At 46.5% G+C, this 144,179-nt stretch overlaps 1 protein-coding gene across 2 annotated transcripts; it reads left to right on the forward strand.

Moving 5' to 3' along the window:
• Positions 1 to 21,445: 21,445 nt before the first annotated feature.
• ptgir (prostaglandin I2 receptor) lies at positions 21,446 to 78,436 on the forward strand. 2 transcript variants are annotated; one of them, XM_068019041.1, is made up of 2 exons: positions 21,446 to 22,481; positions 76,210 to 78,436. In XM_068019041.1, the coding sequence occupies exons 1-2, from the start codon at positions 21,642 to 21,644 to the stop codon at positions 76,435 to 76,437; spliced, it is 1,068 nt and encodes a 355-aa protein (XP_067875142.1). In that variant the 5' UTR covers positions 21,446 to 21,641; the 3' UTR covers positions 76,438 to 78,436. The 2 variants fall into 2 exon arrangements, with proteins under 2 accessions (XP_067875142.1, XP_067875141.1); XM_068019040.1 differs by lacking the exon at positions 76,210 to 78,436 and adding an exon at positions 23,124 to 23,607.
• Positions 78,437 to 144,179: the final 65,743 nt, after the last annotated feature.

Below are 144,179 nucleotides of genomic sequence, written 5' to 3' on the forward strand. Positions count from 1 at the left end.
AGTTTCTCAGGGCAGTGTCCTAGGCCCAACCATCTTCAGATGCTTCATCAATGACCTTCCTTCAATCATAAGGTCAGAAGTGGGGATGTTCGCTGATGATTGCACAATGTTCAGCACCATTCGTGACTCCTCAGATACTGAAGCAGTCCGTGTAGAAATGCAGCAAGACCTGGACAATATTCAGGCTTGGGCTGATAAGTGGCAAGTAACATTTGCGCCACGCAAGTGCCAGGCAATGACCATCTCCAACAAGAGAAAATTTAACTATCTCCCCTTGACATTCAATGGCATTACCATTGCTGAATCCCCCACTATCAACATCCTAGGGGCTACCATTGACCAGAAACTGAACTGGAGTAGCATATAAATACCATGGCTACAAGAGCAGGTCAGAGGCTAGGAATCCTGCAGCGAGTAACTCACCTCCTGACTCCCCAAAACCTATCCACCATCTACATGGCACAAGTCAGGAGTGTGATGGAATACTCTCCACCTGCCTGGATGGGTGCAGCTCCAACAACACTCAAGAAGCTCAATACCATCCAGAACAAAGCAGCCCGCTTGATTGGCACACCATCCACAAACATTCACTCCCTCCACCACCAACGCACAGTGGCAGCAGTGTGTACCATCTACAAGATGCACTGCAGCAATGCACCAAGGCTCCTTAGACAGCCTCTTCCAAACCCGCGACCTCTACCACCTCGAAGGACAAGAGCAGCAAATGCATGGGAACATCACCACCTGCAAGTTCCCGTCCAAGTCACACACCGTTCTGACTTGTAACTATATCACCGTTCCTTCACTGTCGCTAGGTCAAAATCCTGGAACTCCCTTCCTAACAGCACTGTGGGTGTACCTACCTCACATGGACTGCAGCGGTTCAAGAAGGCAGCTCACCACCACCTTCTCAAGGGCAATTAGGGATGGGCAATAAATGCTGGCATAGCCAGTGATGCCCACATCCCATGAATGAATAAAAAAAAGTTTAAAATCAATGTTCGTATGACAAAATTAATATGCCTCATTCTTAGTGGGTCTGCAAGACAGCAGATAAAATCAATGCATTTGATCCAGAAATATCAATGGTTCCTGGAAATGACAGAGAAACACAAAGCCAATTCGAAATGCTGTCCCCCACATTTTCATTAATCATTCACATGGAAATTTTATCCAAACAAGGACTTGTACCAAAGAAAACAGATACTTCATACAAAAACAAAAGGGCAGCCTGTGAGCCTCCAAGAGTAGTTTAGCAAAGGAGAACCATATTTAGTGAGACTGAGCAACTGCAGATAGAGAATTTTTCTTGGATCACAAAAACCTTTTACTGAGAGTGAACAAGAAGGGATTTGGTCCATTGAGATTCTGTACAATGGGTGTGAATGGGAAGGGGATCGGTCCATTGGGATTCTATACAATGGGAGTGAATGGGAAGGGGATCGGTCCATTGGGATTCTATACAATGGGAGTGAATGGGAAGGGGATCGGTCCATTGGGATTCTATACAATGGGAGTGAATGGGAAGGGGATCGGTCCATTGGGATTCTATACAATGGGAGTGAATGGGAAGGGGATCGGTCCATTGGGATTCTATACAATGGGAGTGAATGGGAAGGGGATCGGTCCATTGGGATTCTATACAATGGGAGTGAATGGGAAGGGGATCGGTCCATTGGGATTCTATACAATGGGAGTGAATGGGAAGGGGATCGGTCCATTGGGATTCTATACAATGGGGGACATTGCCCCACTCCATCAGATTCCAGCGATTAATGAGACGTAGTTCACATTGACACGGGGCCTTTCAGTCATGGAAATGCTTATGTAATCTTTCTCCACTTCATTCCAACGAATGTGCCACAAAGCTGTTTGTTTTCCACTGTGGCAATCCCGTCCCATCCCCTCCCCCCTTACCTGGTCCACTTATCCCTCCTGAGACGCTCTCTTTAAAGAGTATGGTGATTCATAGGAACATGGAAGTGTCCCATTCAGTCCCTCAAGCTGTTCTTCCACAGAAACCGGAACTATGCTAGTGTGAATGAACCAGTACCACAACATAGGAACTGCAGTAGGCCTCAAGCCTGTTCCGCCACTCAATTCGATCATGGCTGATCTGTATCTTAACTCCATTTACCTGCACAACCCTCCGAGATTGCAGCCTCCTCCAATTCTGGCCTCTTTTGCATCTCTGGTTTTCATTTCCCCAACAATGCAGTCATGCCTTCTGCTGCTGAGGCCTTAATTCTGGAATTTCCTCCTTATGGAGCCTTGGTGAGAATGTACCTGACGTATTGTGTACAGTTTTGGTCTCCTTACCTAAGGAAGGATATACTTGCCAGAGAGGGAGTGCAATGAAGGTTCACCAGACTAATTCCTGGGAGGGCAGGATTGTCCTATGAGGAGAGATTGTGGACCTGGGCCTGTATTCTCTAGAGTTTAGAAGAATGAGAGGTGATCTCATTCAAACATACAAAATTCTTCCAGGACTCGACAAGGTAGATGCAGGAAGGATGTTTCCCCTGGCTGAGGATCTAGAACTAGTCTCAGAATAAAGGGGTTGGCCATTTAGGACTGAGATGAGGAGGAATTACTTCACTCAGAGGCTGGTGAATCATTGGAATTCTCTGCCCCAGAGGGTGCTGGAGGCTCAGTTGTTGAGTATATTCAAGACAGTGATCGATAGATTTCTAGATATTAAAGATTTCAAGGGATATGGGGATAGAGTGGGAATATGGCCTGGAGGTAGAAGATCAGCCATGATCTTGTTGAATGGCGGAGCAGGCTAGAAGGGTTGAATGGCCTACTCCTGCTCCTATTTCCTATGTTCAAATGTTCCTAAACCTCTCTGTCCCTTTTTCCTCCTTAAAATCTACCACTTTGGCCGCCTGTCTCTAACATCACCTTATGTGCCTGATATTGTCTAATAACGCTCCTGTGAAGCATCTTGGGATGATTTATTACATTAAAGGCGCTATATAAATGCAGGTTGTAGTTGTAGGAAGAAGACCCGTTTAAAAAAAGAACTTGTATTTATATTGCACCTTTCATGATTTCAGGAGGTCCCAAAGTGCTCTACAACCGAGTCATTGCTTTTAAAGTGTTGAAATGCAGGAAAATATTTTGCGTTTTGCTCCCGCAGTACCAACACTCACTCTCTCCAGCACAACCTCTACTTGTTTTTTTTGATTGAGTCTCAGGCTGTGGCCTCAACCACCTAATCTTTCTCTCACCGCCCTTCCTGACTAGCCCTGTTCCAGCTGTTGATCACTCTTGGTGGGGAGACATTGTGGATGTACTACCAGCTGTGGTCAGTAAGAGTGGGCAAAACCAGCTGTGGCAGGATTTATGCTGGGACTGACTCACCAGACAACATTCATCTCTCCACAGTTATTACAGATCTCTCCACACCAAAGTTCAGTGACTCCCCTCAACTGTCAATCCTCCTATAAGAGTCAATAGCTGTCGCTGTTCAAACACAACTGTCAATATTTATTTGAATCTAACAACACAATTAGAAATGTGGAATAATTGTATTTATTGTAGGTTAAGCTCTTTTCAGAACACATAGCAACAATCTGATCTGAGGCACAAATTCAAAACGCTGAATAACACAGGAGGCCATTCAGCCCACAGTGTCTGTACCTGCTGTTTGAAAGAGCTTAATCCCACTCCCCCTGCTCCTTTCCCCATAACCCTGCAAATTTTTCCTTGTCACATTCTTATCTGATTCCCTTTTGACGGTTACTGATTACACCACCCTTTCAAACAGTGAATTCCAGATTATAACAATTCAATGCGTTAAAAAAAAATCTCCTCATCTCCCCCTCTGGTTCTTTTGTCAACTCCTTTAAATCTATGTCTTCTGATTACCAACCCTCCTGCCAGTGGAAACAGTTTCTCCCTATCTACCCTGTCAAAACCCTTCATCATTTTGAACACCTCTATTAAATCTCCACTTAACCCTCTCTGCACAAGGGAAAACAAACGCCCTCTACACTGTCCCCATCATACACTCCCAGGGCAGGTACAGCACAGGCTTAGATACACCTCCCTGATTGCCTGCCCCTCTTCTGCGGTTACGTTCGCGCCCGGGTGTCCCTGGAGAAGGAGCATGTGGTGTCCGCCAGTACGCTTGAGGCCTTCCGCGACCGGTGGGCACCGCAAGGACTGGAGTGCATCGTCGACGCCGAGAATGGCATTTTAATTTGAGTTTTTAGTTTATTTATCGGTTTTTAATAAAGTTATTTTAAAAATATGCATATAAAGGGGACCAAAGGAATAAAGGCCCCCTCGACATAAAATATATAAAAGGGGCCTGGGGTATAAAGGCCACCTTAAAAGAAAAAAAAGGGGGAAAAAAGGGTTAGATACAGAGTAAAGCTCCCTCCACACTGTCCCCATCAAACTCTCCGAGGACAGGTACAGCATGGGGTTCGATACAGAGTAAAGCTCCCTCTACACTGTCCCCATAAAACACTCCCAGGACAGGTACAGCACGGGGTTAGATACAGAGTAAATCTCCCTCTACACTGTCCCCAGTAAAAAACTCCCACGATATATATAGCACAGCGTTAGATACAGAGTAAAGAAAAAAAAAGAAAACAAAATGGAGTTAGATACACAGTAAAGCTCCCTCTTGAGAAGGACCCCACCTCCACCAATTTTCCCCCTCACGACACCATCCTTTAACCCTGTCTTTGGCATCCATGCTTTCAGCCTTGAACCCATTTTCTTGAATTCCTTCCCCCTCCTTATTAAGGCCCACCTCTTATACCAGGTTTTTGGTCACTCCCTCCTAATCTCTCCTCCTTTGGTTCACTGTTTGTTTTCCCCACACCTCCAAGTCATAGATAATATATAAATGCTAATTATTGCTGAATTGATAATCATCTACTGTTTATGCCAACCCTGTGGATTTAATTTCCACTCCATGCATTTATGATTCTAAATAAAACAGCGAATACATAAAATACAATAGATAAAAGTGTCATGGAAATGTCTCAGCCAATGCAATTAAAGTCGCACAAAAACTGTTAGATCCATTAGTCGTCGGACATTACTCCTTGATCCTGCTATTACAGATCCATGCTACAAATCTGTGACTTCAGGCAATTATGAGGCATTTCACTGCAACACTTCCCAACAAACACTTCAATGTGTAACGAACCCACACTGAAGGGAACAAGATACTGTCTCGTCCATCTTCCTCCTTGCCATGTGTCAGTTTTAACTCTGTGGGTAGTGTTCTGAGGCAAGTCCCACTCCAGGGACTGGAGGCAATAACCTCGGCTGACACTCCCAGTGCGGTACAGAGAGTGAGCCGCACTGTCAGAGGTGTCATCTTTCATGTGATATGTTTAACCAAGGCCTGCCTGCCCTCTCAGGTTGATGTAGAATATCCCATGGCATTATTTTGATCATTAGGGCAGTTCTCCCCGGTGTCCTGGTCAATATTTATCCCTCAACCAACATCACTAAAACGGATCATTGGCGTTTATGGGAGCTTGCTGTGTGAAAATTGCCTGCCGCATTGCAACATTACAACACTTGAAACAAGTACTTTATTGGCTTTGAGACAGCCTTTCATTAAATGGTATAGCTTTCGAAGATAATTATGGATAAGGAAGACCATCCAGCACATTTAACTTCATTCATACAGAGAGATCCTCACGCAGGTTTAGAGAAGGTAGACAAAGAAAAACAGTTCCCATTAACTGATGGCGCAAGGACTAGGAAACACAGATTTAAGGTTTTGGTCAAGAGATGTGGGGCCGTGGGGGTGGAAGGCAGTGTGAAGAAAAACATATTTACACAGTGAGTGGTCATGACCTGGAACTCTCTGTCTACCAGGTTGGTGGAAGTGGAGATGATTGATGATTTCAGAAGGAAATTGGATGAGCACTTGAGGGAAATAAACTTGCTACGGGGGTATTGTGGGGGAATGGGACCAACTGGATTGCTCTACAGAGAGCCAGCATGGCTGAATGGCCTCCTTCTGTGTCGTTATGACTCTATGACCTCTTTTAGGATTCAACTCTTTCCTAAATTATATTAGGGTACTTGCTTCCAATACTCTGACCACCAAGACTAGAAAGGATCAGTGAGAAGATGAGGTAAGGCAATTAATGAGACAAAGGAGGAAAATGAGGAAATAGAGTAACAAAAGGCCTGGAAATACATGTCTCCCACTCTTTCCATCACTGGCCGTAGCCCTTCAGTTGTATTACTTAATAAGAAAAATGAGTTACATTTGGACAGTAAAAACAAAAATTCTCCAACACAAACACCACTGACTGGGAACCTGCCTACTTGAGGTTGCTTGCCACCCAAACAAAACGAACTAGGAACTCAAATTCCACAGCTCCCTGACTCATAAATTCCCCTTTTGACCCCGAGTTCTCATGGATCTTTCATTAGGCTTGCTAACTATGCAAAACACTCCAGCTTTATTGACTAGGCCCGAAACAGTAAGGGTTTCCGTTTGAGCAATGGGATGAAGGTTACTCCCTTTGCTAAGTCCAAGGCCAGGCAGGGAACTTGGTGCAGAGGTGATTACTAGGGGCCAGGAGAGGGACATAAGAGATTGGAATCACTGCACAGGGGCAGTAGAGAAGATTGGAATCACATTTATGGGGCCAGGAGAGGAACAGAGGGGATTGTCATTACTAAAGGGCGCATAGAATTACATAGAATATACAGCACAGAAACAGGCCATTTGGCCCAACAGGTTTATGCCGGTGTTTATACTCCATATAAATAGATAAGAAGCAGTGTGAACTGGAACACTAATAAACTCCTAAACTTTTTTATTAATGACTGGTTCATATTTAAATAACTTTTATCTCATCCATTCACAAAATGTACAAGTGGAAACATAGAGCTCTGAACTTTCTGTTCGGCTAAAAGAACTTCCAGACCCGATCTACCCCATCGACAATGGGACGGGTGATTCCTAATCTCAGGGACCACTCCGATCACGTCAAGTGGATGTGTGTGCCTCGTGAGACTGTGAGATCAATATTCTGACTGATGAAGAGTGTCCTTGAGATTCCCAACACCCAGTCGATCTTGGAAGAGTGATGGCTCCCCTGATCCACTAACAGCTCAGTTTAATCACTGAATGTTTGGCTGCTTGGCTATCTCCTTGGTTTAGATTTCCTCTTATATTTAATTTATGCTGTGTGCTCTTTAAAATCAGATTCCTGATCCTTCTTTGCACTCCATTCCACTCTTGAAGGCTCGAACTCATGCCCTGCACCGCCCCTCACCGTAGAGGCTTCTCTTCAGGTGCAAGTCTGGGCAGTGTCGCTAGAATATTCAACTGTAGGGGCATCACTGTCAAGCTCAAATCTGTCATCACCTGATTTCTACATACAATGTCATGAATACTATAGCTGGGTAAGGCCCATCAGCCTATCTTCCTTTATCCATCCAGAATGACCCCGAGGTCCCCCCAATACGGCACCCAATTGGCTTTTAAATGATTCTAGGGTTTTTGCCTCTACTGCTCTATAATGGGAGCCCGTTCCTTGTATCGATCGTGTTCTCAATGGAGAATTTCTTGATATCAGTCCTAAACTTACCTTTCACTAGTTTGCACCCCTATCTCGCACCAAGTCTCATTCACCCACTGCTCCTGGGCTCACAGTCCTACATTGGCTCCCAGTCCAGCAACGTCCCCAATTAAATTTAAAACACTCATCCTCATGTTCAAATCCCTCCATGGCCTCCCTGTTTCTGTAACCTCCTCCAGCCAAAAACCCTCTGAGATCTCTGCATTCCTCCAATCTTGTGCATCCCCCACTTCCTTCCCCTCACCACTGGCGGCCATGCCATATAGGTCCTAATCTCTGGAATCCCTTCTTACCCTCTCCATCTCTCTCTCCTTCAAGACCCTTGTTAAAAACTATCTCTTTGAATAAGTGTTTGGTCATATAACCTTGTATATCTTTCTTGGGTATTGGATAATTTTTCTAATTATGCTCCAGTGAAGCGTCTTGGGACGTTTTACAATAAAGGCACTACATAAAGGCAACTTATTGTTGTTGCCTCTAAGGCTTGAGTACCTCAGTGACTAGAACAGGTCAGGAGCTAGAACCCAGGCTCATTTTACCCTCTCCTCAGTCAATTGAAGAACGCTCCCCACCCTCCCAACTGCCTCCGCTCAGATTAGCTAAGTGACTTGGTCAGGATTCACTCTTCATATCTATTTCCTACTTTGAAGGACAACTCATTTCATAACAAGACCAGGGCTGTTCTTGATCTGAGCACTGACTCTATCAGTGACACCTGTTGCTTCATAAATGAAACTTTTTCTGAGAAAACAATGATGAAACCATTATATTTTCTCACTTTAATTGCCTGACATGTTTTGCCTTGAGGTTTGAAAACAGTTTTGAACTGTGTGCGCTATTAGTGTTTCAGTACCTTTATCCATTATGTTGACACTGTAATTTAAATCATTTACCATATTGTGGCTTCAGGTTAAAAGTATGATATTCCTTTTGTTTAGATAGCGCACTTTAATTTCCCAGTAATTACCCCTCCTCTCCTGAAGGCAATGACTCATGTTGGCGTACCTTCCTTGAGTGCTACCTTTGCTCATCCATTCTTAATGTGCGAGCCGAATGGCTGTCGGCTATTCAACTGCGGGTGGCATCTTAGCCGTCTTCATCCAGCCTCTGCACGTGCTCACTTTGCAATGATGCCCATTTTTCACCAACCCATTGTGCTAACTTTGCTCCAGAAACTTGAGCCCACATTGGCACTCTTTCAAAGAAGGGCAGGGGGAGTTCTCCCCACTGTCCTGGCCAATATTTATTACTCAACTAACGTAGTGGATTGGAAGACGGATGAAATAAATGATGAGATAATCTGTTTTAGTGCCTTGGAGTCTTTTATGCCCACATGAGAGGGCAGACGGAGCCTTGGTTTAATGATTCATCTGAAAGACGGCAACTCCGACAGTGCAGCACTCCCTCAGCACTGCACTGAGAGTGTCAGTCTCGATTATGTCCTCAAGTCATGATCTTACAACTCTATAACATTTGTTTTAACCAACCATTCAAATGATTTGAATGGTGTGCTTTTAGGCCTCATTGATTGGTAGACGCTTGATTACCTCACTGTGCACCCGCAACATGATCCTTTTTTGCAGGATGGCGGTTCCCCTTTAAGAAAAAAAAGTTGACTGATTTCTGCGATGTGATGTCTTGTGATGTCTTCAGGGCCCCATCCACTATCCAGACTTTCCGAGCAATTGATATTTGTTCAGTTGACTTAACTGACCCTCAGATCCCATATATAAAGTGGGAGAATGATGGCCTGGTCTGCTCGATAAATCACAGAGACAGTTTTACTGATGGTCTATAGATCAGCTAAAAATATCAGGCAGTGCTAATCGCCTGCTCACTGAAATATATGTTAGTCACACCACCAGTCAACCTGCAAGTTGATGAGTAGTGAGAGAATTAAATAGCCAATGTTTATTTATTTTATTTAGAGATACAGCACTGAAACAGGCCCTTCGGCCACCGAGTCTGTGCCAACCATCAACCACTCATTTATATTAATCCTACACTAATTCCATATTCCTACCACATCCCCACCTTCCCTCAATTCCCCTACCTATACTAGGGGCAATTTATAATAGCCAATTTACCTATCAACCTGCAAGTCTTTGGCTGTGGGAGGAAACCCACGCGGTCACAGGGAGAACTTGCAAACTCCGCACAGGCAGTACCCAGAATTGAACCTGGGTCGCTGGAGTTGTGAGGCTGCGGTGCTAACAACTGCGCCACATGTTATCATCAAGGAAGTAAGACTTTGCTTCCATGACAGCAGCTTGCATTTATCTAGAACCTCGAACATAGTACAACGTCCCAATGCACCTTGTGTATCTCAAGAAGACTCTAAATGGCTCCACAAGCACTGATATACTTTGAGGTGCTGTAACACTGTGACCATTTTGCACACAGCAAGATCCCACAACTAGTGGTGAGACGAATGATTAGTTGACTGTGTTATATTTGGTTGAGGCACAAGGAAGGTCTTCATTCCTCATCAGGTGGCACCAAGTTCCATTAATATTCACCTCATCCATCAGCAGAGGGTTGCTGGGGCCTTGCTTTAACATCTCGTTGGCCCACAATAATGTCCCAGAAATGCAGCACTCGAGGTGGCCGCGTAGGTTACGTGCTCCAGTCCTGGGAAGGAGCCTGAAAGCACAACGTTGCCACTAGAGGGCCAAGCTTTGGGTAGTTGTTCAAATTCACAAAGGGTTTTGCTAGAGTAGCAAAGGATCAAAGGATGTGGGGAGAGAGCGGGAACAGGTTACTGAGTTGGATGATCAGCCACGATCGTAATGAGTGGCGGAGCAGGCTCGAAGGGCCAAATGCTCCTATTGTCTATGTTTCTAAGAGTAAATAAAGCAGAAACTGTTTCCACTGGCTACAAAGTCAGTGACCAGATATCAAGCACAGATTTATGATAAGCAAGAGGGTAGGTGAGGAGAATCGCTTTACACAGCGAGCTATTGTAATATGGAAGAGTGACGGGTGCAGACTCAATACTTTCAAAAGGGAAGTGCATACATACTCAAAGGGGAACATTTGCAGGGATATGGGGGAAGGGCAGAGTTGTGAGACTGAATGGACAGCTCTTACAAAGAGCTGGCACAGTCGCAATGGGCCGAATGGCTTGTTTCTGTACTCTACCATTCTACCATTCCACTGGGGACCATATTTGGACACCCCTCTGCTTTGCATGGCTCTGGGAACTGTGTTCACCCACCATGCTATTAACTTCCAAACAGGGTTTATTTACTTTTGATAAAAATATTTGGGTCACAACTGAGACAGACCAAACAAAGAGCCTTTTTGCCACACATATTCATCGCTGCAGCCAGAACGGTGGGATTAGGGAAACCTGAGGAAGCTATTTTAGTGATGGTGCCCGTCAGCTAGGAGAAGATCTCTCCAGTGTTTCGAAGCAGCACTTCCCACCCTTCCCATTCTGCTTATTTTGGAATCATACATCCATCCCGTTAAACGTGCAGCTCATTTCAGCAAGAGAAATATTATGCTTGGAAGACGATTTCCCTGAACTTGAGACAGAAATAGCCCAACCTCACATCACCCATTTTACACACCAAATTTCAATCACCCATCAGGATCATTACTCGGAGTTAGCTGTGGCTGAGATGGTAGGACTGCTGTCACTGAGTACAAAAGTTGCTGGTTCAAGTCTCACTCTGGGACCTGAGCACAAAAGCACAGGCTGGTACTCCAGTGGAGTACTGAAGTGCTGCTGCCCTGTCAGAGGTGCTGTTTCTCAAGTAAGACATTAAATTGGAACCTTACTTTCCCCCTCAGATGGACATAAAGGTTCTTATTCCAGAGAAAAGCAGTGAAGCTATTCCCAGCATCCCAGCCAACATTTATCCCTTCCACATCACAAAAACAAATTATCCAGTCATTGTCACATTGCAATTTGTGGGAGCTTGCTGTGTGCAAATTGACTACATTACAAAAGTAATTAAACTTCAAAAGTATTTCATTGACTGTAAAGTGCTTTAGGTCATCCTGTGGTTGTGAAAGGCGCTATATAATTGCAAGTCTTTCTTGTTGCATTGGCTACTGGTCTGGCAATCCCTCGATTTTAAAATTCTCACCTTCGCTGCAGGACTGCAGCGGTTCAAGAAGGCGGCTCACCACCAGCTTCTCAAGGGTGATTAGGGACGGGCAATAAATGCTGGCCTTGCCAACGATGCCCACATCCCGCGAACAAATAATAAAATGGAAATCCTTTCCTTCCCTATCTCTCCTGATATCTCTCTAACTAAGACACAAAGAGCCAATGGTGTCCTTCTCCTAAAGGTCTCCATTGACGCTGGAAAGGCTGCTGACATCTGTCGAAATGTACCCCAACAAGAGTCCAGAGAGGATGGGAGCGAAAACTGAAGAATAAATAAAAAGTGTGCAAAAGTAATTCTTTAAATAAAAAAATAATTAAAAACGAGGGTTAGAATTCATAACAAAAAATGACAGATGCTGTGAAAAGCATTCCTCAGGGTTTGAAATATTGTAAATTAAGATTACATGAGAAATGATCTGGTGTCAAAGAGGATTTAACAGCTCCTCTGCTACTGCCAATGAAACACCTTCAATTCAATGGGACTGACAGCATGCAGCATCTCTGGGGATTATCGTGTAATTTAGACAATCAATATACAGATCAATAGAGGATAGATTGGAATAATTACATTCATAATTAAGGCTATCCAGCCCATTCCTTATACTGATCCAAATGGGCTGTCAAACTCTTAACCCTTTCAATGCTGCCTGATGATATCTAATATAGTGTAAAAAAGTGATTAAAGTAAATAAAGAGAAATTATCCCTCAATCAACATCACAAAGACAGATTACCTGGCCATTATCACATTGTTGTTTGTGGGAGCTTGCTGTGCACAAATTGGCTGCTGTGCCTCCTACATCACTACAGTCACTACACCTCAAAAGGACTTCATTGGCTGTAAAGCATGTTGAGATGTCCAGTGGTCATGAAAGGCGCTATATAAATGCAAGTCTTTCTTTCTTTTAATGGCTCGCTAACCAGAGGATACAGATTTAAGGTGATGAGCAAAAGAACCAGGAGTGACATGAGGAAAAACGTTGGCTTGCAATGTGTGCTTAGAATTTAGAATGCAGTCTATTAGGGTGGTGGATACAGATTCAATAGTAGCCTTTAAAAGGGGATTGGATAAATATGTGAAGAAAAAAAATTGCAGGAATATGAGGGAAGAGCAAGGAAGTGGGATGAAATGGATTGCTCTTTGAAAGAGCTGGTGCAGACTCGATGGGCTGAATGGCCTCCCTCTGTGCTGTTCTATTCAATGATTATAATAAGTCAGGGGTCTTGTTAAAGAATATAAAATGTTATAGACCTGTGAGATCGCTTCAGAGTCATAGGAAGAGGACCCCAGGGCATATTTCTAATGTGGGCACAGTATTTGCCCTGGAGATGGGGGCATTTATTGCCCATCCTTAGTTGCCCTGAGAAGACTGGGTCGAGGTGACAGGTTTCCTTCCCTATCGGGCATTGATGATCCTGCTGGGTTTTTGCACAAATCCAGGAAATTCCCTGGGTATTTTTCCAGTGCCAGTCCCTAGTACAACACAAAAGAAGGCCATTCGGCCCATCAAGTCTGTGCCAGCTATTTCGAAGACCAGTCCCGTTCGTCCCACTCCCCCTCTCTTTCCCCATAGCCCTGCAAATTTTTCTCCTTCAAGTATTTATTACATTTCTTTTCAAACTACCAACTAATTGAATTCAATCTTCCAAGTATTCATGAATTTGTGCTCACAACTTATGGGATGCCAGACCAACACCATAACCATTAGTTTCCTGTACCCACATTGTAAATGGGTAAAAGAAAAATTTAAAACAGTTACCAGAAACTTTCCTTGACTAAAAGAGCAGCAGATAGTTTTAATAGTTTATCAGTCAGGGCAGTGGAGGCAAAATCACTGGGATTACTTGAAATACATTTTTTGTATGAGGAGAGGGTGAACTTTGATAAGCACAGTGTTTTTATCTGATCTCTGGTTTGTCCTATGAGAGAGGCTTTTATTTCCTGTCTGATCGAATCAAAGTTCATCTCACTTCAGAAGAATTTGTGGTGTAATTGTTTTAGGTTTGTCAGCTGGTGATGTACCATCTACAAGATGCACTCCAGCAACCCGCCAAGGCTCTTTCGACAGCACCTTCCAAACCCGCAACCTCTACCACCTGGAAGAACAGGGGCAGCAGGCGCATGAGAGCAGCACCATCTGCGACTTCTCCTCCAAGCCACACACCATCCTGACTTGGAACTATATCGCCGTTCCTTCACTGTCACTGGGTCAAAGTCCTGGAACTCCCTCCCTAACAGCACTGTGGGTGTACCTACCTCACATGGACTGCAGCGATTCAATACGGCAGCTCACCACCACCTTCTCAAGGGCAATTAGGGATGGGCAACAAATGTTGACTTAGCCAGTGATGCCCACATCCCAAGAACAAATAAAAAAGGAAGTTTGTGATGTCTTTTTTTTTGTAATGTTCTCCCCTGTTTCTCATTCAGGAACTGACTGTTACTAGGATATACTTCAATGAGCACTGTTAACACTGCAGCCTCTCACCCAAGTGGTTGCTTTCCATGTTTCAGCATGGGCAGTGATTTGTCAGCAGATGTATCATTATTTAACACTCGGTCATCAAAGAAGATGTCCACCATTTCCTTTTTCACCTACTAGAATGGGCTTCACTGCACTTCCAGAAGAAAGTCGGTGATTTTATAAAGCACCTCCTGCAGCGTTGCTTGCAAGCAGTTTTGAGGTGTGATATTAGAGTTATCATGTTTGAAATGTGATGACTATGCTGGGGGAGTGCAATAGTAGAATCATAGTATCATAAAATGGTTACAGCACAGAAGGAGGCCATTCATCCCATCAAGCCCATGCCAGCAAGAGCAACTCAGCTAGTCCCATCACCACCCCTCCCACCCTTTCACCAAAGCCCTACAATTTTTTCTCTTCCGGTAATTATCCAATTCTCTTTCGAAAGCCACGATTAAATCTGCCTCCACCACACTCTCAGGCAGTGCATTCCAGATCCTAACCACTCACTGTGTAAAACGATTTTTTTTTTACATCGCCGTTGTTATTTTTTGCCAGTCACCTTAAATCTGTGTCCTCTAGTTCTCAACCCTGCCATCGCTTTCTCTCTAGCTACTCTGTCCAGACTCCTCATGATTTTGAACGCCTCTATCAAATCCCCTCTCGACCTTCTGTTCAAGGAGAACAACCCTAGCTTAGGAACATAGGAGCAGGGGTAGGCCATTCAGCCCATTGAGCCTGCCCCACCATTCAATATGATCCTGGCTGATCATCCACTTCAATGCCTTTTTCCCACAGTATCCTCATATCCCCAGATTTAGAAATATGTCAATCTCTGCTTTAAACAAACTCAATGAATGAGCTTCCACAGCTCTCTGCTCTGGGGGTAGAATTCCAAAGATTCACAACGGTCTGAGTAAAGAAATTTCTCCTCATCTCTGTCCTAAGTGGCTTCCTCCTTATTTTGAAATTGTGTCCCCTGATTCTAGACTCCCCAACCAGGGGAAACATCTTACCTGCATCTACCCCGTCTATCCCTTTTAAGTATTTTGTAGGTTTCAATGAGACTGCCTCTCATTCTTCAAAACTCTAGAGAATACAGGCCCAGTTTCCCCAATCTCTCTTCATAGGACAGTCCCACCATCCCGGGAACAAGTCTGGTGAACCTTCGTTGCACTCCCTCTATGGCAATAATATCCTTCCTAAGGTAAGAGGACCAAAACTGCACACAGTACTCCAGGTGCAGTCGAACCAAGGTTCTATACAATTGAAGCAAGACTTCACTACTCGTGTATTCAAATCCTCTTGCGATAAAGGCTAACATACCATTAGCCTTCCTAATTGCTTGATGCACCTGCATGTTAGCTTTCAGTGACTTATTGACAAGGACACCCAGGTCCCTTTGTACATCTACACTTTCTAATCTCTTACCATTTAAGAAATACTCTGCACATCTATTCCTCCTACCAAAGTGGATAACCTCACATTTTTCCACATTATATTCCATCTGCCATGTTCTTGCCCACTCACTGTCCAAATCGCCTTGAATTCTCCTATCTATCCACGTAACAGAAGTCCCTCATCAGCTAAAGAATGTAGAATTTTATTTCAGGGCATTATGCACACTGGAATGCAGAAAAAGCAATGCAGCTGATTAAATATCACTTTTTCAATCAGCAATTAAAAACAGATGAAAAATTCCAGGTAAAGATCGACTGGTCAATCATGCAGACCAACTGTCACAGAACAACTTCTAATAATTGTCACCACCACACCCCAACATTCTGAGAGACAAAAACCAGAGAAAGGTCAATATAGGAGAAACAGAACTTGGTAAAATTTCATTCCGACCCTTCAAGACAATCAAGTTGCAGAATACACGTGACTGGGAGATTGTCACCAGCTCAGGATGTACTTTTTGAAATGTAGTCACTGTTATAACGTCAGAAACATGGGAGCCAATTTACGCACAGCAAGCTCCCACAAACAGCAGTGTGAGCATAACCCGATCATCTGTTTTTAGTGACGGTTGGTGAGGGATAAATATCAGCCAGGACACAAAATAGTGCCAGGGAATCTTTTACGTCCACCTGAGAAGGCAGATCAGGCCTTAACACCTCATCTGGCAAGACAGTACCTCTGACAGTGCAGCACTCCTTCAGTACTGCATCCTACTACCTTCAAAGTGCAATTATGGCTACACTGAGGACCTCATGCATCTTCTGTTTAAAGTCAGCAGATCTGCATTCAGCGCACATCTTGTAAACTTGCTCTGGAGGTCAATGACTCACTGAATGTAAGTACCTCCTGTCATGCAACTTAATTCTAAACTTTTCCAACTTATACTCACACTGCCATCGTCGTCCCTAAGCTGTTGAGCTTGAAAAGCCTAGCTACACAAACCGAGTATCACCTTTTCGTTCTTTTAAATACTTCGATCAAATCACCACAAAGTTTACATTCATCTAAAATGTGCCAAATCTGTACACCTATCGTCGTAACGAAGGACATTTAAACATCATTCTACTGGCCTTCATTTGAACCCTTCCCAAGCTCTCCATATTTCTGAGCATGTGAGGAGACCAAAACTGGAAATAGTATTCCCAATACTGCCTTATACAGAGGCAGAATTGCTTTTCTAGTTATGTATTTAATATCCTGGTAATGTGGCCTAACACCTGATTTGCTTTGGCAACTGTACAGGCACCTTTGGAAACTGTCGGGGCAAGGTGAGCAATTGCAGGTAACACTTATATAGAACGACATAGCAAGCACAGCGCATAAACGAGCCAACCGGTCTATTGCCAGTATTTATGCTCTACACGAATCACATCCCACCCTTCTTCACCGAACTCCCTCAACATACCCTTCTATTTATTTTTTCCTCAATTACTTGTCCAGCTTCCTCTTAGATGCATCCATGCAATTCACCTCCATGTGGTAGTGAGTTGCACATGCTCACCACTCTCTGGGTGAAGATGTTTCTCCAGAATTCTTTATTAGAATTATTCCTTATTAGTGACGATCCTTATTTATGACCCCTAGTTTTGGATTTCCCCCACAAGCGGTACAGACACAACAGGCTGAATGGCCTCTTTCTGTGCTGTATTATTCTATGACTTTCTCTACATCTACCCTCTTAAACCCCTTCATAATATTGAAGGCCTCTATTAGTTCACCCGTCAACCTTCATTTATCTAGAGAACCAGTTTGTTCAGTTTTCTCTGATAGCTGTAAGCTGTAATCTGTTATCAACCTTGTAAATCTTTATTGCACCTTCTCCACTGCTTTTATATTCCTTTTTGCAACATGGAGACTAGAACTGGGGTCCAACCAAGGCTCTACATAAGTTTAACAAAACTTTTCTGCTTTTCAATTCTATTCCTCTGGAAATGAACCCACTGTTTTCTTTTTTTTGCATTTTTAATATGGCCTTAGTCGCCTAGTTGAGAATGAGAGCCCTCGGGGAAATTTCCCTCAGTCTTAACATAATGGAACAAGAAACCTCAGACTCATAGCTTACTGCCATTCAATCACCATTCCACAGATTCCATATAGTCATTTGGTTGAAACTATCATTATCCTGTTCTGCACAAAAATAGATCCCGGAATACCCCAGTAACATTGCAGAATAGTTCAGCAACATGATCCGATTGCTTGTGTTCTGAATTTCACAGTATCAAAGAACACAGAAGGAGGCTATTGGGCCCATCTTGCCCTTGCTGGAAATTGTTACCAGTTAGAATCACAGAGTCATAGAATGGCAAAAGTACAGAAGGAAGCCATTCGGCCCATCCGGTCTGTGACAGCTCTCTGCACGAGCAACTCACCTAGTCCCACTCCCCTGCTTTTTCCCCATAGCCCTGCAACTTTTTTCTCCTTGGATAATTGCCCAATTCTCTTTTTTGAATCTGCCTCCACCACACTCTCAGGCAGTGCATTCCAGATTCCAACCACTCGCTGCGTAAAAAGGTTTTTCCTCGTGTCACCGTTGCTTCTTTTGCCAATCAGCTTAAATCAGTGTCCTCTGGTTCTCGACTCTTCGGCTAATGGGAACAGTTTCTCCCTATCTACTCTGTCCAGGCCCCTCATGAATTTGAACACCTCTTAATCTTCTCTTCTCCACGTAGAACAGCCCCAACTTCTCCAATCTATCCACATAACTGAAGTTCGCCATCCCTGGACCCATTCTCCTGAATATTTTCTGCACCCTCTCTAATGCCTTCACGCCATTCCTAAAGTGCAGTGCCCAGAAGTGGAAGGATGTGAGGGGTCTTGAGAGGTTGCAGAGGAGATTTACCAGAATGGTTCCAGGGATGGGGGATTTTAGTTACATGGTGAGGTTGGAAAAGCTGAAATAAAAACAGGAAGTGCTAGAAATACTCAGCAGGTCAGGCAGCCTCTGTGGAGAGAGAAGCAGAGTTAACCTTTCATCAGAACTGGAAAAGGTAATAAAGTATTAGGTTTTAAGCAAGCTCTGTCCAAAAGCACAACATGAAAAACAGGCACATGGTTGAAAAAGAAATAAAAAATACAATTAAAAAAAATAAATAAAAATAAGTAAAAGGTCAGTCATGCTCTGAAATTGTTGAACTCAATGTTGAGTCCGCAAGGCTGTAGAGTGCCTAATCGAAAGATCAGGTGCTGCTCCACGAGCCTGTGCTGATGTTCACTGGAACACAGCAGCAGACCAAAGACAGAAATGTGGCCACGGTGGGGGGGGTGGGGGGGGGGTGCGGGGGTGGGGGGGGGGGAGTGGGGTGGGTGTTGAAATGGCAAGCAACCGGAAGCTCGGGGGTCATGCTTTCGGACTGAGTGGAGTTGTTCCCCAAAGCAGTCACCCAATCTACATTTGGTCTCCCCGATATAGAGGCAACCGCATTGTGCGCAGTAAGTACAATATACTACATTGAAGGCAGTACAAGTAAATCGCTGCTTTGCCTGGAAGGAGTATTCGGGGCCCTGGATGGTGAAGAGAGAGGATGCAAAAGAGCAGGTATTACAGCTCTTGAGAATGCATGGGAAGGTGCTGTTGGAAGGGGATGAGGTGTCGGGGTAATGGAGGAGTGGACCAGGGTGTCATGGAGGGAACAATTCCTTTGGGGAGGGGAAGGGAAGATGTGTGGTGGCATCACACTGGAGGTGACAGAAATGGCAAAGGATGATCCTTTAGATGTGGAGGCTGGTGGAGTGGAAAGTGAGGACAAGGGGAACCCTGCTGCGGTTTTGGGAGGGAGGGGAAGGGGTGAGGACAGAAGGGCCAGACAAGGTTGAGGGCCCTGTCAACCACAGTGCGGGGGAATCCTCGGTTGAGGAAAAAGGAAGACATGTCAGAAGCGCTGTTGTGGAAGGTTGCATCATCAGAGCAGATGTGTCGGAGACGGAGAAACTGGGAGAATGGGATGGAATCCTTACACGAAACAGGGTGTGAGGAAGTGTAGTCAAGGTGGCCGTGGGAGTCGGTGGGCTTATAATGAATATTAGTGAACAGCCTATCCCCAGAAATAGACACAGAAGTCGAGGAAGGGAAGGGAAGTGTCAGACCGTGGAAAAGCTGGTTTGTTCTCCTCAGGAGATTGAAGGGAGATTTAACAGAAATGTACAAGATTATGACAAGCTTAGATAAGTTAGACAAATGAGACAGATTGAATGTTTTGGGCAGAAGATGCAGGGAGAATTTATCAGAAAAGATTGGATAGGCTAGGCTTGTTTTCTTTGGAACAGAGGCGGCTGAGAGGAGACCTAATTGAAGTGTATAAAATTATGAGGGGTCTAGATAGAGTGATAGGAAGGGCCTATTTCCCTTGATTGAGAGATCCATAACCAGCAGCATAGATTTAGGGTAAGAGGTAGGAGGGGATTCAAGGGGAATTTTTTCACCCAGAGGTTGGAGGGGCTCAGTGACTCACTGCCTGAAAGGGTGGTAGAGGCAGAAAACCTTATAACATCTAAAAGGTTCTTGGCTATGCACCTGAAGTGCCATAACTTACAAGGCTTCGGACCAAGAGCTGGAAAGTGGGATTAGGCCGGATGCTTTCTTCTCGGCCAGCACGGACACAATGGGACAAATGGCCTCCTTCCGTGCTGTTAATTTCTATGATTCTAAGCACTTTTTTATGCAGCGGCTGGTAATGACCTGGAACTCGCTGCCCACAAGGGTGGTGGAAGCGGAGATAATCAATGATGAAGTTGGATGGACACCTGAGAGAAATAGACTTGCAGGAATATGGGGATCGAGCCGTGGAGTGGAACTGACTGCATAGCATCGTGGAGAGCTAGCATGGACTTGATGGTCCGAACAGCCTTCTTCTGTGCCGTAAATGACTCTATGACAATACTCCAGTTGAGGCTGAACCAGTGTTTTATAAAGGTTCATCAGTTCATCACTAATGGTGACCATGATGATGCTGGATTATTGCAAAAATCCATCTGCTTCACTAATGTCCTTTAGGGAAGGAAATCTGCCATCCTTACCTGGTCTGGCCTACATGTGACTCCAGACCCATAGCAATGTGGTTGACTCTTAACTGCCCTCTGAAATGGCTTAGCAAGCCATTCAGTTCAAGGGCAATTAGGGATGGTCAACAAATGCTGGCCTGGACAGCACTGCCCACATCCCAAGAATTAATTTAAAAAGTTCTCTTGTTTCCCGTAGATTTTCATTTTCCTCCGGCTGGAATACTGCTTTCCCTCTCTAATATTTTGCCACTACGGAATCTCAGCCTAGCCGCTCCAGCTCGGTCCTAGCACTGTCACCTACTGAGTCAGAGGTTGTGTCTTCAAGTTCCACTCCAAAGACTTGAGTGCAAAATTCAGGCCAACACTCCCACTGAGGGAGTGCTGCTCTGTCGGACAGTCCATCTTTTGGATGAAACATTAAACTTAGCCTTCATCTGCCCTCTCAGGTGCGTGTAAAAGATGCCACGGACACAATGTGAAGAACAGGGGGAGTTCTCCCCAGGACGTCCTGGTCGATACATATCACTTAAGCAACATCATTGAAAAAAGTTCCTGTGTAGAATAAGCCGCAGTACAGATTAGTCGGGTCTGTTTCTGTGCTGTAAGTTCTCCTTATTTTTCCCATCAGAGTAGATAGGAGATTCCCAGTTGGGATCTGTGTAAGGGCGGGGAGAAAGTGAGGCTTCAGATTCCACTCTCTGTGAGGCTCATTTTGGACCCTGGCTTCCGAGGACGGTACGGCTTTAAGAGTTTGGGACATTGTCTCTTTGTTGGTTGCAGATGTCAGTCACCGAGGTCCCGCCTCCAACTCTCAGATACAAATGAGCGAGGAGCTGCCTGCACTTTCAGACCAGGGACAGAAATGTCAGTGAGCAGAGTTTGTCTCTCTCTCTCACAATGTCCAACGTCTGCCCAGCCCTTTGAGAAGGGGGCAATGACAGTCAAGGTGGGCAGAGCAGGGCTCCAGTTTGCAAAAGTTGGCAACTTTTGAGAAACTTTTTCTTTCTGTGTGTGTGTTTGTATGGGTGCCTCCTGTCGCTTGTTGGCTGGAGAAGAGATGAATACCACCAGCACATGTGAGAACACCAGCGTGATTCTCGAAGACAGCAAGCCAGGGGTGAGCATCCTGATGTTCTCGGCTGGTCTGGTGGGTAATGTTCTGGCTTTGGTCCTGCTGGGAGTGCACAGGAACGAGCTGCGGACCAAGTCCTCGGTCTTCTGCATCCTGGTGACGGGTCTGGCTGTCACCGACCTGATGGGCACTTGCTTCCTGAGCCCCGTGGTGTTCGTGTCCTACGCCAAGGGGAGGTCGCTGATCGGCCTGGTGGGGAATCACACTCTCTGCGACTTCTTCGCCTTTGGCATGACCTTCTTCGGACTGGCGTCCACCCTCATCTTATTTGCCATGGCGGTGGAGCGATGCATGGCCATCAGTCACCCTTACTTCTACTCGCAGCACATCGGCAGGAGCTGTGCCAAGGTTGCCCTGCCGGTCATCTACGCCTTCGCCGCCCTCTTCTGCATCATGCCCTTTGCGGGCTTCGGGGAGCACAAGCAGTATTGCCCGGGCACCTGGTGCTTCCTGAAGATGGAATCCAGCGAGGGGGCGGCTGCCGTGGGCTTCTCGCTGCTCTACGCCGCCCTCATCGCCTTCCTGATCATCGCCGTCCTCCTGTGCAACGGCTCGGTCATTGTCAGCCTCTGTAAGATGCACCGCAACCAGAAAGCCAGGAGGGGCTCGGTGCTCTCCTCCCAGCGGCGGAGGAAGAGCCTCTTCGGCCAGAGGGAGGAGGAAGTGGACCATCTCATCCTGCTAGCCTCCATGACCACTATATTCGCCATCTGCTCCCTCCCACTGACGGTAAGCAAGTTTTTTTTTTAGTTTCAGACTACTTTCCAAGGGGGGAAAAAAATTCCATAGGTCCCAATGTCAGATTCGGGCCATGGCAGTTTGAGAAGTTAGATACAGTTGGCCAAAAAAAAAACCTATCTGGAAATTGAAAAGCTAATGTCAAGTTAAAAGTGACCCACAAAATGCCAGATTGTCTTAAATTCATCCTCCCTCCAGTGCATCCACTAATGCCCCCTTTAGGGAACGAAACCTGCCCTCCATACCCAGTCTGGCATCTATAATTGGATGGCAGCTGGAAGGGAATAAACTTGCAGGGCTGTGGGAATCGGGGTGGGGGGTGGGTGGGGTAGTGACACTGACTGGATTGCTTCGTAGAGAGCCAGCATGGGCTTGATGGGCCAAATAGCCTCCTTCTGTGCCTTAAATGACGCTGTGACGCTATGTGACGCCAGTCCCACACTAACTCTTAACAGCACCCCCACCCCAAAAGGGGCCCATAAAACCATTCAGTGATGGCAACAATTAATGGGCAATAAACGCCAGCCTTGCCAGTGACAACCCCCCCCCCCCCCCATGTCCAGTGAATTAATATAAAAAGGTTCAAGCTGGCCATATCAGCAAAATGGCTTTTTCTAAACTTTTTTCCCCCAGCACCTTCCAAACCCGCGACCTCTACCAACTAGAAGGACAAGGGCAGCAGACGCATGGGAACACCACCACCTGCAAGTTCCCCTCCAAGTCACACACCATCCTGACTTGGAACTATATCGCCGTTCCTTCGCTGTCGCTGGGTCAAAATCCTGGAACTACCTTCCTAACAGCACTGTTACGTACCTCACATGGACTGCAGCGGTTCAAGAAGGCAGCTCACCACCACCTTCTCAAGGGCAGTTAGGGATGGGCAATAAATGCTGGCCTGGCCAGTGACGCCCACATCCCATGAATGAATAAAACAAAAATTAGAACACACCTTAGCAAGTCTGAGCTACTGTTTACCAATATGATTCCATGTCTGTTAGGTTCTTTAAGGCAATTCTGAGATGAAATGAGGTGCTGTATAAATATCTTTCATGTCAAAGCATGTTGCTGTAACTATGTGACTAACTGCAGTGACCTGCCACCCCAAAATAAAGTTGGTGCCTCTTTAAAATGCAGCGTCTCTGATAATCTATAGCAACATTTAGATTGTTTTAATTTGTAAAACACTGAGGAGATAAGTTCTTTTTGAAATCTTTTGAACTTTAAAACTCAGCTGGATGTTTCAGGGAATTAAGATAAGTTCACCAATCACATGCTCCCAACAGGGTCAGGCAACCTGTGCTATATGGTACGAGAGGTCATGAGTTCATATCTCAGTGGAGAAACGTGAGGCTGACCCTCCAGTGCGGTACGGAGGGAGTGCTGCACTGTCAGAGGTGCCGTCTTTCGGATGAGATATTAAACCAAGGCCCCATCTGCCCTCTCAAGTGGACGTAAAGATCCCACGTTATTATTTCGAACCAGTGGGTGAGTTCTCCCCTCCCCTGTGTCCTGGCCAGTAATTATCCCTTAACCAACATCACTAAAACAGGTTATCTGTTCATGATCACATTGCTGTTGTGGGATCTTGCTTTGTGCAAATTGGCTGCCACCTTTCCTACATTACAAGGGTGACTGCACTTCAAAAGTGTCCCTCTGGCTGTGAAGCACGTCAGGAGCCCTGAGATTGTGATAAGTGCTATATAAATGCAAGTCTTTCTTGTCTTTGTAGTCTAGTCTTCAACCTAAACCCCTCTTCGAGTGTAACTCCCTACTGGGAGTGCCAGATCGCTGAACTTGGGCCATCCCGGGGCCCTGTCCCCACTGCTCCTCTGGATTCTTCCTACTTTCAGTGTCAGATTTTCTCCAAGGTTTCTATGTGAGCTTTATATTTCCTTTTACATAGAAAATTGTTGTCATTTGGAATGCGCTGCCTGGAAGCAGATTCAGTTGTAACTTTCAAAAGGGAATTGGATAAATATTTCAAAAGGACCAATTTACAGGACGATGTAAAAAGAGCAGGGGGTGTGGTATTAATTAGATAGCTCTTTCAGAGAGCTGGCACAGGAAAGGTGGGCCAAATGGCCTCCTTCTGTACTGTATATACCCATTGGAATTCAGAAGAATGAGAGGTGATCTTATTGAAATATATAAGATCCTGAGGGGACTTGATAGAGTGGATACCGGGAGGATTTTTCCTCTTGTCAGGGTGACTAGAACTAGGCAAAACTGTTTAATAAGAGACCTCCCTTTTGAGATGGAGATCAGGAGAAATTTTTTCTCTGAGGGTCGTTAGTCTGTGAAATTCTCTTCCAGTGGAGACTGGGTCATTGAATTTATTCAGGGTTGAGTTAGATGGATTTTTGATAGACCAGAGAGTCCAGGGTTATGGGGGGCAGACAGGAAAGTAGAGTTGAGACTACAACCAGATCAGCCGTGATCTTATCGAATGGTGGAGCAGGCTTGAGGGGTCGAATGGCCTACTCCTGCTCCTAAGTCCTATGTTCCTGTGGTTTCCATATTTAATTTGTTTACCTGATCTCTAAACTTACTGAAACATTCGGTAGGCAGAGAAGATGGGGCAGAGGGGCATTCAGAGCAACTGATGCATTTGTCCCACTCTGACCTACTGACCCTGCAATGAGTGAGACTCGGGTGGGCTGCTGTGCTGGGCATGCCGTTTCCAGTGCTGTTGCCACACTCGTGCGTCGCAGGTTATGTGAGTCATGTCAGGATCTCACAGAAATGCTTCTGGGTGCCGGAGGGGGTAGGATTGGGATGGGATACACCAGCTGTGAACTAAAAGGAGAGGAAGGCTCAATGAATAAATAACAGACGTGGAGGGTTTATAGGATAAGATGTATTGACTGTGTTCAGCACTGTTCCATGCTTACATAGTATTATTATGGAGTGAGTGCAACAAAATCATTCAAACTCCTTAATGCACACAACCCAAAGACGATGGCCTGATTTTACCGAGGGCATTGGAACTCTAACTAAGCCTCCTAATTGGCCGCCTCTGGACCCACTGTCCAAATAAGGATGACGGGGAGGCTCCTGCTGCAGCTGAACATATTTTTCTGGCATCCGAATCTGTTAGGTTAAAAAAAAAGTTTCCATAATTGCATTTACTTAACACGTGCTGTGCTTAATGTGCACGAATGACGGTTTGGTGACTCTGAAGCTTAATTTTTCTGACGTCAACAAGGTCATTATAGAAGAAAGATGGCGGCTGTTCCTCACTTTCCTTGGGCCCTGATTGTTTTTTTTGGTTACGTTTGCCAAATGCTGATGACACCTTCAGAAAATTTTAGCGGCAGTTCGCTGGTTGGCATAGAGACCAGCTTGAATTCCTGGCGGAGGTTGGATGGAGGAAATTCCAGTCAGGAATGCCTCAATCCCATGCCAATTTCTCCCTTCCCCTTGCAAGTGTGCAAGATCCACCGTCACTGGCAGCTTGCTGACGGACCTAGTCTTCATACGGGAACCGACAGTCAGGTGGAGGGCAGCTGGCATCGTGTTGACACGCATTGATCTCTCAAGCAGGAGTCATTGGACACAGTAACAAGGAAACCCTTGGCAGATGTTTTTGCCCCCTGTCCCCTTTCCCTATCAAATAACCGAAGCCCCACTTTTATTGCTGCTGACTTTATACCAGCTACCTCCGTACAAACTGGAGACTGAAACTGGGACCCTGCCGGTCTATTTAAGTCAGTTATGAACAGTTCGGCAATTCTCATTCTTGCTTTTAAAACTCTTGCCTCGCTCTATATCTGTAACCTTCTCCAGCCCCACAACCCTCCTGGATCACTGCACTTCTCCAAATCTGGGCTCTTACACACCTCCATACTTTAATCACCCCACCTTTGCTGGCCATGCTGTCAGCTGCCTTGGCTCTGAGCTCAGGAATTCCTACTCTAAACCTCCTGCGTCTCTACCTCTCTCCTGCTTTAAAATGCTACTTGAAATCTATTTCTTTGACCATACTTTTGGTCACCTGTCCTACTATGGTTTTATGTGCCTCAGTGTCCAGCTTTGTTTGATAACTTGTCAGCCATGGCTTAATGGCTAGCCCTCTTGCCTACTGAATCAAAAGGTTGTGGATTCAAGTCCCGCTCCAGAGATTAGAGCCCGCAATGATCTGGGCTGATATGCCAGTCCACTACTGAGGGAGTGCTGCACTGTCAGAGGTATCGTCTTTCAGATGAGATATTAAACCAACGACCTGTCTGCCCTTTCAGGTGGACATAAGAAGCCCTGTGGCGGGGGAGTTTATCCCTCAATCAACATCATTAAAACAGATTATCTGATTATTATCACATTGCTGTTTGTGGGAGCTTGCTGTGCACAAGTTGGCTGCTGTGTTTCCTGCATTACAACAGTGACTACACTTCAAAAGTACTTCATTGGCTGTAAAGCACTTTGGGACATGACCGGCGCAACAGAAATGCATGTTTTTCTTTCCTATAAAGCATCTTGGAACATTTTGCGACTGTAAGGCGGCTAGTAATGCAAATTGTTGTTATTTGCATGCTTTTTAAAGTAATCCTTTCCCCTTGCACAGAAGGAATTATTCAGCTGATTTAAAATAAAGACAAACCATATTGCAATGATTGGAGGCAAATACCAGACTGGTATAGCTGGCAAACTAAACATAAAGGTTAAATGAAATTGATGGATGCTTCACAGACCCTGCTGATGAATTAATTAGGTTTTACAAACAATTGTAATTAGATAATATGGAATTTCTAGCGGTCATGTGTAGCCCAGCTGTGAGTATCACTCGGTAATGAGCTGCTGTTTCACGTTACCTGACCATTGAGTTTTTGTCCATTGACAATGCAAAGCAGAGTGACAGAGATGGCGATGAGATTAGTCTAAATGATAGCATTGAGCGGTACAAGTTCTCCGTGCAGAAGGAGGGCATTCGGCCCATCATATCAGTGCCAGCGCTTTGCTAAATCAATCCAAGACTGCTCCCTCTGCCCCACTCTTTCTGCACAGCCCTGCATTAATCTCAAATTAATCCCACTGTCCCATTCTCTCCCCATTGTTATATTCCAGAAAGCTTTTTCTGGAAAGATAATGCTGAAACTTATATTTACTCAGTTTCACATTTATTGTGCAGAATAAAAGGATTACATACATGTAGCTCCTCAATCAAAACCTCTCCCAGTCCCAGTGAGGGTCTGCGTATAAGTGCTCAACTAAAACCCCAGTTAACACCCTTCACCTACATATAATCAAACCACTGACACACAACTAACATCCATATCCTTGTATTGATCCCAAACGAATTCCAGTGCTCCACATTCTCTTCCCATAGCCCTGTATCTATCTCTGCTTCCATTATTTAGACTTATTTTCCTTTAAGAGATACAATGGTCTCTGCCTTATCTCGGTGAAAAAGCATTCCATGCTCCAATAACCCTTTGTTCCAAAATATTTCTTCCACCCTTTCTCCTCTCAATTTTAATTTGATGGCCCTTCATCATTGGCTCCGCAACCACAGGAAATAGGGCGAAGAGGGACAAACTATCAAAACCCTTCATAATGTAAAAAAAAAACTCTTTTAAATTTCCTCTTGGCCTTCTATGGTCCAAGAACAAACATACAAAATGGTTGGGAAAGCCTCAAGCCTCATCCAGTCCTTGCCTCATCCATATATGGTATAAAGATGGACACCGGTGACCCACCTCCTGATGTAGCCAATTTGGGAAAAGCTCTGGGAAGTTCCACTCCGACTTACTTAGGCGAGAAGAAAAGGTCCAGGAGCCGTTCTTCTCCAAGAAAGAAAGGTCTTGCATTTCCATAGCACCTGTCAGGACGTCCCAAAGCGCTTTATAGCCAATGAAGTATTTTTGAAACTGTAGCCATTGTTCTGATGAAACAGCCAATTTGCGCACAGCAAGCTCCCACAAACAGCAATGAGGGATAAATATCAGTCAGAACACCAGGGAGAATTCCCCTTCTATTCTTCAGAATAGTGCCATGGGGTCCTTTATATCCACCTGGGATGGTAGACAGGTCTTGGTTTAACATCTCATCTGAAAGACAGAACCTGCGACAGTGCAGCACTCCCTCGGTGCTGCATTGGAAATGTTGGCCCGAATTATGCACTCAAGACTCTGGATTGGGGCTTAAACCCACAAGCCTCTGATTCAGAGGCCAGATTGCTACCCACAGAGCCATGGCTTTTGCCTTCTCTCAGGTGCCTCTTGAGTTCCTTTTAGCTTCCTGTACTGAATCCATATGCACATGTTCAGGTAGTCTGGCCCAAAAGACAGTAGTAGCTGGGGTTAATTTGGATTACGGGGTACCAGCGCCTGTGACCCAGCCCTGTCATCCAGCAGCAGAACTGCAGTCCTTCTGAAAGAGTGGATCTACGGATCTGGCTGTCGGATTTCACAGCTGACTGCCACATATGCAGAAAGGATATCGACGCACCGGAGAAGGTTCTAAAAAATATTTACTAGAATGATACCATAACGGAGGATATCATTATCGGGAGAGACTGAAGCGAAAGCTGAGAGGTGACCTGATAGAGGTCTTTATAATTATCCGGGGGGTTGATAGAGGAGACGTAGAGAAGATGTTTCCACAGGTTGGGGGGAGACCAAAACTAGGGGCCATAAATATAAGGTAGTCACGGATAAATCCAATAGGGAATTCAGGAGAAACTTCTTCACCCAGAGAGCAGTGAGAATGTGGAACTTGCTACCACAGGGAGGGGTTGAGGTGAATAATGCATTTAAGGGGAAGCTAGATAAACACATGGAGGGAGAACGAATAGAAGGATATGCTAATAGGGTGTGATGAAGAGAGTGTGATGAAGAGGGTGGTATGAAGAGAGTGAGATGAAGAGGGTGGTATGTGCCTGCTGATGTGCCCAAGACCCTGGCACCTCTGGTGGGAGGGCACTTATAACTGACATTTTGAAAATGACTCCAGGTACTTCGGTGCAAGGAAGCTGAGATCAGAGAGCTGACATCTATGTTAGGACATGCATGCCCACACCTTTCCCATCTGTAGCCCCCCCCCCACCCCCACCCCCCCCCCCCCGACCTCGCTCTGCACCTCAGTGGAAAATTCACGGCTATCAATAAAAATCACCCTGTAATATTTCAAGGGAGATTTAACAACAAACGGAGGCTTAAAACCACTGTCCCGATATCAGTGGACAGGTACTTAAAACGTTCTCATGCTGCTCGTCCTATTGTTTTAACGCAGATGTTAACACATTTAAATCAGTCACAGATATAATGGAGGGAGAGCGTAGAGGAGCCCTGTTTGGCACCACGGAACCCATCTCATGAATGAGGAAATGCGCATTCTGACAGAATCCCTCCGTTGCCAGGGAAGCACTCAGATCTTGGGGGCACAGCACTCTAATCCAACGCTCGGTGTGAGACTTGCATTTATATAGCGCCTTTCACTACCTCAAGATGTCCCAAAGCGCTTTACAGCCAATGAGGTACTTTTGAAGTGCAGTCACTGTTGTAATGTGGGAAATGTGGGACCCAATTAGCGCACAGCAAGCTCCCACGAACAGCAATGTGATAATGAGCAGAAGATCTGCTTTAATGTTGTTGGTTGCACGATAAGTATTGGCCAGGACACCAGGGAGAACGCCCTGCTCTGCTTCAAAATTGTGCCAGGGGATCTTTTACACCCCACTGAGAGGATAGATGGGTTTAATCTCTCATCCAGAAGACTCCCTCAGTACTGGACTGGGAGTGTCACGCTGAATTTTGTGCTCAAGTCTCTGGAGTGAAAATTGCACTCGCGACCTGCAGATTCAGAGATGAGAGTGTTATCTGACAGACACCTGTGTAGAGAAGTTGCAGGAGCAAGGAGCACAGCGCCTTCCTGTTTAAAGAGACAGTGCACACATATAATCACACTCAGTAAAATAAACAGTGTCATCTTTCACCTGGAGTGTACCTAAGTGGAAGAACATATTTTATTGAATCACATATTAAGCAATAAAGTTAGATTGTTTGCTGCAGGGCAGGACGTGGGGTGTTCTCAACCATAAGCTCCAGTTCACAATGACTTAATATGGAAGACCTGCGGATTCATGTTTCAATTATTTTAATGGCAGTGAATTTTTAGACCCTGGTGTGCAGCACAGTCTGTCCCCAGCAGAAGCCAGTAACATGTCTAAGACATTCTGTAAGATCAGCTCCCTTCACCCAGTGTTCATTATAACTCCAGCAGGAGGTCGTGAGCACTCTCTGGTAGGATAAATAATTCGCGGTGCTTCTGCAATGTAGAGGGAGCTTTATTCTGTATCTAACCCCGTGCTGTACCTGCCCTGGGAGTGTTTGATGGGGACAGTGTAGAGGGAGCTTTACTCTGTATCTAACCCCATGCTGTACCTGTCCTGGGAGTGTTTGATGGGGACAGCGTAGAGGGAGCTTTACTCTGTATCTAACCCCAAGCTGTACCTGCCCTGGGGGTGTTCGGTGGGACAGTGGCTGCCAAAATAGGAAGTATTATGTTCCACGACTATCCCTGACCTTGATGATACCAAAATAAAACTGATTCAACAAACAGGAATCTTGAAACCACACCGGTTGGCGTGTGAACACCTGACATACTCACGCCAAGAAACACAAACCACGCCTGTTCTAAAGAGATGTCTTCAATAAAAGCGAACATTGAGGTTTCAAGGCTCCCAAGTGGCTTAATTACTTTTAATTTTTGCCAGACCTACAACTCACTCCCTTGTGGGTTAAATGTTTGAGTCGGTGTGATAGTGTAAAGCAGATAACAGCAAGTTATAGAATAGAAATAGGATCTTAGAAAGTTTAAGGCACAGAAAGAGGCCACTTGGCCCATCGTGTCTGCGCCAGCTGAAAAACGAGCCACCCAGCCTAACCCCACCTTCCAACATTTGGTCCATACGCTGCAGATTACGGCACTGGAGCTGCATATCCAGACTCTTTCTGATTAAGTTGGCAGCTCATTTTACCTTTTTATGGAAGTCACCCACCTGTTTCCCACAAAGTGAGAACATAACCTTTTCAATGTTAAAAGTGTCATATCAAAACTCTACTATATTCTAGTGCTGTCTTGGCCGGACTCCCACTTTGCAGCCTCTGTAAACTTGAGCTCTTCCACAACTCTGCTGCCTGTATCCTAACGTTCGCTGGCTGGCATTGGCTCCCAGCCTGGCAACACCTCAGTTTTATAATTCTCATCCTCGTGTTCAAATCCCTATATGGCCTCCTCCTTCCCAATCTCTGTGCTCTCCCCCAATCTGACAACCCTCCAAGATATCTGGATTTCTCCAATTCTGGCTTCTTGTCCACTCCCACTTCCCTCATCCCACTATTGGCAGCTGTAGCTTCAGCCATCGAGACCCTAAGCTCTAGAATTCCCTCCCTAAATCTCTCCGCCTCTCTCTGTCCTCCTTTAAGACGCTCCCTAAAACCTATCGCTTTGGCTCAGTGTCAAATTTTGTTTCATGACATTCCGGTGAAGAGCCTTGGGACATTTTACATTGGTAAGACCACTCTATAAAGGAAAGTTGTTGCTGATGTTGTTGTCACCCTGAGTGTGACATCATCAGTAGGGGACAGGAGCCTCAAGCTCCTGCTCTGCTGCTAATGCCTGCTGTTAGCCGACGGATAAGGTTAGTATTGAAATCCATGTTTCTATTGCCCCGATCTAGCTTGATGTTGGGCGTTTGTGTGTTAAAAGGAAATGGGTTGGTGTGTGTTAAAAGGAAATGGGTTGGTATGTGTTAACTTGTAGAATCCGTAACCCACTCCATTTACTGCAGCCAGCTGTTCTTACCTGATCCGTTTTAATGGTCCCTGATTTACATCAGATCAGTAGCAGTTTTGCCCAAAAGCATATTAAACTATGACCGACAGCTAATAATTCAATCAACGTCTGCATTCATGGTTAAGTGCAGCATGGGCGCAATGCCAATTAAAACTAAATACAATACTATCAAACTCTTGCTGGTCAGGTAGACCAAGCGTTAGGTGCACAGAAAAATTAGCATTGATTGGAACCAACTACAAGAGCTGCTGGATTCAGGTAAAAACTCAACTGGATCGGTAGTGTCCTTGAGCAAAAGGCACTTTCCACTCTTACTCAGTCTGACCTTAAGGTGCCTCCAGTCCCATATTATGTCATTGGATGTTTACTGCCCTCCGAGGTAACCAGGACACAACTCATTTATACATAGAATTTCTGAGAAGATGGCCTGTCACTTTCTCAGGCAACTAAGAATGTGCCATAAATGCCAGTCACCCACATCCCTGGAATAAGTTAGAAAAAAAAACACTCCTCTCATCACTCGCAACTCAGGCACATCACAAGTTAGATACAGAGTAAAAATCCCTCTACACTGTCCCATTAAACACATGCAGGTAACATACAGCACACATTAGATATACAGCCAAGCTTCCCTCTACACTGTCCCCATCAAACGCTCCCAGGGACAGGTACAGCACGGGGTTAGATACAGAGTAAAGCTCCCTCTACACTGTCCCCCATCTTTGTGTTTTAAATCTCAACCCTCCCAACTGCACTCGTGTCACCTTCCAACTTCTCACATCTGGCAAACTCTGTGACGAAGATGAAGCAAAAGCCGGGGCAACTTTGCAGTCGGGGCCCAAGGAACTGGATGGAGATTGCCCCAAGGTGGGACCTCTTCAGGAACCATTCCTCCCGTTTCCTTCACCCAGCCCTTAGGTTCTTGGAATTTTTGCACAGTGGTCATGGCTCCAGCAATAATCTAACTCCTATGCACGCCAGTCAAAATTACTTTCAGATGGGTGCCATTTTCAGCCAACATAACTTGGTATTTTGGTCCCTAAGATAGAACAAGATGAAACAGACATTTATTAGGAATTTGTTTTGACTTTTACATGGCCATAAAATAAATCCTTTCCAATTCTGAATTTATTCAGTGAGACCAAACAGTTGCACAGTTTTCCGTTTACTGGCCTCATTTTCAGGTTAATTGCAGTGGGAGTGCATCATTGTAAAACATTTCAGGGGAGGTGCAGCAATGATGTAAGGTTTTGGAAACTTGTGGTTATAGCTTGGAGCAATATACCAGAATTAATCTTGTTTATACCAGCAATGTAAGGTCCAATGTCAGAAATGGGCCAAGCATGAAAGAGAGGTCTGGCAAAGGGCTCCAAAAGTGCTTGTCAAATTGGGATGGAGGTCACCCAAGGAAATAGTGAGTGTCAGGAACCAGTGTAGGTAAAATGCTGGAGAGAAACCTATATGGTCTTTCACAATAATACACACAACCTTACTGCTCCCCCTCCCATTGTTTCACTGGTTCAAGTTCAGCAAATTGCCCAGTGTTCAATTCTGAATTTGCACAGAGGTTGTTGATCTCAGGGAGGGGTGGTGGTAAACCCGCGATGATTGGTCCCGGTGCCCCTGCGTTTGTGGGGCGGGGGTTCAATTCAAAGAAAGTAGCCTGGGGTCACGAGTTCAACTGTCATCCAGTGAATAGAGCAGATGCTTCACATCAGGTGATCAAACTCACTTTTAATGCCATCCGCAATAAAATAACTAGAAAGAAATGGCTGTGAAGGATGTCAGAATATCGCAAAAATCCAACTGCTTCCCTCTGTAAATGTCAGCTCATTCAAGACTCTGTTGCCCCATATCTTAACTCCCAACAAGTCCCATTCACCCCTTATTGCTGACTCCTGGTCCAGTAACTCCTCGATTTTAAAATTCTCAAACTTGTTATTTATTTTTATTTAGAGATACAGCACTGAAACAGGCCCTTCAGCCCACCGAGTCTGTGCCGACCATCAACCACCCATTTATACTAATCCTACATTAATCCCATATTCCCTACCACATCCCCACAATTCTCCTTTCACCTACCTACACTAGGGGCAATTTACAATGGTCAAGTTACCTATCAACCTGCAAGTCTTTGGCTGTGGGAGGAAACCAGAGCACCCGGCGGAAACCCACACAGTCACAGGGAGAACTTGCAAACTCCACACAGGCAGTACCCAGAATCAAACCCGGGATGCTGGAGCTGTGAGGCTGCAGTGCTAACCACTGCACTACTGTGTTCAAATCACTCCATGGCCTCACCACCCCCCTCCCTATTGCTCCAAGCCCGACAACCCTCTGAGATCTCGGCACTCCTCCAATTCCAGCCCCTTGCACCTTCTTGGTTTAATTGGTCCACCATTGGCGGCCGTGCCTTCAGCTGCCTAGGGCCCTAAGCTCTGGAATTCCCTCCCTAAACCTCTTTCTCCTTCTTTAAGATGTTCCTTAAAACCTACCTCATTGACCAACCTTTTGGTTGCCTGTCCGAATAGCTCCTTATGTGGCTCGGTGTCAAATTTTGTCTCATTACATCTCAGTGAAGAACCTTGGGATGTTTTACTACGCTAAGGCAGAATATAAATACAAGTCCCTGTTGTTGATGTCCAGTAGGGAAACTGCCTCTGCCACTTCTACCCAGTCCGTCCTACACAATGTGGTTCACTCTAAATAAGCTTCGGTGAGACCACACCTGGAGTACTGTGTACAGTTTTGGTCTTCTTACCTAAGGAAGCATATTACTTGTTTTAGGGCGGAACAAAGGTTCACCAGATTAATTCCTGGATGAGAGGGACTGGGCTGCGAAGAGAGATTGAGTAGAATGGGCCTATATTCTCTGGAGTTTAGAAGAATGAGAGGTAATTTCATTGAAACTTATAAAATTCTTAAATGGTTTGACAGGGTAGATGCTGGGAGGATGTTGCCCCTGGGCTGGAGAGTCTAGAACTGGGGGTCACAGTCTCAGTATAAGGGGTTGTCCATTTGAAAATGAGATGAGGAGAAGTCTCTTCACTCAGAGGGTTGTGAATCTTTGGAATTCTCTATCCCAAAGAGTTGTGGATGCTCAGTCGTTGAGTAGATTTAAGACTGAGATCATTAGATTATTGGGCACCAAAGGAATCAAGGAATATTGGGATCGGGCAGGAAATTGGAGTTGATGAAGATTGGCCCATGATCTTATTGAATGGTGAAACAGGTTTGAGGGGCTGAATGGCCTATTCCTGCTCCTATTTCTTACGTTCTTAAAAGGACCTCGGTGAAGCCTTTGAGTTGTAAACACAATCACAACTCATGGTGGGTGTCACATCGTCAAGGCAATTTCTTTCTTTAAAGAGCTTTTGTCACTGAACCAACTCTTGGAAACCTTCCATGAAGTGTCCCAGCAAACAGTACCATGACCGTAAGTACATTTTTGCGTTTGGTCGGTCCAGATTAGAGCAAAAATTGCATCACTTCCTGGCCCAGCTGTTTGTTGCTTCATGACTCTTTGTTTGGAGCCCTGTTTCCTGGATTAAACTTGCAGAGTTGCCATTCTGCTGCAGCACTGCATAAGGCCTGGTGCTCGCTGACCAAAATCCCTCCTTGGGTCGGTGACTTGGGCGTTGTTCCTTCCTGTGGGGTGCCTTTGCTCCTCAGTTGACGAAGTTTCCACGAAGTTATTGCTCTAACCCATTGGCAGGAAGGTGGGTTGATGGCTGTTTCATTGGCTGCAAAGCGCTTTGGGATGTCCTGACGTCATGAAAGGCGCTACATAAATGCAAGTCTTTCTGTTTTTTTCCTTTATAAAATTAGTAAGTCATTATTTTGGAAGCTGCACAGGATGTGATGAAAAGCTACTCCCATCGGTAAATAGCCAATGTTGAACAGTTACAGAGGAAGATCCCAAGTTGGCTCTGCAGTCAGGATTGAGTCAGCTGTTATCAGCATCAGTAGCATCTCAGTAGCACAAAATCTGGGCCAATATGCTGCGGTACTGAGGGAGCATAGCACTTTTGGAAATTAATACCATCTTTTGGATTAAATCAAAGGCCCCATCTGCCCATTAGGCAGATATAAAAGATCCCACAGCGCTATTCACTGACAAGAACATCCGGATTTGCGATGACCTCTCCCGTGACAGAGAATTCACTGACAAGAACATCAGTTCTACTCGTCCTGGTGTGGCCACTGTGTGAGCTACGCGCCCACCTGGAAGGCGCTGGCAAGGGACGTGAAAGGTGGCCCGCGTGCCCATGAGGCGGTCATCGAGGCTCAGGGCCTCAATCTGACCTCGGTCACCCTTCCGCCGTCACAGCTGGGAGCCAGGAAAGAAGCTCCACTGTGAGCTGGATGGCGACCACGAGCGCAGCGTCAGCCTGGAGGACGCCAACATCGAAGAGACCGTGCAAGCTGTGGGATGGCCTGCTCGCCAGGGTCACGACCCCCGCCGGACACCTCCCCCCCTTCCCCCTCGCACCCCCTCCTCCCCTGCACCCCCTCCCCCTCGCACACCCTTCAGGGATAGGAGCTAACAACCCCACTGCCTTGTGGGCGTGTCGGGAGAGACCAAGGCTAAGGGAGTAAACCCTAACAGAAAATCCGGAGCGGAACCCCGAAGGTGGTCATGTGTCACCTTTGGCATGTTTCAGGCAGTTCCTGCAGCCATACCGGTTCCAAACGTCGTGCTCTGCACTCCTTTGGACCCCACCAGGAAGGCCAAGAGGGGGGTTTTGACGCTTGGGCAACTCACAACCTCCGTACATCCGCCCAGGCATGCACCATGGAGAGGTCACTCCATAGTCGCCTCACAGCGACCAAATCAACATGGAAGGCAGCAGTTACGGGTTATAAGTCCAGCTCAATTGGCATAGAGATTGGGCGCCATGGGTTGCCTTTGTCGGTGGGAGAGGTCAACGCATCTCACTGGACAGCTACCGCCCGCCTCAAACCGGGCAGCCCCTGGTCAGTAAGGTTCTGTCCCACCACAGTCCACCTGCTTCAATGGGTGCTTGGACCTCAGGGCCACTGCCTGACAAATGGACTGTAACACCGCACCAAACAGCACGACAAAAAAAAGAAGGTACCAGCCCTTCGTTTTGCAAGCTGGAACATCAGAACTATGTGTCCTGGCCTTTCGGAAGACCTTACACAATTTAACGATTCTCGGAAGACCACCATCATTAACAACGAGCTCAGTAGACTCAATGTGGACATTGCAGCACTTCAGGAGACACGCCTCCCTGCGAGCGGATCTCTAAGAGAGCAAGACTACACCTACTTCTGGCAGGGTAGGGATCCTGAAGAACCAAGACAGCATGGAGTGGGCTTCGCCATCAAAAACTCTTTGCTCAGCATGATAGAGCCACCTTCAAATGGCTCGGAACGCATACTGTCCATCCGACTGCTCACTGCCTCTGGTCCAGTACACCTACTCAGCATCTATGCTCCAACACTCTGCTCCCCACCTGAAGCTAAAGACCAGTTCTACGAGGAACTCCATAATATCATTAGTAGCATTCCCAATACTGAACATTTGTTCCTGCTGGGGGACTTTAATGCCAGGGTTGGGGCCGACCATGATTCATGGCCCTCCTGCCTTGGGCGCTATGGCATTGGAAGGATGAATGAGAATGGACAGAGACTGCTGGAGTTGTGTATTTATCACAACCTCTGCATCACCAACTCGTTCTTTCATACTAAACCCTGTCACCAGGATTCATGGAGGCACCCAAGATCACGTCGTTGGCACCAGCTGGACCTCATCGTCACAAGGTGAGCCTCCTTAAACTGTGTTCAAATCACACACAGCTTCACAGTGCGGACTGCAACCCCGACCACACCCTGGTGTGCAGCAAGGTTAGACTCAAACCAAAGAAGCTGCATCACTCCAAGCAGAAGGGCCACCTGTGCATCAACACTAACAGAATTTCTTATCTACAGCTGTTACATAAGTTTCTAAATTCACTTGAAAAAGCCTTTCAAAACACTCCCACAGGGGATGCAGAGACCAAGTGGGCCCACATCAGAGACGCCATCAATGAGTCAGCAATGACCACCTGTGGCAAACGTGTAAAGCAGAATGCAGACTGGTTTCAATCTCACTTTGAAGAGCTGGAACCTGTCATAGCCACTAAGTGCACTGCACTGTTGAACTACAAGAAAGCCCCCAGCGGGTTAACATCCGTAGCACTTAAAGTAGCCAGAAGCGCTTCACAAAGAACAGCCGGCGTTGCGCAAATGACTACTGGCAACACCTATGCAGTCATATTCAGCTGGCCTCTGACACCGGAAATATCAGAGGAATGTATGATGGCATTAGGAGAGCTTTTGGGCCAACCATCAAGAAGATCGCCCCCCTCAAATCTAAATCAGGGGACACAATCACTGACCAACGCAAGCAAATGGACCGCTGGGTGGAACACTACCGAGAACTGTACTCCAGGGAAAATGTCACTGAGACCGCCCTGAAATAATCAAGAGTGCCAAGCCTGCTATACTCTCAGCACTCCATGAACTGCTTTGCCTGTGCTGGGATGAGGGAGCAGTACCACAGGACATGCGCGATGCCAATATCTTCACCCTCTATAAGAAGAAGGGTGACTGCGGTGACTGCAACAACTACCGTAGAATCTCCCTGCGCAGCCTAGTGGGGAAACGAGTCGTTTTAAACAGACTCCAGAAGCTGGCTGAGCATGTCTACCCTGAGGTACAGTGTGGCTTTCGAGCAGAGAGATCCACCATTGACATGCTGTTCTCCTTTTGCCAGCTACAGGAGAAATGTCATGAACAACAGACGCCCCTCTATGTTGCTTTCAGAGATCTCACCAAAGCCTTTGACCTTGTCAGCAGATGTGGTCTCTTCAGACTACTAGCAAAGATTGGATGTCCACCAAAGCTACCATCACCTCATTCCATGACTATATGAAAGGCATAATTCAGCATAGCGGTGCCTCATCAGACCCCTTTCCTATCCTGAGTGGCGTGAAACAGGGCTGTGTTCTCGCACCTACACTGTTTGGGATTTTCTTCTCCCTGCTGCTCTCACATGCGTTCAAGTCCACAGAAGGAATTTTCCTCCACACAAGATCAGAACCTTGCCCATCTTAGAGCGAAGACCAAAGTACAGAAAGTCCTCATCAGGGAACTCCTCTTTGCTGACGATGCTGCATTAACATCTCACACAGAAGAGTGTCTGTCGAGACTCATCGACAGGATTGCGGCTGCCTGCAATGAATTTGGCCTAACCATCAGCCTCAAGCAAATGAACATCATGGGACATGATGTCAGAAATGCTCCATTTATCAATATCGGCGATCACGCTCTGGAAGTGGTTCAAGAGTTCACCTACCTAGGCTCAACTATCACCAGTAACCTGTCTCTCGATGCAGAAAGCGCATGGGAAAGTCGTCCGCTGCTATGTCCAGACTGGCCAAGGGAGTGTGGGAAAATGGCGCACTGACACAGAACACAAAAGTCCGAGTGTATCAAGCCTGTGTCCTCAGTACCTTGCTTTACGGCAGCAAGGCCTGGACAACATATGTCAGCCAGGAGCGACGTCTCAATTCATTCCATCTTCGCTGCCTCCGGAGAATCCTTGGCACCAGGTGGCAGGACCGTATCTCCAATGCAGAAGTCCTCGAGGCGGCCAACATCCCCAGCTTATACACACTACTGAGTCAGTGGCACCTGAGATGGCTTGGCCATGTGAGCCGCATGGAAGATGGCAGGATCCCCAAGGACACATTGTACAGCGAGCTCGTCACTGGTATCAGACCCACCGGCCGTCCATGTCTCCACTTTAAAGACGTCTGCAAACGCGACACCAAGTCCTGTGACATTGACCACAAGTCGTGGGAGTCAGTTGCCAGCGATCGCCAGAGCTGGCGGGCAGCCGTAAAGGCGGGGCTAAAGTGTGGCGAGTCGAAGAGACTGAGCTGTTGGCAGGAATAAAGACAGAAGAGCAAGGAGAGAGCCAACTGTGTAACAGCCCCGACAACCAATTTTATCTGCAGCGCCTGTGGAAGAGCCTATCACTCTAGAATTGGCCTTTATTGCCACTCCAGGCGGTGCTTCACAAACCACTGACCACCTCTAGGCGCGTATCCATTGTCTCTCGAGACAAGGAGGCCAAAGAAGAAGAAGAAGAAGAAGAAGCATCTCTAAAATTGGGGAGGGGGGAAATCAGCTGGGGCTTCTGCTCATGGTTGCTATCCAGCAGTCTCGTCGGAAGATATCTGCGGACGGTGGACTGGCTGTACAATAAAGAAAATAAAACTTGCCTTTATATAGTACCTTTCACAACCATAGGCTTTACAGTCAATGAAGTGTAGTCACTGTTGTAATGTAGAAGACATGGCAGCTGATTTTCGCACAGCAAGCTCCCACAAACAGCAATGAGATAATGACCAGATCATCTGTTTTTGTGATGTCTGTTGAGGGATAATTATCGGTCAGGATGCCAGGGAGAACTCCCCTGCTCTTCTAAGAAATTGCACTGTGGGATCTTTTACACCCACCTAGGAGGACGGACTGGGCCTCAGCTACTCCAACAGTGCAGCCGTCCCTCAGTACTGAACTGGGGAGTGACGGCTTACATTTTGTGCTGAAATCTCTGGAGTGGGACTTCAACCCAGAGCCTCTAGCTCAGAGGCAAGCGTGCAACTCACTGAGCTAGAGTTTAGGCTTACATTGTGGAGTCACACACACCAAGTTGCCAGACATGTGAAAAACAGAGAATGGTCCACATGCAACTAGTGTTAGGAAAGGAGATTGTTTTGAACAAAATCGAGCTTTGATGTAACTCAAGACTTTCCTTTTGGCCTCAAATTCCATTTTCGTTTCTTCTGTTCATTAACAATAGGATTAGATTTCCCGTCCACAAAAATATTTAGATATATTATACAGTTCTTGTGAATAATGCATTGCTTAATGTTTATCACATAGAGGACAGCAACTGCCTGAACCCTGCCAATTGCTTTGAACAGAGTCTGTATCTATAAGACTAAATAGAAGCAGAATTTCAATGCAGAAAACTTTTTCCCTTTATAGAATCCCAAAAGGCCAATCCCCTTCCCATTCCCTCTTATTATACTTAATCCCAGTGGACCTAAACCCGTCCATTCACCCCCATTGTATAGAATCCCAATGGAACAAATTCCTTCCCAATCACTCCTATTATTCATAATCCCAAGAACACACCTATTCAATTTCATTGGGTAGAATCCCAGTCAGGCAAAACCTTTCTGGTCACTCCCATTCCCCCTACCATTCACGCCTATTCTATAGAACCCTAACCGATCAAACCCTTTCCCATACATTCCCATATGGGATCTTAGTGCACCAATACCTGTCCCATTCAGATCTTCATAGTTGTCCTAGGAACATAGGACATCGGAACATAGGAGCAGGAGTAGGCCATTCAGCCCATTGAGCCCACCCCACCATTCAACACAATCATGGCTGATCATCCACTTCAATGCCTTTTTCCCACAGTATCCTCATATCCCTTTATGTCATTGGTATTTAGAAATCTGTCAATCTCTGCTTTAAACATACTCAATGACTGAGTTTCCAAAGCCCTCTGGGGATAGAATTCCAAAGATTCACAACCCTCTGAGTAAAGAAATTTCTCCTCATCCCTGTCCTTAGTGACTTCCCCCTTATTTTTAAATTGTGTCCCCTGGTTCTAGACTCCCCAACCAGGGGAAACATCTTACCTGCCTATCCCTTTAAGTATTCTATAGGTTTCAATGAGATCACCTCTCATTCTTCGAAACTCTAGGGAATACAGGCCCAGTTTCCCCAATCTCTCCTCCAAGGACAGTCCTGCCATCCCAGGAAAAATCCTAAAAAGAGAAAGATTTCCAGAGGTTTCTCGATGAAGGGACAAGTGGAGGCCATTCAGCCCCTCGAGCCTATTCCGCCATTCGATTAGATCTGTCCCTCAACGCCATTTGCCACCTTGGTTCCATAACCTTTAAGACACTTGCCCGACAAAAATTTATCAATCTCAGTTTTGAAATTTTAATTTGACCGCAACCCCCCACCTGGGTCTCAAAAGCGTTTTTGGAGAAAGGAAATTCTAGATTTCCATTACCCTTTGTGTTAAGAAGTGCTTCCTGACATCACCTCTGAATGGCCTGGCTCTAATTTCAAGGTTATGTCCCCTCGTTCTGGACTCTCTATCTCCCCCATCAAATTCTTTCATCACCTTAAATACCTCAATTAGATCACCCCTTAATCCTCTATACAAGCCTAGCTTACACAATCTGTTCTCATAAGATAACCCCTGTAAGCTCCGGTATCATTCTAGTGAAAATGCATTGCACCCACTCCAATGCCTTCCTGAGGTATGGTGCCCAGAACTGAACTCAGTACTCCAGATGCAGTCTAACCAGAGCTCTGTATGACTGTAGCATAACCTCCACCCCTTTGTATGCCAGCCCCCTTGAGATGAAGGCTCACATTCTATTAGTCCTCTTAACTATCTCTGTACCTGTCCACAAGCTCTTTGTGTTTTCTGTACATGACCCTGTGAGTCTCTCCACAGCTCCTAGTTTGGTATAACATACCACGGCTGACCTGCACACGCACTTCACAGTGAGCTTGGAGCAGCACTAGGTCATAAATAACAGGAAAACTCCTGAAATTGGTACTTAGCTCATGACAATACACAAGAAGCTTGTGGGGGAGGGATGGGGAGAAAAGTTATTAAACAATGATAATAATAAGCAGTCTGTTGAACAGATACCGCTGATATATTGAAGTATCTATTATACTGCTGTTGTCTGGGGGCTCCAGCTGAGTTCTGTGCCATTCAGTAATTGCACAGGTTTAACATGCAAGACAAAATCAGCAGCAGGGGTGAGGCTTAAAATAAAACTTTAAACCGTTTCAGTTCACCAAGTGTAGAATATCTTGTTAACGAGACAGGTCGGAGCTAAGGCGCAGTGGGGGAGGGGGGCAGGTTTTCAAGGATATTTTGTAAGGGAATTGGCAAGAATCCGCTGGGAACTCAGAAAGACCAGATGCTTGAAGAGTGCCTAATGCCAAGGAAAATAAGATTGCTTAACTGCCTTTGTACCCAAGACAGACAAAACATCGTTGAAACAAATAAAACTTGTATTTCTATAGCATCTTACACAACCACAGGATGTCCCAAAGTGTGGTCACTGTTGTCCTCTTTTACATGCACCTGAGGGAGCAGGCAGGGCCTCAGTTTAACGTCTCATCAAAAAGACAGTACCCCATCAGTACCACAGGGGAACATCAGCCTAGATTTTTGTGCTCAAGAGCAAGACTTGAAGGCAGGAGTACCACCCGCTGAGCCACCCTAACCTGAAGCACTAACACCCGTTGTCACAGCCCTATAACTGAGTATAGCTGGGCTGAATTCAAGGACCTCCTCATAATTGGTATCAGTCAGCTACTCACTGCCTCGAGTCATTCGGACAGCTCAGTGCCCCGTTACTGCACCAGTTCTGCTGCAAGGTCAGAGTTAGTGACTTCCCACTCTCAGATGCCCAATTAGGACATGGAGCACTTGATGTTTAAATAAACTAATTTAAAAAAACAATCACACAGGGGGCCGAGGCAAACAGAATGATTTTAACTTCAATGACCCTTCTTAGCAACTGTTTGATATTTAACAGGCTCCATATGGTGAGTTTCACTCCGAGTGTTTTTACATATTTAGAACCTTCTGTTAGTGACAATTTGGCCCTGGTTGGTATTTTAGCAGATGAACAGTGCTGAGAGACCCTGTACCTCCCAATGGAAAGCTTTGAACTATATGCTATGCAAACAACAGGTTTTCAAAACACAATTCGCACCCTTCCACTGCACCCACCCCCCCCACCCCCCACCCCGACCATGAGACAGACAGAGTTTTTTGCTGCATTCCAGTCTCTTATTAGCTGTTCATGTCGGAATGCTGCATTCTATGGCAGAACAGTTCAGTCAGGGGTTTCTTGTAAGCTTTTTTGCTATTTTTGGAAGCGAGAGACTAATTTTCTCCCGTCCCATCCTGGAAATATATTGACACCTTGCTGGGATGAAGGCTCCTGCCCAGTATCTGACCGACAAGTATTTGATGGGGACAGTGTATAGGGAGCTTTACTCTGTATCTAACCCCCGTTTTTTTTTGATGGGGACAATGTAGAGGGAGCTTTACTCTGTATCTAACTCCCGTTTTTTTTTGATGGGGACAGTGTAGAGGGAGCTTTACTCTGTATCTAACCCCCGTTTTTTCTTTCTTTTTTTTTTATAAAGTGGCCTTTATACCCCAGGCCCCTTTTATATATTTTATGTCGAGGTGTCCTTTATTCCTCCGGCCCCCTTTATAAACATACTTATATTTTTAAAATAACTTTGCTGTACCTGCCCTGCGAGTGTTTGATGGGGACAGTGTAGAGGGAACTTTACTCTGTATCTAACCCCGTTTTTTTTTCATGTCGAGGTGGCCTTTATTCTTCAGGCCCCCTTTATAAACATACTTATATTTTTTAAAATAACTTTATTAAAACCAGAAATAAACAAAACTCAAATTAAAATGCCATTCTCGGTGTCGACAATGCGCTCCAGTCCCTGCGGTGCCCACCGGTCGCAGAAGGCCTCAAGCATACCGGCGGACACCGCATGCTCCTTCTCCAGGGACACCCGGGCGTAAATGTAACCGCGGAAGAGGGGCAGGCAATCGGGGAGGAAGGACCCCCCAACGGACCGCTCCCTGGACCTGTGAATTGCCACCTTGGCCAGGCCCAGGAGCAGACCGACGAGGAGATCCTCCTCCCGGCCCACGCCCCTCCGCACCGGGTGCCCAAAGATCAGGAGCGTGGGACTGAAGTGCAGTCAGAACTTGAGGAGCAGCCCCTTCAAATAGTCAAAGAGGGGCTGCAACCTCGCACACTCCATATATACATGGAACACGGACTCGTCCAGGCCTCAGAAAGTACAGGCGGCCTGGGAGTCCGTGAACCTACTTAAAAGTCTATTGCACGGGACTGCCCTGTGCAACACCCTCCACCCCAGGTCCCCGATGTAAAGGGGGAAGACTCCCGCGTAGAGAGACCTCCATCGGGGTTTCCCCTCGCCGCCAGATGGCCACGCGGACCGCCAGGGCGTGTCCGGCCGGCTGACGAGGGCGAGGAAGTGGAGAGTGTGCAGGAGCAGCCCGTATAGGAAACCCCTCCGCGCCGATTGGAATGGCACGGAGGGCATTTCCGAGAGGCGGCTCGGGTTGTGAGGGACCGGCTCCCGAGGAGGGTTTCGGGGCCTGGGTCCGATGAGCAGTTCCGGCCGAGCTGACCCCTGCTCCGCACTCCCGAGCCCCCTCGTCACCCGCAGTAAGGGGCTTCCCGGGGTTTTGGCTACTCCTCCGCCCGCCGGACCGTCCCCAGAGTCGGCGCCCGGACAGCCGAGTCGCACTCCTCCGCCGGTGGGGGAGCGCCCTGACTGGAGGCGACCATGTTCCAGACTCGGAATAGATCCCGGTAAAAGACAGACAACTCCCTCAGAGAGGCGCGGCTGACGGACTCTGCCGGGAGCTGCGTGTCATCTTGAAGGCAGTGACACTGGCGGAAAAAATACGTCGCCAGCGCACACCATCTGGGAGGACGTTCGACGTACAGGTATCTCTGCAGGGTCCGAAGGCGGAGAGTCGCAGCCTGGGTGCGGACGCACACCAGCGACTGGCCGCCCTCCTCAATTGGGAGACTCAGGACCACGGCAGAGACCCAGTGTTTCCTCTTGCCCCAGAAGAATTCGATGAGTTTCTTCTGGATATGGTGGCAAATACAGGGGGCGGGGCCAAAGTGACCTACCGGTACCACAGCATGGAGGCCACCAGTTGGTTTATGACCAGCGCTCGGCCCCTGGAGGAAAGCACTCGGAGCAGTCCTGTCCAGCGCCCCAGCCGAGCGGTGACTTTCGCCTCCAACTCCTGCCAGTTTGCCGTCCATATCAAACCCCGTGCTGTACCTGTCATGGGAGTGTTTGATGGGACAGTGTAGAGGGAGCTTTACTCTGTATCAACCCCATTTTTTTTTCCAAGGTGGCCTTTATACCCCAGGCCCCTTTTATATTTTTCATGTCAAGGTGGCTTTTATTGCTCAGGCCCCCTTTATATACATACTTATATTTTTTAAATAACTTTATTAAAAACAGAAATAAACAAAAACTCAAATTAAAGTGCCATTCTCGGCGTCAACAATGCACTCCAGTCCTTGCGGTGCCCACCGGTCGTGGAAGGCCTCAAGCGTACCAGCGGACACCGCATGCTCCTTCTCCAGGGACACCCGGGTGCGAACGTAACCGCGGAAGAGGTGCTGTACCTGTCCTGGGAGTGTTTGATGGGACAGTATAGAGGGAGCTTTACTCTGTATCTAACCCCCGTGCTGTACCTGTCCTGCGAGTGTTTGATGGGGACACTTTACTCTGTATTTACACCGTGCTGTACCTGCCCTAGTACTCTCTGAAATGGAAATACCCGGCAGTGACATTAATCCCTTACTCTGTTGAATAGCAAATCCGAGCTTGTCCAATAAAGGAGTTTTTCCAACATCAGTAATTAAATACTCACAAATTCAAAGTTCCAGATAAAAAGAGGTGGGGTTGCCAAGTCTAGTTGGATGTATTCCTGCAGATTTCATCACATGACCTCCCACTGTCCCACCCTGTCAAACATCACCAATATTTTTATAATTAATAAACAGAAATCTTCAATGAAAATTTTTTAAAAACCAACATTTCTTTTAATCGCCCTGTGATTTTTCTCCTGGGTTTTTCCTCGCAACAGTGTGCTGGAGTTTAATCTTTCATTCCTGGAGACTCCATGGCAAATCCTGGAGTGTTGGCAACCTGAAGAAAACCAGCTGAACTTAATAGATTGAGTCACTCAGCCTTAAATCGCACGTCTGCAAACTCCTTCACCTGCTAATTTGGCCCCTTATAATCTAATCAAAGACAAATTGATCACCGCCTGAAGTTATTGTATATCCTTTTCTCACTGGTTAGTCGTTAATTTAAAAATAAACCAACCAATTTCTAGTTTCTTTCAACTCCGATTCTAGTTTCTTTCCCGCCACATTGGCCCGCCCTCTGCACAATTCCAACCGTTTTCAGAATTCAGCTAATTGCCAAAAACGTTAATTATAAGTCTTGCAACATTGACCAATAGACAGAGAGTTGGAGACAGAGAGAGGAAAAGATGGACGGGATTACACAAACAGCAATATAGACAGAGAGACAGATATAGTTACACAGACAGTGAGACATGCAGAGATACAGAGCGTGAGACAAGGAGTTATACAGACATGGATAGAGATGGAGTTGCAGTCAAACAGATTGACATAGAGAGAGATGCAGACAGACAGATATTGGCAGCAAGACAGACAGATGTTAATCTTCTCCTCCAAGGAGAACAGCCCCAGATTCTCCAATCAATGCACATAGCTGAAGTTCCTCATCCCGGGAACCATTCTCCTGAATCTTTTCTGCACCCTCTCGAATGTCTTAACATCCTTCCTAAAGTATGGTGCCCAGAACTGGACACAATACTCCAGTTGAGGCTGAACCAGTGTTTTATACAGGTTTATCATAACTTCCTTGTTTTGTACGCTATGCCCCTACCTATAAAGCCCAGGGTCCTGTATGCTGTATTAACCACTTTCTCAACCTGCCCTGCCACCTTCAATGAGAGAGACGGAGTTCGGGTAAACAGAGAGTTGGAGATCGAAACTCAGCTCTCTCAGACATGCACAGAGACAAAGCGACAGACATGCTGAGAAAGACAGAGGGATAGACAAATTCAAAGAAAGAGAGATACCAATGAAAACAAAAAGACTAAAGAGGAGGAAGGGCAAAAGAAAGTGATGGAGGAAAGCAAAATTGCAAAACAAAATAAAACAGCTTTAGGAGGGCGTGTGTAGTGCAATATCAAGAAGATCTGCATTTCTGGGGCGGGGTGACACAGATCAGCAGCCAATCTTGTCTGTACTGTTTTTCCCGTTTACTGATGGGTTATTAACGCCCATTAGTTAGTTAGCCTATTGGCCTTTTCTTATCAGAGACCTCACTTATCCGTCTTTCCATGATTAATCTATTTAAGGATCATGGCCAGGATATGCGGGCCAGGTAGCTGTTTGAGTCGGGCACCTCGTGGCAGTGCCACGGAAAGGGCAGCCTTGCACAGAATTTCATCCCACCTCAGACTTCCTCTTCCTCCTGTGTTGCAAGTGGTAAAACCAAATAATCACACCAAATGAATGTTTATTCTGCTGGGCACACCCTCCTCTGGAGCTCAAAGGGCTCTTGACAGATCCGTAAACCTCATTCCTTGACAGCCTAAATCGAGAGAATCTGACTACCAGGGCTTTTTGTAGAGTGAGGGTGACAGCTACCAGAATTAGATATAACTCAATATTAAGTAATTCGCTACAGTTTGGTGTCTGCTCCCAGTGTATTTATCGGAGCATGTTTCACAGATATTGTGAACAGGGACCAGATCTTAAAGGTGCAGTCACTCGGCAGAGCAGAGAGCAGGAATCTAAGCAAATCAGTGCGTTCCAGGATGACAACTGATTGAACAGGAAGGGAAAGTGTTCCAACTCGTCAAATGTGGAAAACATTATGATGGAGTCATAGGCTGTGACCATCTTCCATCAGGACAAAAATTGAAATTAAAGTGTTTGATGGGACAGTGTAGAGGGAGCTTTACTCTGTATCTAACCCTGTGCTGTACCTGCTCTGGGAGTGTTTGATGGGGACAGTGTAGAGGGAGCTTTACTCTGTATCTAACCCTGTTTTTTTTACCTAAGATGACAGTGCAGTTCTGAGTGAGTGCTGCACTGTCAGAGGTGCCTACCCTGGGAGTGTTTGATGGGACAGTGTAAAGAGATCTTTACTCTGTATTTAACCCTTTTCTCTTATTTTACTGTTTTTTATTTTTGGAGTGTTTTATGGGGACAGTGTAAAGAGCATCGAGGTCACCAGTAGGTTTATGACCAGCGCTCGGCCCCTGTAGGAAAGCACTCGGAGCAGTCCTGTCCAATGCCCCAGCCGAGTGGTGACTTTCGCCTCCAACTCCTGCCAGTTTGCCAGCCAGGCTTCCTCAGCGGGGCTAAGGTGGACTCCCAGATAGAGGAGGTGCATGGTGCTCCACGCAAAAGGTGTCAACTCCTCCAGCAGGGAGTCCACCCGCCACTGACCCACCAGGAGACCAGAACATTTCTCCCAATTGATCCTCGCAGAGGACGTGGCAGAAAAGGTCTGCTGGCACTCGCGCATCTTCTGCAAGTCAACGGGATCTGTGACCGCGAGGAGCATGACATCGGCGTAAACTGAGAGGATAACCCGCATGGCCAACCCGCGCAGAGAAATCCCGTCAACCTCCTTCTAAGCAGGCACAGGAACGGCTCCACACAAACGGTATATAATTGGCCAGACATGGGGCATCCCTGACGCACTCCTCTCCCAAAGCGAAGGGGCACCATCAAGGACCCATTAACTTTGACCAGACACTCTGCGGCAGCGTATAAAAGTCGGACACGGGCCACAAAATGCGGCCTGAATCAGAATGTGTGCACAGTCCCAAAAAGATATTCGTGATCCACCCTGTCGAGCGCCTTCTCCTGATCAAGGGAGGGAAAGGCGACCAACAGACCAGTCCTCTCGGAAAGTTGGATCAGGTCCCGGACCAGGTGGATGTTGTCCTGGATGGACCGGCCCGAGACCGTGTAGGACTGGTCAGGGTGGATCATGTGGGCCAGCACGGAGCCCAGGCAGGTAGACATAGCCCAGGCAAAGATCTTATAATCCGTGCTGAGGAGGGAGACCGGACACAGTTCTTAAGCAGGCAGAGATTGCCCCTATTTGGCAGCAGGACGATGACCGCCCTGCGCCACAAGAGTGGCATCTCCCCAGTCACCAGGCTTTCCCCCAGGACCCGTGTATAATCATTTCCCAGGGCGTCCAAGAACGCCCTGAGGAACTCCACGGCCAGGCCACCTAGCCCCAGGGATTTGCCCCTCAAGAGTTGGTGGAGGGCGCAGGTCAGCTCCGCCGAGCGCTTCCTTCCGCGCCTTCCAGGCTGACCTTCGGCAGGTCCTCTCACAAAACTCTGCATGTGATCCGGAGAGAACAACACACTGTAATAGGTACGGACCAGGAGGCCCATTCCCTTCGAATCCGTGATGGAGGATCCGTTGTCAGCCAGCAACTCAATGAGCTGCTTATGGACACCCCGCCATTTTTCTAGTGGGTAGAAGAAGGGTGAGGCACGGTCCAAATCTTCCAGGATCTGGATCCGCACCCTCACATACATACCTGGAGACCCAATGAGCTGCAGGTCCCTCAGCGCGCCTTTTTTCTCTTTGTATGCCTGCCACAGGGCTGGGTCTGCGATGGCATGACCGAGGCGGGACTCCAAGTCAAACACCTCCCTCTCTAGCGCCTGATCTTGGCTTCCCACCTCTTGGTCGATCCCTTCGTGTACTCCTGACTGAAGACACAGATGTGAGTCTTGCCCACATCCCACCATAGCCTCAAGGAGGGGAATCCGCCCTGCTTCCTTCTCCAGTCGGCCCAGAATCGATGGAATGAGTCCCGGAATCGTTCATCCTCCAGCTGCTGGTTGTTAAAGTGCCAGCACGTGTGAACCCTGCCCGCGTGTGAAGCACAGTGAAATCCGCCCACCCCAGGCCTTGGTCCGAGCACGGCACCAGCCGCATGCAGGACGCCGAGACACGGGAGACGTACATGCGAAACGTAGAGGCGGTTGATTTGGGAACCATCTCCTCCAGACCTCCAGGTGAAGGTGCTGGAGTTGGGATGGAGATGCTGCCAGATGTCCAGCAAGTTGAGGGAGCCGATCAGCTCATCGATTTCTTCTGGGGCAAGAGGAAACACTGGGTCTCTGCCAAGGTCCTGAGTCTCGCGATCAAGGAGGGCAGCCAGTCAGTGGTGTGCGTCCGCACCCAGGCTGCGACTCTCCGCCTTCGGACCCTGCAGAGAGATACCTGTATGTCGAGCGTCCTCCCAGATGTTGTGTGCTGGCAACGTATTTTTTCTGCCGGGGCACTGCCTTCAATACGACATACAGCTCCCGGCGGAGAACATTAGCCACACCTCTCTGAACGCATTGCCTTTCTTTTACCGGGATCTATTCAGAGTCTGGAACATGATTGCCTCCAGTGAGGGTGCTCCCTCGCTGGTGGAGGAGAGCGCCTCGGCTGTCCAGGTGGCCGGCTCTGGGGACGGACCAACGGGTGGAGGAGTAGCCGAAGCCCCCAGGACGTCCCTCATTGTGGGTGACGATGGGACTCGGGAGTGCGGAGCGCTCCTGGCCATGCTGACGCCCGCTTGGCCGGAACTGCTCGTTGGACCCAGGTCCCAAAATCCTCCTCGGCAGCTGGTCTCGCGCAACCTGAGCCGCCTCTCGGAAACGCCATCCGTGCCATTCCACAGGGCGTGGAGGGATTTCCTGGATGGGCTGCTCCTGCGCCCTCTCCACTTCCTCGCCCTCGTCTGCCGCCTGGACATGTCATGGTGGTCCATGTTGTCATCTGGCGGCAAGGGGAATCCCCAGTGGAGGTCTCTCTATGCGGGAGTCCTCCCCCTTTACATTGGGAACCTGGGGTGGAGGGTGTTCCACAGGGCAGTCCCATGCAATCGACTTTTAAGTAGGTTCACTGACTCCCAGGCCGCCTGTAATTTCTGCGCTTGGACGAATCTGAGTTCCATGTTTATATGGATTGTGCGAGGTTGCAGCCCCTCTTTGAGTATTTAAAGGGGCTGCTCCTCAAGTTTCAGCTGCACTTCAGTCCCACGCTCCTGATCTTCGGGCACCCGGTGCGGAGGGGCGTGGGCCAGGAGGAGGATCTTCTCGTCGGTCTGCTCCTGGGCCTGGCCAAGGTAGCAATTCACAGGTCCAGGCTGTGGGCCGTCGGGGGGTCCATCCGCCCTGATTGCCTGCCCCTCTTCCATGGTTACGTTCACGCCCGGGTGTCCCTGGAGAAGGAGCATACGGTGTCTGCCGGTACGTTTGAGGCCTTCCGTGACCGGTGGGCACCGCAGGGACTGGAGTGCATCATCGATGCCGAAAATGGCATTTTAATTTGAGTTTTGTTTAATTTAACTGTTTTTGATAAAGTTATTTATTTTTAATGTATATAAAGGGGGCCTGGGGAATAAAGGCCCCCTCAAGCAAAATAAAAGGGGCCCGGGGTATAAAGGCCACCTTATATCAAAAAAAGGGGTTAGATACAAAGTAAAGATCCCTCTACACTGTCCCCATCAAACACTCACAGGACAGGTAAAGAAGAGATAAAGAAAAAAAGAACGGGTTAGGTACAGAGTAAAGCTTTTCCCACCAATATGATGCAACACTGGTTGTTGCATTTCCACTTTGGCACCAATCGTCCTTAAGAGTAAGAGTACCACCACTTCAGTGCCTGGTGTAGCACACCATGGACTGGGAGTTATCGTGGAGCTGCTCCTGCTGTGCATTGAAACTTCGCCAGAGGTTACACTCACTAATTCCTCTGTCAGCGGAGTGCAAGAGAACAGGTCCCAGGAAACTCCCGGATTTTGAGTTGAGTCGCAGTAGGTGCCGGATTGAGACTGACCCCAAACTCTGTCACACCCAGCAATGAATGCTAACTTTCATTCTGTTGGGGGCGGGGTGAGGAGCTTGGCATGGATCCCATTGTAAGGATGACCTACTGAAGCAAGATGCCATCTCATTACTATTGCATCCACTGTGTGTGCATTTCCCTCAAAGCAGTAACCCTACTGAAGAAAGCAAAAGACAGCAAGAGCAAAAAAGAGCTATCAGTTCCGAGCAGAGTTACTCAGGTAGTCTCACATATATACTAAGAGATGACACTGCCGCCCACATCAGCTCAGCATTGAATGTTACTTTTTCAAGGAACTGTCGACCACTTATTGTACTCTTGAAACCATCGGAGATACAACACAACCAAACAAAGACATCCTGTTTTGAAGCGGTTTGTCAAGTTAGTTCATCTGCTGTGGTTATTCCTCAGGCATACATGTTCTTTCATGTCATCGTTGGTTTGCATGAGAAAATGTGTCAGAATTATCTGCTTTTACCCATCACCCATATCCTTCCACCCTCCAATGATTTCATCTCCTCTCTTAAGGACGCTGCCATTTCCATGGTAACTCCCCCCAAAAGGCCTCCCATGAGCCACATGCACTTCCAGATCTTTATTGCCAAATGGCACTGTTTCTTTTTTATATTCCAGCCCCATTCTATTAGACCATCACAAGGCCTGGCATTGCATTGCATAGATACTCATGTTCAATTCTGAAGCCAGTTGAGTTAACAGATAAAAGATATCCACTTTCCTAATGAAGAGACATTTTCAGTAATTTCCCTGCCCCCGCCCCCTCCCTAATCCCCCCCCCAGACAACCTTCCCCCATCCCTACTGTTCATTGAAGAGAGGCTGTTCGCCAAAGAAACACCTTCCTACTTCTCAAACCCAGAGTAGGCGTTTGAAGAGTTGGATAGGTGAGGTACTTGTGGGTGGGGGGCGGGGCGTGCTGTGCGCTCCTTCCGCTGCCTGGACGTGGCTTCTGCATGCTCCCGTTTAAATCTCGCGAGGTGCTCGGTACCTTCCCGAAAGCACCTTCTCCACTTTGATCGGTTGAGGGAAAGGGACTCCCATGAGTCGGTGGCTATGTTGGATTTCTTCAGGGATGCAGAGAGAGAGAGAGGTCACTCAGAGTGTGGGAAACAGCGAGAGCGGAGCCGGAGAATAAAGAAACTGGGAGAGAGAGAGAGAGTTCACTCAGAGAGTGGGAAACAGCGAGAGCGGAGCTGGAAAATAAAGAGACTGGGAGAGAGAGAGAGAGAGAGAGTTCACTCAGAGAGTGGGAAACAGCGAGCGCGGAGCCGGAGAATAAAGAAACTGGGAGAGAGAGAGAGAGTTCACTCAGAGAGTGGGAAACAGCGAGAGCGGGGCCGGAAAATAAAGAGACTGGGAGAGAGAGAGAGAGAGAGTTCACTCAGAGAGTGGGAAACAGCGAGAGCGGAGCCGGAGAATAAAGAAACTGGGAGAGAGAGAGAGAGTTCACTCAGAGAGTGGGAAACAGCGAGAGCGGAGCTGGAAAATAAAGAGACTGGGAGAGAGAGAGAGAGTTCACTCAGAGAGTGGGAAACAGCGAGAGCGGAGCCGGAAAATAAAGAGACTGGGAGAGAGAGAGAGAGAGAGAGAGAGTTCACTCAGAGAGTGGGAAACAGCGAGAGCGGAGCCGGAGAATAAAGAAACTGGGAGAGAGAGAGAGAGAGAGTTCACTCAGAGAGTGGGAAACAGCGAGAGCGGAGCTGGAGCATAGAGAGAGAGCGAGAGAGAGTTTGAAAACAAAGTGAACAGTGACGTCACAGGAAAGCTGCAAGGTGATTGGATGGTGAGTAACTGCTGTTAGGGAATAACTCTAGTTACTAACCCAGCTATTTAAAGTAAAGAGAAAGGTAAGGTCTACAGTTTTTTAAATATAGTAAGTAGTGTTATTAGGGAATCAAAGTCCCCAGTGTAAATAATCTCTAATTTTTGAGTAATTTAAGGGAGTAAATTAAGGGTAAGTCCTGGCAGGGCAGCTCGGCAGTGTGGAGTGCTCCTCCTGTGCAATGTGGGAAGTCAGGGACACTTCCAGTGTCCGGGGCGAACACGTGTACAGGAAGTGTCTCCAGCTGCAGCGACTCGAAATCCACGTTTCAGATCTGGAGCGGCGGCTGGAGACACTGTGGAGCATCCGCGAGGCTGAGATTATCATGGATAGCAGGTACAGGGAGGTGGTCACACCACAGGTAACGACTGCTCAGGCAGAAAGGGAATGGGTGACTGCCAGGCAGAGTAGAAGAACTAGGCAGGTAGTGCAGGAGTCCCCTGGGTCCAACTCCCTCTCTAACAGAGTTTCCGCTTTGAATACTGTTGGGGGTGATAACTTCTCAGGGGAATGCAGCAGGAGCCAAGTCTGTGGCACCACGGGTGGCTCAGCTGCACAGGAGGGAAGGAAAAAGAGTGGGAGGAAAAAGAGTGGGAGAGCTATAGTGACAGGGGATTCTATTGTAAGGGGTACAGATAAGTGTTTCTGTGGCCGCAAATGTGACTCCAGGATGGTATGTTGCCTCCCTGATGCTCGGGTCAAGGATTTCATGGAGCGGCTGCAGACATTCTGAAGGGGGAGGATGAACAGTCAGAGGTCGTGGTTCACATTGGTACCAACAACATAGGTAGAAAGAGGGATGAGGTCCTGCAACAAGAATTTAGGGAGTTAGGTAGCAGATTAAAAAGCAGAACCTGAAAGGTTGTAATCTCTGGATTACTCCCGGTGCCACATGCGAGTGAGTATAGGAATATGAGGATAGAGCAGATGAATGAATGGCTGAAGAGATGGTGCAGGAGGGAGTGCTTTAGTTTCCTGGATCACTGGGTCTGTTTCTGGCGAAGGTGGGACCTGTACAAGTTGGACGGGTTGCACCTGAACCGGAACGGGACCAACATCCTTGCTGGGAGGTTTGCTAGTGCTGTTGTGGGGTGGGCCGGTTAAACTAATTGGGCAAGGAGAAGGGATACAGAGTGGAGGTACAGTAGAGGGTGATACACAGCCAAATATAGAAGAGAAACTAAGTCAGTCTGGAAGGCAGAGCAAATATAGACCTGTTAAGGCATAAGCAATTAATGCATCTATTTTAACGCAAGGAGTCTTACTAGTAAGGCAGATGAATTGAGGGCGTTGATTAACACATGAGAATATAAATATTATTGCTATCACAGAGCCATGGTTGAGGGAAGGACAGGACTGGCAGCTCAATATTCCAGGGTCTAGAATCTTCAGACGTGACGGGGGGTTGGGGGTGGTTGTAAAAGAGGAGGTGGCATTGCACTATTGATCAAGGAGTCAATTACTGCAGTAAGGAGGGATGATATCTTAGATGGTTCCTCAAATGAGGCCGTATGGGTAGAACTTAAAAACAAAAAGGGGGCAATCATTTGGCTGGGTGTGTACTACAGGCCTCCAAACAGACAGAGAGAGATAGAGGAGCAGATATGTTGGCAAATCTCAGAGAGGTGTAAAAATAATAGGGTAATAATAGTAGGGGATTTCAACTTCCCCAATATCAACTGGGATAGTCTTAGTGCAAAAGACTTAAAGGGGGCGGAATTCTTAAAGTGCATCCAGGAGAGCTTTTTGAGCCAGCACGTAGAAAGTCCTACAAGAGGAGGGGCGGTACTGAATTTAATCTTCGGGAATGAAGCCGGACAAGTGGTAGAAGTGTCAGTGGGGGAGCATTTCAGGGACAGTGACCATAACTCTGTAAGATTTAATGTAGTTATGGAAAAGGACAAAGATAGACCAGAAATAAAGGTACTGAACTGGGGGAAGGCCGATTTCAATATGATAAAATAGGATCTGGCCAAAGAGGACTAGGAGCACCTACTTGTAGGAAAGTCTACATCAGACCAGTGGGAGTCATTCAAAAAGGAAATAGTGAGAGGTCAGGGCCGACATATTCCCATAAAGGTGAAGGGTAGGACCAACAAGTCCAGGGAACCCTGGATGTCAAGGGATATAGAGGATTATGGCAGATTCAGAGCGCTGAAAACAGCAGAGACACTAGAGGAGTATAGAAAGTGTAGGGGGGGTACTTAAAAAAGTAATTAGGAGAGCGAAGAGGGGGCATGAAAAAACACTGGCGGACAAGATAAAGGAAAGTCCCAAGGTGTTTTATAAGTATATTAAGGGCAAGAGGATAACCAGGGAAAGAGTAGGGCCCATTAGGGACCAAAGTGGCAATCTGTGTGTGGAGCCAGAGGACGTAGGTGAGGTTTTGAATGATTACTTTTCATCTGTGTTCACTATGGAGAAGGATGCTGTAGGAGTAGAGATCAGGGAGGAGGATTGTGATATACTTGAACATATTAGCATTGAAAGGGAGGAGGTTTTAGATTTTTAGCAGGCAAGGGAGGGGTTTGCAGGGGCTCTGACAAATTTTCAAATCCTCTCTGGCCACAGGAGAGGTACCAGAGGACTGGAGGACAGCAAATGTGGTGCCATTATTCAAGAAGGGTAGCAGGGATAAACCAGGTAATTACAGGCCGGTGAGTGGTACCCATCAGTGGTAGGGAAACTATTGTAAAATATTCTGAGGGACAGGATTAATCTCCACTTGGAGAGGCAGGGATTAATCAGGGATAGTCAGCATGGCTTTGTCAAGGGGAGATCTTGTCTAACAAATTTGATTGAATTTTACGAGGAGGCGACTAGGTGTGTAGATGAGGGTAAAGCAGTTGATGTAGTCTACATGGACTTCAGTAAGGCTTTTGATAAGGTCCCACATGGGAGATTGGTTAAGAAGGTAAGAGCCCATGGGATCCACGGCAATTTGGCAAATTGGATCCATAATTGGCTTAATGTCAGGAGGCAGAGGGTGATGGTCGAGGGTTGTTTTTGCGATTGGAAACCTGTGACCAGTGGTGTACCGCAGTGATTGGTGCTGGGACCCTCACTGTTTGTAGTGTATATTAATGATTTAGACGTGAATATAGGAAGTATGATCAATAAGTTCGCAGATGACACGAAAATTGGTAGTGTCGTAAATAGTGAGGAGGAAAGCCTTAGATTACAGGATGATATAGATGGGCTAGTAAGATGGGCAGAGCAGTGGCAGATGGAATTTAATCCTGAGAAGTGTGAGGTGATGCATTTTGGGAGGACTAACAAGGCAAGGGAATATACAATGGATGGTAGGACCCTAGGAAGTACAGAGGGTCAGAGGGACCTTGATGTACTTGTCCATAGATCACTGAAGGCAGCAGCACAGGTAGATAAGGTGGTTAGGAAGGCTTATGGGATACTTGCCTTTATTAGCCAAGGCATAGAATATAAGAGCAGGGAGGTTATGATGGAGCTGTACAAAACGCTAGTTAGGCCACAGCTGGAGTACTGTGTACAGTTCTGGTCGCCACACTATAGGAAGGATGTGATTGCACTGGAGAAGGTGCAGAGGAGATTCAGCAGGAATTGCCTGGGCTGAAGCATTTCAGCTCTGAAGAGAGACTGGATAAGCTAGGGTTGTTTTCCTTAGAGCAGAGAAGGCTGAGGGGAGACCTGATTGAGGTATACAAAATTATGAGGGGCATAGATAGGGTAGATAGGAAGAAACTTTTTCCCTTAGCGGAGATGTTAATAACCAGGGGGCATACATTTAAGCCAAGGGGCAGGAGGTTTAGAGGGTATTTGGGGAAAATCTTTTCACCCAGAGGGTGATTGGAATCTGGAACACACTGCCTGAAGGGGTGGTAGAAGCAGGAACCCTCACAACATTTAAGAAGTATTTAGATGAGCACTTGAAATGCCATAGCATACAAGGCTACGGGCCAAGTGCTGGAAAATGGGATTAGAATAGATCGGTGCTTGATGACCAGTGTGGACACGGTGGGCCGAAGGGCCTTTTTCTGTGCTGTATAACTATGACTCTATGACTCTAGGGCAGTTGCTTCAGGAGCCTGGTATCAGGCGTGTGAGTGACATGGTCCACCCAGTGAAGCTGGTTGTCGGTCATCATCAACTCAATGCTGGGAATGTAGGCTTTGGGAGAGGATGCTAACATTAGACTGCCTAAGCTGCCAATGAATGTGAAGGATTTTGTGGAGACTGCATTCCTGATATTTCTCCAGTGCTTTGAGGTGTAGATTGTCCAAGTCTCCGAAGCATATCAGACTGCTGCGCGATACACCATGACTTCAGTCCCAGGTTTGACTCCTGACACTCTTCCTTAGTCGCCCAAAGGCAGAGCTGGCACGTTGTAGCTGGTGGTGGATTTCATCACCTATGTCTGCCTTCGTTGAGAGGAGACTCCTGAGATACGGAAAATGGTGCATGTTTTCCAGGGTCTCGCCGTTGATCCTGATCAACGGAGGATGATGTTGTACTACATGAGTGGGTTGGAAGAGGACCTTAGTTTTCTGAATGTTTGAAGTAAGACCCATCATCTCATATGCTTCAGTGAAGGAGCCAACGATGACTTGGAGCTCAGTGTCGGAGAGAGCACATACACAAGCGTCGTCCATGTACTGAATCTCAATGACTGAAATTGGAGTGACCTTTGTTTTGGAGCAGAGGCGACAGAGGTTGAATATTTTCCCATCCGTCCTGTAGGTTTTCTCCCCTCCTCTGGGGAGCTTGTTGGAGGCGAGGTGCAAAGTTGTGGCGAGGAAGATGGAGGAGTGTTGGTGCGATGACGCAGCCTTGCTGACGCTAGTCTTCACTGAGATAGGGTCTGTGGTGGTCCCGTTGATGAGGATTATGGCTTGCATGTCATCATGTCGTAGACGAAGGATGGTGACAAATTTCTGATGGCAGCCAAACTTGAGGAGGACTCTCCATAAACTCTAATGATTGACAGAGTCAAAGGCTTTCGTAAGGTCAAAAAAGGCCATTTACAGCGTTGATGCAGCTCTATATTTTTCTTGGATTTGCCGTGCAGTGAAGATCATATCGGTAGTGCCTCACAGTGGGCGAAATCCACATTGCAACTCTGGGAGGTGTTCGTTGGCCACGGGAAGGAGGCAGTTGAGGAGAATGATACCAGCCTTATCACCAAAGTCCCTGTTTATTGGGATTAGTCACCTCCCAAACTCATTTCCTTTGGAACCCTTGAGAAAGGAGCAGAATTTAATTCCATTTTAAATCCAGCCTGGATTTGAATTTGAAGTGTGTGTTGGTGGGAGAGGGGAGTGGGGCAGGGTGGTGGTCAAAAGTTGAAAGGTCATTGTCGTAACTTACACACTCCACCCAATCCTTTGGTTTTCGTGTACCTTTGGCACGAGTTGAATTGATGAATCATGTTAAATTGAAGTGGAACAAATAAGGGACTTTGTTCAATTTGGAAATTATACAGTCGAGCAGCTGGAGGTCGTGGTGGCTGTGATAAAAATGTATAACTGATAGGGAGGTGAATGCGTAGGGCAGATTGCAGCTTCAGAAATGTGTGCAGCTGCGTGAGGATCAAAGTTTGCATTTCATGGAACAGCCACTTTCAGATCTCCATTTGGTGTGAAGTTCCGTTCAGAAGTGCTCGGAGAGAAAGCGAAAGAGGAATTGACTCCCCCACTCAGTTGCTCACAGTGGGAAAAGGTCAAAGGCCACTTTGGCTTCTTGTCATGCTCAGCTCTGGGCGAAAAGGCAGCTTTTCCATGTGATTTTTGATCCATTATTTGGAAGATAGGGTTTAAAAGCTGCAATGCCTGAGAGTGCGATTGAGGCAAAGGGAACAAGAAATTAGCAGCAAATCATGACACGCCTGTCATGACGATCCTTTTGCCTCAATAATTTAAATTCCCCCACAAGTCTGTACTCCATTGACGTTCCCATGGGGGTCAAGACCTAAGATAGTCTTCAGGCGAGGGATAATTGGACCAGGGCATGCAGAGGTCACACAGTCACCATTCTGCCCATATCTTTATCTAATACTTTGCGTTTGTGTTATTTACAGTCAAATAGCAAAACTTATGGAAATTTGGATAAGCAAAGAAGTGGAGTTTGTTGGAGTAAGGAGTCTTTTTATAGTACAGGCCGAGTAACTGCGAGATACCAAAACTGAGGTGCTAGAGTGCCACTGCTGTTGGGAGGGTGACATTGCAGTGTGACAAGTTTACATAGACAGAGATGCCTTTATAAATTCCTATGTCCACATTTATAATAAAAAAGTTGTCACTTTTTGTCACCAAAACATTACGACAGGAAATACAGCTTTGTAGATCAGAAGTGTCGGTAGATGTTCTAATGTATTATAGATATACTTCATGACGCCACTGTCCATTTGATTAAATGTTACTAACTGGAAAAATGCATTAATACATTCAAGTTCATCTTCATGACTGTGCTTCCAGTGAGAGCATTGACCTTTACGTTTGGGGCAATTAGTTTTTGGCCTTTTGGGGTCCGTTGGGCCTGGCAATTGGGTTGGGGGAAGCTGCCTACTAGGGTCGGTGTCCTTCCCTATCAGTGGGTGGGTTGCTGTTCTTGGGGGAGTATGAAGGAGGTTTTACTTTGATTGTGTAGAATTTTACAGCACAGAAACAGGCTATTTGGGCCAGCTAGTCAATGCTGGTGTTTATGCTCCACATGAGTCTACACCCACCCTATTTCATCTCACCCTATCAGCATAACTTTCTATTCCTTTCTCCCTCATGTACTTATCTAGCTTCCCCTTAAATGCATCTGTGCTATTTGCCTCAACTACTCCATGCAGTAGCCAGTTCAGCATTCAACCACCCTCTGGGTAAAGAAGTTTCTCCTGAATTCCCTATTGGATTTATTAGTGACCTAATATTATCCTATATTTATGACCCTTGAGTTTTGATCTCCCTCCATAAACGGAAACATCAGTTTTGGTATCTCTCAGTTACTCAGCCTGTACTATAAAAAGACTTCCATACTCCAACAACATCCTGCCTGATCGATTTGGACAGAGTGGGCCTCCAAGAACAGGCTGCTTGTTTTTTAGGTGGTGACTGATTGGGTTAGCAATGATCTTTTGACGCTTCTCAAGTGGCTAAAGAGCTACTTACCAGGTGTGAATGTCAGGAAGTTTATTAATCTAGAAATGGAGACATATTTGTCTTAAAGAGTGCAGTGAAAATTCAGAAATACTGATTAGCCCAGGAGGGAAGTCCAAACACACGTCTAATGTCTTGTTAAACAGTTTCAGATACAAATTAGTCCCAGCTTCTCTATAATAAACAATACAAATTCTCCTAATCCCATAAAATGACTCAGAGTACCAAAAGATGTGTAAACACAAAAGCTTTGCTTTATAGAAAATCCAATGAAACTGAACTTTTACGAGTTCACGTTTATACCACGGTTTAATTTAAGATCCAGAAGACAAACATTTAGCCGCCAGCCTGGCCTGTCACTTTAAGAGCATTGCTCTAATTAGGCAAATCCTGGAAGTGGCAGCTACTTTGAAACCTCTGCATTCCAACTGGTTACAGCCTCTGCCATTCCTTCATACAGAGAATGATTGTCCAGATAAACAGGTAACAACTTGTGCAGGGACTGTGCCACTATTCAAAATTAGAGGCAAGTTTGAATAGTAGACTTGAATTTAAACTATTTTTCTATCAGCTTCTCTGCGTGTTAGCTATGGCTCAGTGCATAGCTCTGTTGGTCTGAGTCAGAAGGTTGTCGTTTTAAATGCCCTACCAGAGACTTCAGCGCACAATCTAGGCTCACGCTCCAGTGCAGTACTGAGGGGATGCTGCACTGCCAGTCATGCTGTCTTTTGGATGAGACATTAATCCAGTGCCTTCTCTGGAGGCTGTAAAAGATCCCATGACACTATTTTGAAGAAGAGCAAAGTGGGTGTTCTCACTGGGTGTCCTGGCCAATATTTATCCCTCAACCAACACCACTAAAACAGATAATTATATCATTATCGCATCGCTGCTTGTGGAATCTTGCTGTGCACAAATTGACTGCTGTTGTTTCCCACATTACAACACTGTCTACATATCAAAAGTACTTATTTGGGTATAAAGCACTTTGGGACATCCTGAAGTTGTGAAAGACGCTATAGGAATGCAAGTCTTTCCTGTTTTATATGTAGAAAAGTATTATGAAAATTGCATGTCCAACACATTCTCTATCCCACATTCTTTGTTCCACTTCAAAAGATATTAAGCAACAGAAAATACCACAGCCAAAATCCGTGTTTATTGGCCTCTGTATTAATTCACTTAATGCGGACTTTGTAGTCAAAACATTTGAACAGAGGAATAATGCATTATTCTTGACAAGATATAATGTTCCCTTCCTTGTAAAGAACCTGCATAGACTAGTTCACAATGTAGGGACAATGTGCAATGAGTTTTGCAGGTGTTAATATATAAAAGTCTTGTGCCAGGTACAGAAAGGATTACTTGCAGTGATTGTGTTACCAGACAAATAACCCATGGACTAGTAACCAAGCAAATTCAAATCCCACTACAGGAATGTAAAAATTTGAATTCAGCAATGGCTCAGTGGTAGTACCCTTGCTTCTGAGTCAAAAGGCTGTGGGTTTAAGCCCCACTCCAGCGACTTGAATCTAGGCTGACCTTCCCAGTGCTGCATTGTCGGAGGTGCTGTCTTTCAGGTGAGATGTTAAACCGAGCCCCTGACTGCTCTCTTAGGACATAAAAGAGATCAATGTACCATTTCAATGAAGCATGGGGGAGCTCTCCATGGTGTCCAGGCCAATATTTATCCCTCAATCAGCATCACTAAAACAGATTACCTGGTCATTAATCACATTGCTCTTTGTGGGATCTTGCTCTGCACAAATTGGCTGCCATGTTTCCTCCATTACAACAGTGACTGCACTTCAAAAGTACTTCATTGGCTGAAAAGTGCTTTGGGATATCCTGACATCGTAAACAACAATATAAATGCGAGACTTTCTTTTAAATGTCTGGAAGCGACAGATCTATTGATCCACCGGTAAACGATTAATCTTCTGCTGTGAGTAACCTAAGGGAGCAGAATCATAGGGGCAGTTCAAAAAAGATTGTTCGATTTTAATTTTTCTTTGGCCACTTTTGTGAATTATTTGTAAAAAAGTATTGGTGATGACAAACAGGCTGCTTGACCAAGAGTGAAGAATCACCCAATCACTTTCCGATTGGCTGGGGGAGGCAGGGCGTAGCGAGGATGGGCCTGCTGGGTGACCAATGGCAGGGGAGCAATTAGAGGTGAGAGGTCAAGTAACTGAGAATGTGTCCAATCAAAGTTGGCAACTCTGTCCCAGCAACAATCTTGTACGGAGGGGCAGATATAAGACCAAATATGGTCTGCATCAAACACCAAGGAGGAAAGAAAAGCTGGGGCTTTGCTTTGATTCAGATACTTTAAAATGATTGTAAAAGATTTAATGGGACTTTACACAAGATCTTTATGCAGCACTCACAAGAAAACAAAAGAACACTCAATAAATCTTAGACAACACAGAACAAAACAAACTCTCAAACCTTGTAACTAAACAAAATAAACTTTGTTAAATATTAATTATTACTACGCCATAAAACTTTTATTACGTATTCATAACAAACATCAGTGAATATTAAATGCTGAGTCAATGCCAGACATTTATTCTATGTTTAGAACTGACAACAAAAACTTGCATTTATATAATGCATCTAACCTGGTAAAACTGTCCCAAGGCTCTTCCCAGGAAAAATCAGACAAAGTTAGGTACTGAGCCACATAAAGTGATATTAGGACAGGCGACCAAAAATTATGTCAAAACGCTAGGTTTTAAGGAGCGTCTTAAAAGTGGAGAGAGAGCCAAAGTGGCTTGGGGAGGGAATTCCAGAGCTTAGGGCCTAGGCAGCTGAAGGCACAGCCGCCAATGGTGGAGCGATGGACATTGTGGTGCTCAAGAGGCCAGAAATGGAGGGGTTTGGTAGGATTTCTTGGTTTGGTTAAATATTGATATGTGAAGATTTAATGAATTAATGTACCCACCTCCCTCCTTCTAATCCTTTCCCCTCCATGTGGTGCTCTATTGAGTCAGCTGGATCGACCATGTTCACTATTTGATCTCTGGTCTCTGTTGAACTCAGTTCTCTTAAAACTCAGCCAAGTTTTTTTTATTATTCGTTTACTGGATGCGGATATTGCTGGCTAGGCCAGCATTTATTGCCCATCCCTAATTGCCCTTGAGAAGCTGGTGGTGAGCTGCCTTCTTGAGCCACTGCAGTCCATGTGGTGCAGGTACATCTACAGTGCTGTTAGGAAAGGAGTTCCAGGATTTTGACCCAGCGACAATGAAGGAACGGCGATATAGTTCCAAGTCAGGATGGTGTGTGGTTTGTAGGGAAACTTTCAGGTGGTGGTGTTCCCATGGGTTTGCTGCCCTTGTCCTTCTAGTTGGTAGAGTTCATGGGTTTGGAAGGTGCTGTTGAAGGAGGCTTGGCAAGTTGGACAACAGAGTGTCGTCAGTCTATTCAACAATGGGCAGCATCACAACCAGGCCCAATCCTGTACCCAATTTCCAGTACTCACACAAGGGTCAATGGATAGTGATCAGGAGTGACTAGTGGGCTTTTCTTTTTTTGTTTCCTAACCCAGGCTGCTGTGGCCAATTATAGGCCCCTTGCTACCCCTTAACTGAGACCAGCTAACTGATGCCTTCTATATGGTTCTGTGGTATCACACCAAGTATTACATTTGCCATGCACTTACTGTGATCCTTGGCTCCATCAAATAATTATACCAGTTAAAAAACATGTGATGGAGAAAAGAAACATGACTTCTGTAAAAAAAAAATGAACAGCAGTTAATCTGTCCTTGGACAAGATTCTCTTCAATTTATGCCCAGTAACTGATAAAACAAACATCCAATTTCCTTGTTTAATTTAAAAGGATTAACAGGAAACAGCAGCTGTTTACTTCACATTGGTTCAGTATTTCTCTTAAGAGATACAGAAATTAAAAAAAGAGAAAGAACATTCATTTATATAGCTCCTTTCATGTCTACAGGACTTTCCAAACCACTTTCCAGTCAATTTCGTACTTTTGAAGTGTAGTCACTGTTATAATATAACTGTAAAGTCACTGTTTATTCAGCAGGTTAAAGATTACTCACTGTGTAGCTGTAGAATCACTGTTTATTCAGCAGGGTAAGGGTTACTCACTGGGTAGCTGGGGAGTTGCTGTTTATTCAGCAGGGTAAGGGTTACTCACTGTCGCTGGGGAGTCGCTGTTTATTCAGCAGGGTAAGGGTTACTCACTGTGTAGCTGGGGAGTTGCTGTTTATTCAGCAGGGTAAGGGTTACTCACTGTGTAGCTGGGGAGTTGCTGTTTATTCAGCAGGGTAAGGGTTCTCTCTCTGTAACTGTGTGGAGTTGCTGTTTATTCAGCAGGGTAAGGGTTACTCACTGTGTAGCTGGGGAGTTGCCAGCAGTTTCATCTGAAGGTGCTCTTCTTTGCCTAAAATGTTACTAAGTATGTGTGCAGGACAATAAGCAAATTAACTGGTGAGACAGACTGAGATTATAAATGTCAGTTTGTCTTGGGTTTTGTAACCCCTCACTCCCTTCTCTCTGCAGCATGTCAGATTCAGTCCTTGGGATGCCGAAAAGACCCGAGAACGCGATCCTCCCCATGATATTTAAGAGTTCCATAAGTTCTCCATCTAATATCTTTTGGCCCACATGAACTGGCAGCAACATCCCCATTGCTGTTGTGGCTGATGAGATCATCTGAATGCCCTCGAATAGATTCAATCTGCCCAATTCCCAAACATGGAATTTATTATTAGTTCTTTTCCAGCACTGCAAACCTATCGTGGTGTCTGAGGTTGCCTGTGGAAATGTGACAAGGAATGCTAACAATTGGCTCGCTACCTTTGCCTCCCTCCTCATCCCTTTAGAGCAAAAGAGGGAGGGTGACTGGAGGCTGAGTTAAAGTGAAACACTTCCACGCGCAGACTTGGAAATGGTGTGGACAACCCAAGATTGGGGCACGGGCATGGGGAAACCCCCTTCATGACCACCTCCCTATTGTTTCTTCAACCTCCTCCAGCACTGCAACCCCCACTCCATCCCTCAAACCCTCCCTTCCACAGACTCTGGCCTCGTCTCTCTCCCTCTCTCTTTGTCCCACCATTAGCGGCCATTGCCTTCAGCTGCCTAGGCTCTGGAATTCCCTCCCTAATTTCCTCCACCTTTCCACCTCCCTCTCCTCCTTTAAGACTCTCCGTTAAACCTACCTCCGTCACCAAGTTTTTGATCATATTTCCCAATATCTCCTTTGGCTCAGCGGCATCTTTTTCCATTATATCTGTGCAGTTCCTTTGGACATTTTTCTATGTTAAATGTTCTTGTTGTCATGTTTTGCTACCTCTAGATTTGATTATTCCAATGCACTCCTGGCTGGCTTCCCACCTCGTTCCCCCCGCCCCCGCCCCCCCCCCCCCCCCCCCCCCCCCATCAGCGTGAATGCACCCAAAACTCTGCTACCATCTCCTGGCACAAAATCCCGTTTACTCATCGCCCCGGTGTTCACTGACCTACTTTGGCTCCCAGTCCAGCAACACCTCAGTTTTAAAATTCTCATCCGGTTTACTAATCTGTTCCTGACCTCATCCCTCCCTATCTCTGTAACCTCCTCTGTAAACATCAACCCGCCACTTCTGGCCTCTTGCGCATCCTTGATTTCCATCGCTCCACTATTGATGGCCGTGCCTGCAGCTGTCTAGGCCCTAAGCTCTTGAATTCCCTCCCAAAACCTCTTCCTCTCTCTCCTCACGACGCTCTTTAAAACCTACCTCTTTGACCAAGCTTTTCGTCACCTGTCGTAAGATCTCCTTATGTGGCTCGGTGTCAAATTCTGTCTGATAGTGATCCTGTGAAGCGCCATTGGACATTTTACTACATTAAAGGTGCTGTGGAAATGCAGTTTGTTATTGTTTTAAGAGAGAGGTAGAGAGGCAGAAAGGTTCGAGTAGGAAATTCCAGAGGGCACAGCATCAGTGGTGGAGCGAAGGATATTGAGGCTGACCTTTGACCCTCAGACTGGCACAAGTGTGGATTGTGTTGCAACAGTTTGAGAACAGGGCATTGCCTCATTTTGACGTTGTCTTTTTATTTATTCATTCATGGGATGCTGGCAATTTATTTATTCCCCATCCCTAATTACCCTTGAGCACATGCCACCACACTCCGCGTGGTGAAGGTAATGCCATTGAATGTTGAGGGGAGGTGTTTAGACTTTCTCTCTTGTTGGAGATGGCCATTGCCTGGCACTTGTGCGGTGTGAGTGTTACTTGCCACTTATCAGCCCAAGTCTGAATGCTGTCCAGATCTTGCTGCATGCAGGCATGGACAGCTGAACATCTGTACTGTTCTGGGTGAGCATTAGGTGCACTGTGCAGGGGAGGGAATATCTCTCTCTGTCTTTGTCACCAGCCAGAGAGTGGATGAAACTGGTGCACATGGTATAATCAGTGAGAAGCTGTGTAAATTCCTTATTTGTTGATGTCGGACAGCTATCAGATGCACTTTTTCCAATTATGTTTATTTAGCTTTTATGACTAATTCTCAAGCAATTCAAAGGTGACTGGCCTTGAGGTAGGAACTGAGGAGCTGCATTGCTACTCGGCTATACACTTTTATTCGGAACGCTAGACACTTGAAGTTGAAGATAGCCACTTTTATGCCATCAGTTCCAGGCACTGAATCTCAGGAAGGGCCTAAGCTCTGGAATTCTCTCCCTAAACCTCTCCACCTCTCTCTCTTCCTTTGAGATGCTTCTTAAGACCAACCTCTTTAACCAAGCTTTTGATCATCTGTTCTAACAGCTCAGCTCAGAATCGAATTTTGTTTAATAATCGCTCCTGTGAAGCCTTTACTGCATTAAAGGCGCTATATAAATGCAAGTTATAGTTGTTGGTGGACTGAATGAATCCGCTTCTGTTTTGGAACATCTGTATTTCTGAGAGCACTTACTAGAAGTGATTCTGATGTACGTATTTAGACGTCAGAGCCTTGCTTGGAGCTAGTGTCAGAATTGCTAATAGTTACAGGAGAGCATGCAGTCAGGGATCTGGTCTCGTTGGCTGATGTCCCACTGGTCTATTTATGGTTGTGCCATGCCAAGTGGAGGCTAGTCATTTCCTGACAGGAAGAAGGGAGTAAAGCCATAGGACAAATCATTCTCTCAAACCCTTCCACTGGGACCCTTTCGTTCGAAAGCTGCGTTGACCGTTCCCCTTAGCGAAGGTGAGGGGACGGCTCTGAATCCGGACTTCATCAACATTCCACAGGTGGGCAGGCTGAGACCGAGAGGCCCCTGATGTTGGCCTTTGATGCCTCCATCTTTAGCACCGACAGTAGGCTGACACTAGTGCAGGACTGGGGGAGTGCTACCTTGTCAAAGGTGCTAATGGTATATTGGCCTTTAATGCAAGAGGATTTGAGTACAGCAGTAAAGAAGTCTTGCTACAATTGTATAAAGCCTTGCTGAGACCACACCTGGAATATTGTGTACAGTTTTGGTCTCATAACTTAAGGAAGGATATACTTGCCATAGAGGGAGGTTCACTGATCCCTGGGAAGGCAGGATTGTCCTATGAGGAGAGATTGAGGAGACTGGGCTTATATTTAGGGGAGGCAGTGACATAGTGGTAATATCATTGGACTGGTAATCTAGAACACAGGCGATTGCTCTGGGAACATGGGTTCGAATCCCACCACGGCAGATGGTGAAATTTGAATTCAATTAATAAATCTGGAATTTTTTTTTTAAAAAGCAAGTTTAATGGTGACTATGAAGCCATTGGCAATTGTTGTTAAAAATTCATCTGGTTCACTAAAGTACTTTAGGGATGGAAATCTGCTGTCCTTACCTCATCTGGCCTACATGTGACTCCAGACCCACAGCAATGTGGTTGACTCTGAAATGGCCTCGCAATCCTTTCAGTTCAAGGGCAATAAATGTTGGCCTAGTCAGTGATGCCCACATCCCACAAACAAATAATTTTTAAAAAAATTCTCTGGAGTTTAGAAGAATGAGAGGTGATCTCATTGAAGCATACAAAATTCTGACAGCGTAGATGCAGGAAGGATGTTCCCGATGGTGGGGGAGTCCAGAACCAGGGTTCATAGTCTAAGGATACGGGGTAAACCTTTCAGGACTGAGATGAGGAGAAATTTCTTCACCCAGAGAGTGGTGAGCCTGTGGAATTCGCTACCGTAGAAAGCAATTGAGGCCAAAACATTGTATGTTTTCAAGAAGGAGTTAGATATAGCTCGGGTCTAAAGGGATCAATGGATATGGGGCGAAAGCGGGAACAGCCTACTGAGTTGGATGCTCAGCCATGATCATAATGAATGGCGGAGCAGGCTCGAAGGGCCAAATGGCCTACTCCTGCTCCTATTTTCTGTGTTTACCCCAGAGGCTCAGTCATTGAGTATACTCAAGGCAGAGATCAATAGATTTCTAGATATTGCGGATGGTGGGGGAAAATAGCATTGAGATAGAAGATCAGCCACGATCTAGTTGAATGGTGGAGCAGGCTTGAGGGGCCGAATGGTCTACTGCTGCTTCTATTTTCCATGTTCCTATCTGTTAAATGAAACATTAAACCAACATCCCATCTGTCTGTTCAGGTGGACATTAAAGATCCCTTGGCACTTTTTTATATGAACGAATAGAGAGTCCTCTTGGTCAACATTCAACTCTCAAAAAACATCACCAAAAAAACAGATTAGAAGGTCATTTATCTTACTGTTGGTTGTGGGATCTTGCTGTATGCAAATTGGCTGGCAAATTTACACTACACCTCAGAAGTACATTATTGGCTGTAACACGCTTTGGAATGTCCTAAGGATAGGCAAGGTGCGATATAAATGTGATATTTTCTATTTTTTCTTCCCACTACGCCTGTCAATCCCGCTATCTCCCACTGGATTTCAGGAAGAGTGGTGTTGTAGTCTGTCTGTTGGCTGCCACCAATGCCAATCTGCATTGCCCTGCCCAAGGAGGAGAATTTTAACAGGAAGGAAAGTGTCGCTTTCCTCTTTTTCCTTTGGAATATGATGCCCAGTCTTGGATACCCCATGATTCGAAGGATATAAAGGCAATGCAGCCCAGATTCAAAAGAAAATGAAAGACTTGCATTTATTTAGCGCCTTTCACAACCCAAGGACATCCCAAAACACTTTGCAGCTAACAAAGTACTTTTTGAAGGGTACCCGCTGTCGTAATGTCAGAAACGCGGCAGCCGCTTTGCGCACAGCAAGCTCCCACAAACAGCAGTGTGATAATGACCAGATCATCTGTTTTTAATTATGTTGGTTGAGGGATAAATATTGGCCAGGATGCGAGGGAGAACTCACCCCTGCTCTTCTTCGAAATAGGGCCGTGGAATCTGTTACATCCGTCGGAGACCCAATTTATTGGGCGGACTGGTGGGTTCACCCACCTGCCGAGGCTGTCTGGAGAGAAAGCAGGTCACTCGAAAACCGAACGTGGCTTCGTCGCTCTCATTCCCTCCCCAGTATGAGAGGACTTGGGCCTACTCTACGCCTCCACTTGGCAGCATGACTAAGATCAGCAGAATCAGAGCATATATACGCCTTTAGCCGTCCCCAGAGCGGAGCTAATAAAATGAGGCTGGAGCAAAAAATAACCTTAAATGAATGTCTCGATCTCTATTGCTGAAACACAACATAAATATCTCCACAAACATGTTTTCCAGAGCTTCACTGAGGACCATATGGTTCCAATATTGGGAGAGTAGCTCAGAATTATTTGGTCAGCATAATATTTATCAGATGCTGCGGTATATGGGCTTAGTTACAATGCGAAGTGAAAAGTTATATTCCTCCTCAATATTCCATTGCCTGCAGACATTAGACATTCTCGTTTGGACCAAGGTGGGCCTTTAGTTCAGCATTAAAATTCTGGACGTGGGCTCCAGTAACTTGAAGATGGAGATAAGCCCAGATTTACAGCTTGAGATGATTTTTAGTTTTTTTAACATTTCTTTCGAAACAATCTTCAGAGGGGATTTGATTTCCAATCCAACTCAAGACTGCGGAAATAAAAATCACATCTGTTTGCCAGCTACAAAGTTAGCAGGTGGAATCATTCTCTGGACAGTCTTGGCCCACCTGCTTTTTTATTCTTCCATTTTTTTAAATTTTTTTTTTAGGTGGCCTTTATACCCCAGGCACCTTTTATATATTTCATGTCGAGGGGGCCTTTATTCCTCAGGCCCCCTTTATATACATATTTACATTTTTAAAATAACTTTATTAAAAACAGATAAATAAACCAAAAACACAAATTAAAATGCTATTCTCGGCGTCGACAATGCACTCCAGTCCCTGCGGTGCCCACCGGTCGCAGAATGCCTCAAGCGTACCAGCAGACAACGCATGCTCCTTCTCCAGGGACACCAGGGCGCGAACGTAACCGCGGAAGAGGGGCAGGCAATCGGGGAGGACGGACCCCCCGACGGCCCGCAGCCAGGATCTGTGAATTGCCACCTTGGCCAGGCCCAGGAACAGACCAACGAGGAGATCCTCCTCCTGGCCCAAGCCCCTCCGCACCGGGTGCCCAAAGATCAGGAGTGTGGTACTGAAGTGCAGCCAAAACTTGAGGAGCAGCCCCTTCAAATAGTCAAAGAGGGGCTGCAACCTCGCACCCTCCATATATACATGGAACACGGACTCGTCCAGGCCGCAGAAAGTACAGGCGGCCTGGGAGTCTGTGAACCTACATAAAAGTCTATTGCATGAGGCTGCCCTGTGCAACACCCTCCACCCCAAGTCCCCGATGTAAAGGGGGAAGACTCCCGCATAGAGAGACCTCCATCGGGGTTTCCCCTCGCCGCCAGATGGTAACGCGGACCGCCAGGGTGTGTCCAGCCAGCTGATGAGGGCGAGGAAGTGGAGAGTGTGCAGGAGCAGCCTGTACAGGAAAATCCTGCGCGCTGATTGGAATCGCACGGAGAGCATTTCCGAGAGGCGGCTCGGGTTGTGCGGGACCGGCTCCCGAGGAGGGTTTCGGGGCCTGGGTCCGATGAGCAGTTCCAGCTGAGCGGGGTTCAGCTCAGCCGGGAGCGCTCTGCACTCCCGAGCCCCCTTGCCACCCGCAGTGAGGGGCATCCCAGGGCCTTCGGCTACTCCTCCGCCCACGGGTCCGGCCCTGGAGTCGGCTGCCCGGACAGCCGAGATGCTCTCCTCCGCCGGTGGGGGAGCGCCCTGACTGGAGGCGACCATGTTTCAGACTCAGAATAGATCCCAGTAAAAGACAGGCAACTCCCTCAGAGAGGCGCGGCTAACGGTCTCCGCCGGGAGCTGCGTGTTGTCTTGAAGGCAGGGACACTGGCGGAAAAAATACGTCGCCAGCTCACACCATCTGGGAGGATGCTCAACGTACAGGTATCTCTGCAGGGTCCGAAGGTGGAGAGTTGCAGCCTGGGTGCAGACGCACACCAGCGACTGGCCGCCTTCCTCAATGGGGAGACTCAGGACCGCGGCAGAGACCCAGTGTTTCCTCTTGCCCCAGAAGAAATCGACGAGTTTCTTCTGGATCTTGGTGGCGAATGCACGGGGCGGGGCCAAAGTGACCAACCGGTACCACAGCATCAAGGCCACCAGTTGGTTTATGACCAGCGTTTGGCCCCTGTAGGAAAGCACTCGGAGCAGTCCTGTCCAGCGCCCCAGCTGAGTGGTGACTTTCACCTCCAACTCCTGCCAGTTTGCTGGCCAGGCTTCCTCGCTGTACCTGCCCTGGGTTGTTTGATGGGGACAGTGTATAGAGGGAGCTTTACTCTGTATCTAACCCGTGCTGTACCTGCCCTGAGAGTGTTTGATGCCGACATATATGATGTGAATTGGGAAACAATTCAATTACTCAATCTTAATCTATCACTTGAAATGCACAGAGTCCATCAATAAAACCTCACCATATCTGACAGAAACTGTTCACAATGCCTCACAACAGTGTTATCTTTGATACGCAGAGATAAAAATTGGAATTAACAGTTAAAGGAGCCATTTTTATTCGCGGTAATTGTTCCATAGTACTGTGAACTTTTTATTATTAACCTAGAAAAAATCAACAGCTTCTTATGCTTTTCTTGTTATCAAAGCAATCGACCTTTGCACTCCTATTAAAGAAATTAACACTTATCTGAAATAGAGCTTGAAGGGTTTCGAATGAAGTGGTCAAATTACCACTAAGCTGTAAATAAAGGCCAAAAATACAACGTGTTTAGTTTATAAAGAGATCAGGAGATATTTTTATAGAACCTTTGTTTAGTTTGATTGAAAAACTTTTTTCTGGTCCTAACAACCCTCCCAGATCTCTGCGCTGCTCCAATTCTTCTGGCCTCTCGAGCGTTGCCAATTTTCATTACTCCACCATTGACGGCCGTGCCTTCAGCTGCCTGGGCCCTAAGCTTTGGAATTCCCTCCCTCACCCTCTTTGCCTCTCTCTCCTCCTTCATGATCCTCCTTCAAACCTACCTCTTTGATCAAGCTTTTAGTCACCTGAACCAAACTCTCCTTATGTGGCTTGGTGCCAGATTTTGTCTGATTATGTTCCTGTGAAGAACCTTGGGAATTTTCCTATGTTAAAGGCATTATACAAATGCAAGTTGTTGTTGTAGTTGCTGTAAAATAACAAGCTTAAGAGTGAGTTGCATGTATTATAAGGCTCCCTAATCAGTAACGGTTAACTAATATAACATACCGTTGAGGGGAGGAGAGAGGGCAAACACCACTTTTTTTGAACAAACCTACATAATATATTAAAATTTCTACATCTCCATGTATTTGCTGTCTTAAATCCCTATGTCCATGTTTATAATGGAAAAGTGCCTATGTAAACCTGTCACGCTGTAATTACAACCTCCAGCCAGTAATGGTGCTGTAGCACCAGCCTTGCAGCAGAGAAAATGATACATACCAGCTAACTGTACCTCTCTTGTTTGCCGCATGTTTTGCCAAAGTACTGTAGAGATATAAGGCTGGAATGTATTACTTTAAGGTGCAGGCTGAGTTAAGTCTACACTCGTGGTTGTGCCACCCCACATCCAAGTAGCTTGATAGAAAGGCAAGAACAGAGAAAGTTGTCACCAAAATATCGGGAGCAGAGGAGTTTGTTTCCCAGGGTCCTCGCTCCCACCCTGTTAGAGACATGCAATTGTAACTTTTTTTAATCATGGGATGTAAGCATTTATTGCAGATCTCTATACAACTGAGTAGTTTGCTAGGTCATTTCAGAGGGCAGTTAAGAATCAACCACATTGCTGGTCTAGAGTCACATGTAGGCCTGACCATGTAAAGATGGCAGATTTCCTTCCCTAAAGGATATTTGTGAACCAGATGGGTTTTTACGACAATCCAATAGTTTCATGATCATCATTCCTGACTACTTTTTTTTTTAATTCCACATTTATTTAAATAACTGAATTTAAATTCCGTCTGGTGGGATTTGAACTCATTTCCCCAGATCATTGGTCCCGACCTAGTCTGTGAACAGTGACTCACCTCCTGACTCTCTAAAGCCTGTTCACCAGCCACAAGGCACAAGTCAGGAGTGTGATGGAATACTCTCCACTTGCCTGGATGGATGCAGCTCCAACAACACTCAAGAAGCTCGACACCATTCAGGACAAAGCAGCCCGCTTGATCAGGACCCTATCCATCACCTTCAACATTCACTTCCTCCAACACTGACGCACAGTGGCAGCAGTATGTATTATCTACAAGATACACTGCAGCAACTCACCAAGCCTCCTTCGACAGCAGCTGCTAAACCCACGTCCTCTACCACCTAGAAGGACAAGGGCAGCAGATGCATGGGAACACCACCATTTGTAAATTCCCCTCCAAGCCACACTCCGTCCAGATTTGGAACCATATCGCCGTTCCTTCACTGTCGCTGGGTCAAAATCCTAGAACTCCCTCCCTAAAAGCACTGTAGGTGTACCTACACCAGATGGACTGCAGCAATTCAAGAAAGTGGCTCATCATCACCTTCTCAAGGGCAATTGGGGATGAGCAACGTCACATTGCCAGCAATGCTCACATCCCAGAAATGAATTTAAAAAAACCTCTGCATTACTAGTCCAGTAATATAAGCACTATGCTACCATACCGTCACGCCTCAGCTGAGGACTGAATGTACCAATGAGCAACTCCATTGCCAACTCAGTGAAGCTACTTTCTGATCACTTGTGATATGATTTATTTCTTTCTCTCTGCAGCCGAGCGGTATAAACGATGCAGATGTGAAGGTTTCATCAATAGGTTATTCTTTACCTCTTTTTATTTCTCCCCCCACCCCCGCTCTCCCCCCACCCTCCCTCTCCCCAACAGATTCGCGGATTCATCAACGCCATCACACCTGACAACAATGACAAGGAGGACCTCATGGCTTTCCGATTCTACGCCTTTAACCCCATCGTGGATCCCTGGCTCTTCATCATACTTCGAAAGTCCGTGTTCCGGAACATTCAGCGGATACTTCATTGCCGTTTCTCCCCGTCGCTCCAGAGCAGCACTTTCCAAGAGCCATTAAAACATGAGAGTATCACCTTGTGTTGACTCAGTACTGGGTGGAGGTTTGCGAGGGTGTTGGGGGGAGGTCTAAATGACTGGCACAGCACCCAGCAGTGAATGACTCCTATTGCCTCTGTTACATTTTCTGCCTCGACAGGAACGAATTTTCACCCTCTTAAAAAGGGGGTGGGCTTTATTTTGACTGCATCAGTGGACACCTCATCCCCTCGTTCCATCCCTGAACTTCACAGACGGAGCCTTCCAGCCAGATCAATCAATATTAACCCAGGCTCACCTGAGTTAAGATGCATTTTGTTTCAACCCAAAAATCAGGATTAAACTTCTGAACTCAGTGACATTTAGACTAAATTAATTTATATTAAGACTGAGATGACTTTAATAATATATAATGTTCTGAGTACACTGCTGTAAAATATTATGATGCTCGGATATTTTGCTAAGTTTTTTTATTCATTCAAGGGATGTGGGCGTCACTGGCAAGGCCAGCATTTATTGTCCATCCCCAATTGCCCTTGAGAAGGTGGTGGTGAGCTGCCTTCTTGATTTGCTGCAGCCCCTGTGGCAAAGCTACTGCGACAGTGCAGTTAGGGAGGGAGTTCCAGGATTTTGACCCAGTAACAGTGAAGGAACGGCAATATATTTGAAAGTCAGGATGGTGCGTGACTTGGAGGGGAACTTGCAGGTTCTCATGCACCAGCTGCCCTTGTCCTTCTAGGTGGTAGAGGTCATGGGTTTGGAAGGTGCTGTCGAAGGAGCCTTGGTGAGTTGCTGCAGTACATCCTGTAGATGGTGCACACTGCTGCCACTGTGTGTCAGTGGTGGATGGGATGCCAATCAAGCGGGCTGCTTTGTTTTGGATGGTGTTGAGCTTCTTGAGTGTTGTTGGAACTGCACCCATCCAGGCAAGTGGACAGTACTCCATCACACTCCTGACTTGTGCCTTGTAGATGGTGGACAGGCATTGGGGAGTCAGGAGGTGAGTTACTCACTGCAGAATTCCCAGCCACTGATCTGCTCTTGTAGCCACAGTATTTCCATAACTGGTCTAGTTAAGTTTCTGATCAATGATTCCCCCCAGGATGTTGATGGTGGGGGATTCAACAATAGTAAAGCCATTGAATGTGAATATGGTTAGACTGTCTCTTGTTAGAGATGGCCATTGCCTGGCTCGTGTGGAATGTTAATTAGCACTTCTCAGCCCAAGTCTGAATGTTGTCAAGGTCTTTCTGCATGCGGGCACGGACTGCTTCATTATCTGAGGAGCTGTGAATGGAACTGGACACTGTGCAGTCATGAGCGTCCATCCCCACTTTTGATCTTATGATGGAGGGAAGGTCATTGATAAAGCAACTGAACGTCGCTGGCCCTAAGACATTCCCCTGAGCAACTCCTGGAACTGAGATGATTGTACTCCAACAACCATCTCCCTTTGTTCTTGGTATGACTATATTCTCAGTCCATTGCATCCTATCAAGGTGTAAGAGGCAAGGAGTTTAATGTTCTAAAGTCTGAACTTCAACGGCATGATATTCAAAAAGTTTCTGAAATATGGCAGAGGTTACTGCTTATTTTTAGTTGAACTTTCTTTGTAACATCCTGCTGCAGAAGTAGCTTTCCTTCACTCGAGGGCCTCAGTGTGCGATGAGAATAGCACTCCCTCCTGAGGCACCAGAGAAGTATTGCTGCATGTGTTGTATATCCGTCTGGTCTATCTGTGACTGTGATGTGAGCGTCTGGTCTATCTGTGACTGTGATGTGAGCGACTGGTCTATCAGTGACTGTGATGTGAGCGTCTGGTCTATCTGTGACTGTGATGTGAGCGACTGGTCTATCTGTGACTGTAATGTGAGCGTCTGGTCTATCTGTGACTGTGATGTGAGCGACTGGTCTATCTGTGACTGTAATGTGAGCGTCTGGTCTGTCTGTGACTGTGATGTGAGCGTCTGGTCTATCTGTGACTGTGATGTGAGCGTCTGGTCTATCTGTGACTGTGATGTGAGCGACTGGTCTATCTGTGACTGTAATGTGAGCGTCTGGTCTATCTGTGACTGTGATGTGAGCGACTGGTCTATCTGTGACTGTAATGTGAGCGTCTGGTCTATCTGTGACTGTGATGTGAGCGTCTGGTCTATCTGTGACTGTGATGTGAGCGTCTGGTCTATCTGTGACTGTGATGTGAGCGACTGGTCTATCTGTGACTGTAATGTGAGCGTCTGGTCTATCTGTGACTGTGATGTGAGCGACTGGTCTATCTGTGACTGTAATGTGAGCGTCTGGTCTATCTGTGACTGTGATGTGAGCGACTGGTCTATCTGTGACTGTAATGTGAGCGTCTGGTCTATCTGTGACTGTGATGTGAGCGTCTGGTCTATCTGTGACTGTGATGTGAGCGTCTGGTCTATCTGTGACTGTGATGTGAGCGACTGGTCTATCAGTGACTGTAATGTGAGCGACTGGTCTATCAGTGACTGTGATGTGAGCGTCTGGTCTATCTGTGACTGTGATGTGAGCGACTGGTCTATCTGTGACTGTAATGTGAGCGTCTGGTCTATCTGTGACTGTGATGTGAGCGACTGGTCTATCTGTGACTGTGATGTGAGCGTCTGGTCTATCTGTGACTGTGATGTGAGCGACTGGTCTATCTGTGACTGTGATGTGAGCGTCTGGTCTATCTGTGACTGTGATGTGAGCGTCTGGTCTATCTGTGACTGTGATGTGAGCGACTGGTCTATCTGTGACTGTAATGTGAGCGTCTGGTCTATCTGTGACTGTGATGTGAGCGACTGGTCTATCTGTGACTGTAATGTGAGCGTCTGGTCTATCTGTGACTGTGATGTGAGCGTCTGGTCTATCTGTGACTGTGATGTGAGCGTCTGGTCTATCTGTGACTGTGATGTGAGCGACTGGTCTATCAGTGACTGTAATGTGAGCGACTGGTCTATCAGTGACTGTAATGTGAGCGACTGGTCTATCTGTGACTGTAATGTGAGCGTCTGGTCTATCAGTGACTGTAATGTGAGCGACTGGTCTATCTGTGACTGTGATGTGAGCGTCTGGTCTATCTGTGACTGTGATGTGAGCGTCTGGTCTATCTGTGACTGTAATGTGAGCGTCTGGTCTATCAGTGACTGTAATGTGAGCGTCTGGTCTATCAGTGACTGTAATGTGAGCGTCTGGTCTATCTGTGACTGTGATGTGAGCGTCTGGTCTATCAGTGACTGTAATGTGAGCGTCTGGTCTATCTGTGACTGTGATGTGAGCGTCTGGTCTATCAGTGACTGTGATGTGAGCGACTGGTCTATCAGCGACTGTGATGTGAGCGTCTGGTCTATCTGTGACTGTAATGTGAGCGTCTGGTCTATCAGTAACTGTGATGTGAGCGACTGGTCTATCAGCGACTGTGATGTGAGCGTCTGGTCTATCTGTGACTGTAATGTGAGCGTCTGGTCTATCAGTGACTGTAATGTGAGCGTCTGGTCTATCTGTGACTGTGATGTGAGCGTCTGGTCTATCAGTGACTGTAATGTGAGCGTCTGGTCTATCTGTGACTGTGATGTGAGCGTCTGGTCTATCAGTGACTGTGATGTGAGCGACTGGTCTATCAGTGACTGTAATGTGAGCGTCTGGTCTGTGACTGTGATGTGAGCGTCTGGTCTATCAGTGACTGTAATGTGAGCGTCTGGTCTATCTGTGACTGTGATGTGAGCGTCTGGTCTATCTGTGACTGTGATGTGAGCGACTGGTCTATCTGTGACTGTGATGTGAGCGACTGATCTATCAGTGACTGTGATGTGAGCGACTGGTCTATCTGTGACTGTGATGTGAGCGTCTGGTCTATCTGTGACTGTGATGTGAGCGACTGGTCTATCTGTGACTGTGATGTGAGCGTCTGGTCTATCAGTGACTGTAATGTGAGCGTCTGGTCTATCAGTGACTGTAATGTGAGCGTCTGGTCTATCAGTGACTGTAATGTGAGCGTCTGGTCTATCAGTGACTGTGATGTGAGCGTCTGGTCTATCAGTGACTGTAATGTGAGCGTCTGGTCTATCTGTGACTGTGATGTGAGCGTCTGGTCTATCTGTGACTGTGATGTGAGCGACTGGTCTATCTGTGACTGTGATGTGAGCGTCTGGTCTATCTGTGACTGTAGTGTGTGCGTCTGGTCTATCAGCGACTGTGATGTGATATCATCAGTATTGTACCAACAGTAGGTGCATGCTTGTTTACAGGAAATGATGTCAAAACCATGGATTTCTTCCCTTTAACTTGTATTGTGTCAGAGTAAAAAGTTAAGAAGTCGAGGAATAATTTTAAATGTTTATATTTAAATTAATGTTAAAATGTTTTTTGCTATTATTTATCCCCTCAATTTATTGAACCTTCTGTTCAGGAAATGCTTAACCCTGAACAGGAAGTAACTTGGCATGGACAGAAAGAGCATTTTAATGCTTTCCACACTCCAGAAATTCTATTCCTTAATATAACCTTTTTTGTTCCTGAAAATCATCAAGGTCAAGGATATTGGAGAGTATGAGCATACAGTAAGTCATAGGCTTTGAACCAGCCAATTTTGCGTAGCGGATGATCTGTACATTGTTACCTCGCTGTTCGTGTACCTGATATGATGTGTTTTGAGAATGCTTCGGTTTAACTGCACTGTCCACTTAATGTAAGCTTAAGACAGCACTAAATCGAAATTCAAAGAAAACCCCACGACAGCCATCTGATTTCCAAGATTCAGTGAGTGGTTGGGGGTTAATTTCTTAAAAAATTCCAAACCCTACAACAGCTTGCATTTATATAGCACCTTTAATGTAGTAAAATACCCCGAAGTACTTCACAGGAGCATAATCAGATAAACATCGACGTTGAGCCAAAGTAGGAGACATTAGGACAGATTCATCAAAGAGGTAGGTTTTAAGGAGTGTCTTAAAAGGAGGAAAGAGAGATGGAGGGGTTTAGGGAGGGAATTACAGACCTCAGGGCACAGGCTGCTGAAGGCACGGCCGCCAAAGGTGAGGTGAAGGAAATCGAGGATGCTTAATAAGCCAGAATTGGAGGGACACAGAGATCTCAGAGGGTTGTAGGTCTGGAGGAGGTTACAAAGGTCAGGAGGAACAAGGCCTTGGAGCCATTTGAAAATGAAATGAGAATGATAAAATGGAAGCATTCGGGTACTGGGAGCCAATGGGACCTCAGAAGTGATGGGTGAACAAGTCTTAACAGGATTTTTGGATGAGCTTGAGTTTATTTACCGAGTGGGGTAAATGTACCACATGGCACTCAGCCATGCACATAGGTTGCCAACTCTAGTTCATATTTCTTGAGGTTTGATTGCCTGGGTGCAGACGACAGGTCCAAGCGATGGGTGAAAACCACGAGCAGAAATCTCGGACAAGGACCAGAGACACGAAGCTCCCAAGTTGGTAGCAGCAATGCCCAGGAGATTCACCTTCCCAGCCTGAAGACTCCCGGACAATGTGATACAGTTGGGCAACTTGAATCTGCACATTTGTAGGGTTTCGTTTTGAGAATTTGGGCTCTGCTGTCCGACTCTACAACTTAGATATGCACAGATTTCAGTGATGAGAGGTAACTTGTGTTCATGTACAAAATGAGTAAATGTGATTGTGCTCAGCGTCTCTAGACCAGAAAGGGCGGAGTCTGTGGCGAGGGTGGGGGCACAGAGGGCGGAATCGTTCTGGGTTTACGTTGTTAAGACCAAGGCTCGGTGGGTAGCAGTCTTGCCTCTGAGCCAGAGGTTTTTGGGTTCAAGTCCCACTCCAGAGACTGGAGTGCATAATCTAGACTGACTTTCCAGTGCAGTACTGAGGGAGTGCTGCACGTTGGAGGTGCTGTCTTTTGGATGAGACGTTAAGCCGAGGCGCCATCTGTTCTGTCAGGTGGACGTAAAAGATGCCATGGCCGCTATTGGAAGGAGGGTGGGGTCTTTGTCTCCAGTGTCCAGGGCCATTATTTATCCCTCAACCAACATCACTAAAACAGATTATCTGGTCATTGCGAATTGGATTCCTACCTGACAATGGTAATTCATTGGCTGTAAAGCACTTTGGGACAACCTGAGGTTGTGAAAGGTGCTATATAAAGGCAAGTCTTTCTGACGATAATCCAGTGACTCCAGTGAAGGAGCATCAGACTAAGACGGTGACGGACATGGCTGCCAACACACACTGTCTGGGCTGACATAAAGAACAACAAACACTTGGATTCGATGCTGCTATGGATCGCTCAATGCTGTCAAACTTTTAACCCAGCTAACGGTCATTAAGAGAGGAGCAAAAACACCTTGATTCACGGAGCTAAAAATAAAAGTTTGAGAGATTTCATTTATAAAACACACAATGAACGTGAGGTTCTAACAAAGATCGGCCCGGATGGAAACTCCTGTCACCAGCTGTTAGAGTGATAGCACCAAACCGACTTGATCATCCAGTGCTTCCTGAATATTCCTTCAACATATTCCACAGTAGTAATCTGTCCCCTCCCCTCCCCTCCTGCACCACCTCCTTTCCCACCTGACCATGTCGCAACTCTGACCAGGTCCTGAATCCAACCTTTGCTCCATTTTATTTCGGGTTCCTGCCGCTGTCCATGGTCCACTGACGTGGAGCAAGAGCCAACTCTCAGCCGGGAGGTTGAGCTAGTTTGAATCTGTTTTTCCATGAATGGTTATGATTGGGGAAGGGACGGGACAGAAGATGTACGGGAAGGTGTGGCTGAGTGATGGCCTCCTGTTTAAATTCATATAGAGCCTGCCTTCTGGGTCATAGGCTCATTACAGCACAGAAACAGGCCATTCGGCCCAACTGGTCCATGCCAGAGTTTTTACTTCACATGAGCCGCCTCCCACCCTACTTCATCTCAACCTATCAGCATATCCTTCTATTCCTTTCTCCCTCGAGTGTTTATCCAGATTCTCCTTAAATGTATCTATAATATTCACCCCAACCACTCCCTGTGGTAGCGAGTTCCACACTCTCACCACTCTCTGGGTGAATAAGTTTCCCCTGAATTCTCTATTGGATTTATTAGTGACTATCCTGTATGTAATGCGCCTAGTTTTGATCTCCTCCCACAAGTGAAAACATCTCTACACAATCGGCTTAGGCAGAGTGGGCCTCCAAGAACAGGCTGTTTGGATTAGCAGTGATCTTTTGATGCTTCTCAAGTGGCTAATGAACCACTTTACCAGGTGTTAATGTCATGAAGTTTATTAATCTAGAAATAGAGAAACATTTGTCTTGAAGAGCACAGCGAAAATTGAGAATACTGATTGGCCCAGGAGGGAAGTCCAGACATGCATCCACCATCTTGTGCTCTTTAAATACTTCCTGAATTTGAAGACCTGTATCAGATCGCCCTCAGCCTTTTTTTTTTCGAGAGAAAGGAGCCCAGGCATGTTCAGTCTCTCCTTAATAGCTCTAACCTCTCCCTTCTGTACCTTCGCCAGTGCTCATGTCTGTCAGTGACAGTACAGCTTTTTATGGTTATCACCGATTTAAATGGAAGCATCTCTGCCAGTTGGATTGGGCATACAGTTCGTGGTGAGTGCAATTGCAGCAGGATTGGGACGGCCATGGTACTGTTATCCATTATTGCGCTGAATTCTGGACCTTCAGTTGCTGAGCAACTGTACTGTCTCAAAACTCTGTGTCTGCTTAACGTCTCCAGCGTTTTACATGCCCACAGTCAGTAATTTCGGGGGACTTCCTCTTTGTATCTCCCCCGTGTGCTCCAATCCTCCCACTCTAGCTCTCTCAGATACATCGACCAGGAAAACTAACGCTCACCTCAGAGTCAGAAGGTCATGAGTTCAAACCTATCCACTTTTCCCACCATTGCCCCCCCCCCCCCCCCCACCCCCAGCCTCCCTCTTCCAGGATTTGTACAGATTATCTAGGTTGATATTCCAGAGTTTTACTGCTTTGGCTTTCCAGTGGGATGTTAAACCGAGGCCATTCAATAAGATGATGGCTGATCTGATCTTGGCCTCAACTCCACTCTCCTGCCTGTCCCCCATTATACTTGACTCCTCTATAGTTCAAGAATCTATCTCAACCTTGAATATATTCAATGACCCAGTCTCCACTGCTCTCTGGGACAGAGAAATCCAAAGGTTAACGACCGTCTGAGAGAAGACATTCCTCCTCATCTCTATTTAAGGGACAGCCCCTTATTCTGAAACATGGTTCCCCCCCCCATCTCTCCCCACTTTCTTCTCTCCCCTCCCTCCCTCCTCCTCTCCTCTCCTTCCCCTTCAATGGGTCAATGCTTAGAAGGAAACTATTAGAGGAGACACTAAAAGGACAGGGAGGTGGATATAGAGAAAAATCTGATGTGAAGCAACACAGAGAAAATGGGCCGAATGGCTTCTTAAAATGGACAGTCTCTTCTTTCTCCTGTCCAATGTGCAACACTCTATTTCTCCCCTCTCCATCTCTCCTTGCCCTTCAAACCCATCTCTCCTTGCCCTCCCTTCTTTTCCACCCTCCCCATTCCGTTCTCTCCCTTCTTCTCCTCCCTCCCAATTCTGTCCACTCCCTTCTTCCCCTCCTTCCTCAGCATCTTTCTACTTTTTTCCCTTCTTTCATTCTTAATCTGTTCCTTTCATTTCAATGATTCTATCATTAAGGCGCAATTCATGTTTCCTCCCATTTACTCCGCCAGGTCCTCCTCATTCTATCTGAGCCTGGTCTCAAATTCTAGTTGTTTCCTGTGCTTGGCAGGATGCCCATCGTACAGGTCACACTTATTTAAATATTGGGGTGGTATGAGAAAATCGAGGCAGGGAAAGGGTCAAAGGTCATATGCCATCCCTGGTTCTCTCCACAACCATCAAGCTCTCAATGTCTTGGGAAAAAGGAGGAGGCTAATCAGCCCATTCGTGCCTGTTCTACCATTCAGTTAGATCATGGCCAATCTCCACCTCAACTCCATTTACCCACCTTGGTTCCGTATCCTTTCATACACCTACCCAACAAAAATCAACCAATCTCAGTTTTGAAATTGATTTTGAGTTTTTCCTCAACATAATTGACATCACACACCAAAATACTCTTGTGTGACCCAAAGCCAATTCTACACAAGGAGCACACGTGCCATGCTTTTTTCCCCTTCAACTTTCTCCTCTTGTCTTCTGAACATGTGGACATTGCACTGACTGCCCTCTGGTAGCCCAGACAACTGGACATCATTTACGCTCTAGACAGAGAGTATGGGCAAGCTATTTCACTGAGCCACTTGGGACCTCCTTAGTTCCTATGGCCTTGTGCTGTACTAGGTAGTGTGCTCTAGGCCATTGTAGACACCTTGAGCTTTTTTAGTCCTTAATTGGTTCTTGTTTCTTGTTCAGTTCTTGAGTCTACAATCCCATGGTAGTTGGACAGTTCAAGTTTTCATTTCTCATAAAGTACAGTAAAGCTGCCAATACTAACCTCAGTCTTTGATGTTCACTAACATTCTGTACATCGTTGCTTCCTCTTATTGAGATGGAGGCATATTTTCACCATTATAAAGCTGGTTTCAATTTTGTGTTCCATAATGCATAATTACATTTGTCATCCCCAAACAGAAGAACCTTTTATCTCAAATATAGTTTTCCGAATAATTTTTGGCTTACTCAAAGTGACATGTGTATTGCTGGAGAATAGAACTCTTTCCAAATATTAGCATCAAACACTCCGAGGACAGTTGCACCATCGGTTAGATACAGATTAACGCTCCTTCTACACTGTCCCCAAACACTCCCAGGGCAGGTACAGCATGGGGTTAGATACACTGGAGTGCATCATCGACGCCGAGAATGGCATTTTAATTTGAGTTTTTTGTTTATTTATCTGTTTTTAATAAAGTTATTTTAAAAATATAAGTGTGTATATAAAGGGGGCCTGAGGAATAAAGGCCCCCTCGACATAAAAAATGTATAAAGGGGGCCTGAGGAATAAAGGCCCCCTCGACATAAAATATATAAAAGGGGCCTGGGGTATAAAGGCCACCTTAAAAAAAAAACGGGGGTTAGATACAGAGTAAAGCTCACTCTACACTGTCCCCCATCAAACACTCCCCAGGACAGGTACAGCACGGGGGGAGAGAAAAAAAAAAAGAAAAAAAAAAAATGGGGTTAGATACACTGGAGTGCATCATCGACGCCGAGAATGGCATTTTAATTTGAGTTTTTTGTTTATTTATCTGTTTTTAATAAAGTTATTTTAAAAATGTAAATATGTATATAAAAGGGGCCTGGGGTATAAAGGCCAAAAGAAAAAAAAAATGTGGTTAGATACAGAGTAAAGCTCCCTCTACACTGTCCCCATCAAACACTCTCAGGGCAGATACAGCACAGAAAAAAAAACGGGGTTAGATACAGGCCATGGAGGGGTTTGAAAACCAGGATGAGAATTTTAAAATGGAGGCATTGTCGGACCGGGAGCCAGTGGAGGTCAGTGAACACAGGGGTGATGGACTCGATGCGAGTTAAGATATGGAGGAGCAGAGTTTTGGATGAGCTGAAGTTTTTTTAAAAATGGGTTAGATGCAGAGTAAAGCTCCCTCTACGCTGTCCCCAAACACTCCCAGGGCAGGTACAGCAGGTACAGTGTTCGGCGGAGAGTTTCATCTGTTGACTTTTTTTTATTAAAATAAAACCACCCAGTTTGTATATTTTTATACAAACAGATACAGATTAAAGCTCCCTCTACACTGTCCCCGTAAAACACTCCCAGGACAGATACAGCACTGGGATTGGCTGCTCTCTGATTTGGGAGCCTGAGTGTTGAGAGCCTCAACGAGGTGCAGCTGAGAGTGCTGGTGGCAGTTGGAGGTTGCAGAGGTGGAGAGAGGAGCTGCACTGAGCAAGGGAGAGCAGCTACCAACAAGCAGAGGAAAACTCCAACAACAATCACCTTTAAAAGAGAAGAAAGTGACATTCTTTTTTTGTTGGAAACAAGGCTTTGTCTGGAGGTGGGTGCTGAACACCAGTAATTTACTTTGGACTGTTGGGGGAGGAACAAGTGGCTGGAACAACAAGGGGTGGGGCTGCCAATTCAACAGGAGTCTGTGCTGCTGCAAAAGCACACAGGGAAGCTCCCTCCCCACCCCAATTGCCAAGCCTGGGTCAGCTGAAGCTGCCCAGCTAAACAAACGGAAGGGGATAGATAGTGCCTGGGCAGCTTCAGCTGACCCAGGTGAAGACGACTCCCCCAACCAGAAGACCGGAAGACCAACTTCAAAGACTGTTTTAAGTGTACTGTGAGCACCACCTCCAGAAAGCAAGTCATCCCTTCCAGCCTGCCTTTGCCTCTCCTCTATTACCTCAGCCTCTCCACTAACCTGTTGTTTGTTTGTTTGTCTTTTCAAATTTTTCTGTGAATCTGTTATTTAGTGTGCAAGTCCACAATTTGGGGTGGGTTTAGCTCTTGGACCCATGGCAAGCCCTTCATCACCGGTGGCGGGGCCCTCTACTACCTACGCAGCTGCAGCTTCTGTGGCTGCCCACGTGGCCCCGTCACCCTTTAAATTATTGACATGCAGCCATGGGGTGAAGAGCTATCCCCACCCCAACATGTCTATTGAGGCCTGCGTTAAGGCAATGGCCGTGGTTGTCGGCCCCTCGGCCATTGTTGCGGCCTCAAAGATGTATGGGAAGGCTGTGTTCTTTTTGAAGACCGAGCGGGCGGTGTCCCTGGCCCTGAGTAAAGGGCTCACTGTGGGGGGGACCTTCCTGCCAGTGGACCCTCTGGGGGCCACTGCGCATCGGATAATGTTGTCCAACGTCCCACCCTTCATTCCCAGTGAGCTCCTCCTCCCCCACCTGCACCATCTGGGGGAGGTGAGGTCGGGGATCACCCCAGTCCGGCTTGGTCTTCGGGAGCACAGCCTCCAACATGTCTACTCCTTCCGCCGCCAGTTATTTATGCAGCTGGCGCGGGAGGAGGACACGGAGGGCCAATTTAATGTGGAGTTCCAGGGGACGGCCTACCGCGTCTTTTGGACCTCGGACGGGGCGCGGTGCCACGTCTGCAAGGGGGTGGGGCATGTTCGGAAGAACTGCCCCAACCTCCCGGCCGCCAGCTCCACTTCGGCGGCCCAGAGTGGTTCCACAGCACCTCCTCCCACTCCCCCCGCACATCCAACAGACACCGCTCAGTCGGTTCCGGAGGCTGTGGTTTTCACAGCCTCTGGCGGGGAGGGGAGCGTCCGTCCGAGCGGAAGGAAGACGCGGGGAAAAAAGAAACATCGTGAGGCGCGTCCCCTGGACACTTTGACTCAACCCGAGCCTGAGCTCAGCCCAAAGCCCATTCCCATGGAATCCACCTGTCCCAGGGCTGGGCTCAGGCCCAGGGTGACTAAAAAAGGAAAAAAGGGTGCGGAGGCGGAGGCCTCTGATGACATGGAGGTCTCTGAGTCTCCGCGCCCAAGTGCGAAAAAGAGGAGAAGGCACCCCTCCACAGAAATAACACAGGGCCCTGAGGTGCAGGGCCCATCTGTTGGAGGGGAGCTGCCTCCTGTTTCTGGTCCTCAGGTGCCCCCTACCGCCACCACCAAGGCTGCAAAGTCCGGGCAGGTGCTCCCTATTCCTCAGGATGGAGGGGAGGGGATGGCCCCGGTACGTGAGGCCCCTCCTGAAGGAGTAAGTGGGGCCCTGCTTGTGGTGGGGGAGCCTGGGGAAACCGCCCATTCCGCCACTGCGACTGGGTCGGGTGTCCTGAATGAAGGGGAGGGCGAGGCCCCAGAGGGTCGGGCCTCCCAGCCGGAGTCCACCACCAACCAGGAGACACCCGACCCAGTTATAACTGAGAATGCTGCCCCATCTGCTGGGCCTGTGGGTGCTGGCGGAGCGGGAGATGGCCTCCTCTCGCCGCCTCCAGTCTCGGCTCCGGCTGGTTTCCCGGAGTCCGGAACTTCTGTCTCCCCTGGACCACTCATTGGCCTGGGGATGGAGGTGGAGGGGGGTCCTGAACCGCTGGTGCCGACAGGCTCCAGTTTCACAATAGAACCCAGAGAGGACTCCTCCGCCATCGATCCTGGGGGTGGGATCGTGACGGAGGCGGGACCAGCTGGCGCGGCCGGGACGTCCGCCCCACAGTGTGTGGTGGATGTGTCGGCCGCTGGCGGTGACGACCCGGAGGAGGATGGGGATTCGGTGCGGGGCACGGAGGATGATCTTGATTCCATCGCCAGTGAGGTGGTGGAGTCCCTCATGCCTCCCACCGAATCTCCTCTCATCCCCACGGCGGAACTCCGGGATTTCCTCGCGGCTTGCAGGGGTTGCCGCAATAAAGTTCAGCTGGCCCTCGACCGTTGGTCGAATCTGGCGCTGATCATCCAGTCCGTCCGTGCCGCCCTTAAGATAGCGGGCAAGCGCGCGGACGTGAAACTGGTTGAGAGGCGCCGTTTTAATGTGTTCCTCAATGGGTTGCTGGGGGAGTGGAGGGCCAGGTGCACTTCCACTCCTTCCTCACAGTGAGGTGTTGGTGACGGGTTTTAAGTACCTTTGACATGAAGATAACCATAGCCAGCCTCAACATCAACGGCAGCAGAGGGGCTCACCGCAGATTTCACAATCTCTCAGTCCTTAGGGAAGGGAGATACGCGGTGAGCTTTCTGCAGGAAACCCACACCGTTCCGGGAGACGAAGCCACCTGGCTCCTGGAGTGGCAGGGTGGGGTCTACATGAGTCACCTCACCCCTATTTCTAGTGGGGTGGCTATCTTGTTGGCCCCGACTTTTCAGCCGGAGATCTTGGGGGTCAAGGAGCTAGTGCCGGGCCGCTTGCTCCACCTCGCCGTTCGCCTGGGTAGCGTGCCGCTCCACTTTGTGAACGTGTACGCACCCAGGCCCGGCGCGTTGCAAGCGCGCTTCTTTGAAGAAGTGTCCGCTCTCTTGCACTCGCCGCTATCGATGGAGCTCATCATCCTCGGGGGGGATTTTAACTGCACCCTCGAGGTGGGGGATCGCTCCGGTCCCCAGCGCGGCCAAGCGTCGGTGGAGAAGTTGAGGGGACTGATCAGCTCCCTTAACTTGGTGGACGTCTGGCGGAATCTCCATCCCGACTCCAGCGCCTTCACATGGAGGTCTGGAGGAGGGGGGTCGCGAATCGACCGCCTCTACATTTCGCAGGCGTACGTCTCCCGCGTTTCGGCGGCCTCCATGCGGCTGGTGCCGTGCTCGGACCACCGCCTGGTGTGGGCGGAGTTTACTCCGCTCCGCACGCGGGCGGGGTCCGCGTACTGGCACTTTAACAACCGGCTGCTGGAGGACGTGCGATTTCGGGACTCGTTCTGTCGATTCTGGGCCGACTGGAGAAGGAAGCAGGGGGGCTTCCCCTCCTTGAGGCTATGGTGGGATGTGGGCAAGACTCACATCCGCGTCTTCTGTCAGGAGTACGCGAAGGGGTCGACCAAGAGGCGGGAAGCCGAGATCGGGCGCCTTGAGAGGGAGGTGCTCGACTTGGAATCCCGCCTCGGTCATGCCGTCGTGGACCCGGCCCTGTGGCAGGCGTACAAAGAGAAGAAGGGCGCGCTGAGGAACCTGCAGCTCATAGGGTCCCGAGGCGCGTACGTGAGGTCGCGGATCCAGATCCTGGAAGATTTGGACCGCGCCTCACCCTTCTTCTACTCGCTGGAAAAATGGCGGGGGGTCCGTAAGCAGCTCGTCGAGCTGCTGGCTGACGACGGATCCTCCATCACGGATCCGGAGGGAATGGGCCTCCTGGTCCGGACGTATTACAGTGCGTTGTTCTCTCCGGATCCGTCCAGCGAGAATGCGCGCAGAGTTTTGTGGGAGGACCTGCCGCAGGTCAGCCCGGAGGACGCCGAAGGATTGGAGGCTCCGCTCACGTTGGCGGAGCTGACTGGCGCCCTCCACCAGCTCTCGAGGGGCAAATCCCCAGGGGTGGATGGGTTGACCGTGGAGTTCCTCAGGGCGTTCTGGGACGTCCTGGGGGACGATTACGCGCGGGTCCTGGGGGAAAGCCTGGCGACCGGGGAGATGCCCCTCTCGTGGCGCAGGGCGGTCATCATCCTGCTGCCGAAGAGGGGCGATCTCCGCCTGCTTAAAAACTGGCGTCCGGTCTCCCTCCTCAGCACGGATTATAAGATCTTTGCCCGGGCTATGTCTACCCGCCTGGGCTCCGTGCTGGCCCACATGATCCACCCCGACCAGTCCTACACGGTCCCGGGCCGGTCCATCCAGGACAACATCCACCTGGTCCGGGACCTGATCCATCTTTCCCAGAGGACTGGTCAGTCGGTCGCCTTTCTCTCCCTCGATCAGGAGAAGGCGTTCAACAGGGTGGATCACGATTACCTTTTCGGGACTCTGCGCGCTTTCGGACTCGGGCCGCATTTCGTGGCCCGGGTCCGACTTTTATACGCCGCCGCAGAGTGTCTAGTCAAAGTTAACGGGTCCTTGACGGCGCCCCTTCGATTTGGGAGAGGAGTGCGTCAGGGGTGCCCCATGTCCGGCCAATTGTATACCATCTGCGTGGAGCCCTTCCTGTGCCTGCTTCGCAGGAGGTTGACGGGATTGGCTCTGCGCGAGCCGGCCATGCGGGTCGTCCTCTCGGCTTACGCCGACGACGTGCTCCTCGCAATCACAGATCCCGTTGACTTGCGGAGGATGCGCGACTGCCAGCAGACCTTTTCTGCCACGTCCTCCGCGAGGATCAATTGGGAGAAATGTTCCGGACTCCTGGTTGGTCAGTGGCGGGTGGACTCCCTGCCGGAGGAGATGACACCTTTTGCGTGGAGCACCACGCACCTCCTCTATCTGGGAGTCCACCTTAGCCCCGCTGAGGAAGCCTGGCCGGCAAACTGGCAGGAGTTGGAGGCGAAAGTCACCGCTCGGCTGGGGCGCTGGACAGGACTGCTCCGAGTGCTTTCCTACAGGGGCCGAGCGTTGGTCATAAACCAACTGGTGGCCTCCATGCTGTGGTACCGGTTGGTCACTTTGGCCTCGCCCCCTGTATTTGCCACCAAGATCCAGAAGAAACTCGTCGATTTCTTCTGGGGCAAGAGGAAACACTGGGTCTCTGCCGCGGTCCTGAGTCTCCCGATCGAGGAGGGCGGTCAGTCGCTGGTGTGCGTCCGCACCCAGGCTGCGACTCTCCGCCTTCGGACCCTGCAGAGATACCTGTACGTCGAGCGTCCTCCCAGATGGTGTGCGCTGGCCACGTATTTTTTCCGCCAGTGTCACTGCCTTCAAGAAGACACGCAACTCCCGGTGGAGTCCGTTAGCCGCGCCTCTCAGGGAGTTGCTTGTCTTTTACCGGGATCTATTCCGAGTCTGGAACATGGTCGCCTCCAGTCAGGGCGCTCCCCCGCCGGTGGAGGAGAGCGCCTCGGCTGTCCGGGCGGCCGACTCCGGGGACGGTCCGGCGGGCGGAGGAGTAGCTGAAACCCCCGGGACGCCCCTCACTGCGGGTGGCGAGGGGGCTCGGGAGTGCGGAGCGATCCCGGCCGAGCTGACCCCCGCTTGGCCGGAACTGCTCATCGGACCCAGGCCCCGAAACCCTCCTCGGGAGCCGGTCCCGCACAACCCGAGCCGCCTCTCGGAAATGCCCTCCGTGCCATTCCAATCGGCGCGGAGGGGTTTCCTGTACGGGCTGCTCCTGCACACTCTCCACTTCCTCGCCCTCGTCAGCCGGCCGGACACGCCCTGGCGGTCCGCGTTGCCATCTGGCGGCGAGGGGAAACCCCGATGGAGGTCTCTCTACGCGGGAGTCTTCCCCCTTTACATCGGGGACCTGGGGTGGAGGGTGCTGCACAGAGCAGTCCCGTGCAATAGGCTTTTAAGTAGGTTCACGGACTCCCAGGCCAGCTGTACTTTCTGCGGCCTGGATGAGTCCGTGTTCCACATTTATATGGAGTGTGCGAGGTTGCAGCCCCTATTTGAGTATCTGAAGGGGCTGCTCCTCAAATTCTGGCTGCACTTCAGTCCCACGCTCCTGATCTTTGGGCACCCGGTGCGGAGGGGCTTGGGCCGGGAGGAGGATCTCCTCGTCGGTCTGCTCCTGGGCCTGGCCAAGGTGGCAATTCACAGGTCCAGGTTGCGGGCCGTTGGGGGGTCCCTCCTCCCCGATTGCCTGCCCCTCTTCCGCAGTTACGTTCGCGCCCGGGTGTCCCTGGAAAAGGAGCATGCGGTGTCCGCCGGTACGCTTGAGGCCTTCCGTGACCGGTGGGCACCGCAGGGACTGGAGTGCATCGTCGACGCCGAGAATGGCATTTTAATTTGAGTTTTTTTGTTTATTTATCTGGTTTTAATAAAGTTATTTTAAAAATATAAGTGTGTATATAAAGGGGGCCTGAGGAATAAAGGCCCCCTCGACATAAAATATATAAAATGGGCCTGGGGTCTAAAGGCCACCTTATATATAAAAAAAAACAGAAAAAAAAAAACGGGGGTTAGATACAGAAAAAAAAAAGGTACAGTGTTCGGCGGAGAGTTTCATCTGTTGACTTTTTTTTATTAAAATAAAACCACCCAGTTTGTATATTTTTATACAAACAGATACAGATTAAAGCTCCCTCTACACTGTCCCCGTAAAACACTCCCAGGACAGGTACAGTACGGGGTTCTGATGAAGGGTCACTGACCTGAAACGTTAACTCTACTTCTCTCTCCACAGATGCTGTCAGACCTGCTGAGAATTTCCAGCATTTCTTGTTTTTATTTCAGATTTCCAGCATCCACAGTATTTTGCTTTTATCCCTCTACACTGTCCTCATCAAACACTCCCAGGACAAACCCTCCTCGGGAGCTGGTCCTAAAAGAAGAAAGAAAAAAAAAATGGGGTTAGATACGGAGTAAAACTTCCTCTACGCTGTCCCAATCAAACACTCCCAGGGCAGGTACAGCACGAGGTTAGATACAGAGCAAAGCTCCCTCTACACTGAAAGAAAAAAAAACAGGTTCGAAATAGAGTAAAGTTCCCGCTACACTGTCCCATCAAAGACTCCCAGGGCAGGTATAAAATGGGTTAGATGCAGAGTAAAGCTCCCTACAGGTATATGAAGTGGAAGAGAGTAGCTAAAGTAAACATTGGTCCTTTAGAGAATGAGACTATGAAATTAATAATGTGAAACAAGGAAATGGCAGAGACTTTAAACAAATATTTTGCATCTGTCTTCATGTAGAAGACACTATAGGTATCCCAAGAATAGTGGAAAATCAGGGAGCAAAAGGGTGGGAGGAACCTTAAACAATCACTGGAGAAAAAGTAGTAGGCAAAACTAATGGGACTAAAGGCTGACAAGTCCCCTGGACCTGATGGCCTGCATCCTAGGGTCTTAAAAGAAGTGGCTGCATAGATAGTGGATGCATTGGTTGTAATCTTCCAAAATTCCTTAGATTCTGGAAAGGTCCCAGTGGATTGGAAAACCACAAATGCAATGCCCCTATTTAAGAAAGGAGGGAGACAGACAGGAGAGGTGATCTTATTAAAACATAAAAAGATTCTGAGGGGTTTGATAGATGCTGAGAGGATGTTTCCACTTGTGGAGGTATCTAGAATTAGGGAGGAGGAATTTCTTCTCTCAGAGGGTCGTGAATCTTTGGAATCCTCTACCCAAGGAGCTGTGGAGTCTGAGAGTAATTAAATTCAAGGCTGGGATAGACAGATTCTTGAACTGTAGGGGAGGCAAGGTTTATGGGGAACAGGCAGGAAAGTGGATTGAAGCCAAGATCAGATCAGCTGTGATCTTATTGAATAGTGGAGCAGGCTTGAGGGGCTGCTCCTATTATATTCTTATTTTCTACCCTGTCCCATCAAATACACCCCGTCCCAACCTCAGAGGAGTGCCCGCTGCTGCACTTCTGTGACGTTCCTCCATCTCCAACACCTGAGGTCTCTCGGAGACTGTGTCAGTTTAGTGTCACCTTGGAGGCATGCCCAGAACATGCTGGATTGAGATTACCCCATTCTTATTTCACATAGGGCATTCACAGCCAATAGTGTGAACTGGATTTGACCCCAAGTCCCAGATGCCCACACTGTATCAGCAATAAAGTTAGGGCTGTGTGGATTCGATTGTGTTACTTGGTGATTAACTGCCTGTGACTGTCAGTAGATATGTAACCACCTCAATTGTCATTTTGAAAGAGAAAGTTGATGTTATATCAACTAAAGGTACAATGACACAGATTGTTGGGTTCACCTTCGACTTGCAAAAGTTTACTCGTAATCGATAATGCTTAAAGAAGAAAGAAATAAAGTCTTGCATTTATATAACGCCTTTTACAGCCTCAGAACATCCCAAAGTACTCTTTTGAAGTGTAGTCAGTGTTGCGAGGTAGGAAACACAGCAGCCAAGTTGTGCACAGCAAGCTCCCACAAACAGCAAAGGGATAATTGATGCTGATTGAAGGATAAATATTAGCCAGGATGCCAAGGAGAACTCCCTGCTCTAGTTCAAATATTGCCATGGGATCTTTCACATCCACCTGAGTGTAACTACCTGGACCCAGTAGGTACCTGTTCCTGATCACTGTCGAGTGATCCCTGGTAGAAAATGTTTTGGAGTGAGTTCAGCATTGGGTTTGGCCATTATGAATGGGCCAAACCCCACTCCTTGCCACACTAATACTGTCTATACCCCACATACGAAGAATCGTCACTTTCTGAACCCCAGGAAGAGTCAAGAGGGGAGTGGAGAAGAGCAGAAACCTAAATTCTGGAGGGATGTGGGGGGTGCAATAGCAACAGTTTGAGAGCCATAAATATCAGAATTACCTCCTGGAGATTGACAGATATGGAGACACTTTGAGTCGCAGTTTATTACTGATCATATTTGTGATTATTATAGTATCTGCATGGCCTATTTGCCTTGGTCCCTAGGAGATTTGGACATTAAGAGTCTGGTATGCAAAATAATAAATGTTCCTCTGTGTTGGGTAAAGTAGTCTGTTTTGATATGTCCCCATTTATTGAGGCTACAGATCAGGTAGGATAGACGTCTCCCGGCTATACCAGGCTGACACAATGATTGCTGAGTCACTGAGCACTCAACCTACTTTAGAGTCATAAGAGTCATACAGCATAGAAACAGGCCCTTCGGCCCACTGCGTCCATGCCGACCATAATGCCTATCTATACTAATCCCACCTGCCTGCATTAATTCCATATCCCTCACTGCCTTGCTCATTCAAGTACCTGTCTGGATGCCTCTTTAGTATCACTACTGTTCCTGCCTCCACCACCTCCTCAGGCAGCTCATTCCAGATACCCACTATTCTTTGTGTGAAAAATGTACCCCTTTGATCCCCTTTAAACCTCCTCCCTCTCACCTTAAATCTATGCCCTCTAGTTTTAGTCACCCCTACCATGGGAAACAGACTCTGCTATCTACCCGATCTATGCCTCTCATAATTTTATATACCTCTATCATGTCCCCTCTCAGCCTCCTTCGCTCCAGGGAAAACAGACCCAGCCTATCCAATCTCTCTTTATAACTCAAGCCCTCCAAACCAGGCAACATCCTTGTGAATCTTTTCTGCACCCCCTCTAGCTTCATCACATCTTTCCTGTAGTGCGGCGACCAGAACTGCACACAGTACTCCAAATGCGGCCTAACCAACGTTATGTACATCTGTAACATGATGTCCCAACTCTTGTACTCAGTGCCTCGGCCGATGAAGGCAAGCATGCCATACGCCTGCTTCACCACCCTGTCTACCTGTGTTGCCACTTTCAGGGAACTATGTACTTGCACCCCAAGGTCTCTCTGCTAAAGAACACTCCCCAGGGCCCTGCCATTCACTGTATATGTCCTGCTCTGGTTTAACTTCCCAAAATGCATCACTTCACACTTGTCTGCGTTAAATTCCATTTGCCACTCCCTTGCCCACTTTCCCAGTTGATCTTTTGTCACATTGTTTATGTTCAAGTGGACCCTCAGTGTGGTATTTTCAACAATAATGACTTGCTTTTATATAAGGCCAGTTTATCTTTGGCCTCCTTATCTCGAGAGACAATGGGTAAGCGCCTGGAGGTGGTCAGTGGTGTGTGGAGCAGCGCCTGGAGTGGCTATAAAGGCCAATTCTAGAGTGACAGGCTCTTCCACAGGTGCTGCAGAAAAATTTGTTTGTTGGGGCTGTTAGACAGTTGGCTCTCCCCTTGCGCCTCTGTCTTTTTTCCTGCCAACTGCTAAGTCTCTTCGGCTCGCCACACTTTAGCCCCGCCTTTATGGCTGCCCGCCAGCTCTGGCGAACGCTGGCAACTGACTCCCACGACTTGTGATCAATGTCACAGGACTTCATGTCGCCTTCGCAGACGTCTTTAAAGCAGAGACATGGACGGCCGGTGGGTCTGATACCAGTGGCGAGCTCGCTGTACAATATGGCTTTGGGGATCCTGCCATCTTCCATGCGGCTCACATGGCCAAGCCATCTCAAGCGCCACTGACTCAGTAGTGTGTATAAGCTGGGGATGTTGGCCGCCTTGAGGACTTCTGTGTTGGAGATATGGTCCTGCCACCTGATGGCCAGTAATATAGCAAAAAGTCCCAAGCCACTCCAGAGGATTGATCATCAAACAAAATCTGACCCAAAGACATACAAGGAGATTTTAAGGCAGATGACAAAAAGCTTAGAGTTGGTTTAAAGGAGCGTCTTTAAGGAATAAATATGTAGAGAGATTTCGGGTGATAATTTCGGGTGATAATTCCCGAGCTTAGCAGCCAGGTAGCTGAAGGTACGGCCGCCAATGGTGAAACAATTAAAATTGTCAGTCATGAATCATACACCCACAACATCAACTCACAGTTAAAAGCCACAGGTTGCCTCCGTGGCATAGATCATGAGTGGGGTCAGCTAACCATTCAGGACCATGACAGGAAGTGAGCAAGTCAGACACCAGCACACAAATGGGCTTTAAATAGTAAATATTCTGAATGATCACTTCCTCCAAGTGAGGAACATGTCCACTACAAATAAAGACATCTTGAGTAGAATCAATGAGTACCTGTATCAATGAAATGGAAGTCCTACTCAGGCTAAATGGGGTCAAAACAAATCAATCCACAATGATCGATGGCATTTAGCCCAGAGTGCTGAGAGAGACAAGGGTGACAATCATTATGGCAGAGTCAGTGGACACTGGGGAGGTCCCAGTAGATTGGAAACAGGATAATATGGTGCCCATGTTCAAAAGGTGTGACAACAAACAGACAGAAGCAACTCCAGGCCCATTACTCTTACTTCAGTTCCTTGTAACAGGAGTAATCTCTAGGAGCATTTGTATATAACTTAGTTAGAAGCAGTCAGTATGGATTCCGAAGGGGATGGTCTTGCCTGGCCAATCTCAACTTCTCTAAGAAAGAGACAGCCCAATGGAAAGCTAAATAACGTGGTGTATCGTGAAGTCCAAAAGACTTCTGGTAAAGTTACATATGAAGGTTTATGAATTAAACTCAAAGCTGTGGAGATTCGAGCTAAAATCCAGGAAATGGATGAATAATGCTGCAGGGAAAGAAGCAGCAAGCAAGCAGTCATGTCAATGCTCAATGCTGGGACCACAACTGAATTCAGAAACTCAAAATGGTCAAGTTTGCAGTTGATACCAAACTAGGAGGGGCAATGGAATTGGAGGATGCAGTTCAGAAATTATACAATCAGTTAGGAACATAGGAACAGTAGGAGGCCATTCAGCCCCTCAAATCTGTTCTGCCACTCAATGAGATCATAGCTGATCTACAACCTGACTCCATATACCTGCCTATCCCCTGTATCTTTGGCTAACAGAAATCTATCACTCTCAGATTTAAAATTTACAATTGATCTAGCACCAATTGCCATTTGTGGAAGAGAGTTCCAAACTTGTACCACCCTTTGTGTGTAGGAGTTCTTCCTAAAGTCACTCCTGCAAGGTGTGGCTCTAATTTTTAGACTATGCCCTCTAATCCTAGACTCCCCAACCAGTGGAAATAGTTTCTCTCTATCTACCCTATCTGTTCCCCTTAATATCTTGGAAACTTTGATCAAATCGCCCCTTATCCTTTTAAATTCCAGGCAATACAACCATAGTTTGTGTAATCTTTCCTCATAATTTAACCCTTGGAGTCCAGGTATCATTCTGATTAATCTAAGCTGCACTCCCTCCAAGGCCAATATATCCCTCCTAAGGTGTGGTGCCCAGAATTGCTCACATAACTCCAGGTGTGGTTGAACCAGATGTTGTACAACTGAAGCATGACTTCTACCCCCTTGTATTCCAGCTCTCCAGATATAAAGACCAGAATTCCAATAGCCTCTTTGATTATTTTCTGTACCTGTTCATGGCATTTTAATGATCTACGTACCTGGACCTCCAAGATTTTCACCATTTAGAAAGTACTGTGAACTACCCTTTTTAGGTCCAAAGTCATAACCTCACATTTGCCAACATTGAAATCCATTTTCCATAGTCTTACCCTTTCACTTAATCTATCAATATCTCCTTGTAAAGGAATGTAGCTTTCTATCCCATCATCTAAGTTATTAATAAATAAGGTGAATAGTTGAGGCCCTGGCACAGATCCTTGAGGGACACATTAGTCAAACTAGTTAGGCAAGCTATGTTAGGCAGAACGGTATGAAATGGAAGTTAATACAGGTAAGCGTATAAATTTAATACACAAAGAAAAGAAAAATGGGACAACATTTGTACTTCTTGACTGGTATTGAAAGCTAAGGGTGAAGCTGAGAGACCTAGAAATCTGAATATGCCCACCAATGCAGAGGAGCCATCAATGAAGCCAATAGGATCATCATACAATAGAAAGTAAGTTATAGGAGGTAATGATCACACTGTATAGAGCTCTAGTCAGAATGCACCTTGAATATTACATCCAGTTCTTGTCGCCAAGACACAAGAGAGAGATTCAAACACCGGGGACAGAACAGGGAAGAGACATGAGGCTGATCCCCAGTGTCAGGGTCTGAGTTATGGGGAAATATTGGAGAAACTTGGGCTTTACAGCCTGGACAGGAGGCATCTGTGACATAATCTTACAGAGGGATAGAAGATTATTGAGGAAATTACTTTAACATGCAGAAGCGGAACTAGGGGACACAGAGGCAAATGAACAAAAGGTCTGATGTTTGAAAACTCTTCGTCTTATAAAAAATGATCAACAGATGCAATAGATTAATAGAGGCAAAATCCAGATCATACAATGGGTGGTGATTGGAGGGGGGGTGGGGAGTGGGGGTGGGGGGAGGCTGGGTGCAGTGGAACATTAGCTTGTCTCCAGATTTTTGAACTAAAAATGAGCCGCTCCCTGCCCTTCCCATCTCGTCTCCCCTTCCCAACACCCGACCAACCTGAAAATCCTCTCCCCTCTGCACCTTTTTTTTTCCATTTCCCATACCAACTATCATTGTAGCATTTGAGAGATTGGAAAACTTGGGGGCATTTTATTCCTGTGGTTCAGACACAGGTATGGGTTCAGAATGCCTCAAACTCATTTCATGAAAGACCCTTATAATTCAATAGACAAATAAATCAACAAGAGGAAGATATTTGAACCTAGGTCCCAGATGTACAGGAAACACAAAGGACAATAGGAATCTGAAATAAGACTAAAAATGCTGGAAATATTCAGCAGGTAAAAGAACAATGTTCGACAGTACCCCATAGAGTCAGTTTAAAGTTAAGATTAAAAGTTAACTTTGGGAATAATTAAGCAGAGGGAATACAACTCGAAAGCTCAGAGTTTAGAAATGAAGAACAGACTTAACTATAACCAAAACAGGAGGGGAGAAAGGAAATGCCTCTGAGTACAAATGATGGATGCTTGTCAAACCTCAGAGAAAAAAAAAATTGAAGATTCAAATTAATCTGTTTTTCTTTAAAAATCTGTTCTAACTGTGGTGATTTAGGTTTTTTTTGATTCCAGGAAGATTCGTTCGCCCTCCCTCTGAAACAAACATGCCTTCCATTTTGGAGCCCATACATCAAATTGGGGCCTAAAAATTCTTGCGTGTTTGCTATAGCGACTGGAGTCTCAGTATTAACTGCCACACTCTATTCACAAATAAAAGACGAAGCATCCTTATTCAGACTCGCCGAGGATTTTATTTTACATTTCCAATACAGACTAACTCCAGCCATCTGCGTTCCAGCCTCTTTCAACTTGGTCTTTGCTCATCAGAGTTTACTGTTGAAGGGATTGAAGTATTCCGAACTGCTTCACAATTCACCATAACAAAGCAGTTGCAGAATAGGATTTGACATTTTCAAAGCTCCAAATGTACCCAGTATATCATTGTAGAAGGAAAATATTAGTATCTATCTCTCTGGTTTCTCCCTCACCAACCTTTGCCCCTATCAGTGTACTTTATTGCTGCTGTCAGAGACCATGGGAACAATGATACACCAATGCTGTAGTCAATTTTCAGCCAATGGCAGAGCCATGGTGAAGGAATATTGTGATGCCTTTTAGTCTTAAGAAAATTTCTGTAACACACTAACTCTTCACAAGATTTAGGTCTATTTTAAAATTCTTGCAATTCATCACATTTATTTGAAAAGGATTGGTTAACACAAGTATGGCAACACTTACCATTCCTTAAGTCTGTTTAAGTTTCTGATCATGCAGTCAAGCACATAATTATTCAAGTAAAATCAGTGAGCGACAGTTCCAAGTAAAGCTTTACCCCTAGTTTTCACTTTATCTTTAAACAGCCTTGAAGTGGGTTGTATCAAAAGTGAATGCATGCCAACCTAGAAAAGTTATAAAAGCTTCAAAAAAGCTGGTAAGGCAATAGTCTCTGACTTGTGTAAACAGGTAATGGCATTGGAAGTGCAGTGGGATGCAGGTGTGTGACTCAAGGAGCATCTAATGGGACCAATTACCAGATTGTGCATTCCTGGTGAGGAATGCCTTACTCAAAGAGATGTTGGCCATGAAATCATAGGCCTGCAGCTCCTGATTGGGCCCACTTCTTCCAGTTACCTCTAACAGCCCCAGGAGTGCTTTTCTGTGTGTGTCTGTGTTTGGGGTGGGGGTGGAAAAGGAAAAAAGAGAAACCAAGGTGATGGTCCATGGAAATTTATTTTTCACATTCTGAATGACACTGTTGGAGGTTCTGTGTGGGTTCCACATCACATTTGATTACTTCAGTGACAATTTCAGTAACTGCAAATTCATTCAATATCAATGGGGTTTTTTTGAATTCGAAACAATCTGTGCCCATGCAACCAATTTCATGAATTGACCAATTTTCCAGGACAAAATAACATGAAACATATGTGAATTCTGAAGGAGTAGGGGAGGGGGGTATGAGGTGGAATGAGCACTCATTGTCATTGTGGGAATTACGAGGGGAGGTCAATTTTGGGATCAATTTGGCTTGGTGTATTCCAACTGAACACATTTGAATCAACTCATTTCCTTTGCTGGTTTGTTCTGCAGATGTGTTTCCAGAGGGCAAACAAACTTCCTGTCCTCTGGTCATTGCAAACTTTCTGTTGGTACACTTGTACTGGGTGAAGGTAAGCATGCAGGTCGTAAAAAAGGCAAATGGTATGTTGGCCTTCATAGCGAGAGGATTCGAGTACAGAAGCAGGGATGTCTTGCTGCAATTATACAGGGCCTTGGTGAGGCCACATCTGGAATATAGTGTGCAGTTTTGGTATCTTTATCTCAGGAAGGATGTTCTTGCTATAGAGGGAGTGCAGCGAAGGTTTACCAGACTGATCCCCGGGATGGCGGGACTGACATATGAAGAGAGATTGAGTCGGTTAGGATTATATTCGCTGGAGTTCAGAAGAGTGAGGGGTATCTCATAGAAACCTATAAAATTCTAACAGGACTTGACAGGGTAGATGCAGGAAGGATGTTCCCGATGGTGGAGAAGTCCAGAACCAGGGGTCATAGTCTAAGGATACGGGGTAAACCTTTCAGGACTGAGATGAGGAGAAATTTCTTCACCCAGAGAGTGGTGAGCCTATGGAATTCGCTACCACAGAAAGCAGTTGAGGCCAAAACTTTGTATGTTTTCAAGAAGGAGTTAGATATAGCTCTTGGGTCTCAAGGGATCAAAGGGTATGGGGCGAAAGCAGGAACAGGTTACTGAGTTGGATGATCAGCCATGATGATAATGAATGGCGGAGCAGGCTTGAAGGGCTGAATGGCCTACTCCTGCTCCTATTTTCTATGTTTCTATGCTCAAGATGCTGCCTTTCAAGGCCCTACCTTTTTTTTACTCTTTCATGGGATGTGGGCATCGCTGGCTAGGCCAGCATTTGTTGCCCGCCCCTAATTGGCCTTGAACTGAGTGGCATGCTAGGCCATTTCAGAGGGCATTTAAGGGTTAACCACATTGCTGTGGGTCTGGAGTCACATGTAGGCCAGACCAGGTAAGGATGGCAGATTTCCTTCCCTCAAGGACATTGGTGAACCAGATAGGTTTTTACGACAATCGATGATAGCTTCATGTCACTATTACTGAGAATAGCTTTCAATTCCAGATGTTTAATTAATTGAATTTAAATTCCACCAGCTGCCCTGGTGGGATTTCAACTGTGGCCCCAGGGCATTATCCTGGGCCATTGGATTACTAGTCCAGTGACATTACCACTACGCCACCATCTCTCTCCAACCTGCCCTCTCTCAGGTGGTTGTAAAAGAGTTCACAACACTATTTTAAAGAAGAGCAGTGGCGTTCTCCATCAAAAAACTTTGTTAAAAAAAAACAGAAGGTCTGGTCATTATCTCATTGCTGTTTGTGGGATCTTGCTATGTGCAAATTGGTTGTCATGTTTCCTATGTTGCAACAGCAACTGCACTTCAGAAAGTTATAAGATGCTTTGAGGCGTCCTGAGGTCATGAAAGGCACTGTATAAATGCAAATCCTTCATTACCTTAACAGTGGGAGGTCTACTTTGTAAATAGGAAAAAACAGTGACGAAAGATTGGAGGATAACAGAAAAGTTGCAAAACATGCTCATTTCAAAGTTCAGTTGTGGTATTTTTGTGTTCAGTCATATTTCCCTCGTGGTTGGTCCAACAGCTTTGCTCAAATTGGCTCCGAGCGCAGACTCAGAAACCGCAGATGTTGAAACTGTCACAATCAGAGGCTAGCAGCCCAAGTACATGAAGTACATGAGAACGCATAATTCCATTTCCTCGTGCACCAGCAGTGAAACAGGGTGTTAGGCTGAGCAGGGTCAGAAGGTTAGAAGGTGTGTGGTGAGGTGGAGGGTTACAAAGACAACAGCCCCAGACTGATTGAGGCATACCCAGAGAATGATGGGAATGAAAAGCCTGTCGCATTACTTTACTCAAAAAATCACCTCCATCAGTTTTCTAAAACAGGATAGAAAATTAGTTGCCCTAAGACTCCAGGAATCCCAGTGCTATCTCTAACAGTCTCACACCAATCCACTAATACACAATCCATTAATATACTCCTTCCCTCAACTGTGCACCTCCGCCGTCGTAAATCAACCTTGTCATAAGCAATTTGGTGGTGGAAATTCATTTTTCGCTGCAGTTTATTTTTGGTAGTGTTGATTTTGTAAACAGCAAGTTTAATAGAATGTTTGTGTATTAGATGTCACTGACGTCTGCATTTGAACATGCTTGCATTATGCTCAATTAACGTCAGCTGTGGTTGAGTGGTAGCACTCTTGCCTCTGAGTCAAGAAGGTCAGAAGTCTCAGATAACTGATAATCTATGTGTGCAATCATTCGAATAAGATGCTAAACTGAGGTCCTGTATACCCTCTAAAGTGGACACATGAGATCCCATGGCCCTATTTGAAGAAAGAGCAAGGGAGGTGGCTGTCGTGACCTGCTCATCTCCAGACCAACATCACCAAAACAAATTATCTGGTCATTATCATTAGTAGAGCAATGGGACATCCTGAGGTTATGTAGGGCACTGTATAAAAATGCAAGTTCTTTCCTTTAATGGTGAGGCCTCCCAGTTCTATCGACATCCCATTCCAGGCTGACAGGAAGAGGAGGAAGCACTGAAGAGCAGGAGAAGTGAACCAATGGGGTACAGCTCCTCTGCGATGTGGGTACCAGTTGCAAGACTGTCATGTGACACACACCCCTTGTTCCAGGCTGCCTGCATCCTCACTTATGTCCTAAGTGCAAGAGATAGCAACAACCAGGCAGGGACTCAATCCAAGAGAAATTGGAGGTCACTTGATTGAACTTGTTCGGGTGCACAGAAACAGGTTGGAGCTTTAAGGTCCAGTGGTAATGGAAGAGAGGCAAAGACTGGGGCTACCAATGTACAGGGAAGAAACTTTGCGTCAAACTTACACCCTCCCCTCAGCTTCACATGGTCCATCTCCGACTTTCCCCTTCCCTTCCTCGACTTCTCTGTCTCCAATTCTGGGGCTAGCCTATTGACCAATATGCAATTTTAACACACTGACTCCCACAGCTACCTTGACTACACTTCTTCCCACCCCACATCCCATAAGGACTCAACTTCATTCTCCCAGTTTCTCCACCTCTGTCCCAACTGTTTTGATGCCACCTTTCATATCAGTGCTTACAATACTTTTCCCTCAAGCAAGGATTTACCTCCACCATGGTTGACAGGGCCCTCAATCATCTCCGCTCCATTTACCATACTTCTGCTCCCACCCTTCCCCTGCCACCCAAAACCAAGATCGGTTTCCACCCCACATTCAACGTATCCTCCTCCGCCATTTCTGTCACATCTGACGTGATGCCTCCCATTTCAGCCTTCTGAAGGGACTGTTCCTTCCACAACATCCTGGCTCACTCCTCAATTATCTGCAATGCCCCCATGCTTTCCACAGCACCTATGCATGCAGGCACAGGAGATGCAACTCTTGCCCTTTTACCTCCTTTCTTCCAACCGTCCAGGGTCCCAAACACATCTTCCAAGTGAAACAAGAATTAACTCGTACTCCTTTCAATTTAATATACAGTATTCAATGCTCACAATGTGGGCTTCTCTATGTTGGGGAGACCAAAAGCAGAATGGGTGACCACTTTGCAGAACACCTCCATTCAGTCCGCAAGCACAACCCCAAGCTTCCGGTCATCTGTCATTTTAAGTCTCTTCCCACTCTGGCCTCTCCTTGGCCTCCTACACTGTTCCAATGAAGCTCAGTGTAAACTGGAGGAACAGCACTTCTCATCTTTCGATCTTCAGGCACTTGAAAAGGTTTGAGTTAATTATGGAGAGCCAGCACGGATTTGTGAAAGGCAGATCATGCTTGACGAATCTGATTGAATTCCTTGATGAAGTAACAGAGAAGATTGATGAAGGAAAAGCAATGGATGTTGTTCATATGGATTTTAAGAATGTTTTTGAAAAAGGACCACATAAAAGACTGGTTAACAAAATTGAGGCTCATGGAATAGGAGAGTCAGTGTCAGCTTGGATAAAAAAATTGGCTTAAGGACAGAAAATAGCAAGTCATGGTAAATGGTAATTGGATGGGCACTTGAGGGAAATAAACTTGCAGGGCTACAGGGATAGAGTGGGGGAGTGGGACTGATTGGATTGCTCGAGAGAGCTGGAATGGACTCGATGGGACAAATAGCCTCCTTCTGGACAATTTCAGATCATTACATCTTCCCCCACTTTTTGGGACAGCAGCTGTTGTTAATTATTCTGCTTTGTCTATTCACATCTCCTCTCGATCCATCTTTTGTTTCCTTGTCCCATTACCATCTCTTTTTGCCCTGCACCATCATCCCTTTTGTCACTTAATCTCTCCTAAGACCATAAGAAATAGGAGCAGGAGTAGGCCATTCGGCCCCTCGAGCCTGCTCCGCCATTCAATAAGATCATGGCTGATCTGATCTCAACTCCACTCTCCTGCCTGATCAAGAATCTATTTATCTCAGCCTTGAATATATTCAATGACCCAGTCTCCACACCTCTCTGGGGTGGAGAATTCCAAAGATTCACAACTCTCTGAGAGAAGAAATTCCTCCTCATCGCCACTTAAAAGGAAGACCCTTTATTCTGAAACTATGCCTCCTAGTTCTAGATTCCCCAAGAGGGGAAATATCCTCTCATCATCTACCCTGTTAAGCCCCCTCAGAGTCTTTCAATAAAATCACCTCTCATTCTTCTAAACTCCAATCTGCTCAACCTTTCCTCATAAGACAATCCCTTCATCCCAGGAATCAACCTAATGAATTTTCACTGAATGGCCTCCTTAAGTATATCCCTCCTTAAATAAGGAGACTAAAACTGTAAGCAGTACTCTAGGTGCCACCTCACAAATGCTCTGTACAGTTGTAGCAAGACTTCCCTACTTTTATGCTCCATCCCCCTTTCAATAAATGCCAACATTCCATTTGCCTTCCTAATTGCTTGCTGCACCTGCATGCTAACTTCTTGTGTTTCATGTACAAGGACATCCAGATCCCTCTGTATCGCAGGGTTCTGTAGTCTCTCTTTAATAAAATATCGGTTGCTTTTCTGTTCTTCCTACCAAAGTGTGGAACCTCATATTTTGCAACATATCCTCCATCTGCCAAAGTTTTGCCTACTCACTTAACCTATCTGCATCCCTTTGTGTCATCCTCACAACTTGCTTTCCTACCTATCTTTGTATCGCCAGCAAATTTGGCTACAATACACTTGGTCCCTTCATCCAAGACATTCATATAGATTGTAAATTAGTTGAGGCCCCAGCACTGATCCCTGTGGCATCACGCTACTTGCCAACCTGAAAATGACCCATTTATCCCAATCTCTGTTTCCTGTTAGTTAGCCAATTCTCTATCCATGCTAATACATTGCCCCAACACCATGGGCTCTTATCTTGCACAGTACCTTTTTAATGTGGCACCTTATCAAATGCCTTCCATTCTATCACAGGCCTTCCCTTTTGTTCTCCCGCCCCACCTTCATCTCCTTTCTTGTCCTTGCTTAAAATCTAATTTTTTTCCAGTTCTGCCAAAGGGTCAACGACCTGAAATGTTAACTCTGTTTCTCTCTCCACAGATGCTGCCTGACCTGCTGAGTTTTCTTTTTATTCATTCATAGGATGTAGGCGTCACTGGCCAGGCCAGCATTTATTGTCCATCCCTAACTGCCCTTGAGAAGGTGGTGGTGAGCTGCCTTCTTGAACCGCTGCAGTCCATGTGGGATAGGTACACCCACAGTGCTGTTAGGAAGGGAGTTCCAGGATTTTGACTCAGCGACAGTGAAGGAACGGCGGTATAGTTCCAAGTCAGGATGGTGTGTGACTTGGAGGGGAACAGGTGGTGGTGTTCCCATGTATTTGCTGCCCTTGTCCTGCTAGTTGGTAGAGGTCGCGGGTTTGGAAGGTGCTGTCTAAGGAGCCTTGGTGCATTGCTGCAGTGCATCTTGTAGATGGTACACACTGCTGCCACTGTGCGTCGGTGGTGGAGGGAGTGAATGTTTGTAGATGGGGTGCCAATCAAGCGGGCTGCTTTGTCCTGGATGGTGTCGAGCTTCTTGAGTGTTGTTGGAGCTGCACCCATCCAGGCAAGTGGAGAGTATTCCATCACACTCCTGACTTGTGCCTTGTAGATGGTGGACAGGCTTTGGGGAGTCAGGAGGTGAGTTACTCGCCTCAGGATTCCTAGCCTCTGACCTGCTCTTGTAGCCACGGTATTTATATGGCAACTCCAGTTCAGTTTCTGGTCAATGGTAGCCCCTAGGATGTTGATAGTGGGGGTTTCAGCGATGGTAATAACATTGAATGTCAAGGAGAGGTGGTTAGATTCTCTCTTGTTGGAGATGGTCATTGCCTGGCACTTGTGTGGCGCGAATGTTACTTGCCACTTATCAGCCCAAGCCTGGATATTGTCCAGGTCTTGCTGCATTTCTACATGGACTGCTTCAGTATCTGAGGAGTCACGAATGGTGCTGAACATTGTGCAATCATCAGCAAACATCCCCACTTCTGACCTTATGATTGAAGGAAGGTCATTAATGAAGCATCTGAAGATGGTTGGGCCTAGGACACTACCCTGAGGAACTCCTGCAGTGATGTCCTGGAGCTCAGATGATTGACCTCCAACAACCACAACCATCTTCCTTTGTGCTAGGTATGACTCCAGCCAGCAGAGGGTTTTCCCCCTGATTCCCTTTGACCTCAGTTTTGCAAGGGCTCCTTGATGCCATACTCGGTCAAATGCCTTGATATCAAGGGCAGACACTCTCACCTCACCTATTTCCAGTATTTTCTGTTTTTATTTCAGCGAAGAGTGGGAGTAGAGTATGGAGCTTATAGACACAAGACCAATAATAATGTTACAGTTCTTCATAACCCTTTGCCAATGAGAGCAGAGAGAGAGGGATCATTGATGCAGTATGAAATGAAAGGACTGTCCAACACTGAGAAGCAGAAATAATTGGCAAACCCGTTCCTGACCAATCTGGAATTTCCTTCCACCTAGAATAGAGTAGAAGGACAAGGGCAGCAGACACATGGGAACACCACCAACTCCAAGTTTCCCCCCCAAGCCACACACCTTCCTGACTTGGAACTATATCGCCGTTCCTTCACTGTTGCTGGGTCAAAATCCTGGAACTCCCTTCCTAACAGCACTATTGGCGTACCTACACCCCAAGGACTTCACCGGTTCAAGAAGGCAGCTCACCACCACCACCTTCTCAAGGGCAGTTAGGGATGGGCAATAAATGTTGGCCTGGCCAGTGACGCCCACATCCCCCGAACGAATAAAAAAAAACATATGATGTCAGAGGGCCCAAGAACTCTACCATTAAAAACAATTGAGAATTGGTTTCACAACTGGTTTGTGTGACTTACAGATTGTGTGCCAACATGTCCTGAACTACAAATCAACAGAACTTCAAAGAATCATGCAGCATAGAATTGCCCTGGGAGTGTCAGCCATCATGTCCATGCCGGTTCTCTACAAGAGCAATTTAGCTAGTCCCACTCCCCGCCCTTTCCCCGTAGCCCTGCAAGCTTTTTCTCTTCAGATAATTATCTAATTCTCCTTTGAAAACCACAATTGATCCTGTCTCCACCGCTCAGACAGTGCATTCTAGATTCTAACCACTCACTGCGTTATGTCGCCTTTGTTTCTTTTGCCAATCACCTTAAAGATTGTCCCAAATTCTCTGAAAGGACTTGCTTTTATATAGCACCTTTCACAACCTCAGGACATCCCAAAGTGCATTACAGTCAATTAAGTACCGTTTGATGTGTAGCTACAGTTGTAATGGAGGGAAACATGGCAGCCAATTTGCATACAGCAAGCTCCCACAAACAGCAATGAAATAAACAACCAAATCATCTGTTTTTTTCATGATGTTGATTGAGGGATAAAGGATGGCCGGGACACCAGTGAGAACTCACCTGCTATTCTTCAAAAAGTACCACGGGTACTTTTACACCCACCTGATAAGGCAGATAGTGTAGTGTATTGTGATGGCTAAGCATTTGTATACTGCTATACTGCCTCTCTGCTGCCCTCTCTGTTGGGGAGGTGTAAATAAAAGTTTCAAATGGCTGCTCCCAGTAAAGGCCTGCTCGGGTTTGGAAACAAAAACCCGACTCGAACCCGACAGAACCACATCGGACCCGAACCCGACCCGGGCCGAGTCCTTCCATTTTATCCCACGCCCGACCCAACTCGTGCCCGACCCGACCCGACCCGAGCCGAGCCCGACCATAGTGCACTCACTATACTTACCACTTTTGGATGGATGGAATGGAAGGAAGCTGCACTGTTGCAGCATGAGCGCGATGACATCATAGAGACGCTCACTGCGCAGACTCAGAGTCTGTGGAGTATTGTGTGTCCAACCTGGACCTGGCCTGACCTGGACCCGGCCCAATCTGGATCCAGCCTGACCCAACCCCAGCCCGAAAGCCGGACCCGGAAAAGCAACCGCACCCGACCCAAACCCAACACATGTCGTCGGGTCCCGTTGGGTAGCATGCCTTCAGCTCCCAGTCAAGACCTCATGTACATTTATTCTGTGAATACACAACAGACGAGGCCTCAGTTTAATGTCTCAACTGAAGGATGGCACCTCCGACAGTACAGCCCTCCCTCAGAATTGTGCAGGGAGTTTTATTTTCAAAAAATATTCTTTATTCATAACATTTATAACAGAATATTATGTAACAGTTCAAATTTGACATTACATAAAGTGCAATACAGTTCAATTTCTTTCATTACAGTATGTGGCACTCTGTATGTGTAGTCTTCTTTCTTTTGGGCCTCCTTATCTCGAGAGACAATGGATACGCGCCTGGAGGTGGTCAGTGGTTTGTGAAGCAGCGCCTGGAGTGGCTATAAAGGCCAATTCTGGAGTGACAGGCTCTTCCACAGGTGCTGCAGAGAAATTTGTTTGTTGGGGCTGTTGCACAGTTGGCTCTCCCCTTGCGCCTCTGTCTTTTTTCCTGCCAACTACTAAGTCTCTTCGACTCGCCACAATTTAGCCCTGTCTTTATGGCTGCCCGCCAGCTCTGGCGAATGCTGGCAACTGACTCCCACGACTTGTGATCAATGTCACACGATTTCATGTCGCGTTTGCAGACGTCTTTATAACGGAGACATGGACGGCCGGTGGGTCTGATACCAGTGGCGAGCTCGCTGTACAATGTGTCTTTGGGGATCCTGCCATCTTCCATGCGGCTCACATGGCCAAGCCATCTCAAGCGCCGCTGACTCAGTAGTGTGTATAAGCTGGGGATGTTGGCCGCTTCAAGGACTTCTGTGTTGGAGATATAGTCCTGCCACCTGATGCCAAGTATTCTCCGAAGGCAGCGAAGATGGAATGAATTGAGACGTCGCTCTTGGCTGGCATACGTTGTCCAGGCCTCGCTGCCGTAGAGCAAGGTACTGAGGACACAGGCCTGATACACTCGGACTTTTGTGTTCCGTGTCAGTGCGCCATTTTCCCACACTCTCTTGGCCAGTCTGAACATAGCAGTGGAAGCCTTACCCATGCGCTTGTTGATTTCTGCATCTAGAGACAGGTTACTGGTGATAGTTGAGCCTAGGTAGGTGAACTCTTGAACCACTTCCAGAGCGTGGTCGCCAATATTGATGGATGGAGCATTTCTGACATCCTGCCCCATGATGTTCGTTTTCTTGAGGCTGATGGTTAGGCCAAATTCATTGCAGGCAGACGCAAACCTGTCGATGAGACTCTGCAGGCATTCTTCAGTGTGAGATGTTAAAGCAGCATCGTCAGCAAAGAGGAGTTCTCTGATGAGGACTTTCCGTACTTTGGACTTCGCTCTTAGACGGGCAAGGTTGAACAACCTGCCCCCTGATCTTGTGTGGAGGAAAATTCCTTCTTCAGAGGATTTGAACGCATGTGAAAGCAGCAGGGAGAAGAAAATCCCAAAAAGTGTGGGTGCGAGAACACAGCCCTGTTTCACACCACTCAGGATAGGAAAGGGCTCTGATGAGGAGCCACCATGTTGAATTGTGCCTTTCATATTGTCATGGAATGAGGTGATGATACTTAGTAGCTTTGGTGGACATCCGATCTTTTCTAGTAGTCTGAAGAGACCACGTCTGCTGACGAGGTCAAAGGCTTTGGTGAGATCAATGAAAGCAATGTAGAGGGGCATCTGTTGTTCACGGCATTTCTCCTGTATCTGACGAAGGGAGAACAGCATGTCAATAGTCGATCTCTCTGCACGAAAGCCACACTGTGCCTAGGTGAGGCACCTCAATTAGAGGTTATATTTAGAATGTACATTTCATGTCAAACAGACAGCCCAAGGGGTTTTACATGGGTTCCAGCCCCTTGGTGTACTCTGGCAGGATGGCCTTAGGCAGTGGCCTTTCTCCATTGGGCCTTTGCGGCTGCTTCCCCAAGCTTTGTTGCATCCTTCAGTCCTGGACCTTGGAGTGTGCCAGTCTGCAACACTCAGTCATGGACTGCTCCTTGCTCTGGAAGATCAACAGGTTTCAGGCCGACCAAAGAGCATCTTTCACCAAGATGATGGTCCTCCAGCAGCAGTTGCTGTTTGTATCGGTGTGCATCCCTGGGAACAGCCCGTAGAGCACGGAGTCCTGCGGGCGGCACAGTGGCGCAGTGGTTAGCACCGCAGCCTCACAGCTCCAGTGACCCGGGTTCAATTCTGGGTACTGCCTGTGTGGAGTTTGCAAGAAATCCCTGTGTCTGCGTGGGTTTCCTCCGGGTGCTCCGGTTTCCTCCCACAAGCCAAAAGACTTGCAGGTTGGTAGGTAGATTGGCCATTATAAATTGCCCCTTGTATAAGTAGGTGGTAGGGAAATATAGGGACAGGTGGGGATGTGGTAGGAATATGGGATTAGTGTAGGATTAGTATAAATGGGTGGTTGATGGTCGGCACAGACTCGGTGGGCCGAAGGGCCTGTTTCAGTGCTGTATCTCTAAATCTAAAAAAAAAATCTATTACAGAGCTGCTCGGGGCGAACCTTTGACAGAAAAACCACTGCATCTCTTTCCAGATCTTCTTTGCAAAGGAACATTCCAGAAGGAGATGGACGATGGTCTCTTCCCCACCGTGGTGGCACTGAGACTCCAAGCATGCAAGAAGGTTTTAACAGGGAGGACTCTTTTCACCACCAGCCAAGCTACATCTTGGTGCTTGCTTGAAAGTTCTGGCAAACGACTTTGACACAGTCTGCTCAGGAATCTGGGTACTGCCTGTGCGGAGTTTGCAAGTTCTCCCTGTGTCTGTGTGGGTTTTCGCCAGGTACTCCGGTTTCCTCCCACATCCAAAAGACTTGCAGGTGATAGGTAAATTGGCCGTTGTAAATTGCCCCTAGTATAGGTAGATGATAGGGAATATGGGATTACTGTAGGGTTAGTATAAATGGGTGGTTGTTGGTCGGCACAGACTCGGTGGGCCGAAGGGCCTGTTTCAGTGCTGTATCCCTAAATAAAATAAATAAATAAATCCATCTGAGAGGATCCACCATCTCCCTGTGAGAACTGCACTGGGAGTGTCAGGCTAGATTTTTGTGCTCAAGTATCTGGAGTGGGATTCAAACTGCCAACCTATTGACTCAGAGGCAAGAGTGCTACCTATTAACGAGCAGGAGTTAAAGACTAATCTCCAAGACACTTCAGCAAACAACCCGGGAGAAAAAGCAGAGGCAGCAAAACAAAGCTGCTTCGGAAAAAAAAATCTTTGAAAGCTTGTGTTTATTAATGATAGAAAAAAAAGTACAGGGAGAAATCAGATTGTTTGACTGAGAGTCAAGAACCATCCAATCAGGTGACCAAGAGTCTGTCTGCTTTCAGATTGGAGGGCAGGGCTCCAGATTGGATGATGGGCTTGTTGGTCAACCAATGGTAGGAGTGCAGGAGGAGGAGCTGTTGGCGGTGAGAGATCATGTGATGAAACCTCCAGGCAAATATCCACCCAGAGTTGGCAACTCACAGGTGTGTGATCAGATGGCATTAGGGTCCTGTTGACTGGAGCTTTGTGTCAGACAGCTTTGGGGCTAATTGCTTGAGCTCAATCTAATTGATCTTTATGCTGGGATTACAGTTAAGTAATTAGATCGGCACCACACAGAATTATAAACGAGTGATGACAGTAGCTGAGAACAGGCGGCAACACTGACATAATTTAGGGCAGAACTTTATTAATTTAGCCATCAAAATTGCAAAAGGAACAGTCCCTTTGGTCAAACCCCCCACCCCGCAGCTCCTCCCGCTGAGCGATGACTCAGGCTTGTCTAGTGAGTTACCAACCCACACCAGGAAGATTGCAGATTCAGTCTGGGCCAAGTTAGCTCATCTCAGCTGGGGCAAGAGTAAGCAGGTATGAATAATACTGCCGGAGCCATGGAATGGGATGGAGGACGTGTGGGATAACCTGGCTGTGAAGCTCTCTCCAATAGCCCAGGATTGAGGGAAAACGTTTTGAAGGGGAAAGAAATTATTTTCTGCCACTTGCTGCTGTCTGCTTTATTAAGGCAGCCATGCCTGGGTTAATTTAGCAGCGGGTCCTTTTATGGAAGAGCTGGTAGCAGAAGCTGTTTTTGGAGCCGGGCCAGTGCATGTATATTTTCTCTGAAAGCTTGGCTGCAGGCTGCATTAGCCCATGCTGCATGAGTCTGGGAAACAATTATTGGACCCCATTAGCTGTGCCACAATTTCTGGTAATTGTCCCTGCTGCTGTTGGATTCAGTGGAGTGGAGGGAGGAGATCGCCAAACGAAAGAACACAGGGCTTTTTGGCTATTTGAGATTTTGCTAGACTACTCTTTCTCCATTCTGGTTTCCTTCTCAATCCCCCTCCCATTCCCGCGTGCTGATAACTCCAAGGGCCTCACTCACCCCCGGGACATCATCTAAGTGACCATTCTCCCCTGCGTTGCTAGGCAGAAAGCTGTTGAGCTAACAAGGATCAATCTTGTCCTTACCCAGTGCACTGCACGTGAACCCAGGTTGGGGGTTTGGAAAACTGGGAACAGCATGGGCTCCTGATGGACTTCGACACCTCCGACAGGATCAACATTAAATGGGAGGTGGTGAAGGAACCCACGAGACATAAAAGAGAGACAGAGAGGGTAAAAAAGGCAAGAGTCAGCAATGAAACAGCGCATGGAACTGCAATCCATCCCTTGTGTACATAGCTTCTGACATTGGCCAAGCTTCGTGTTTTTGCATTAGTTCCAGCTCATTGTAAACAACGCAGCCTGCACAGCTGGCAAACAAACTGAGTCTGTTGTGATCTTTCCTGTTTTTATTAGTTTGCCAGCATCCCTGCTCCCCCAGACTAAGGGCTTTTTGTTTGGGTATAGCTCTAGGAAACCTGGTCACCCCGGGTCTCAAGGGCAATTAGGGATGGGCAACAAATATTCACAGACTCAGTGGTTGAGGCAGACACTATGTCAGCATTCAAGATTAGTTTGGCTCAATGGATGAAGGAGAGAGGGGTTGAAAGCTTATGGGAATTGGGTGGATAAACGTACTTAAATAACTTGTATTTATATAGCATCTTTCACAACCTCAGGACGTCCCAAAGCACATCATAGCCAATGAAGAACTTGTGACGTGTAATCCCTGTTGTAATGCAGGAAAAGCAGCAACCAATTTGTGCACAGCAAGCTCCCACAAACAGCAATGTGAAAATGGCTAGATGATCTATTTTAGTGATGTTGGTTGAGGGATAAATACTGACCAGGACATCGAGGGAGAACTCCTCTGCTCTACATCACAATACTGCCCTGGGATCTTTTACACCCACTCAAGAGGAGGACCTCAGTTTAATGCCTCATTTGAAAGACGGCACCTCCAACAGTGCAGCATTCTGTCAGTACTCCACTGAGTCAGCCTGGATTATGGGCTCCTGCCTCTGAGAGTGGGATTTGAATCCATGGCCTTCTGAGCCAGAGGCAATGGTGTAACCCACTGAGCCATGGTTGAACTGTTTGCTCATGTGGAGGGTAAATTTCAAGGCAGACTGCTTGGGCCAACAGGCCTGTTTCCAAGTAGTCATTTCTACGCCTTTCGTTTCTAAGCTCAGATGCAGTGCTCAGTCTAAATCTGCGGTCTTTGTGACTCATTCCCGCTTGCTCTTTGTTATGAAAGTGCTTCTGTTTTTTGTTAAAATATTTTTGGAGGAGTTCATTGTCAAACTGAATAAACGTTGGACCAGTTTTTTTTCCCAAGAGGGTCATCAAGAGAACACTGAAAGAACTGGTTTGGCAACAACGTTTACTTATTTTCACATGACTCAAGTTAAAAATAGAACAGAAACCCTGGTAATTGGGGAAGATGTGGGCAGAGAAGTGATAGTCACGCCCCCTGACAGGACAGAGCCCCAGCTCAGCCCAGCCTGTTCCATCTCTTTATAAAGCCTGCAGAAGGAGAGAATTCCCAAGGAAGCAGAGAAGACCACAACCCAGCTCAGCTTTCCAGCACCTCTGTAAAAGACCCTAAGGAGTCCACTGTGTCAACTCATCTCATCTCCTGTCTTTGAAGAAAAGCCTGTTAAATTAATTCTCAATGCCGCCTGAAAAAAACTGTTCTAAAAGATCCCAGTGGCCAGTCTATATGTACTCGGAGGCTAGACTGTATGCCAGTTTTGGAACACAACATATCTCATCTGCTGTTTTTCTTCAAAAATTAGCAATTATTCAGCCCAAGTGTTTTTTTGTCTGTAACAGAGCTCTGAACAAAAATCCCTTTTATTTTTCTGGTTAACCGGTGTATGTGTTTGTGTGTGTGTGAGGGGCTAAGATAAAAAGGGAACTTTAAAATTTCAATCTGTGTGTTTATGCTTTACTTCATTACTGGTTAAGTCTTGTTTTATGATAAACTGATAATTTTGTTGTTCATTAAAGAAACCTGGTTAGTGTGTTTTATTCTGGGAAAAATAGAGTATACAATTGACCATATCAGTAAGTGGAAAAATTTAAAATATTTGTTGTGACCTATGGAGAAGTGGGACTAGAATAAACAGTGCACTCCTCCCGCCTCAGTCGTAACATATATATGTATATGTACGGCCAGAAAATAAACTGTATGAGTAACAAACAAGAGCTGGTCTCCCCACGAAAAGCATTTTCTTTTATAGTTTAAATTATCCATTAAACAAACACAGACCTTTGCAGAGATTGGGGAAAAGATGCAAGAAATACAAGATGAAAGTCAGAAACTGCAGATTGCTTCGAGTTTACAAGGATTGGGCTGGACAGAGACCATTGCTCTGAACTGAAATCATGAAGTAGGTGATGACAAAGTTGGGTTTTAAAAATTCTGTTGATTAAGGGATGTGGGAGGGCAGGGAGACGACTGTCAGGTAGATTAAAGAGTTATCAATTGGAGAAAGAGAGTAGTGAGGTTAAAAAAAAAGAACTTGCATTTCTATAGCACCTTTCACAACCTCACGTCATCCCACAGCCAATTAAGTACTCCTGCACTGTTTCAAAGTAGGAAATGAGGCAGCCAATTTGCGCACAGCAAATTCTCACAAACAGCAATGGGATAATGGCCAAATAAACTGTTTTTGTGATGCTGGCTGAGGGTTAAGTATTGGCCAAGGCACCCCTGCTCTTCAAAATAGCATCATGGCAGCTTTGACATCCACCTGAGGGGACAGTCAGTTAAACATCACATACAAAGGACAGCACCTAATAATGCAGCACCTCCTCAGTACACACCGTAGCATCAGCTTAGATTACATGCTCAAGTCTCTGACATGAGAATTAAACCCTCAGTCTTCTAACTCTGAGGCGAAAGTCTACCTACTGCGCCAAAGCTGACACCAACAAACCCACGTATTCTAGGACTGAGGGACAGGTGGGGGAGCAGGGAGAAAGCAGGAGTTCCTACAATTGTTCAACGAAGAGAAGAGGTGAGAAAGAGGGTGGAAGAGAAGGAGAAGGGGAAAAGTGGGTGGCAAGGAGAAAAAAAACAGGATGGAAACCAGATTAAATGGAAAGAATGCTCGATATGAATGAGAAAGGAAGAAAATAGATGAAGACACAGTGGTTGTCGTTACAAACTAGCCACAATAAACCACCAGAGGTTGAAGATTCTTCAGACTGTCTCCACTCCAGGGACAATCAGTTACTTGCGCTATGAGATGTTGTAAAAAGAGCCGCAGACGTTGGCCTCTACTAGCTCTTCATCCAAGACAATGTTTTAATCCTGCAGTGAGAGACAGGGCGAGTGGGTGGATGCTCGGTTTCCGCAGCTCGTTAAGATGCTTGGGTGTGTCTTTTTCTTCCTCTATTTCTGTTCCACTTCCCTCTTTTGATTAGAAAAAACAAGGGCAGAGACCTCTCCATTGGATGAAGCAGCTGTACTGAACTTTTTAAACTGGTATTTTTATCATGCTATGTATAGGACTCAGAAGCCTGGCACTTGGTGGCAGGAAAGCCCTAGCTAAAAAGCAGTAACCCAGGGCAACATGTTAATGGTGGTTGCAAAGGATTGTCCGTTCAGAAACAAGATGCATACAATCAGGAGCTCCTACTCAACACTGACGCTATCCCATCACCTGTAAATTTACTGATCGATCCTCCATTCACAGAAAAGAAACAAACATTTATAGAGCACCTTTCAGGACATCCCAAATCTCTCTAAAGCTAATAAAGTGCTTCAGAAGTGTTGTAATGTAGGAAATGCAGCAACCAAATTGTGCACAGCAAGCTCCCATGCACAAACAGTAATGAGATATTGACCAGATCATCTGTTGTTTTTAAACATATTCCCTTAACCCACCAAGCAGACATCAGTAATCACTTCTTCCCAGCTCCTCACATTCCACTGCATCCACCCTCCTCCCCACCCCCACACCACCTCACCATCTCTATGGAAGGCTGCCAACTACAGGAGGGCAATGAGGCTTTTCCAGGGTAGCAGGATTCCCAGAGCATCGATAACATTATATCTTACAAACAGGAATGGGTTCCATTCAATTCACATACAAGTTGTGTGTGGCCATTGACACTATATGTCATACAAGGGGATGCCAGGTGCCCAGGAGGCTGTAGGATGAATCCTGGGGGCATTGATGGCAGGGAGGGGGTGATAGGGGTACCTTGTTCAAATTTGGCTCTTGCCTTCAGTGTGAAATGTGGAACTCACTCCCAATAGTAGCAATTGAGGCAAAAAACTTAGATGCATTTAGGGGGAAGCTGGATAAACAATTGAGGGAGAAAGGGTTAGAAGGTTATGCCGATAGGGTTAGACGATAAGAGGCGAGAGGAATCTCACGTGGAGCATTAACACTGGCTTGGAACAGTGAGGGAGAATGGCTGGTTTCTGTGCTGTACATTCTATATAATTCTCTGAAACGCACAAGGGAGCTCACTGCTGGCATCCAAAAGTGAAGATCCCACTGTTCGAACAGGTCTGGGGTGTTGATATGGGTGCTGTCCTATTGTGCAACGGTCTCCAAGATCACTGTGGAGTGCTGTACAGATTAGAAGGTTCCAGAGAGAATGAGAATGGGACTAGTGTTCCCACAACTGTGGCTCAGTGGACAACACCCTTGTCCTTGAGCTTGTAGATTCAAGTCCCACTCCAGAGACTTGAGTACAAGATTTATACTGACACTCCAGGGCAGTGCTGAAGGAGTGCTGCACAGTCAGAGTTGCTGCGTTTTAGATGAGATGCCCTGCCAGCTATTTAAAAGATGCCATGCTACTATTTTGAAGATCAGGGGCGTTCTCCCCCATGTCCTGGCCAATATTTATCCCTCAACCAACATCACAAAAACAGATCATCTGGTCGTTATCACGTTGCTGTTTGTGGGAGCTTGCTGTGCGCAAATTGGCTGCTGGGTTTCCTACACTATAACAGTGACAACACTTCAGAAAGTATTTCATTGTTTGTAAAGCGCTTTGGAATGACTTGGGGTAGTGAAAGGTGCTATAGAAAGGCAAGTCTTTCTCTTTGCTTTTTAAGATTCCACTGACTGGTCAGTTAGGAACTCAAGGTTGAAAATGTGAAGTTCATCTCCTAAGGAATGAATAAAGCAGGAAGTCGGGAGAATATATAGTTATCCAAGAGGGTTTTTGGGACTTGGCGTGCCCAACCAGAAACGGTGATGGAAGGAAAATCCATCAGCTTTCAATAACGAAACAGGACAATGTATTAAAATAAGAAACAGGCCATGGAAATGGAACTAATTGGATATTTGTGTCAGAGAGCTAGCAATTGGGAAAAGAACCGACAGGCGATGAGGAGAATTTTCATTATCCAGCGAGTTGTTGTGATCTGGATGCACTGCCTGTAAGCCTGGTGGAAGCAGATTCAATAATAACTTTCAAAAGGGAATTGGAAGGGGGAAAAAATTTCAGGGCTACGGGCAGAAGGGCAGGGTAGTGGGATTAATTGGATAGCTCTTTTAAAGAGCTGGCATAGGCACGATGGGCTGAATGGCCCCCTTCTGTGCTCTGTCATTCTATGATTCTAGATATGATGGCCAGAATGTGCTCCTCCTGTGCTGTAGAACTTTATAGGACCAGCAGTTCTAAGTTAAAAGGGGTCGTCGATTCACTTGCTGTATGGAAGCTGGGAGAGGCCTACCTCCTAGTACCTGGCTTTCTCTTGTTGCGGAGCAAGAGAGGAGAAACAGCTCTAAACCCCAATCCAGCAACATGACATGGCCTGGAAGGGCCTAGAGGAATATGGAGCACCACGCCTGCCAAGGGTCGTGGCTGAAGGACAGGGACTGCAAATGGCTCCCAGGCTACAAAGTGCCACAGGAAGCTGAGGGCCTAGCGATGCACGGGCCTGCAGGGGGGCAGAATATAAACTCAGACAGTGAACTAAACTTGAGCTGTGCGCTCTGCATGGTGGCTTGCATGAGGAACAAAGAATCTATTCACAGAAGCAAGTACAGCCACAAGCCTATCTAAACAGAGGCAAAATGACGCTAGTGATTCCAAGAATCTGACAGAAACAGGTTAAGACAATATTATAGTGGCAAAGGGGGAGGGGTATAAAAGTTAAAGTTCTCCACAAACTAAGAAAACAAACCAGAAGAAACAGCTACCTTATGTACAAATAAAATGTCGCAAGGTGCCTGATGAGGAGATTGGGTAACATAGAGTAGAAGTACAGAAAATGACTAATGGCACAGCCAACACTGACACACTTCTGTAGGCCCTCTGACAACACTGACACACTCCTGCAGCACCTCTGTACACACTGACACACTCCTGTGGGCCCTCTGTACACACTGATGCACTCCTGTAGGTCACATGTACATACTGACACACTCCTGTAGGCCCTCTAACAACTCTGTCACGTAGGCATTCTGACAACACTGTTATATATTGTTATACTATCTGTAAAGTGCTAGGAACTAATTAGCTAAAAACTAATTGTTATATGTAAATGTTCCAGGGGGCCACATTCACAGTGGCACTAGTGAGTCATGTGATGTGTGGACACTGGCCGAGGGCAGTCCTATACCAGGCAGCATGAGCTGAACGAATGAACAAAGAACTCCAGTCTTTCCAAGTTTGAAGTGTGATTATTTCTAACATATGGGAACCAGAATACAACCAGGAGACATAATACTGACACACTCTTGTAGGCCCTGTATAAATATCCACTGACTCACTCCTGTGGAGCCTTCATATAAAAACTGGAAAAAAAACCTCTGTGGATCCACTGTAAACACTGACACACTCCTGTGGAACATCTGTGGCAGGACTCTTTAAAGTAAAAGCTGATGTTTCCATTCCAGATTGCTTTCTGAATACCTCCCATCCTGGTCGTAACTCGAATTACTGCTGCTGGCCCTCTCTCTACCGCAACCCCCCAAAAAAATCCCAAACAGAATTCAAGTAACTGGCCATGCCTGTTAGCTTTGCTAAGCTGTTTGCATCCTTGCCTCTGGGTGAGAAGGTTGTGGGTTCATATGTTCAAGTCCCACTGCAAGACTTGAGCATAAAGCTCAGGATGACACTCTGACTCAATACTGAGTGAGTGCTGCACTGTCAGGAGCATGGAGCTTTAGGTGAGATAAGGTATTAAAATGGAGGTCTTGTCTTAATGATTAGGGGGACCCAGGCACAAGTTGACGCTTAGCAGGTATTTTGATTGGAGTCTCTGATAGTCTTGCCAACTTTGGGTGGATGTCCTTTGGGAGGGCTCATGACATGACCTCTGGCCTCCAACAGCCCTGCCCCAACATCCCTCCCATTGGTCAACTGGCATTTCCATCCTTGTGCCACACTGAGTCCTCGTTATCTGATTGGATGATTCTGGACCATCAGGTGAATGGCCTTTTTGCGCTGCCCCCTCCCCCTCCACTTCAATATTTTTATAACCAATAAAAGTGTTCACATAAAATGCAAAAAAAAACTTTTACTGCCACTATGATCTTTCTTTCTGGGTGTTACTTGCAGCAGTGTCCCTGAGATTAATCATTCATTCCTGGAGACACCAGGAAAATCCAGGACAGTTGTTGACTCTAATCTTGGAGAACCTTTCTCCTTCAACCAATAACCCCCATGAAAAAGATTAACTGATCACAGATTGTGGAATCTTGCTTTGCACAAAGTGGCTGCTGTGTTTTGCCTACACAAAGGTCATTACACTTCATAAGTAATTAATTTGCTGTGAAATGTTTGATAAAAGTACTAATCTGGGTGTTTCCCATTTTAGAATACAATGGTCGAGTACATTTTTGCTTCTTGCAAGCTGAGGCAGAAAAGACAATTGGCCCCACCCCAGAATTGGGCACAAAGTGATGTAGATTAGTGTTTAGCCCCCAGTCAAGTCTAGCAAATCGCCATGCTGGAACTGTGCAGGTGCTGCCATAGCAACATTATCAATTTTGTTGATGCAGGTCTCTCTGAACCATTATAACCTGCTCACTCTAAAGAGTTTACTTGGCCTTTTCTACACTAGTTCCTTTTTAAAAAAAAAAATCAAATGGGAGCCAAGAATCTCAAAGGATTTTTCTGCATCAAAATTTCACACAGCTGAAGGAAGTTAGCGCTGCCACAGGAGTTCCTTTACATGTCAAATGTGAAATTTTCACAGAGGGTTGTTTCAGGTGTGACTGGCCTATTTCCACATCCTCGGACCCCGATCTCCATTTTAGGTTGATACTCAAGGGCCCCCAGCAGAACCGGCCAGGGACTGATTCCTGCTGGGATCACTAGCAAGGTGGAGATGAGGCCCGAGACATGATTTCACTCTAACGGGGCCGTGCTGGCTTGATGCTCCTCTCAGCGTCCCTCATGCTGAATTTGCGCTCCCCTCCCCCTACCGCCAAGTTAAAATCGGGGCTCAAAACTTAAAAGCATTGAAATATTTGGAGCTATACTGAGCAAAATATTTAAAATGTTTAACTTCTTGAAAATGTTATTAAAAAAAGAAAGTCTTGCATTTATAAAGCACCTTTTGCGTCCTCAGGACATCCCCAAGCGCTTTACAGCCAATGAAGTACTTTCAAAGTGCAGTTGCTGTTGTAATGTAGGAAATGCAGCAGCCAATTTGCAAACTCCCACAAACACCATGTGATAATGATCAGATCTTCTGCTTCTTGTGTGATTTTGATTGAGGGATAAATATCGGCCAGGACACCAGGGATAACTCCCCTTTTCTTCTTCGAAATAGTGCCACTGGATCTTTTATGTCCACCTGAGAGAGGAGATAAGGTCTCGGTTTAACAGCTCATCCAAAAGCACTTCCACAGTACTGCACTGGAGTGCCAGCCTAGATTCTGTGCTTGAGTCTCTGAGTTGCACTTAAACCACAACATTCTGACTCAAAGGCAAGAGTGTTACCAACCTAACCACCTAATTAAACTACCCATTACCACCATACCGCTGCCCCCATACCTGGTAACAACCTAAAAGAAGCCTACATTCTTGAAATTAGTCAATTTTGTGAGCTGATTTTTATCATTTGTAACCATTGTGCCCTAAACTCTTGTCAACGCTCCACTATTCCCTTCTCAGATCTCAGTCTCATCAATGATTGCTGACGATTACCCGTGGAAAATGATTGTGTCTTGTTTCCAGAGGGCGCCATCATTGAAAATTAATTTTGGTTTGAGGTAAGCCATCCAATCTTAACCGCTGTCTTCATCAATCAAGCAATCTAGCCAAGGTTGTATTGTGCCTTCTAATTCTCATGTCATTCACAAGGAGGACGTCTCTGAGATGTGTGACATTGGCTCACTCACCACCAAATATCTTCTGCAGAAGTTTATCACACGGGGTTCTCCTTCTCCCAGTGGTACTTGTGACACTTGGAAGAGAAAGCTGGCTCATAATGGAAGTCTTTTTCCAATTTGAGCCTGAATCATTCCCTTATGCTTTCATACACAACTAAGAGATTGGATTATTAGTGAAGTTATTTTTGTCTGGGTCCTTGATGAGATATTTCACTCGAATTCTGCTGTTCTTCTTCTTTACTCTGGGTTGTAAAAACACTCTCTCCCTGCTCAAATCCGTCTCAACCAGCCTTACAGGTTGTTAGATTTTTAGGCTGGGATTTTGTGTGGCTCCCTGAGGCGGGGTCGGAGGTGGGAGGGTGGGGGGTCACAGAGTAGCGCACTGGGTGGCAGAGGGGTAGTGAGAGGGGGGGGGAACGGAGGGCCCGTCGCCTCCCCATCGCCAAGCGATCTTCCTGGGGGTGGGATAGGCCCACCAGCCATTTGAGGCTCTTAAGTGGCCTATTAATGGCCAATTAAAAGCCTCTTCCAGCCGCTGCTGGGATCTTACCAGTGTTGGGGGGGTGCCTCCACCATGCGGGGAGAACACCTTGTAACATGAGGCACCCTCCCCGTGGGCTTGCGGAAGGGCCCTCCAATTCGTGGCCCACAGAGGACATCCACCGGGAACCACTTTACCTCCTGGGAACCCCCTACCGCTGGAGTGCATGACCACCCCCCAGAATCCCCTCACCGGTGCTTTCCGGACGTGCCCCAGCAACCCCACCTCACCTACCTCTGGTCAAGGGTTCCAACGCTGGGCCTGAGTCCGAGGCCTCTGCAGTGGCGCTGCCACTGCTGCTGAGCTGCAGGCCCTCTGATGGGCTGGCAGGCCTTGGAGGTGGGATCCCCGTCCTTAAAAGGACGGAGGTCCTGTCCTGTGAAACTTAGTGGTTAACAGACAGGAGGATTGCTCCGGCCGGGGGTGGGGGGGGGGGGTGGGGGGCGCGAAAAGGCAAGACGGGGCTCCCCCTATCTTTTCGGCCCGCCTCCAGCACAAAGTTCAGCTCTAAGTATGCAAACCCCATATAAATCATTGATTAAGCCTCAGGTGGAGTATTGTGTCCAATTCTGGGAACTACACTTTAGGAAGAATGTCAAGATTTACTAGAATTTTATACCAAGGATGAGTGACTTCAGTTACGTGGAGAGCCTAGAGATTTAATGGTGATATTCAAAATTATGAATGGTTTTGATGGAGTAAATAAGGAGAAATTGTTGCCATTGGCAGGACAGTCAGTAACACAGATTCCAGACAATTCAGAAAGAGGAGACGAGGAGACTGTTTTTATTGCAGTGAGTTATGATCTGGAATGCACTGCCTGAAGGGCAATGGAAGGAAATTCAGTACTAACTTCCAAAAGGGAATTGGATAAATACCTGAAAAGGAAATAAATTGGCAGGGCTGTGGGGAAAAGCAGGGGAGTGGGACTAATTAGAGAGCTCTTTCAAATAGCTAGCACAGACACAATGGGCCGAATAGCCTCCTTTTTGTAAGATTCGATGATTTAAACATCAATCCAATCTCCAAATTACCAATTCCAGCAAACAAAAGAAAGAGAGGAAGCCCGAGTATTAGCCTCTGATTTCCTCAGGGCTCCTAACTTAATGTCGCCCCTGGAATCCAAAACTTGAGTCTTCGTAAAGCTCCATCTGCATCTCCACGTCGGGCATGTAAGAGGCCAGAATTCTCTGTGTAGTTCTAAATCAGTTTAATTGAGTTTCTTAAGCACATTCTGGGAAACTTCTGCCAAAATTAAATGAACATATAATCTGGGGATCATAAACACTTGCAAGATCCCTACCTTCTGCCAAGGTCTTAAAGTCTCTAAATCCACACATTTTAGCTCCGTATTCCAGTGCAAGTTTTTGTGAACGGACGATTAGACATTAAGATGTCATCGACGGGGACTCCCTTGGTAGTTTGGCTCCGTCATCTAGAAGCTGGCCAGGAGTGTCATCGTTGCTTCCATCAACTGATGCGATTGATGGTCCCCTTCATTCCTCCTCTCCCCTTCTCCTCTCCTCCAGTACACCCTCCCCCATCACAATGTAGGAAGAGAGGGCAGGAAGGGTGAATGAAGTTTCCAGGAACTGAAAAGATATCACGTGATTTTTAAAAAACAGGAGTCAGAGCTGAGGAAACTTGATAAATTAAGCCAGCATGTTCCATATTAGATGGGAGCAGACTGATAAGGACTATAAGGAAGGCAAAGACAGGATTACAATGCATGTGTGTAAATGCACAAAGTGTGGTGAATAAGGTTGCTGAGCTACAAACACAAATAGCAGTATGGGAATATGATGTAGTGGCAATAACGGAAACTTGGCTTAAAAATGGCGAGGACTGGGCACTTATATAAGGATATAAAGTGCTCAGAAAAGATAGAGAAGGAAAAAAGGGAGGTGGGGTGGCAGTACTGATTAGGGAAGACACTGTAGTGTTGGAAAGGGAACATGTCCTTGAGGGGGCAAGAACAGAATCCATTTGGTTAGAGTTGAGAAGCAAAAAGGATTTGATCATGCTACTAGGGGTATTCTATGGGCCTCCAAATTGTGAGAGAGAGATGGAGGAGCAAATCTGCAGGAAAATCACACAGATGTGCAATAACTATACAGTGATTATATTGGGGGACTTTAATCACCCAAATATCAATTGGTATAATTTTAGAGTAAAGGGTAAGAAGGGGGAGGAATTTCTGAAATGTGTTCAGGAGAACTTCCTTCATAAGCATGTTCTCATTCAACTAGAAAGGAGACATTGCTGGATCTAGCGTTGGGAAATGAGGTGGGCCAAGTGGACCAAGTGTCTGTGGGGAAGCACTTGGGTAAGAGTGATCATCGTATCATGAGGTTTAGACTAGTAATGCCGAAAAGCAAGGAACAAAATAAGGTAGAATGTCTAGATTGGAAGAGGGATAATTTCAATACGATGAGAAGGGATCTAGCCAGGGTAGAATGGAACCAAAGACTGACAGGAAGAGCTGTATCGGAACAATGGGTTATCTTTAAGGAAGAGATGCTTCAGGTACAGGCGAGAAACATTCTGACAACGGCAAAAGGGAACAAAAAGCAGGTCTCCTTGGATGACAGAGATAGAGATTACGATGAAACAAAAAAAGAGGGTGAATGATGCATGTCAGGTGAGTTCTTCAAGTGGGAACCAGACCATATACAATAAGTTGAGAGGGGAGGTGAAGAGGAAAATAAGGCATGGCAAAGAGAGAGTAGGAGAATAGAATGGCAGTCAACATAAAAGGAAACCCAAAAATCTTCTACCAGTATGTAAATAGTAAGCAGGTAGTAAAAGGTGGAGTGGGCCTATTAGGGACAAAGAGGGTAATCTATGCTTAGAGGCACAGGGCAAGGCTAATATACCTAACAAGTACTTTGTATCAGTGTTCACTGAGGAAGTGGAATCAGCCAAAATGTCGGTAGAAACAGAGAGAGTAAGGCAATGGATAGTGTAAAAATTGAGAGGGGTGCTAGTTAAAAGACTGGCTATTCTTAGGGTTGATAAGTCACCTGGTCCAATGGTTTACATCCCAGTTTGCTAAATAGGAATGGACATAGTGGAAGGGCTTGCCATAATCTTCCAATCTTCCCTGAATACGGGGGTGTTGCCAGTAGATTGGAGAGTGGCAAGTGTGACACCCTTAGTCAAGAAAGGGTGTAAGGACAGTCCTAGCAACTACAGGCCAGTTAGTTTAACATCAGTGGTGGGTAAGGTTTTAGAAATAATAATCAGGGGGAAAAAAATGAACAGACACTTGGAGGTGTTTGTGTTAATTAGCACGGATTTGTAAAAGGCAGGTCATGCTTGACTAATTGAATTTTTTGATAAAGTAACAAAGAAGGTTGATGAAGGGAATGCAGTGGATGTTGTTCATATGGATTTTAAGGAAGTGTTTGGTAAGGTACCACATAAAAGGCTCATGGAATAGGAGGGTCAGTGTCCAATTGATTACTAAAATTGGCTTAAGGACAGAAAACAGCAAGTCGTAGTAAATGGTTGTTTTTCAGACTGGATGATGGTAGACAGTGTCAGTGCCAGAAACATATGAACATATGAATTAGGAGCAGGAGTAGGTCAATTGGCCCCTCAAGCCTGTTCTGCCATTCAATAAGTTCATGGCTGAACTGATTACTCCACATTCCCGCCTATCCTGATAACCTTTCACCCCCTTGCTTATCAAGAATCTATCCACCGCTGCCTTAAAAATATTCAAAGACTTTGCTTTCACCGCCTTTTGAAGAAGAGAGTTCCAAAGACTCATGACCGTCTGTGAGAAAAAATTTCTCCTCACCTCTGTCTTAAATGGCCGACCCCTTATTTTCAAATAGTGACCCCTAGTTCTAGATTTTCCCACAAAAGGAAACATTCTTTCCACATCCACCCTGTCAAGACCCCTCAGGATCTTATATATTTCAATCAAGTCACCTCTTTGTCTTCTAAATTCCAGCGGATACAAGCCTAGCCTCTTCAACCTTTCCTCATAAGACAACCCGCCCATTCCAGGTTTTAGTCTAGTAAACCTTCTCTGAACTGCTTCCAATGCATTTACATCCTTCCTTAAATAAGGAGACCAATACTATACACAGTACTCCAGATGTGATCTTACCAATGCCCTGTATAACTGAAGCATAACCTCCCTATTTTTGTATTCAATTCCCCTCGCGATAAATGATAACATTCTATTAGCCTTCCTAACTACTTGCTGTACCTGCATACTAACCTTATGCGATTCATGCACTCGGACCCCCAGATCCCTCTGCATCTCAAAGCTCTGCATTCTGTTAACATTTAGATTATATGCTTCTTTTCTATTCTTCCTGCCAAAATGGACAATTTCGTATTTTGCCACATTATACTCCATTTGCCAGATCTTTGCCCACTCACTTAACCTATCTATATCCCTTTGTAGCCCCCTTATATCCTCTTCACAAGTTACTTTGTGTCATCAGCAAATTTAGCAACCATACCTTTGGTCCCTTCATCCAAGTAATTTATATAAATTGTAAAACATTGAGACCCCAGCACTGATCCCTGTGGCACACCATTCGTTATTTCTTGCCAACCAGAAAATGATTCATTTATGCCCGCTCTCTGTTTCCTGTTACCTAGCCAATCTTCTATCCATGCCAATATGTTACCCCCTACACCATGAGCTTTTATTTTTTGCAATAACCTTTGATGTGACACCTTATCAAATGCCCTTCTGGAAATCTAAGTACAGTACATCCACTAGTTCCCCTTTATCCACAGCACATGTTACTTCCTCGAAGAACTCCAAAAATTGGTTAAACATGATTTCCCTTTCACAAAACCATGTTGATTCTGTCTGATTACCTTGAATTTTTCTAAGTTCCTTGTCTTTAATAATAGCTTCTAACATTTTCCCCGTGACAGATATTAAGCTAACTAGCCTAATATAAAAGCAAAATGCTGCAGAAGCTGGAAATCTGAAATAAAAACAAGAAATGCTGGAAATACTCAGCAGGTCTGGCAGCATCTGTGGAGAGAGAAGCAGAGTTAACGTTTCAGGTCAGTGACCCTTCATCAGAACTGGCAAATATTAGAATGTAACAGGTTTTAAGCAAATAAAGCAGGGGTGGGGCAAGAAATAACCAAAGAAAAGGTGTTGATAGGACAAGTTCACAGAGAATAACTGACCAGAAGGTCATGGAACAAAGATAAACGGTATGATAACTAGCTAACTAGCCTGTAGTTTCCTGATTTCTGTCTCCCTCTCCTTTTCCTACATCTAAATGATTCAGATCTTGGAATATGGAGGAGAATCTCAAAATTTGTCAATCACACCGAACTTGGAGATGTGGCAAACAGTGAGGATGATATGAACTGTCTGCAACAGGACATAGATATGCTAGCAGATGGAATTTAATACAGGAAGTGTGAGATGATGCATTTTAGCAGAAGGAATAGGGAGAAGTAATATATACTTAATGGGACAACTCTAAAGAGTGTGCAGGAACAGAGGGACCTGGGGGTGCATGTGCATAGCTCTTTGAAGGTGGCAGAACATATTGACAGAATGGTTAGTAAAGCATATGGGATCTTGAGCTTCATTAATAGAGGCATTGAGTACAAAAGCACAGACGTTATGCTGAACCTTGATAAAGCTCTTGTTAGGCCCCAACTGCAGTATTGAGAGGGTGCAGAGGAGATTTACCAGAATGGTTCCAGGGATGGGGGATTTTAGTTACAAGATTAGGTTGGAAAAGCTGGGGTTGTTCTCCTTAGTGCAAAGGAGATTGAGGGGAGATTTAATAGAGTGTACAAGATTATAACAGGCTTAGATAAGTTAGACAAGGAAAATCTGTTCCCACTAACTAATGGTGCAAGGACTGGGGACACAGATTGAAGGTTTTGGGCAAGAGATGCAGGCGGAATATGAGGAAGAACTTTTTTTTTAGGCAGCCGGTGCTAATGACGTGGAATTCGCTGCTCATGAGGATGGTGAAAACGGAGACAATCAATGACTTCAAAAGGAAATTGGATGGCCATTGAAGGAAATAAACTTGCAGGGCTACAGGGTTCGAGCGGGGCAGTGGGACTGACTGGATAGCTCCATGGAGAGCCTGCACCGACTTGATGGGCGAATTGCCTCCTTCTGTGCTATACATATCCTTGACATATATTGTATAAAAAGCACCTTCAAAGTTTTTTTTACAGCAGTCATCTGCCTGGTTAAGCCCGAGAACAGCCTGCATCAGGCTAAAGGCTCTTTACCTCCTCCTCTCACAAGCAGAACAAGGGGGGGTCAATCCTGTGCAGCAGGGCCCTGCTCTCCCAGTATTTGCGGTTAAGGTCAAAGAGGTGACAATAAGGATGCAGCCTGTGTTAGAAAAGAGGCGGAGGGGGGTTTAAATTGACAACCAATCGAGGGAAACAATATTTTAGCAAGCGAGGGGTCAAATCTGGACAAGAAGCCATCTTCGGCAGCCTCAATTTGCTGGGAAAGTAGGGAATGTAGAGGCAGAGATTCATGGGCCTCACACTACACAGCAAAGTGGTCATGCCTGGAGTAGACATGTAACACAGACAGCTCCTCTCCAGATATTGCCACGTCTGGACCATCAAGCATCCCAGTTGTTGCGAGACAGCAGACCCGACCAGGCAGGTTGATGCAGACCTCTCCCAGTGCACACAAGGAGGTCCCAGGCTGCCAGAGTTCTAATGGTCATCATTCAAACCCTGCAGCCAGTGAGCACAAGACGTCACTTAGAAGTCGTAAGTTAGGAGCACCTAACATTCTGAACAAATTCTAAAGGGGAAATTACCAATGCTAATCATTCTACCAGGCACATGCCACACAAACAGGTGAAATAAGTGTTTAATTCGTGTAATGTAGGGTAAGGTCGATCTTCCAGTGAGGTACCTGACCCACCCTGAGTACAGATCTCAAAGTCACGGTGCAGTACTGGCAACTGTCTGATTCACGCTGTTAGCATCTGAAGTTGCCCACCACGATTGAGGACGTGGAACATTGACATAGGAACATAGGAGCAGGAGGAGGCCATTCAGCCCATCGAGCCTGCTCCGCCATACAATTAGATCGTGGATGATCATCTACCTCAATGCCACTTTCCCGCATCATCCCCATATCCCTTGATGTCATTAGTATCTAGAACATGCTCAATGATTGGAATTCGCTATCCCAGAAGGCTGCGGAAGCTCAAAGATTCACCACCCTCTGGGTGAAGAAATTCCTCCTCATCTCAGTCTTAAATGGCCTACCCCTTATTCTGAGACTGTATCTCTTGGTTCGAGATTCAAAAGCCAGGGGAAACATCCTATCTCCATTCACCCTGTCATGCCCTGTAAGAATTTTGTAAGTTTCAATGAGATCACCTCTCATTCTTCAAAACTCTAGAGAATACAGGCCCAGTTTCCTCAATCTCTCCTCATAAGACAATCCTGCCTTCACAGGGATTAGTCTGGTGAAGCTCTGTTGCATTCCCTCTATGGCAAGTATATCCTCTAGATGAGGAGACCAAAACTGTACACAATACTCCAAGTGCGGTGTCACCAAGGCTCTATACAATTGCAGCAAGACTTCTTTACTCCTGTACTCAAAAACCCTTGCGATGAGGGCCAACATACCATTTGTCTTCCTAATTGCTTGCTGCATCTGCATGTTAGTGACTCATGACCCGACAGTCTCACTGGTTGGAGTGAAGCACGAACAGATGGTGCCGGTGGCAGTATCGGACCTGCTTCATTCCAAACAGCAGGGTCAATATTCCACATCTTCACTAGTGGTGGGTTACTCGGGATGCCACCAGCACAATCTGCTTATTGCACAATTAATTACAAGACTCTGATTATAAGATTTTGTCCTACTGCATGACCTTGGTTGGGCCTCATCTGGAACACAGTGTCCAGTTTTGGTCTCCTTACATGGTGGTTGATATTGAGGCTTTGGAAAGGGTGTAGAGGAGGACCACCAGACTAATTCCCAGTATAATGACAGGCTAAAAGAGTTGGGACTCTGCACTTTAGAGAAGCATAGACTGAGGGGGTGATCTGACTGAGGTTTATAAGATGATGAGGGGAATAGATTGTGACAGTTTGTTCCAATTAAATAGATTAGGGAGGACCAGGGGTCAGAATTTTATGGTGTATAAGATCAGACCTAGGTTAGATATCAGGAGGTGGTTCTTTTCCCAGACAATTGTGGACCTCTGGAATAGGCTGCCATCTTGTGCAGTGGATGCCGATTCGCTGAATTCCTTCGAGCAAGAGCTGGACCTGTTTCTGGCTAAGGCAGACATCACCCCTTACGAAAGGTAGATACTGCAGTGAATTCAGGGCCAGAGTGATCTCCTGGATTAGGTTCGATCACCTAGATGAGTTGGAGAAGGATTTCCCAGATTTTATTCCCAAATTGGCTTGGGTTGTTATTCGGTTTTCCGCCTCACCCAGAAGATCACTTGATTTCAGGTAGGCTGATGAATATACATATTGTGATACACAATTGTGTGGGACCAGAGGGTCTTTACCTGCCTGTCATTGTTGGCATGTTCTTAGATCAGTGGGGATGGAAGGGTTGTCCCATGAGCAGCGACAAGAGATAAAGGATGAGAGTGTGTTACACGATATCGCATGATGATACCTCGGCCTGACCTCAAGCTAAAAGCTTTTGGCGTCGTGCTATTTTTGTGAACACATTTCCTCGTACAAAGCGAAGAAGCTTAGATTACAAGTTTCCTCCCTACACTTTACTTTCCTTTTTAAACTGTCCACTGTGGCATCTGGCTGCCATCAACACATATCCTTTTACAAGTGTTACTTACCCCCCAGGTCACGGCACATTACATGCACTTCACATCACTGTCGAGAGGTTAGCAAACATTGACACCACTTCTGCTGTGAGGAGTCTGCAGTTGACCCTGGCACTTTCCGTAGATGTTTAACAGGAATACTTTATCCCTCCCGGGAGCGACGGCTTACCGGTCGAGTTGTACTCGGCCCTGTGGGACTGGGTCGGCCCGGACCTGCTGGAAGTATACGAGAGTATGCTCCTGGCCGGCAGCATGTCAGAATCCATGAGGAAAGGCATCATCACCCTCATTTACAAGCAAAAGGGGGAGAGGGCAGAAATCAGAAATTGGCGGCCCATCTCACTGCTTAATGTTGACTACAAGATTCTGTCCAAAGTCATAGCCAGTCGAGTCAAATCTGCTCTGGAGTTGGTGATTCACCCCGATCAGACCTGTACTGTACCCGGCAGGAAGATCTCTGATAATCTTGCGCTACTCAGGGATACGATCGCCTACGTATGGGACAGGAGGGTGGACACCTGCCTCATCAGCCTGGACCAGGAGAAGGCTTTTGACAGGATATCGCACACCTACATGATGGACGTGCTTTCCAAAATGGGGTTTGGGGAGGGAATCTGCAATTGGATCCAACTGCTCTACACAAACATCAGTAGCGCAGTCTCAATCAACGGGTGGGAATCGGAAAGTTTCCCGATCAAATCTGGAGTCAGACAGGGCTGTCCTCTCTCCCCGGTCTTGTTTGTTTGCTGTATTGAACCCTTTGCTGAGTCTATTAGGAAGGATGCGAGCATAAGAGGGGTGACAATCCCAGGCAGCGGAGGCACTCAGGTCAAAACCTCCCTGTACATGGATGACGTCGCCGTCTTCTGCTCGGATCCGCTGTCCGTGCGCAGACTGATGAGCATCTGCGACCAGTTCGAACTGGCCTCGGGAGCCAAAGTTAACCACAGCAAGAGCGAGGCCATGTTCTTTGGGAACTGGGCTGACCGATCCTTTGTCCCCTTCACCGTCAGGTCAGATTACCTGAAGGTGCTGGGGATATGGTTCGGAAGGGCCGGGGCGTGCACCAAAACCTGGGAGGAGCGAGTAGCCAAGGTACGACAAAAGTTGGGCATGTGGGGGCAGCGATCTCTCTCCATTGTGGGTAAGAACCTGGTCATCAGGTGCGAGGCGCTCACGTTGTTGCTCTACGTGGCGCAGGTCTGGCCCATACCCCACTCCTGCGCCGTGGCAGTCACCCGAGCCATTTTCCGCTTCGTCTGGGGATCTAAAATGGACCGGGTCCGGAGGGACGCGATGTTCAAATCTCTGGACAAGGGCGGGAAAAATGTACCCAACGTGGCCCTCATCCTGATGACCACCTTCGTGTGCGGCTCCATCAAGCTGTGTGTAGATCTCCAGTACGCAAACTCCAAGTGTCACTACGTGCTGAGGTTCTATCTGTCCCCGGTGTTGCGAAGGATGGGCCTGGGCCCATTGCCGCGGAACGCTCCATGCAGTTGGCCCGTGCCGTACCACCTATCCTTCGTGGAGCAGTTTCTGCGGGAAAACACCTTTGACCACCGGTCCATCAGGCAGTGGTCTGCACGGAATGTCCTCAAGGCCCTACGGGAAAAGGAGACGGTGGATCCTGTCGGATGGTTCCCCGAGCAGACTGTCAAAGTCATTTGGCGGAATGCCTCATCACCAGAACTTTCAAACAAGCACCAAGACGTAGCTTGGCTGGTGGTGAGAAGGGCCCTCCCCATCAGATCCTTCATGCACACCCGAAGTCTCGCCCCCTCCGCACAGTGCCCCCGCGTTGGCTGTGGTGGGGAAGAGACGGTCGCCCACCTCCTCCTGGAATGCGTCTTTGCAAAGCAGGTGTGGAAAGAGATGCAGTGGTTTTTGTCGAGGTTCATCCCAAGCAGCTCTGTAACACAGGAGTCTGTGCTGTACGGGCTGTTCCCAGGGACGCACACCGAGACAAACATCAACTGCTGCTGGAGGACTATCAATTCGGTGAAAGACACCCTTTGGTCTGCCCGAAACTTGCTGGTCTTCCAGCGCAAAGAGTTGTCCACCACCGAATGTTGCAGACTGGCACATTCCAAGGTCCAGGACTACGTGCTGAGGGACGCACTAAAGCTTGGGGCAGCCGCAGCAAAGGCTCAATGGGGAAAGACCACAGTGTAAGGTCCCCCCACCAAGCTGGACTGAGGGGCTGGATCCATGGGAAACCCCTCGAACTGTATCGTTAATATTCTCAATTGCTGTAAATGTAAAACTGTAATTGACATGACAATTGTGAATTGGAAGGGTTGGGAAGAAACTCATGACAGTATTGAAGGAAACTGATCTCCCTTGCAATGATTGTATTTTTTGGTGCTGTTTGGAAACTGTTTGGCAATGTAATTTTTACAGATTTTTATGAATAAAGTATATTTTGGAAATTTTTTTAAAAACTTTATCCAACAGGAATTAAACACAGGATGTAAACAAGCTGTTATCTCAGTTTGATGGTTCTTTATAGATAAAAGGTGAGTTTGCTAATTAAATGGGCAACTGCACTACCCAATATGGCTGCAAGTCATAGACTCATAGAATAGATTCTGGGGTTCCATCATTTGGTAAGTCAAAGTGTTCTATTCTCCTCACAGAAGCTGTGTCCTTCCCACAAAATCTTGGGCTACAAGAGTACCCCCGATGATGAAAATACAATCCACCCTTTTTAAAGGTACACTGTCTTCCACCCTTGTGTGCAAGTCTTAAAATGAGGGCAGTACCAAAATCTAAAATGCCTGCTCAAGGATTTTTTGCTTGCATTGGAGACCCGGTAATCTATGGGCACAAGTTAATCAAGTTAAAGGCCATCTTTGATGAGGAAAGGGCTATTTGAATGTGATCTGCTATCCCACAAAGGTATGTTCGTTGCAACTGATTGTGTCTTGCAACATTAACCTCCCAAAGTCTTCACTGACTTTTAGTTCAGGATAACGATAGGTACCCAGGTCAGTTGGCTGTGTTAAGACTAACATTCACATCAGTCTGTCTCTATGCTCCTTTGGATTGTGTCACCCTTAGCAGCCATCAGTTAACTGCTAGAAGCGTACAGCTATTGGGTCAAATGAGCCAATAATTCCATTGTACGCTACGGCAAGGCAGTATCACTGCTCCAAATAATGAAACAACTTCCCTTTATTTTATATATTTACATATATAGCACATTCCAAGAGATTGGCAAAAGAAGCTGAAAACTCCTCAACATAGCGGCACATACTGCAAGTGTCTGCACACCTCTAGAGGCCCACTCCAGTAGGCCCCAACTCCTAACTTCAGCAGTGTCAGAGGCAGAGTTCCATGATGGACCTGATCCTATGTAACTGCTGGGATTGTGTTGCCCCAGCTTTTCCAAGTCACTATATACATTATTCTCCCTTCTCCAGAAGAGGCCCTCCTGCCCATCAAGTACCATAGTAGACTGTTCTGAAGTCACAGTCACTTGCCCTCCCTAAAGGACTCTAGTGTTCCTTTAAGTTCAAGAAATTGAAATGTACTGTTCCACTTGGCATGCGGTGAAATCGAACATAACCAGCTGAAAGGCAACAGCTTCTCAAATGAAGACTGAGGTTTCTTCTGTCCTCTTTACCCCTTCTCTTCTCATCATGGTTGTCCATCATTCATTGAGCACCACTCACCTCCCAATATCTCATCCAAGTGGCTATTCTTCATGTGTAAGCCTGGACAGTGAAGCACAATAGAACCAAACCCTATTTGGTTGCTCAAATGGCACCCACATGCTTGGGTGTTCTAGCAACCAACAATGGCTCGAGATAATCATAGGGACCTCCCTGCTCTATGTTGACCAGGGATCAAACCTGGTTAGTATCCCACCCAGCCATTGGTGACAAGACTATCATTTTACACTCTGAGCACAATGGGGTTACCAGATAGCAGTCATTAAGCATTGCAATTACTGCCTAATAGTAACATTGATGGATTTTGGTTCAAGGGTATTTAAAATGCCAATAATCTTTAGCATCAAATTACAACAACCAGCTGAAGAAATGTAAGTGGTTATTAATGACCCATTTTTCCAGTCACTCAATACCTTGGCACAAAAGCAAAATACTGCAGATGCTGAGAATCTGAAATGAAACAGAAAATGCTGGAAATACTCAGCAGGTCTGGCAGATTTAACTCAATGTCTTGGATTTGATTTATCGGTTGCTGTGTATTGCATTAATCCGTAAAGTCCTGATTTTCATCTATTCTCAACTTAAAGTAAAAAAAGTCTTAGGCTCGAACCCTACTCCAGAGCTGGAGCATTTAATCTCGGCTGCCACACCAGCGCAGTATCAGAGATGCCAGCTTCAAACAAATCTTAAACCATCCACCCAATGATCCCATGGTGTTATTCAAAGAGCAGGAAGCATTTTTCGCGTCAACACTCATCCCACAACCAAAAACACCAAACACATATATACGATGTTTACAGAGAGATGAGGAGGGTGCGGGGGAAGAGTTGCAGCTGGAAACCCCGAAATACAAGTTCCCGGGAGGTTCTGCCAAACTTAACAGCAGGACTTGAAGAATACCTACTCCTCCTGGTCCACAAGCAGTGCTGGAAAGGCAGTTACCTCTTAGATCCAGCCGTAATCACCTCCCTTCAGCTGACAGGTCTCCCGAGGCATGGGAAACCTAACCCACAGGCATTAAATTAGTAAAAACACTAAAACCCGGGCACACAGCCTCAATAAAATATTTAAATTTGGGACCCACGCCCACCAAACTGCCTCCATTAAACCGGAAATGGGTATGTTGGGGTTGGGATCCCTATTTCTTAAATTTTAACTCTTTCCATCCCTCCCAGATCCTGGGGAGGTTAAGTTTACCCCCATTTATCTCATTGCTGCTTGTGGAACTTTATTGTATGTAAATTGATTGCACTTCAAAAAGTAACGTATTGGTTGTAAAACACTTAGGGATGTCCGAAGGAAATAAAGGGCACGATATAAATGCAAATTCTTTTTAGACTCAATAGGCAGGATTTTCGTGTCCTGCCAGGGATGGCTACAGAGCCAAAAATATCAGCGTCGGCAAACAATCCGGGTTCCCCACCCCATTCCCGGCATTGGCCATTTTTGCCGAGGCTGGTTTGGGGCCAGCAGCGCTAACTGTCCCTACCTGGTGGGTAGCCGATTAGGCTTGTTAAAAGCCTTGTTAACTTCAATTAAAGGAGGACAAATGGAATCTTCCAGTCAGCTTCCAGTTTCCCGAGGGGGGCAGTTTAACTGCCTGGCAGTGGACACCCTGTGGTAAGCCGGGGTGGGGTGAGGCCAGCATTCTAGGCTGGCCAACAGGCCCTCCGTGCCTGCCTGGGTGTGGGTGTAGCCAAAGGGTGTCCTGCAGAGAGATTTCACCCCCCCCCCGCTCTCACCACCCCCTACCCCACACCTCACCCCCCCCCTCCCCACCCTGGCTCCTGTATCTGTTTTTTAATAAAACTTTTTAAAAGGTTGGTGAGAGGGAGCCTCTATGTTGAAGAGCCCTCTCAATTACTTACCTTTGCTGCAGGCTTCTGCTCCTCTCAAGCTGGAAGGCCTCTGATTGGCCCTCTAGCTTCAAGAGCCCACCCGTCACCCTTAATTAGACAGGGACCCTGTCTCCATGTCAATTAACGGGGATCCTCCATGAAAATCCCAAAGAGTGACTGTTTCCCCTGGGGTGGGTTTGGGACTCAGAAACAGTCCCGACTTCTGTTTCCTGCCCCCAAAGGGAACGTCCAGCCCAATGTGTTAGCTCTATTCAACCTGGATAGGACTTCGGACTAAAGGAAATAATGGGACCTGTTCTGATGAAAGGTCACAGACCTGAAACGTTAACTCTGCTTCTCTCTCCACAGATGCTGCCAGACCTGCTGAGTATTTCCAGCGCTTTCTGTTTTTATTTCAGATTTCCAGCATTCGCAGTATTTTGCTTTTATTACATTGATGAAACCCTCCAGAGTCCTGACAACTGTACCAGTAAGACTTTGTTTCGGTTTCTTGTTCATCTTTCATCTCATTGCACTGGAATTTCATCTTTTGAAGTCTATCTTCCTAACCTCACCCGAGCTCCAAGGCCACTGGTGGAGAATCAAAGTGAGAAGAGGAGGGAAGACTTGAATTCTGAGCCCCTGGCAAATCATGTGTTGGTAGCTATGGTACAGATCTGGAGCAGGGACCATAAATCATTTGCCCCTCCATAAACAGGCAAGGTGGCAGAAGGGGCATTGCAAATCAACTCAGATTTTAAAGGCAAAGTGGCAATGTTATTTGACCTTCATATTTTAATCTGGGTCAGCTGTGGCTCAGTGGGTTGCACTCTCGCTTCTGAGTCAGAAGATTGTGGATTCACAGGACTTGACACCCCAGCGCATAATGAAGGAGTGCTGCACTGTCAGGGGTGCTGTCTTTCAGATGAGACATCAAACCGAGGTCCCACCCGCCCTCTCGGGTGGATGTAAAAGATCCCATGGCACTATATTTCGAAGCACAGGAGGGGGAGGTCTCCTTGACATCCTGGCCAATATTCATCCCTCAAACAACATCAAAAACAAATTATTGTTGTTTGAGGGACTTTACGTGTGCAATTATCGGCCATGTTTATTACGATACTGCAGCGACTACACTTCAAAAGTACTTCATTGGCTGTAACACATCTTGAGACATCCTGACGTTTTTTTTTATTCATTTGTGGAAGTTACTGGACAGCATTTATTGCCATCCCTAACTGCCCTAGATCTGAATGGCTTGCTAGGCCATATCAGAGGGCAGTTAAGAGTCAACCACATTGCTGTGGGTCTGGAGTCACATGTAGGCCAGACCAGGGAAGGATGGCAGATTTCCTTCCCTGAAGGGCATTAGTGAACCAGATGGGTTTTTAACAACAATCGACAATGGTTTCATAGTCATCATTAGACTAGCTTTTAATTACAGATTTATTAATTGAATTTAAATTTCACCATCTAGCATGGTGGGATTCAAACCCATGCCCCCAGAGCGCTAGCCCAGCACTCTGGATTACTAGCTCAGTGACATGACCACTTCACCACTGCCTCCCCGTAAGCTGTGCAAGGTGCTATGTAAATGCAAGTCTTCTTTTCTATTCCAAGCAAAAATAGATGCATCAATATGTTTTCTATTCTGTTGGATAACTATTTCCTTATTTTTTAAGGGCAGATTCTATGATTCTATGATAAAAGAGTCTTATCAAAGAAAATTTGACACCGAACCACATAAGGAGATATCAGGACAGATGACCAAAAGCTTGGTCAAAGAGGTAGGTATTTTTGAAGAGTCCTGATAGGAGGTCATCTGTCTGAATTGTTTCTCCCTCCACAGGTGCTGCAAGACCTGCTGAGTATTTCCAGCATTTTCATTTTTTATCAAAAACTTATCTATATGCTTACACGTTCAGCAAGAGTCATTATTTTTCCAAAGTACTTGAGAATTTGATTTAAAGCTAGACGGTTGAAGGCAAATTGTGTTCCAAACACACTTTTTATAATTGGAATTAATTGCTGTTTTTAAATTGAATTTTCTGGTTCACGCTCCAGACAGAATTGGGTGGCTTGCTTAAAAATCTCATTATCTTTGTTGTCTTGCTTTAGAGTTGGCGCTGGCAGAATTTTCCAGAAACTCAGCAGGACTTTGTTCAACTGTTCACTTGGAGTAGTTCTACATTTGTGCCAACCTTACAAACTCAGCAAGATTTGACCCAACAGCTTTAAAACAAAAAAAAGCTGCAGTCCAAATAGAGAAATGCAAAAACAAGTAAGCATAATGGGACACAAGCTTGTCGTAACTCCTGTGCCGTTTCTAAGGGAGGCGACAAAGGAAGGACAAACCTGCACTTAAAACAGCAACTCTCATTATGTCCCAAAACACTTTACAACTAATGAAGTGCAACAACAACTTGCACCTCTGTAGCACCGTTAATGTAGTAAAATGTCTTCACAAGACCGTTATCGATCAAAATTTGACACCAAGACACATGAGGAAGTATCAGGACAAAAACTTGGTCAAAAAGGTGGGTACTTTTGAAGTGTAGTCACTGTTGTAATGTGGAAACGCAGCAGCCAATTTTCACACTGCAAGCTGCCACAAACAGCAATGTGATAATGACAAGGTATTCTGGAGTGGGGGTGGGTGGTGGGTGGTTTAGGTGTTGCTTGACGAATAAATATTAGCTGAGACACAGGGCAGAACACCCCTGCTGTTCTTTGAAATACTGCTGTGGGATCTTTTACATCCAACTGAGAGGGCTTTAGCTTCACCACTGTTGAGAAAGACAGCAGCTCCAACACTCCCTTGGTACTGCACTGGAGCATCAGCCTGGGTTTTATGCTCAAGTCCCTGGAGTGGGGCTTGAACCCACAACCTTCTGACTCAGGCAACAATGTTACCAATTACATAGCACTACATAGTATTTACAACACAGAAGCAGGCCATTCGGCCCAATAGGTCCATACTGGTGTTCACACTCCACAGGAGCCTCCTTCCAACATATCTCATTTAGCCTCATTAACATATTTTCATTGCCTTATGAGAAGGAAGGAAGTGAGAGAGAGGGAGAGAGACAGAGAGAGAAAAAGAGACACACACACAAACACAGAGAAAGAAAGACTTGCATTTATATAGCACTTTTCACGACCACCAGATGTCTCAAAGTGCTTCACAGCCAATGAAGCACTTTTTGAAGCATAGTTACTGTTGTAATGTAGGAAAGGGAGATGGGGTGGGGAGAGAAAAAGATATAGGGATGGAAAGAGGCACATATGCAGACAGGGAGAAGGAGGGATGGAGCAGAGAAAGAGATATGAACCAAATAAATGGAACACTCCCGTCTATATTAAGGAACGCTATTATAGGGTAGAAGCATTCCTGAAAATGATAAAGAAAACCCCCAGCATTTATTATGACAGGATAGAGACAAGTCCTGTATGTGATACAAAACACTCCTACATATATTATACAAGACTGCGCATGTTGTCAGCAACCTGTGCCCTCATCATTTACGATATACATGCATTTATCATACAACATTGTTTTACAGGGTAGAAACTCTCATTAGCAATACAATCCGATGCAGGGTAATGAATCGTTGTTTAACAGGTCTCTGACAGTTGTACGAGTGGTGCTTTATTGTGCTCAGACATGTTGGAATCTGGCCCTGTCGGAACATTTTTCTCCAATGCCTTCCCATTTTATTGACTATTTTCCAAACAGCACTCAGGCTTTTAAACTCAGCCGTGACATAATGGTTTTTGTTGATATATAAGCAAGACTGTACGGGTATAGCAATTACAGAAAGCAGATTAAAGCCAAAAATGAGGAGTTTAGAGTTTCCCAGAAGTGCAAACAACGATGGACAGGGAATGACCCTCTGCCCCACCCAACCTACCTCACACAATTTGTGATACCTTGTGTATCACAATATATACTCTCCACCCCAGCAAAAACCATACTGAATGAGAAGAGGTGAATTGGACTTTGTGTAGCTCACTCAGGGAGGGTTTCTATCGGCAATTGCCCTTTAGCTCCCTAATTTTGCCCTTTCTCGAAGAGATGGACTCTTTCCAGGGTACAGTTCCTTCGGCACCTGCTGACTGACCTCTGTACCTCTGCCAAGTGGGTATTATTCATGATCAAGGTTTATGAGGATTGTTTATAAGGCATTTTGTTTTGACTAAAAAGGCTAGGGCGGATGATGGGGGTGGTGGGTGGGGGGTGGTTTGTCACAATCTAAAGTCAGTAAGGCCAGAACTAGGTTAGATGTTAGGAAGTGATTCTTTGCTCTGAGCAGACCTGTAGAACAGGCTC

Source organism: Heterodontus francisci, chromosome 40, assembly GCF_036365525.1.
Source record: "Heterodontus francisci isolate sHetFra1 chromosome 40, sHetFra1.hap1, whole genome shotgun sequence".
In the NCBI taxonomy this organism is placed as follows: Eukaryota; Metazoa; Chordata; class Chondrichthyes; order Heterodontiformes; family Heterodontidae; genus Heterodontus; species Heterodontus francisci.

Coding starts and splice junctions, on each gene's coding strand:
- ptgir (XM_068019040.1), top strand. CDS start 21,642: ATGGGTGCCTCCTGTCGCTTGTTGGCTGGAGAAGAGATGAATACCACC. Junction 22,482..23,123: donor TCTGCTCCCTCCCACTGACG/GTAAGCAAGTTT, acceptor TTTTTCCCCCAG/CACCTTCCAAACCCGCGACC.